Source organism: Taudactylus pleione, unplaced genomic scaffold (genome assembly GCF_031769625.1).
Source record: "Taudactylus pleione unplaced genomic scaffold, aTauple2 ptg000571l, whole genome shotgun sequence".
Taxonomy (NCBI): Eukaryota; Metazoa; Chordata; class Amphibia; order Anura; family Myobatrachidae; genus Taudactylus; species Taudactylus pleione.
Genome location: NW_028284973.1, coordinates 1044216 through 1188394, shown reverse-complemented (window position 1 = coordinate 1188394; position 144179 = coordinate 1044216). Strand labels below are relative to the sequence as shown.

The following is a 144179-nucleotide window of genomic DNA, read 5'->3' as shown; positions in this document are numbered from 1 at the left end:
CACAGATAAGATATCTGCCCACTGGATCGCTTTTCGTGGATATTAATTGAATCTGCAAATGCTGCTTGACAAGAATGAGTACTCCCCTAGCTTTGGAGTTATAGGGTGCTGAGGCCAGAACCTTCCACTTTAATGTGTTTAATTTTTCTATCTCCGAGGGAACCAAATGAGATTCCTGTATAAAGACCAGGTCAACTTTTAATTTATTTAAATATAAAAGTATTTTTTTTCGTTTCTGAGGTGACCTAAAGCCTCCGACGTTCCAAGAATCTATCCTACATTCCGAACCCATAAATCATTAGAAAATGCTATATTACATATTGTCTCCTTCGCTTCAAAATAAACATAAAAAATTAGGGATGGACAGGAGGATAGGAAAAGACACCAACAGGGGAAACAGGATGTAAAATTGCAAAAAATGAAAATAACAGCAAGACTATACATATAAAGCAATGTCACATTTTGGGATATTGAAACCGGTGCAAGAAAGCACCAGCTGCAATATAGACTTCCTAAAATTGAAACAAGATTATAATTGAACATAATATAGACGTTCAAGCTCCTAACCGGACCCGACCATGACATAATAAAGACATTATATGCAGCACCCCCCATCCCACTCCAACAGAAAAATAACAATAACAGATGCCAATCCCAAACAGAATGACGCTCAAACAGTAAGAGGCTATACATCAAGTGCATTCCCTCCCACTCCACTGCATATGGCGTAACATCATAAAATAACAATATAGATCAAATCACGTGTAGAAGACAGATCTATGATCCATACAACCTGACCCCAGGGACCCAAAATCAGATTCCACCGCCAGGCGTTCCTAGAGTCACTTTAGTAAAGAGACCATATTAAGACTGTGGCTAAAGTCACTCTCCGTCATCCTGGGAAGAAGATCTTCTCTCTTTATTTTTTCCTTGTAAGAAGACTTCTGCCTCGGATACAGACGTAAAATCTTTAAACGACATCCCATCAAACAGACGTAGACGTGCAGGATAAAGTAGAACGAATTTCTTGCCATCCTTTGCCAATCAGGAACATAGTGCAGAGAAGTTTTTCCGGGCTCTTGATAATTCAGGAGAATAGTCCTGGAAAATAAATAGCTTATTGGACTCCCAGGTTAGGATTTTCTGCTTTCTATATGCCGACCATATGGATTCTTTATGAAGATAATTAAGACATCTGAATATGACCACACGTGGGCGCATCACTTCATCTGCGCGCTGGGGGCCTATTCTGTGAGCGTGTTCTATGATTAATCCTTGGCACGCGTCTTGAATATTTAGTAATGAGAGAAGGGTGTTAGAAATAAAGTCGTATAGCCCCGGTCCCTTAATTGTTTCCGGGAGTCCTACTATACGGAGATTATTCCTCCGTGACCTATTTTCAAGGTCATCCATTTTGCTCCAAATGTGATGACATGACTTCTCCATCTCTCCCATTGACTTTTTAAGATTAGCTACATCGTGAAAAGTCTCTCCCAACCTCTGTTCAGTGTGAAGCACTCTGTGGGTTAACTGGGATATCTGTTCTTTAATGTCAGCAGTCTGAGCTTGTAGTAATGGTCCCATCGCTTCTCTTACAGCCTGGACCAGGGCACTGTAGGGTACAGAAGCTTCACTAACAGCATGGTGATCAGCGCCATTAGCATTTTGTGAAAGGGAAGCGTGCTCTGGGGAGTGGTCGCGGTTCTCCGTTATTTGCGTGGAGGTATCGCTTGCAGTCTCCGCTTCTCCAGTATCCCCGCTCATGGGAGCACCAGAGTCCGGGAGTGTAGAGGCATTGCCTGTAGCAGCTGGCGCCATGTAAGCGTCCAGCGTGCGGCGGTCTGTGCGCTGTTTCTGTGTTTTTCCCGGCACAGGCGGCATAATAAACCTCCCTCGGTGTGTCCGGATATACACCCGATGTTGGAGGGGATGAGGCTAAAAATAGCCATGAAAAAGAGAAATGTCGGGGGGGATACGGAGCCGCTCTAATCAGCGTCCGCTCATGTCCAAGCCGGAACCGGAAGTCGCGTTCTTACTTTTTAAGAATGTTCCAAACAGTTGATTTGGCCACACCTAATATTTTTGCTATCTCTCTGATGGGTTTGTTTTGATTTTTCAGAATAATGATGGCTTTCTTCACTGATAGTGACAGCTCTTTGGATCTCATATTGAGAGTCGACAGCAACTGATTCCAAATGCAAATGTCACACCTAGAATCAACTCCAGACCTTTTACCTGCTTAATTGATAATGAAATAACGAGGGAATAGCCCACACCTGTCCATGAAATAGCTTTTGAGTTGATAGACCCATTACTTCTGGCCCCTTAAAAAGTGGGAGGCACATATAGAAACAGTTGTAATTCCTACACCGTTCACCTGATTTGGATGTAATTACCCTCAAATTAAATCTGAAAGTCTGCAGTTAAAGCACATCTTGTTTGTTTCATTTCAAAGCCATTGTGGTAGTGAATAGAGGCCAAAATATGAAAATTCTGTCAATGTCCCAATATTTATGCACCTGACTGTATATATATATATATATATATATATATATATATATATATTAGGGGTGAGCGGGTTCGGATTTCTGAAATCCGAACCCCCCCGAGCCCCCCCGATCCGAGTCCGATCCGAGTCAGGCTCGACTTTTCCCGCCTGACTCGGATTCTGAAATCGAGGCAAAACGTCATCTTCCCGCCTTCCGAGTCTCGCGGGTTTTGGATCCTATATAAGGTACCCACGTCGGCGCCATTTTCTCACTCGGCTGTGGACAGTGAAGAGGGAGGGTGGGAGTTAGGGCTGTGTAGTGTAGTGTAGTGTAGTGTAGTGCTGCTGTTGTCCACTACTTCAAAGTCCATAGGGGCTGGCTGTGTTGTGCTGTGCTGCTGTTGTTAATAGGGGCTGTGTCCACTACTTCAAAGTCCATAGGGGCTGGCTGGACTGTGTTGTGCAGTCAGTTCTCCATAGGGGCTGTGTCCACTCCAAAGTCCTGTGCAGTGTCCCAGTCCTAAAGAGGTGCTGTAGTGTTGTCCAGGGGGTGCTCTGTCCATCAGGGGTGCTCCCCCCAAGTGCTAAAAATATAATATATTTTCTGTGTTTGTGAATTGTGTGCGCAGTAGCCGCACGTGCATCAACAAAGTAGTGCCAAGCGTGCGCCTGTGTCATAAGTAAAGGGCCGGCTGGCTTGACCGTTAAAGGGTGCTGTAACCCCCGAAAGTACACTCCAGTCCAAACCAAAAAAAAATTATTTTCTGTGTTTGTGAATTGTGTGCGCAGTAGCCGCACGTGCATCAACAAAGTAGTGCCAAGCGTGCGCCTGTGTCATAAGTAAAGGGCCGGCTGGCTTGACCGTTAAGGGTGCTGTAACCCCCGAAAGTACACTCCAGTCCAAACCAAAAAAAAATTTATTTTCTGTGTTTGTGAATTGTGTGCGCAGTAGCCGCACGTGCATCAACAAAGTAGTGCCAAGCGTGCGCCTGTGTCATAAGTAAAGGGCCGGCTGGCTTGACCGTTAAGGGTGCTGTAACCCCCGAAAGTACACTCCAGTCCAAACCAAAAAAAAAATTATTTTCTGTGTTTGTGAATTGTGTGCGCAGTAGCCGCACGTGCATCAACAAAGTAGTGCCAAGCGTGCGCCTGTGTCATAAGTAAAGGGCCGGCTGGCTTGACCGTTAAGGGTGCTGTAACCCCCGAAAGTACACTCCAGTCCAAACCAAAAAAAAAATTATTTTCTGTGTTTGTGAATTGTGTGCGCAGTAGCCGCACGTGCATCAACAAAGTAGTGCCAAGCGTGCGCCTGTGTCGTAAGTAAAGGGCCGGCTGGCTTGACCGTTAAGGGTGCTGTAACCCCCGAAAGTACACTCCAGTCCAAACCAAAAAAAAAAATATTTTCTGTGTTTGTGAATTGTGTGCGCAGTAGCCGCACGTGCATCAACAAAGTAGTGCCAAGCGTGCGCCTGTGTCATAAGTAAAGGGCCGGCTGGCTTGACCGTTAAGGGTGCTGTAACCCCCGAAAGTACACTCCAGTCCAAACCAAAAAAAAAAATATTTTCTGTGTTTGTGAATTGTGTGCGCAGTAGCCGCACGTGCATCAACAAAGTAGTGCCAAGCGTGCGCCTGTGTCATAAGTAAAGGGCCGGCTGGCTTGACCGTTAAGGGTGCTGTAACCCCCGAAAGTACACTCCAGTCCAAACCAAAAAAAAAATTATTTTCTGTGTTTGTGAATTGTGTGCGCAGTAGCCGCACGTGCATCAACAAAGTAGTGCCAAGCGTGCGCCTGTGTCATAAGTAAAGGGCCGGCTGGCTTGACCGTTAAGGGTGCTGTAACCCCCGAAAGTACACTCCAGTCCAAACCAAAAAAAAAATTATTTTCTGTGTTTGTGAATTGTGTGCGCAGTAGCCGCACGTGCATCAACAAAGTAGTGCCAAGCGTGCGCCTGTGTCATAAGTAAAGGGCCGGCTGGCTTGACCGTTAAAGGGTGCTGTAACCCCCAAAGTACACTCCAGTCCAAACCAAAAAAAAAATTATTTTCTGTGTTTGTGAATTGTGTGCGCAGTAGCCGCATGTGCATCAACAAAGTAGTGCCAAGCGTGCGCCTGTGTCATAAGTAAAGGGCCAGCTGGCTTGACCGTTAAAGGGTGCTGTAACCCCCAAAGTACACTCCAGTCCAAACCAAAAAAAAAATTATTTTCTGTGTTTGTGAATTGTGTGCGCAGTAGCCGCACATGCATCAACAAAGTAGTGCCAAGTGTGCGCCTGTGTCATAAGTAAAGGGCCGGCTGGCTTGACCATTAAAGGGTGCTGTAACCCCCGAAAGTACACTCCAGTCCAAACCAAAAAAAAAATTATTTTCTGTGTTTGTGAATTGTGTGCGCAGTAGCCGCACGTGCATCAACAATGTAGTGCCAAGCGTGCGCCTGTGTCATAAGTAAAGGGCCGGCTGGCTTGACCGTTAAAGGGTTCTGTAACCCCCAAAGTACACTCCAAACCAAAAAAATATATATTTTCTGTGTTTGTGACTTGTGTGCACTGTGGCTGCACGTGCATCAACAAAGGAGCAGCGCCAAGCGTGCGCCTGTGTCCCATAAGTAAAGAGCCGGCTGGCTCATTTCTTAAAGGGTGGTGTAACCCACAAAGTGTACTACTCTCCAGCAAAAATAAAAAAATATTTTCTGTGTTTGTGTGCGCTTTAGCCGCACGTATATATATCAATATAACATAAATGGAGGACCAAACTTTCTCTGATAAAAATAAAATAGGGAAAGATCAAGAACCACTTCCTACTAGTGCTGTTACTGCTGCTAGGAGTTGTTCATCATCCCAGAGAGGAAGTAGGAACATCACTACTTTTACTAAACAATTGACCCTCCAACAGTCCCTAGCGATGAGGATGAAGTACGACAGCAGTCATCCTGAAGCAAAACGTATAACTGAGGCCTTGACTGCTATGTTGGTGTTAGACGTGCGTCCGGTATCCGACATTAGTGCAGTGGGATTTAGACAATTGATGGAGGTAGTGTGTCCTCGGTTCCAAATCCCGTCTAGATTCCACCTGCATCCTCAAAGCAGCAGCGACAAGCGTGCGTCTGTCTGTTAAAGGGTGGTGACACCCTCAAAGTGTGCTACACAAACAATTAAAATATTGTTCTTTTTTTTTCTGTCTTTGTGAAATGTGTGGGCTGTAGCCGCACCTGCATCCTTAAAGCAGCAGCGACAAGCGTGCGTCTGTCTGTTAAAGGGTGGTGACACCCTCAAAGTGTGCTACACAAACAATTAAAATATTGTTCTTTTTTTTCTGTCTTTGTGAATTGTGTGGGCTGTAGCCGCACTTGCATCCTCAAAGCAGCAGCGACAAGCGTGCGTCTGTCTGTTAAAGGGTGTTGTAACTCTCAAAGTGCTCCAAAAAATCAATAAATTTTTTTTAATGTGTTTGTGACTTGTGTGCGATGTAGCCACACTTGCATCCTCAAAGCAGCAGCGACAAGCATGCGTCTGTCTGTTAAAGGGTGGTGACACCCTCAAAGTGTGCTACACAAACAATAAAAATATTCTTCTTCTTTTTTCTGTCTTTGTGAATTGTGTGGGCTGTAGCCGCACCTGCATCCTTAAAGCAGCAGCGATAAGCGTGCGTCTGTCTGTTAAAGGGTGGTGTAACTCACGAAGTGCTCCAAAAAATAAAAAACTATTTTTTTAATGTGTTTGTGACTTGTGTGCGATGTAGCCGCACTTGCATCCTCAAAGCAGCAGCGACAAGCGTGCGTCTGTCTGTTAAAGGGTGGTGACACCCTCAAAGTGTGCTACACAAACAATAAAAATATTCTTCTTTTTTCTGTCTTTGTGAATTGTGTGGGCTGTAGCCGCACCTGCATCCTTAAAGCAGCAGCGACAAGCGTGCGTCTGTCTGTTAAAGGGTGGTGACACCCTCAAAGTGTGCTACACAAACAATTAAAATATTGTTCTTTTTTTTTCGGTCTTTGTGAAATGTGTGGGCTGTAGCCGCACCTGCATCCTTAAAGCAGCAGCGACAAGCGTGCGTCTGTCTGTTAAAGGGTGGTGACACCCTCAAAGTGTGCTACACAAAGAATAAAAATATTCTTCTTCTTTTTTCTGTCTTTGTGAATTGTGTGGGCTGTAGCCGCACTTGCATCCTCAAAGCAGCAGCGACAAGCGTGCGTCTGTCTGTTAGAGGGTGGTGTAACCCTCAAAGTGTGCTCCACAAACAATAAAAATATTCTTTTTTTTTTTCTGTCTTTGTGAATTGTGTGGGCTGTAGCCGCACTTGAATCCTCAAAGCAGCAGCGACAAGCGTGCGTCTGTCTGTTAAAGGATTACATCGGTGACAGCATCCAAGTAGGCATGTCAGACAGTCCGTACCTGTACTGGCAGGAAAAAGAAGCAATTTGGAGGTCCCTGTACAAACTGGCTCTATTTTACCTGAGTTGCCCCCCCTCCAGTGTGTACTCCGAAAGAGTGTTTAGTGCAGCCGGGAACCTTGTTAGCGAAAGGCGTAGGAGGTTGCTTCCACAAAATGTGGAGAAGATGATGTTCATGAAATGAATGATCAACTCTTCCAGGGAGACCAGCCTCCAGAACGTACAGAGGGACCTGTGGTTCCAGCAGGGACGAATTAATACTCTGTGAGGATGAGGATGTACATAACACTGAAGAGGGTGAGGAATCTGTGGATGAGGAGGATGAGGACGACTTCTTGCCTCCGTAGAGCCAGTTTGTGCAGGGACAGATTAATTGCCAGCTTGTTTTGTGGGGGCCCAAACGAACCAATCATTTCAGCCACAGTTGTGTGGCAGACCCTGGCGCTGAAATGATTGGTTTGTTAAAGTGTGCATGTTCTGTTTATACAACATAAGGGTGGGTGGGAGGGCCCAAGGACAATTCCATCTTGCACCTCTTTTTTTTCTTTGCATTATGTACAGTTTGGGGCCTAGTTTTTCAATGCCATCCTGTCTGCCACTGCAGTTTCACGCCTAGATGGGTCACGTGTTTGTGCCGCCCACTCGTGTCGCTTAGCATAGTCATCCAGCTACCTCGGTGCAACCTTTTGGACATAAAAACACTATTGTGATGTGTGAGGTATTCAGAATAGACTGGAAATGAGTGGAAATTAAGGTTATTGAGGTTAATAATAGCATAGGAGCAGAAAAACCTACAAATTCTGTGATTTTAGCTGTTTTTATGCTTTTTTTCAAAAAAATACAGATCCAAAACACAAAACCCAGAACCCAAAACACGGAAGGGTGGTTTTGGCAAAACCAATCCAGATCCAAAACACGAAGAAAGATCCAGATCCAAAACCAAAACACAAAACACGAAAAGTGGCCGGTGCACACCCCTAAATAAAACCCTTAAGTGCTTTTCTAGCAACTGACTCTGCCTGAGTGATTCTGTACCCGCCAGGCTGGCATGCAAGAATACAGAGCAGTTGGCCAATGCGGGAAAAGAGCTTAAGACAACTCGCTGGGTTGCCCAAAAAGGGGTGTGGCCTTGCACCAGGGGGTAATGGTATGAGGGAGAGCACAAAAATGGGTGTGGTCACTCCTCACGGGCGGGGCCTCGCTGCACTCCTCCATCTGTTTGCATGCCAGCCAAGCAGAGCTGCTCGGCCAGGCTTGTAGGCCGGACCAGTCCATCAGACTGTCGCCCCTTCTGGCGATTGCCAGATGGCCAGTCTGGCCCTCTCTATCATTCACATCAGTCCCTGCCCCACTGGAGCTTACAGCTTGAATTCTTTAAAACAGACAGAAACACACACAAGTCAGTAGCCTATTAACCTGCTGACATGTTTTTGCATTGTGGGAAGAAATTGGCACCCAAAGGATACTTACACAAGCCTGGGGAGAACATGCAAACTCCACACTGGGCTCTAATTGTAGCTACCATTTTGATTGTGTCCTTGTGAATTTTTAAGTCCTAAATTCAAACCATTATTGGTTTCATCTATTGATGGACGTCCCTGCTCTCTGACATGCTGGACAATGGGCCAATCAGGGGAAGAGGCGGAGCTAAGCTCTGTTCCCCCTGTGCCGGGCCAGGAAAAAGAAAAACACCTGTTAATTTTCGTCGATTACAGAGAACGTGGTCGATGGCCTCCCTACATTTTTTTGCATGGGAAGTAGCTTTCTGTAAGTGACCCTGACCTTCGTAACATGGCTGCTGGCAAGGTAAGTGCTTCACTGCTCGTACATAAGCACTGGGTGTAACCTCACATTAACCCCATCACTACAGGCCAGGTGGGAGGAGCTTCTCAAGCAATTGAGTATGGCTTGTGTCTCCAGCAACGAATGGGTTAAGTGGATTGGGAGGGGCATGTTGGGACGCAGGGGAAAAAGCAGGGTATGGAAATGGTGTTTTCTTACTGGTACATGCAGATGATGATGACTGACAGCAGTCAAGGGGATTATTAGAGGAACTGCACAAATGCCACAGACAGACCGTTCCAGCACTACAATGATTTCAGTTGGTGAATAATACATGTAGAATCATTGGTTTCACAGATTGCATCCACAGGTATTCAAGTCGACGTAGCCATCCTGGACACACTACAACTACATAGGCAAAATATATATATATATATTTAGCGAAGATAAATATTAACAATACTAAGCAGTGGAAAAAACAGTGGTAAGTCAAAACTGATGCCATGTAGTCCGAGAAGTGGAACAGTAGGGTGGTTGTGGGGTTGGAGCCAACCATGATGGGGTCCGAAGGAGATGAACATGAGTCTAGGAGACCTGATGTTGCTCTGCTAGGACTGTGGCCATGATTGGCAGAGTTGAACCTGGGTTTTTTTTTTTGTTTTTTTTAGTAAAAGCAGATCCCAGGAAGCACCAGATGTGGAAGGCTAGACAGCAGCAGCATGAGCAGGATTCAAGGGGCTGAGAGAGTCTGGGTAGACATTAAGGCCTAGTAGGCAGGAGGGGTGGTGACTAGGCTAAGGCTGTGGCCTAGATTAGCTGCAGTGCACTGGATTGTGTTCACGGAGGTGCTGAAAGGCCTGGGTCTCTGAATGGAAGGTCCAGATATAAGCCTCATAAATCAGAAGGCAGGGATGGGTCTGGAAACATGGAAGGTCAGCATGAGGAGGTAGTTTGATGACTGGGCCAAAACAGGTCTAGAGTAGCAAGACAAAGCTGTAGCCTCCAGCGGATCTGGAGCAGGCTGAATACCACAGTCTGGATTAGGTCCAGTGAATCTGATCACAAGGTTCAGGGGTGGCAGGATTCAGTGGCCAGGAAGGCTTATGAGAGAATGAAGAATTGGGTCTAGGCTGAATCCATGGCCTTGATTTGGAGCTGCAGGCTGGATCTGAATCTGAGCAGTGCGGGTAGAACTCAGGGTCCATACAGACAATTTATCATATTTCTAAACGAAAGTGTTTCCTGAATTCATAAAAAAGTAAGGGGGAGATTTTTCAAAGCTTGGAGAGAGATAAAGTACCAACCAATCAGCTTCTGACTATCGTTTTACAGACAATATAAAAAAATGACAGGAGCTGGTTGGTTGGTATTTTATCTCTCCACTTTCTCTCCAAGCTTTGATAACCCCCTCCCCCATATCTCATTATAGGTTTGTTGATAACTGATTACATGCCCTCATTATCGGGACCCTGTAATTAGTAGAATAAATACCTCTATACATGAGCTATTAACAGATCCCAGCTCATTTGTCCTTACTGATTTCTATACCAATGTATTGTCTGCTATCTGAACCTGCAGCTAATATGTGCCTGTCTTATGCCTTAACTCTATACCAACGAATGTTCAGGACAAAATACAGTAAGCTCCATCCAGGGGCACAGGGAGGGCAATATGGCCCGCCAGATGTCCTGGCTTCTACAACATTCCACCCAAAAACACTGGCCGCTTTTATATTAACTCTGCTCCCTTAGGGCCTGATTCAGAGCCGGACGCTCTGAATGAGCGCCCGCTCTGAATCAGGGCGTTTTTTGTTTTTTTTGTGCGTCCTCCTGGACGCTCGCATAGCTGTGGGTTACCACCCACAGCTTATGCGAGCGTCCATGATGATGGTCGCGATGGTCAAGACCATCGCGACCATCGGGCTTGCGACGAGACCCTTGTGGTAGGGTCTCGTTGCCGCAAGCCCTGGAGTGATTTTGGCTCTATCAGAGCCAAAATCACTCCCACTGACATCACTAGTGATGTCAGTGGGGCCGGACCCAGACGGTAGGCGTTCCCATGGGAACGCCTCCATCTGGGCAGCAGCGCCCCCGGCACGCCCACCAAAGGGGGCATGCTGTCACTCACCATCGACAGCACGCCCCCTTTGGTGCGAGACCCATAACGACGGCTTGGCCATCGCTATGCGGGTCTCCCGCATGCGCACGACGGAGCTCCCTTCGTCATGCGCACTAGGGCACCATCGACCCGCTTACGAGCGGGTCTGAATCAGGCCCTTAGTCTCTAATGCTGGGTTCACACTGGCAGATATATTGGCCGATCAATTGATCAGCTAATATATCGGGTACCCATCGGCCAATGTGTACCAGCAGTATGTTTGTGAATGACGTCGTTCACAGACCTATCACGTTGGCTGTGCTGCACAGCCGATGCCCAATATATCTGCAGGAATATTGGGGCATTGTGCTGTGTGGATGGGCGGTCAGTAGACCGCTGGTACACTTGCAGCGGCAGCCGCGAGGATAATGGTTGTTCAGTGTGTGTGAACAACCACCATCTGCAAATATATCTGCAGATCACTCAATCTGCAGATGTATCTGTTTAGTGTGTACCCATATTTGGAAAGTTGGTAGGTAAGCTACCTGTTTATGAGTGATATGTGTAACCGGAGCAGGTAAAAAGGACAAGGTAAGTGGTAGTGTGTACTGCATGTCGTACCCTGCACATTGCTGAAGCTCAGTCACTTCCACCTCTGGCTCCTGTGTGTCAAGACTATTCATTAGGTGTCCCTGTGAGAGCCAGGTAAAGAACACTAGCTAACATACTGGTTGGGAACTCATCCTCTCCAATCCATGCAGTCTAATATGTCTTCCCTTACCATTCTACTCTATCAGTCACTTTGTAGTACATGACTGGGCTCAAGAGCTAACACTTCTATATTGTGATACTGTCACTATCTCTCTACTGCTTGTGCTGCAATTAACTGTTGTTACTTTTTCCCCTTTAGCTGAGTACACACTATACGATATATATCGTATGATATATCGTTCCAGAGCAAATCAGAACCATATATCATATACATCGTATAGTGTGCACGTCCGACCCGTCGTTAACGATAGTCATTCATCACATCGTCCCATCTCCTGTTCTGCAGAGCAGATGGGACGATGCAATGAACGATGCGGTGCTGTTACATGCAGCTTGTAACGACAAATGGCACCGGCGTACACCGGATCGTGATTGTGTACGGCACGTGTGATATATCGTTACATCGAAATGCACCGTTGCTGGGTCACATGTATAATGTGTACTCAGCTTTAGTTTTTAGGTTACAGATGATTACAGCCTCAAAGTTATTCTCTCAAGAGAATACCCATACTCTCAGTCATCAACCTTCTACTCCACACTGTCCTGATAGATTGCACCTGCTATGACTGCACTCTTTTTTTTTTTAATCTCTTAGGGGTAAATATAGTAATCTTTAGTTTTGGTTTTAAACCAAAACCGAAGGACATCGATGGCGTTTCGCTGTCTAAAATAACACTAATATCATCCGTCGGGTTTCAGCTTCAATTGAAACCTGATGTCGATGTCATTTAGTTTGTGCTGCTCTAATTGCTGTCGGTTTTGATCTATCAAAAAACTGACGGCAAATAGAAGTGACAAAACTACGGCAAGCCGCTCCAAACCTAGGCTTCGTTCGGTTCAAAAGTTAAGAAATAGTTAAACATTTATTAAAGAATAACGGTGTCCTTTACTTTGTACCTGGCCCGCAGTACCTCTCTGCCACCAGAGGTGCTGCTGATGTATTCGGACGTTTTCTCCTCATGCAGAAGTTAGCTCACTCCCCTGTTTAATCACCTGCACATGCCTAACAGACTCTTTATTCCTGCCCCTCACCATGCACCTTGCTGGTCAATGATTGTTTTCCCTGGATTATATTTCCGCCGCCACCCCCACTGTTATATGTCATCAGCAGCCTCTCTCCCCGGGATCGGTATGAATGACAGCCGGACCTATGCCCGGCGGTTCAAATCCCGATGCTGGAACACCAGCAGCACTGACAATCCCAAACGGTAAGTACTAAACTATCCCTAACCATTCTTCCTCCCTAACTCTAACCCTCCCCTGTAAGTGCCTAAACTTAACACCCCCCCTCCCCCCCATTCCTGCAGCCTCAACCTAACCCTCCTGGGGGGGTGCCTAACCCTAAATCCCCCCCAGGAGCCCTGAAACTTAACCTTCCCCGCGGCTGGCCACACCCGCCACCCGGCTTACCTTCGTTCGGTAGGGAGGGCTCCCGGCGTAGGGATGATAGGCGTTGGGATTTCGACGCCTATCATTAGTCCCCTGTCGGGATTACAGAGTCGGGAAGCTGGCGGTCGGCATTTCGAATACGCTTCCTGACAGCATCCCCTCTCCCCAGCCCTGGGGTGAAGAGGGAGGGGGCGATCACACTGATCGATCTGGTGGGACCACTACTGGGGGACACTGCATAGAGGGGGATTGCTACTAGGGGTACTGCTGGGGGGGACTGCTACTGGGGGCACTACATAGGTGGGGTTTACTGCTGGGGCACTGCTGGGGTGGGCTACTACTGGGGGTACTACATAGGGGAGGGATTACTGCTGGGGGGGCTACCACTAGGGGCACTGCTGAGGGGGGACTGCTACAGGGGGCACTGCTGGGGGGACTACTACTACTGGGGGCACTGCATAGGGAGGGATTACTGCGGGGGGGAACTACTACTGGGGGCACTATATAAGGGGCACTGCATAGATGGGGGACTACTACTGGGGGCACTGCATAGGGGGCCACTACTGAGGACACTGTATAAGGGGCACTGCATGGGGGGACCACTACTGGGGGCACTGTATAAGGGCTTGTGTAGCTATCGAGGGTGGGGAGGGGGGGGCGTAAGGCTGAAGAAATGTCTAGGGTGCCAAGAAACTTTGCACCGGCCCTGGGTTGAGGGCAACTCCAGACTCTCTTTCTATGGGGTGCTTGAGAAAGCATTGGTGAAGGATGAGAATATGGAGTTTGGTACCTACACCATGCCTTCACAACAGGTCCAGCCTACAGCCAGATCCAGGGGATCGGAGGTTAACTCTCTAGAACGTTATAAAACACTAAACAAATCTATTGATCTCAGCGCTCATCAAACACACAAATTACTTCTCTATAGTTCTAATATGTGATTAATTGATAGATTACAGCTGCATGTCCTATATCCTTGGATTTGTGAATACCCCTTAAACAAACTAATTAAAAAATAATCTTAAAACTGCGCTAATATATATCTCTAGATTGTGAAAATGGCAGAAAGTAAATATAGCAGTCAAGGCTCCTATTGATTGTAAAACATATTTTAATAACAAATAAGTTCTTAAAACATATATAAATCTCACAGTATACGTAAATACACATTCAATGCAAAATAATAAATAATAAATTAATGAAAAATATTAAAAATAAAATTAATTAAAAGTTTCTTGTGTGTACACACATCACTTAGTTGCAATGCTGGATTGGATATAGATAACTCCAATGTGGTAGTTGATCCAGTTTTAAAGTTCCACAGTTATGTCCAAAGTAACCATTAAAAATTGACAAGCTAAAATGTCACAATGAGATAAGTACAAAGTACCTGCGGATACTGTTGGCAAGCAAAACCTCGAACTATTACAGCGAGTGGTGAATCTGGCTTCCTGTATTTCTTAGGCAGTCGCCGGAGCCGAGCTGATGCTGCACCAGCAATCTCTCAGTCTCCCATGCCTGTCAGCTGAGCGTGCCGTGATGGATGGGCTTGAGACGATACATGATCCCTCAGGTTTATTAGGTGCTTGCATTGATATTAATGCTTGGTACTTCAATTGTATACCTCCAGGGAAGCTTGTCACGCTTTAAAGTACTATCAAACAGGAGGTCACTGACGCATTTCACCCATTTAGAATGGGGGCTTTCTTAAAGATGGGGGCTTTCTTAAAGCATGACAAGCTTCTCTGGAGGAATACAATTGAAGTACCAACCGGTAATATCAACGCAAGCACCTGCTAAACCTGTGGGATCGTGTATAGTATAAATGACCAGGGAAAAGGGGAATAGGAGGATATAGTTTGAGCACAGGATCTAGTATATAGGATATGATTAATCAAAAGAATTATGAAAGTCCACAATTATAAATATCAAACCCTAGTATGGGTATCAAGAAGAAATATTGTAAAGTGTGGAGGTGCTCCCCATGAGAGTATAGATAAACGTAGTATGGTAAAGAAGGAGAAAACTCTCTTTTTTGGGGCACTCAGGTGTAAAGGTTATAGTCAAAATAATATAATAAATAATTTTTATTAGATATATATTAAAATGCCAACAACAAGTCAACTTAATGGCCTTACTGTTGGAATAACAGCTGTAAATTGTCACCAGCAGAACACGAACAGACATAAAACATAAGACGACATATAATACAATACTTGTCACAAATGTGTGAAGCTGAGTGAAATATTACAAATTGGTCTCTAATTCTCTATCTCATACAGTATTGAGACCAAAGTAAGACAATTTCTAGTTCAATGACCATATGGTATCATCATAGCACAATGGCTAATCACAATTGCAGCAGAAACATCCAAGGAAATCTTCTAGAAAAGAGTATGATAATGACAATACGTTATTCAATATAAATTACGTAAGAAATCACAACACAATTCCACTGAATAGTAATATTAAGCAATGCAACGAAAAAGGGGGTCAGATGGGATAATAATTGACCCTTCAAATATCTAAATAAATATAAGTAAATCACAGGTTGTTGTGAGAGGCAGATCACACATAAGCCGCCTGTGATGCCACCCAGGTATTTAGTAGACAGTAAAGTTATAGGTAAAAGTTAAGCTACTCCTTTATATGGAGTTTACAAAATAGCAGCTGCTGCATGCCATTGTATAACCATTGAATGGCATGTGAGCGTACTATTATGGTACTCCCAGGGTAGGGAATAAGTGTAATGAGTATCTGCTGTTGGACTACGTTAAAAAGATGGTCCTAGTGTAAACATTGCAGGAACCTCTAATAGACGGACCCCAATGAGAGTGCTCATAGAAACAATAGTGCTGAAAACCGTAATGGAATGAAATAACACAGCATAAGTTTGCAATCTGTGCTGCTGCCAATCATGTACCAAAAGGTAGTGGTGAGTGGTGGGAAACCCAGATCGTATATGCAGTGATAAGAAGAAAGAGTATGAGTATAGCTGCACTATTAATGCAGGACAAGTGGAGCTCTGTTGCCCTAAAGGTATTGCCGGGCACAAACTTGTCTCTGTTAAATATAGCCGCTAAGTGCGCTAAAGAAACAGTTGTATGAAAAGTACCTGGGCGCTCACCTACAGGGAGCCGGTGTATGGTATAGGAGATCTGCCGCTAGAAGAGCCTGTCAGTATGCTGCCATGACGAATCCCGCCTGTACACAGCCGGATTCAAGGGTCTGAGACGCGCGTTTCACTGTCGCTTCCTCAGTCAGATGTGTGTGGGCTGAAATACACAGGTGATCTTTAACCTGCATCATGACCAATGGGAGAGCAGCTGCTATGTGTCGCAGATGCAATACCCTTGTCAATAGGTCCAAGTGTTGACTCCCTCTATTGGCCCACAGCAACAGGAGGGAGTGAGTCATAGGAGGGGGGAGTGTTAAGGTTAGATGAAGCTCATAACGGTCAGGTTAACAGGCTAAGGTGGAAAACCTGACTAGTAGCTGAAATGTCTGTCTTGCAGCAAAAAATGTTATGCAGAAAACGTTAATATCAAGGATACAGATATATAAAAACAAATACATAGATAATAGGTATTGGTTAATATGTATAAGATGATTAGAGTAGAGAAATAAAAAATAATAAATATATAAAAATAATAAAAGTAAAAGGAAAAATAATAATAAAAAAGGAAAAATAATAATAAAAATAATAAATGTTAATGTGAAGGCAATGATACATTCAAGAAAATTATATATATGAAAGTGTGAATACAGATGTGTGCAAAAACATATATAGATACCATCACAAAAAATAAATAATAATAAATAAATAATAATAATAATAAATAATAATAAATAAATAAATAATAAATAAATAAGGACCATTTAAGTGAAGTAAGTACCATAAAGATTTTTTCGAAATATAATATATAGAATAGCCAATAATAAAGGTTATAAAATTGATGAAACATCAAAGTGATGAAAACATGACTACCATAAAAATAAAAAAGTGTAGGGTTATTAGTATTAATAATAAGATATGTATATATTCGTTGAGAATAAGTGTGTGTGAAAATTGTGAAAGAGATAGATGATCAGAAAATATAGGAAAATATTATGAAATTGTGAATAAAAAATAGAAAAAAAGGGGAAATATTTTATTATAAGTTATGATGTCGAGAAATGGGAAAGAATCCTAACTATAAAATTAATAAGACCTAAAATGAAGTTGAAGTATCAGGTTTGGGAATTTATCACTAAAATGCTAAAGTGATGACTGAGTTGGAGTTAAACCTCCAATAATCGTCTATTGCTGCTTGCATATAAAAATTAGTCAGACATGATGTAAATTTTACTGAAAAAATCTCTCAGAGAAAGATACTGTAGTTGATCATTTCATTAAGTCCATTCGGGCTCACAGTATTGAGTCTAAAGGTCCAGTTACTTTCCCTCTGAAGTAATATTTGTGTCAGGTTGCCACCTCTTACGCCCAGATCTTGTGTTGTTCCATTGTGGTATTTTAAGAAGTGTCTGGCGACGGATGTAAGTTTCTTCATTTTAGTGAGGTCACTTCTTGCATTTTTGATATTCCCCACGTGTTCTAAGATTCTCTGTTTAAAGATGCGACTTGTCATGCCTATGTACCTTAGGTTACAACTGCATTCCAAGCAGTATATAACCCCCATAGCATCACAGTTGATAAATTGTGTTAGCATGATAGTCTGGCCATATCTATCGATAACGTTGTCTTTTTTGGTGATATAGCCACAGTCTTTACACTTACCACATGGGTAAGTACCTTTTAATTTTGTTTGCCTTCTGGGATTCCCTACAAAGTGGCTCTTCACCAGCTTATCCCTGAGATTTGGGGATCTTCGCCAACTAAAGGTGGGTTTACTCTCCAGAGATTTTCTCAAATCGTCGTCCATGAATAAGATGTGCCAATGTTGTGTGACGATCTCCTGCAATTCTCGCCACCCATTGTAATGAAACGTACCTGGTTTTTTGTTTCACTAGGTTTGTTGTTAGAGAAGATCAAGGTTTGTCTATCAGTTTTGAGGGCCTGGTATTGGGCACTCTTAATCATTTTCCTACTATAACCTCTGCATAGGAGACGCTCAGAAAGATCTTGACTTTTGCACAGAAAGGTCTCATTAGTTGTGCAATTTCTTCTGAGTCTGAGAAACTCACCCTTAGGTAAGTTTTTAATCGTAGGTGGAAAATGAGCACTACTGCAATGAAGAAGACTATTCGTAGCTGTTTCTTTTCTGAATAGTTCTGTTTGTAGGTATCCATTCTCATTCGTAAAGAGGTGAAGATCAAGGAAGGTGGCATCATCTCTGCTAAAGGTATATGTTAATTTCAAATTTATTGAGTTTTTGTTCAATTCCTGGATAAAGGTAAGTAGGTCGTTCACATCTCCCTGCCATATCATAAAGATATCATCGATATATCTTAGCCAGGGGGTTATATGGCTAGTAAATCGTTCATTAGACTCTTTGAATACAATTTCCCTCTCCCACCAACCGAGGAACAGGTTGGCATATGTCGGTGCACATGCTGCACCCATCGCCGTTCCTCAGATTTGGAGGAAGAACTTGTCATCAAATGTGAAGACATTTTTGTAGAGGATGAACTCCAATAGATCCAGTAAGAACTCTTTAAACTCATCCATCCCCTCCATTTGTAGGAAATATCGAATTGCTGAGATGCCAGTGTCATGTTGGATACTCGTGTACAAGGATTCCACGTCTAAGGTGACCAATAGTTGGTTTTCTTCAAGTTGTACATCATGTATCTTTCTGAGGACATCCCTAGTATCTTGGACATAAGATGGTAAAGTGTCGACGTGATGTCGTAAGTGTTGGTCTAAAAAGATACTGGCTTGTTCGGATAGTCCCCCAATTCCAGAGACAATTGGTCGTCCTGGAGGGTTGTGAATGTTCTTATGAACTTTGGGTAGCATGTAGAAAGTCGGTGTCTTAGGTTTGTCCACAAGTAAAAAGGCATGTTCTTGTTTGGTAATAACGCCTTTTGTGAAAACTCCATTGACAAGTTTATGATATAGTAAATTGTACAATTCTGTGGGATTGAAAATCATTTGTTTATAGCAAGTTTTATCATATAATTGCCTATATGCTTCCTTTAAATACATATCCTTTGGCCAGAGGACTATGTTACCCCCTTTATCTGAGGGTTTGATCGTGTATAGTCTCAAGCCCGACCATCATGGCACGCTCAGCTGACGGGCACGGGAGACTGAGAGATTGCTGGTGCAGTGTCAGCTAGGCTCTGGCTACTGCCTAAGAAATAGGGGAAGCCAGAATCACCACTCACTGTAGTAGTTCAAGGTTTTGCTTTCCAGCAGTATCCGCAGGTGCCTTGACTGCTATATTTACTTCACAATAGAGCTCTGCCACTGGTCCATATCCTCAACGCGTTTCCCCGCACTAGGCAGCTTTTTCAAGAAGCGGCTAAGTGACTTCCGCTTCTTGAAAAAGCCACCTAGTGCCGGGGAAATGCGTCGAGGATATGGACCAGTGGCAGAGCTCTATTGTGAAACTCAACTGCATTCACCGGCACCCCTATATTACACTACTCCGGATCTGTGGGACTTTCCATCTGGTGGACTCCGGCGTGTCAGTCCTGTGGAGAGAGGTGAAGTGTTGCTGCATTGGGAGGAATATTCACACTTATGGATGTTTTGCTGACATCTTTTGCATGAGCCAAGGATTATCCACAGTATAAACTGGGACACTGTGAGTACTCAGTGAACTGAAGTTCTCGGCAGCCACTGAGAACCACCTGAACCACCACATATTGTTACAAAGTTCTTTCTTTTTATCCGGCTATTGGAGACAATTTACTATACAAACATCTATTTGAATTATACAGTTATATTAACAACAAAAGGATCAGCCTATGTGATTTATATTATTGGAGATCCAAAAGGATAGTGAAACGCAACTCATATTGATACCATCTTGATGCCTGCCATGCATTAGCCATTTTATATGTGCTTTTTATGTGCATTTTTTTTGCTTGATGAATATAGACTCTTATATATTGCTGTATTATTATATCCCACTCCCAGGGGTTTTATAACATTGGACATGTATTAAAGATTTATATTAGATTATTTACTAATAAATTATTTAATTAATCCTCGGTTGTGATTTACGAACGCCACCCACTACACTTTTTTTCTTTGTTTACAGTTTGATGTAAGAGGGCTGGCAATACCTCTTTGTGGGTGTGCAGCCTGAGTTTTAGCAGATTATAGGTAATTTATGCACCCTGACTGGCGCCTGGAATATTTTGTTGTTTATTGAACCTTTGCACGAGCTACTACGAGGAGTTTCTACTGGTGTCCAAACAGGAAACAGGTCAGTGGCATGGGTTCATGCCCAGGAGGATGCTTTTGAACAGATGAAGAAGGCTTTCACCCATGCCCCAGTGTTGGCTTATGCAGATTTGATACACCTTTCTTGGAGTATACGGATGGAAGCCACAAGGATTTGGGGGCCGTGCTCTTCCAAGTTCAGGGAGGTCAGGAGAGAGTGATAGCTTATGGGAGCCAGAGTTTGCGGGTGTCAGAGCGAAATTCTGAAAACTTAAGCTTGTTAAAACTGGAGCTGCTGGGCGTCGTTTGGGCGGTTACAGAAAAGTTTACAGAATACTCAACTGCAGTCGACTTCGAGATTGTCACAGACAACAAGCCTATGGCGCGAGTGAATTCAGTCAAGCTAGGAACAACGCTGGGTCGCCCGACTGGCTAAATATTGTTCATTCAAGATCTGATATCGGCCAGGGAAATTGAATACAAATGCTGATGCACTACATATTTTCCAGTGGAGTCTCCTACTGGTCCCACAGATGAACAGGAAAGTCAAGAAGATATCACTGACCTTACAAAATTGAGTTCTCCCCCGAGAGCTCTGAAGTTGACAAACTCTGGTATCATATTACAGTAGTCTCTGCAAGACTGGGTTGCACAACAATAGCAGGATCAAGATGTATAAACTATCCACAGTTGAAAGTAGAGGAAACACTGGCCTTTGGATCTGATTCAGACCCACTCGCTAGGATGCGTTTGCATGCTGCCAGATTATTGTTTGCATTCTGCGCATGTGTACGCATCACAATGCGCATCCGGGAACAAGGGCGGGCGATCGGGAAGTGTTCACTTGCTACACATAGACTGCCTGGCAGAATGAGTGACAGGAGAAGCCATGTGTGGGTGGTGACAGGGGCTGGCCGCTAGAAACGGGGGAGTGGAGATGTGAACGCAGGCGTGTCTGTGCGTCTTAACACCATTTCAGAAGCATGCATAATTGAGAGCCAGCATCATTGTACACGTCTCTTGGTATTTTTTAACACTGAAGCACCCGCAGTGCTTGCGGCAGGGTATGGTCAACCACAAGTGCTGCGTTCGCATTTGATAGAGCTCGATGTTACCGATGGTTGCATACACTTCCTGGAGATGACGTGCGCAAGTGGGCGTCTTAAGATAGGCTCGTGGGCATCTGCATATGCGATCGCATGCTAAGACATAGTGGCCGTGCTAATGCCTTGCCGTTCGATCACCTGCCTTGCTGAATATGCATACGCATCTAGCGTGCAGGTCTGAGTCAGGTCCTTTGTTCCAAGAAAAGTCACAACTTGGTTTGATAGGCAAGATGATCCTTCATCAAAGGAACCAGATGGCCGTACAAGAAGATATGTTGTGCCAACATGCCTATCTTGAATAGGAACTCCATAATGTCTGGTAAGTCGTTCACCCATAAAAGTTGGCTCGAGCTTTGGTGGTAGTCCACCAAACCACTGATTGTTCTCCTTATTATCCTTATTTCTTGCTGTTTGACAGACCTGGGAGAGAATTGCAAGACCTAGACTGGAGATGATCAGTGGACACAAAGCGGTTGGATTGAGGAGCAAAGGCGGCTTCTGAAGACCGCAGGTGAAGTGGCCAAGAGAAACATCGGGTCTATAGCTCATCCCCGCCAAGGCCGGACGTTAGGGGTACCCATCTCAGAGGGTCAACAGATACTGGTCTGAGAGAAATGGACAGGAAATAAGTTGAGTGAGAGATGGGAGGTGCTGCCTTATGTCATTCAGTAGTGTGTCTCCTGAACCCTTAGTTTATATGGTTCGACCTGAATATGGAAGTGGGCGTTATTGATTCCTACCTATCTATACACTCTAAAATGTCGCTATTTAGCGTAATAAGTCACACAAGAAATAATTACTCTTCAGACTGATTGTGTTTCCAAAGCACAAAAAGATATTATTCACCAAAAAGCAGATAGTTTCATGCTGTGATCTAAATACAATTAGCGTAAACAAATTATACAGTCACAAGGTACAGTCGTTACATACTCATGCGCTCTGGATCCAGATCCCGGCATCAAAGATGAAATCTCCGTCAACAGCAAAGAAAGGATGACTGGCATCTAGTTTCAGAGAGCCTGCATATATACCCTTACAGAGATAGGCAATACAATAGAACAGGTTGGCATGATTCCATGGGTTCTTCTTCCTGGTTCTTCTGTTACAGTACAGTTCATAGGTCAGTTCGTATGGTCACAGTCCAGCCTCCAATAGCTCTTTGTGTCCATTTTCCCGCTGAATAACAAATCTAAACTGGCTGCATTACATAGTACGTTTTAATGCCTAACTCTCTATGATCCATAATTCCCAGACACATTGCGATTTCTTTGCCGATGGAACCGGAAGCCTGCAAATACACAGTAGTTTAGAATGACACCAAACACTGTCTGCTTATCATGTACTAAACCTCAGATATCAAATAACATGTATTCCGCAACATTGCTAATAATGAATAAAACCTTAAATACAAACCTTTATGCTAGGAACTTTTTTATGTAAGTGTGCAGTGTGTAAGTGTGCAGTGTGTGGGATATTGCGTATAGTCGTTAATTAGCGTTGTGCGTCTACGTGTTTGTGACGTACACCGTGGTACATGTTTTGCAGGGTTGGTCATACTATATGTTTTAGTAAATGTATGTAATTGTATAATGAGGACTTTTAACATCTTTCTATTGCGTGGAATCGCACAACGCTAAATTATAGCATCGCTGTATGTACTTATGATGTGTGGGATTCGCTAAAATGGCGCTGAGCAGCCATTCGCAAAATGGTGTCTTGCGGCCATTCGCAAAATGGCGTCGTGCAGATTTTCATTTTTAACAGATTCTATCTCAGCCAATCATCTGGCTTCGACAGTGTGTTCACACCTTACTGTACATCGAGACATGCTATGGCCTTGTTGTTTCGATCATCTACTTCCCCTAGAACCGATTTTGGGGGATTTGCCTGATTCCTTGGAAGTAGAAGACAATGGCTGGTGGGCGCCCCCTGCACTTACCAAAACACTCAACCCCTTGCCACCAGAGGAGTTGTTGGCTGATACGGGCCCAATACCATCTGTTGCTTCTTCATCTGTATTGCCTAGATGTTCTACACGATCTACGTTGGGTGTGCTCTCTCCACGCTTTGCGGATCCGGACTTTGAATGGACGTACAATCCAATCTTTGTAGGGACTACAAAGGAAAAAGGGGGATAAATGTGGGAAGCCACATCGGACCTCTTTCCGTGGGGGACATGGTGGGTGCCTGGTGCTGAGACCACCTGGTCCCTCCCAGCATCAGTGAGAGTCAGGCACCAGGACTGCTTGCTGGCTTCTAGTGACAGTCCAGCATTTGTGCAAGCTTGGCTCCACCCATGAGCCAATCATGGCTCGCGGACTGGCAGCCAATAGGAATCAGCGGCGGCGAGCCAATGAGGACCTGCTGCGTCATAGCTCCACCCACTGGTGGTGTCTTATATTAGACGCTGCCAGGTGGGAGAGCTCAGTCCGTCAGCGGTGAGAGAATAGGAAGGACCTTCCCAGAAGAGCTCCAGAAGTCAGCAGGATCAAGCTAGAAGACGGCGAACATGGCTATTGAGGAGTCGCTGGCTGCCTTGGAGACAGCAGGTGAAGTTGCCGAGAGGAACATTGGGTGTACGGTTCATCCCTACCCAGGCCGGACATTAGGGAGACTCATTTCAGAGGGTCAGCAGATACTGGTCTGGGAGAAACTGCCAGGAAATAAGTTGAGTGAGAGATGTGAAGTGCTGCCTTATGTCGTTCAGCAGCATGTCTCCTGGAACCTTAGTTTATGAGGTTCGAGCTGAATATGGCAGTGGGCGTGTTCACACCTTACATCGAGACATGCTACGGCCTTGTTGTTTTGATTATCTACTTCCCCTATAAACCGATTTTGGAGGAATTGCCTGATTCCCTGGAAGTAGAAGACAATGACTGGTGGGCATCCCCATCACTTACACACGCCCCGATCACTTACACACCGCTCACACACCCCTAGTTACGGCCCTGGTAAACTATTACTAATGGAGAACATTGGCAGACATTTTGTATGATCTCCAAGTGTAATACACCGCTAATAGATTAAATCTGGTGTGGTGCAATGGTGTTCTATCTTACCAGGACTAAACAGATCTCTTGGTCCTTTTGGAAGTATTGGAGAGGTAGGTAGATAATTGCAGGCATAGATCGTCACCAGTATAGTTTCAAACAAGGGTTTGAATTTATTAAACGTTGCCTTCACACAATAAATAAAGCTTTTTTGCAAATGGCATGCATCAACAGGTCAAAATACTCTTTAGCTAGTAAAACACACTTAAAAAAATGAATGTTTTATTACTTTGGATCGCTGGAACGGCTGTATATGCTTTGCTACAGCGATAACAGTAGCCTTGGGAAGCTGTGGATTAATAGGTTAGGTCAGTAAACATAAACAGTTGGAACATTATCATAAGACAGATCACAATAAAAACCTGGTTCACCTGACCAGGCATTAAAGTCAGCAAAATAAATATTACCACAATATATTACAAATAAGCAAAATAATTTGCCCCACTAGGTACTGTATCAACTGAATTCGGTTTCCGTCACTCCCTCCTAATACTCGCTGCATGCATGCAAGTTACTGTCTATAATACCATCCGGGGTTCTCTGTAAAGGTTGTGCACTTGCTGATATCGTATTAATGAGCAGAGTGGTGTCAGCACTGACAGAGAGTGATGCAGTTGTTGTGTAAATGGAGCTAACTATTCCCTCTCCTCTAGCTTAGTTTATATGAATGCAATCCAGCGCCTAGGTTGTGTCTCCCTAAGTTCTGCCTGCTGCAATTTGCACTGGCTGTCTGAGCTGTCTCTGCCTGTGCTGACGAGTGATGGATAAATAGCTCCTGCACGGCTGAAATAGGCTTAAGGTGTGAGCCACTCTCCTGAGTGAATGGCCAGTCTCTAGGCTGCCTACTGTTTTCTGTGGCTGATGGTATTTTATACAGTGGGTCCTCACTGCTATTCAGCACTATTACAGTATCTAGCTATGCATTGGTGCACTGAATAGCTATTCTGCTCCCTGCCCATTACATTCCTGCAGTCTCTGGAAACTGCAGCTGGTAAGTAGACACAGGGCCGTATCAAGGCTTCTGGGGGCCCCCACCAATAAAATTGACAAAGATCCCCCTGCCACAATTATGCCCTGCATAATAATAGTAATAATACACATATGTACATACCAGAGATGGTACTTTGGGGAGCAGCAGGGCCAGTGGTGAGGGTAGTCTATGGGCAGCCAGGTGCCAAGTTGCCGGTGCTTTTATTGCAATGAGCAGGGGGGGGGGGGGCAGAGCCCACGCACACACACACACAGGGGAGGGCCAAGACCCAGGCACCAGTGCGTTACCTGTTCAGGACCCTGGTCCGGTGGTCCCGATCTTCATTCTGCTGTAGCCGCTGTCACCACTCACCGGCTGGTCACAGAGCAGCAGCCTGTGTTGGGAGAGCAGGGAGCAAGGCGAGGGAGCCGAGCATCGATCACTTCCACCCTTGCCGAGCCTCGGAGGTAAGAGAAGAGGGCTTTTGCAGTTAGAGAGACTGCAACACTGCTGGGAGGCAAGAGCTGGGCAGGCCTGGGAGGGTGCATTGTGACCAGGTAGGAGCAATATGTGGGGGCCCCCAATGTGTGGGGGCCCCTGGACGACCGCCCCGTCCATAATCCGGCCCTGAGTAGACATGTAGTGCGGGCTGTGTGGAATGAATGATTATAGACCTGGTCCAGAAGCTCATCCAGCTGTCCTGGAGAGGGGAGTCTCTGGAGGAGTACTTTCTCCCTTCTTATCTCCCTTAGAGAAGCTGCACCTTTCTTCACTGCCGGCCCTTCAGGATAAGGGAGCCACCACCTGCTCAGTCTTTGTGAGGGAGAAGATCCCCCTCCTTTCACCTCTTATGGAGATCTGTCTGTGTTGAGCCACCCTACCAGCCTCTAGGACAGTGGTCGGGGAACAGAGTAAATTACCCCACATGGGGTAAAAATGAAATTCCTGGGGTAATGGACGGACAGCCAGGCATGCATATGAAATGAATCATTCTATAATATAGAATGATTCATATGCATTCCCGGCTGTGCCGCAGGGAGGCTGTAAGCTGGACGCCCGCTGAGATGTTATTACCAGCGGGTCCCCGGCTCCTTCCCTGCAGCGCCGCGTTAGCCGGAGGCTGGAGTTCTCTTCTGAACTCCAGCTTCCACCTCTCTCCATGCGCACTATGGGAGAGACATCACAAAATCTCTTCCATAGTTCTGAGGAGCAGCCGGGCGGACAGGACGGCGGCGGATGCAGGAGCGGGAATTAAGATAAGTGGTATTTTTGTACACGCGGCACTACAGGGGCATTATATGGGGGCACTACTACAGGGGCATTATATAGGGGCACTACTATATGATTTCCTTCCTTTCAAATCAAGGGGGTAACGTCGGTGTATCTAAATATATTTTGGGGTAAAAGGTAAAAAAGTTCCCTGACTCCTGCACTAGGAGGATCAGTTACATCCCTCACTGCCTTTGTTTGTGTCCAGAGGCCGCCGCTCTGTCATCTCCTTCACCAACAACCAGAGAGAGACACCCTCAGGTAACCTTCTCACAGCGCAGGCCTGCAGGCTGTTCCCTCGCTGGGCTCCCCGTAACTGTCCACCTCAGCCACCGGCTGCTGGTTTCAACTGGTTCTATGTCATGTGTCCTGCTGCTGCTCACCACTTAATCACTCCTCCTCTCTTCTCCTGATGGCTCTGGGTTACCCATGTGAGGTCCAGAGCCCCAACATAGTAAATAAACAACAACAATATTAATATTGGCACATATATATATATATATATAGATTTATGTATATATAATCTCACAAAGGACCAAGCATCAGTAGGCACACCTAGGTTCTGGGATACCACACAAGGCTGCACATTGCAAACCCTGCACCTAATTGAATTCCCTCCCCCCAGAATCCCAGAGAAATTAAAGTCACCCTTCCTGGGATTATCAAGTCCCCATTCTGGAGTAATGAGCACCAATCTTATGCACTGGACTTCAGGGAACAAATCCAGGATTGTGTAAAGAATTTTCAGATCATAAATGACTATGAACATGAGTTTTTCCTCAGGAACAGAGGCTATTGGGTTTATTGGCTCTGTAAAATGGGTAACAGATATTAATTGTATTATACAATGTAAAGACTCTATGGTCAGGTGATAACAGGAGGTCTCTTTCCTCCTGCAGTTCGGACGTGTGTCAGAGGAGGTCTTCGTTATGGAGGTCAAATAGCCACTGCAGGCATTTTGAATCTGTCTGTCCAGCTTAGACAGCAAACTGTTCTGTGGTGACCGGTAACTTACTAACCTGTCTGTGAGTGTGAACACACCTATTTGCACAACAGGTGGATTGTTATTGTTACCATAAGAGACTGTTGCAAGACACACATAGGGCCTGACTCAGAAATGTACGTTCATCCAAGGATGAATGCACATCTCCGATGTTGAAGGGTCTGCGCTTGTGCAGAACAGGTCCTGCGATGTCACTCGCAGACCCCATAACTTGCAGCATGATTGACATTCTGCTGTGTTTGGGAAGCGGGGGCGTGTCTGGGCGCCGTTCCCAGAAACGGAGGCTGTAGCAGCTCCCGACTCTCAGGTTCATTCCGGACATATGTTTGAGCACAGTAACCCACTAATTGCATAAACATTAGAGATGTGCAGGCTCGGATCGGTTCGGATCTTCCCGCCAAATTTAGATTTTGCCCGACAAATTTCTGGTCTTAGAAAGAGGCAAAACGTCATCTTTCATGGACAAACATCATCTTTCATGGACTTTTGTCCATGAAAGATAACATTTTGCCTCCAGAATTTGTCGGGAAAATCTGAACCGATCCGAGCCTGCACACTTCTAATAAACATGGGTAGAGAAAATCAATTATACCAGTGGTTCCCAAACTGGGTCCTCAAGGCAGCATAACAGTCCAGGTTTTAAAGCTATCTATGCTAGGCCACAGATGTATAGATCAAATTGACTAAGGTACTAATTAAGCCAGCTATGCTCAAACATGGATAGCCTGAAAACATGGACTGTTGGGGTGCCCTGATGAGTGACTTTGGGAACCACTGAACTACACTATGGCCTCATTCCGAATCTTACATAATGAACATTCATCGCCATGCACACTTTCCAAGCACATTATGGTCAGTATGCAAATGCACTTCTGCGACAATATTCTAAGCCATAGACATCTTTCTGTATGCATCACCCCAACAGCTCTGTCTGCTCTATGCTGGGCGCAGGAGATACAGCATACACACCAGGAATGGCGGATAACTTTGGCAACATGCCCATGACACACCCAGGTGATAGCTCTCTTCTGTGCCTAGTTGCCACCACAGGCGTGCGCAGAAGCATTTCCCCCTCTGTCGGGTCATGGTGCCTAGGGACGGAGCTGTTAGCTCCACCATTGGCTTTAGTAAGTAGAGCATAGCCCAGAGCATCCTAAGGATGCCATTGCTTAACGGGCACAAGCTCTGGAAAATTTTGCTCTCCAGAGCTCAATACATTCGGGCACATCACCATAGTGGACTGTAGTGCCAGCGGTCTGCAGGGTAAATCTCCAATATCCGCCGCGGACCACTTTAATACATATCAGGATTGTGGCAAACTCCAGTTTTCAGAGGTTTGACTGCATTTTGGAGCTTAGTACATCTCGCCCTCCTTCTCTTGACACATGCACTGCTCAAAATGGCTAAAAGTAGACAAATACAGATAGAGGAAAAAGTACTGTAGACTGCGTTTCCCTCCGTATTTTCCTTCGTTCATAATAAGTTCAAACAAACAGCATCTGTGGTAGCAGCGTAAAATCACCAGGAACCATGACTAAAAAGTAGGGGTGTGCACCGGACACTTTTCGTGTTTTGTGTTTTGGTTTTGGATCTGGATCTTTCTTCGTGTTTTGGATCTGGATTGGTTTTGCCAAAACCACCCTTCCGTGTTTTGGGTTCTGGGTTTTGTGTTTTGGATCTGGATTTTTTCTTAAAAAATAAAAAAAAACGCTAAAATCACATAAATGGGCCTTTTTTTGTTACTACGCTATTAATAACCCCAATAACATTAATTTCCACTCATTTCCACTCTATTCTGAACACCTCACACCTCACAATATTGTTTTTAGGCCAAAAGGTTGTACCGAGGAAGCTGGATGACTATGCTAAGCGACACAAGGGGGCGGCACAAACACGTGGCCCATCTAGGAGTGGCACTGCAGTGGCAGACAGGAAGCCAATCAGCGTTATGGTGCCCATTTGCATGTAGCACGAACCCGGGAGATCCGTGCTACATGCATCTGTGTGATTGGCACAGAGCAATGACAGGTCCGTGAGACCCGTCTGTGCTGCTGTGGTAAAAAAAAAAAAACCTGTGTAAAAAAAGAAAAAAATGGCGTGCACCCCCCCAAAAAAGAGCAACCAGCCCCGGGCATTAGTAACCCAGTGCTGGGTGTGCTTAAATACAGGGGACAAACGACGTAGGGGTCCCCTGTACTTAAGCACAACCAGCACCGGGCTAGTCAGAACCAGCGCTGGTTGCCAAAATACGGGGGACAAACGACGTAGGGGTCCCCTGTATTCTGCGCAACCAGCTCTGGACTCTGATCCGGTCCTGGTTCTGGAAATATAGGGGACAAAAAATGAGTAGGGTTCCCCTGTATGTTCCAGAACCAGCACTGGACTTTTTCTAGCGGGGGGCTGATGCCACAGCCAGGGGAGCCCTTTCACCGGGCCCCCCAGCCGCAGCATCAACCCTGACCGCTAGTCAGCCCAGGCCGGGGATCCCTGGAGAGCTGGGGACCCCCCCAATAAAGGGGTCACCCTCTCCAGGGCACCCCAGGCCCAGGCTGATAGCCCGGGGCTATCCCCGCCACCCCTGGTGGCGGTGGGTGGCGGGTTGATTGTGTGGTGTGGTGTAAATAAAGAATATCAAACATTGTCTTTACAAGTAGAACTGCAAGTCCCAGCTAGCCTGCCCCGCATGCTGGTACTTGGAGAACCACAAGTACCAGCATGCAGGGCATTAAGGGCCCACTAGTACCTGTAAAAAAAATGTTTAAAAAAACACAGGACACACACACCGTGACAGTATAAGTTTATTAAACATACATACACACACACACACACACACACATGTACACATACTCACCTATGTAACCTGTAGCATCGGTCCACTTGTCCGGTAAAGTATCCCTAGGGGACCTGTGAAAAAAAACATACTCACCATCTCCTATGCGAGATTCTGTCCTCTTCGTTCCAAAGTAGGCATCCCCGGACTTGGCAAAAAAAAAAACGAAAACGCGATCCACGAACTTAGTACCGTTCTATAGAACGGTACTTCCCGAATGAGAGCTTAGCGGTGGGGTATCACCATGGAAACCCCGCTGCTAAGCGTTCATTGGCTGAGAGAGGTCATCTCCCGTCTCTCAGCCAATGAACGGCTCCCTCCATTGTAGTCAATGGTGGGAACCGCAGGGTAAACTTTAATAACCTTGCGGCTCCCAGCATTGACTACAATGGAGGGAGCCGTTCATTGGCTGAGAGAGACGGGAGATGGCCTCTCTCAGCCAATGAACGCTTAGCAGCGGGGTTTCCATGGTGATACCCCGCCGCTAAGCTCTCATTCGGGAAGTACCGTTCTATAGAACGGTACTAAGTTCGTGGATCGCGTTTTCGTTTTTTTTTTTTGCCAAGTCCGGGGATGCCTACTTTGGAACGAAGAGGACAGAACCTCGCATAGGAGATGGTGAGTATGTTTTTTTTCACAGGTCCCCTATGGATACTTTACCGGACAAGTGGACCGATGCTACAGGGTTACATAGGTGAGTATGTGTACATGTGTGTGTGTGTGTGTGTATGTATGTTTAATAAACTTATACTGTCACGGTGTGTGTGTCCTGTGTTTTTTTTAAACATTTTTTTACAGGTGAACTACAGGTACTAGTGGGCCCTTAATGCCCTGCATGCTGGTACTTGTGGTTCTCCAAGTACCAGCATGCGGGGCAGGCTTGCTGGGACTTGCAGTTCTACTTGTAAAGACAATGTTTGATATTCTTTATTTACACCACACCACACAATCAACCCGCCACCCACCGCCACCAGGGGTGGCGGGGATAGCCCCGGGCTATCAGCATGGGCCTGGGGAGCCCTGGAGAGGGTGACCCCTTTATTGGGGGGGTCCCCAGCTCTCCAGGGATCCCCGGCCTGGGCTGACTAGCGGTCAGGGCTGATGCTGCGGCTGGGGGGCCCGGTGAAAGGGCTCCCCTGGCTGTGGCATCAGCCCCCCGCTAGAAAAAGTCCAGTGCTGGTTCTGGAACATACAGGGGAACCCTACTCATTTTTTTCCCCTGTATTTCCAGAACCAGGACCGGATCAGAGCCCAGAGCTGGTTGCGCAGAATACGGGGGACCCCTACGTCGTTTGTCCCCCGTATTTTGGCAACCAGCTCTGGTTCTGACTAGCCCAGTGCCGGTTGTGTTTAAGTACAGGGGACCCCTATGTCGTTTGTCCCCTGTATTTAAGCACACCCAGCACTGGGTCACTAATGCCCGGGGCTGGTTGCTCTTTTTTGGGGGGGGGGCACGCCATTTTTTTCTCTTTTTACACAGGTTTTTTTTTTTTTTTTTTTACCACAGCAGCACAGACGGGTCTCACGGACCCGTTAGTGCTCTGTGTCAATGACACAGATGCAAGTAGCACGGATCTCCTGGTCCGTGCGTGCATCTGTGTCATTGAAATACACAGCAGCACAGACGGGTCTCACTGACCCATCTGTGCTCTGTGTCACTGTCAATCACACAGATGCATGTAGCACGGATCTCACGAGTCCGTGCTACATGCAAATGAGCACCATAATGCTGATTGGCTGAGAGCCGTGACAGACGGCTCTGTCAGCCAATCAGCACTTTGCCCATTAAAGGCAAAGGCATTTTTTTTAAAATGGCCGCTCGAGGCAAAACCTCGAGATCCGACAGCAGATCTCGAGGTTTTGCCTCGGGAGAGGGATCCGGGGCAGACAGGGAGATCCGAGCTTGGGCTCGGATCGCCCCGGATTCCCGAAGTTCGGGTGGGTTCGGTTCTCAGGGAACCGAACCCGCTCATCCCTAGTTTTATTATTATTTTTGTTTAGAAATACACCCATATACAACAAAATACAATTATAGCCAGTGGGGCTTACCATACCAATAAGTCACTCAACTGGCCTACCCTAACAGAGATACAGTATAGGGGCTGGGAGCAAAGCAAAAAAAAATACCATGTAGCTTTGCACCTTGGTAAAACCATGCTGGGCTGCAGATGGGGTAGATGTAAAATGTGCAAAGATCGAGACCTGGGAGAGGCGTGTCATAGCTCAAATCTAAATTGCTGTGTAAAAATAAAGCTGCCCAGCTTTTGTGGGCTACATGCAAAAGCAGTAAGAATTTACCCTGCATGCAAAGACAACAAAAGTATTTGCACCCCTCGCAGTGCATCATGGTTTCTTCCAGATACTGTACAAAAGTACTAGTTTTTTGTTTTAGCTGTGTACCAAACACAGAATCAGCCCTACATCGAGCAAGCTCCCGAGCTGGATGTTGATCACACAACGGTCCTAATAGGTCCCCAATTAGAGCAAGCTCCCTTTTATTCTCCATATGTTAAACTACGTCCACATCCACTCACATGGTATGCTTTAGACCAGGGGTTCCCAACCACGGTCCTCAAGGCACACTAACAGTCCAGATTTTGAGGATAGCCATACCTGAGCACAGGTGTCTTAATTAGTACCTCAGATACTTTGGTTTAACCATCTGCCCTCAAGCATGGATATCACTGAAACCTGGACTGTTAGTGTGCCTTGAGGACCGAGGTTGGGAAACACTGCTTTAGACCCTTGCCGGGATATGACAGTCGGGAAGCCGGCTGTCGGGATTAGGTCCGCCGGCTTCCCTACTGTCATATCCCGGCAAGGGTCTAAAGACAGGTGTTGATATGCCGACGCCTATCATTAGACATGCGCCGGAAGCCAGACGCCCGGCATCCCGATCCCCCCCAGGTTAGGTTTAGGCTAGGGGAAGGGGGGGTTAGCGTTAGGCACCCCCGGGGGGGACTAGGGTTAGGCACCCCCCCAGGGGGGTTAGGTTTAGGCACCCCTAAGGGAGGGTTAGGGTTAGGGGGTAGAATTGGGTTAGAGAATACTTACCTTGGACGATCGGGATTTCCTCCTCTGCCGGAATGCCGCTGTCGGGATTCTAACCGCCGGGCATAGGTCCGCCAGTAAATCATGCCGATTCCACTCACAGACAGAGCTGCTTTTAAAGTGGGAAGGATATTAACATTATAAACATAGTATAAATAATTTATTTTCTTGTACAAAACACTCAGTTTATTTGAAATAATATATATATTATAGACAACAATTGATCAGGAGATTTTGTTTGATATCTTAAACACAATGAGGCATGGGACTGATTAAACCTACTCATTTTATTTTTTTATTTGGCACTATCCCCCCCCCACCCCCATAAAGCACTGCACAACACAGATACTTACAGTGAGTGCAGTCCTGTTTTCGTGTCGGCGGTGTGCTTTCTCATAAAAACGGGACATTTTGGGGTTTTTTCGAAAATGGGCTCGAATAATAACAAAAAATCACGATAACAGCCCATTTTTTCATAAGAAAAATGATGGGGGCTAATTGGATACCGGCCTTATAATGTTAAATACCATTAATCCAATTCGCATACATAAATGTTGCCATTGTGAGTTGGACGCTGAGGCGTCCATATGTGCACCTTTCGCTGGTATGGCTTTGGCGACACTATGCAAATATCTCTACAAGCCCTTCCCTGGTGTACAAGCGTGCGCCTGAATGTGCGAGGACTGAGACGCCCACTTTGAGCATCTTTAGATGATCCAATACCGCTTGGTGCGTTTTCAGACGTCACCATCAGTCGCATCACCGATACTTGCACCAGCCCCAAGCTAGGTGCGGATTTTCCATCAGAGTATGGCCTCAATGTGAGCGATTATGCGTCTGCAATCACTTCTACGATACGTCCACCACACTCCCATTATACAACCAAAATATGATGGATGGATATGCGTCCGCTTAGCCACCTCCAAATACGCTCAAGATATTTCTGAGACCGACCGTCTAAATTGTTACTGCGACTCTAAGTGCGCAAGATCTCCGGACACATGCGTAATGCGACTTAGACAGATACGCAGTAAAACAAAAAAAAAATAGCTCAATTGCGCGTGATATGGACACTGCATCAGACTCAGAATAAGACCCTAACTGCGGCCCTGGGCTTTCTTTCAGTGCCTCAACTTCAGCCATTTATGTGATTTATTTACAGTTGGACGTATCTAGGAGATTGCATTCACAGGGATATGTCCAATCGGAAATCGTAAGTACTAGGCGAGCTCTGCAGTTAGACAATGGATACTTGGCAGACATTCAGTTGAGGAGTTCCAGGGGCAGGTACAGCATGCAGGAAGGGTTTCAGTTCTGAGATCTGTAGTAACCTGGGAGAAAAAAAAAGGAAGGTTGGCGTGAGTAGAGAGCTCAGAAACTGTGAGGTTGTGATATGACATATAACCAGTGGAACTGGACTGGAAAGCACTAAATACTGGAGAGCATAATTTCATGAGCAGACAAGGCGATATCAATAGGAGAAAGGAAAATAATGTTTGTGACCAAAAAAATTAAATAAAAAAAAGGTTATTTTTGCACCAGATATTAAGTGTCAATACGAGACTAATAAAATTTAATTGCAGCAAGATGGAGGCTGTCGCAGTCTTGCCGACATGTCCAAAAAGTTTATAAGTTGACAAAGAGAAACACACGTGGTTCAATCAATCAAATTGGGCGAGAGCTACATGCCGAATATTTTTTCCAGGAATTAATCTTCCAATTTCTTGGTGCGGTTACGTATTACCTGGCTGACAAATTTAGCTGGTTAATAGTACTAATAAGCAATGTCCGCCAGGACTAATTCATGTGAACCTCGGGGAAAAATTAGTCAGTCAATGTGCAGTTCCCATTGTTCCTCAAAGGAACCCCTCAAAAGCCGATTACATATAGAGCGTCACTTTTTCCACATTTTGTTATGTTACAGCCTTATTCCAAAATGGAATAAATTCATTTTTCTCCTCAAAATTCTACACACAATACCCCATAATGACAAAGTATAAAAAGTTTTTTTGAGATTTTTGCAAATTTAAAAAAAAAAAAAACAACACTACAGGTACATACACACACAACGATTTTTTCAACAATTTAACTATAGTTTTATCGTTATCGTTCAAAAAAATCGTTCAGTTTCAGATGTACAACGATGAATGATAATCGTTCATGTGCGTTCACGTTTCTAGTTTATCGTTCATCGTCCATTCTGACTGTCCAACTGAACGATTTTCATTAAGGTAAGTATCTAAATTCGTTTGTGGTTTGTAAAAATCGTTCATTACATTTGGTAAATGAACCATTTTAGTAAACGATTTTCGTTCATTTTTCTCTTGAAAAAAATTAACGAAAATCGTTTACTAAAATCGTTCATTTACCAAATCGATACATGTGTATGCAGCTTTAGAAATAACATGTACATAAGTATTCACAGCCTTTGCCATGAAGCTCAAAATTGAGCTCAGGTGCATACTGTTTCCACTGATCATCCTTGAGATGTTCCTACAGCTTAACTGGAGTCCACCTCTGGTAAATTCAGTTGATTGGACATGATTTTGAAAGGCATACACCTGTCTATATAAGGTCCCACACTTGACAGTGCATGTCAGAGCACAAACCAAGCATGAAATCCAAGGAATTGTCTGTAGACCTCTGAGACAGGATTGTCTTGAGGCACAAATCTGGGGAAGGGTACAGAAAAATATCTGCTGCTTTGAAGGTCTCAATGAGCACAGTGGCCTCCATCATCCGTAAATGGAAGAAGTTCGGAACCACCGGGACTCTTCTTAGAGTTGGTCGGCCATCTAAACTTAGCGATCGGGGGAGAAGGACCCTAGTCAGGGAGGTGACCAAGAACCCGATGGTCACTCTGTCAGAGCTACAGCATTCCTCTGTGGAGAGAGGATAACCTTCCAGAAGGACAACCATCTCTGCAGAAATCCACCAATCAGGCCTTTATATTAGAGTGGCCAGACGGAAGCCCCTCCTTAGTAAAAAGCACATGGCAGCGCACCTGGAGTTTGCCAAAATGCACCTGAAGGACTCTCTGGTCTGATGAGACAAAGATTGAACTTTTTGGCATGAATGCCAGACATTATGTTTGGAGCAAACCAGGCGCCGCTCATCACCAGCCCAATACCATCCCTGCAGTGGCAACATCATGCTGTGGGGATGTTTTTCAGCGGCAGGAACTGGGAGACTATACAGGATAGAGGGAAAGATGAATGCAGCAATGTACAGAGACATCCTGGATGAAAACCTGCTCCAGAGCGCTCTTGACTGTCACAGACTGAGGAACTTGGAGTTGTGTACCTGAACTGGGGTGTTGGACAGAAACACCAGGATCAGTAGATGGTTTGAAACTGGACGGTTTAATATAATTTCTGCTCATACAGTAGAAATAAGAGAGGATGCAACACAGGATTAAATACTAGAGTCCTCTGGGCAGAGATAACGCAACTAGAAGATGCTGAGTAGAACTGTATGTCTAAGTCTCTGAATAGTCTCTGTACTGAGAAAAGGAACTGTAGTCTTAGAACTAGATGAACTAGTAACTGACTCCGGACTGGAGTAACGTGGATTGAACTGAAGGACTGGTAATTGACACTGGACTGGAGTAACGTGGATTGAACTGAAGGACTGGTAATTGACACCGGACTGGAGTAACGTGGATTCAACTGAAGAATTGGTAATTGACTCCGGACTGGAGTTATATGGATTGAACTGAAGAATCTGTAATTGTCTCTGGACTGGAGTAACATGGATTGAACTGAAGAATCTGTAATAGTCTCCGGACTGGAGTAACATGGATTGAACTGAAGAATCTGTAATTGCTTTGTTATGCTGGGAAGCATAGGTTTCACACAGGGAACTCAGGAACATAGGGCCTGATTCAAACCCGCTCGCGAGCGCTAAGCGCTCGCAAGTGAGTCGATGGTGGCCCAGTGCGCATGACGGAGCCGGCTCCATCGTGTGCATGCCCGAGACCCGGATAGCGACGGGCAAACCGTCGCTCCGGGTCTCGTACCAAAGGGGGCGTGCTGTCGATGTTGAGTGACAGCACGCCCCCTTTGGTGGGCGGGCCGGGAGCGTGGCTGCCCAGATGGAGGCGTTCCCATGGGAACGTCTACCGTCTGGGGCCGGCCCCACTGACATCACTCTGTTAGAACCGAAAGCACTCTTGGGCTTGCGGCAACGAGACCCTCCAACAAGGGTCTCGTCGTAAGCCCGATGGTCGCGACGGTCTTGACCATCGCGACCATCATCATGGCCTCTCAAAAAAACCAGAGGGCCAGCCCTGATTCAGAGCGAGCGCTCTGTCAGAGCGTCCGGCACTGAATCAGGCCCATAGGTCACGCTGCAGCAATGGACATTGTTGCACTGGCAACCAGCATGTGTTACAGGAAGGTCTTTCATACTATCAGGCTGAAGCGGAGTGGCTGAAGCAACTTGAGACTGCTGCTGACTGGATGCCCAAGTATCACCTGACCTGGCCCAAGATGGCTGCGCCCATGTTCCAGAGAACTTGTATGCTGGCCCCGCTGTGCGCGCATGGACCTGCGACAGAGGGACTCAGGCAACAGCGGGGATGCTGCAGACGATCCTTAAGCAGAGGCCCCGCATCAGAAATCACTGGAACAGCAGGGTGACGGCTCAGCGGCAGCGATGGCACAGACGTATGGGAAGATGCAGGGGTCTGAGGCGGAGGTCTCTAGCACGGTTTGTGACATTGACCTCAGACTGGGGCCTAGCACACAGCCAAGATATCAAAGGAGTGGCTTCAGGACAACTCTGAATGTCCTTGAGTGGCCCAGCCAGAGCCCAGACTTGAATACAACTGAACAACTCTGGAGAGATCTGAAAATGGCTGTGCACCGACGCCTCCCATCCAACCTGATGGAGCTTCAGAGGTGCTGCAAAGAGGAATGGGCGAAACTGCCCAAAGATAGGTGTGCCAAGCTTGTGGCACCATATTCAAAAATACTTGAGACTGTAATTGCTGCCAAAGGTGCATCAACAAAAGTATTGAGCAAAGGTTGTGAATACGTATGTACATGTGATCTCTTAGGGTTTTGTTTGTTTTATTAAATTTGCAAAAATCTTAAAAAAACTTTTTACATGTTGTCATTATGGGGTATTGTGTGCAGAATTTTGAGGACAAAAATTAATTTATTCCATTTTGGAATAAGGCTGTAACATAACAAAATGTGGAAAAAGTGAAGCGTTGTGAATACTTTCCGGAAACACTGTAGCACAACACCAGATCGTAACATAATTACAAAGCACAACACCAGACCATAACATAATTACATAGCATAAGTACAATACACAACACCAGACCATAACATAATTACATAGCATAAGAACAATACACAACACCAGACCATAACATAATTACATAGCATAAGTACAATACACAACACCAGAGCGTAACATAAGTACATAGCATAAATACCAAATCAGGGTTGCCGACATTCTGGCTGCCCCTTCCGGGAGGAAGCAGCCAGAGTGGCATAGTAGGGGGCATGGTCGGCATTGGTGGGCGTGGCCGGACAGCTTACCTGACATTTGTGGCAATTATATCACTTTGGCCCTGTCCCCGCTACACAATGTAGAGTTTACCAGATTGATAAGCAGGGGGTGGGGCCAAAATGATGCGATTCATTGTGAATTGCACCCCCCGATGAGGGGGATTATCTTGTAACCGTGGGGGAGGAGGGGGGTAGAGGCCGACGGGAGGCTTGCCAGCTTTTCCGGGGGGCTCCCGGCCGAATCGGGAGGATAGGCAAGTATGTACCAAATGCTAATATAACACAAAATACTGGGTTGGAGAGATAATAGAGAAATAGGAAGGGCAACTCACTGAAGCTGGCAAGAGCATACAGTGGTGAGTCGTGGCGGGAATTGATTCTGCTCTCAGTGATCCTGTACCAATAGGCGGGTGAACAGTCAGAGACGCTGAAGGAAACAGTGAAGCACAGGTTACGCAGTATATGCTACAGGAGCACAATATGTATGAAGGGGTGAACAATTGGAGGGTGAACGGAGATGGAAAAATGGTGGAGAGTTAAAGGAGAAAGTACTGAGGTATGAGAAGGGTTGGTACACTTTAATAAAAAGGTTTGTTTTATGGGCGAGTTTAAAGCCAGGAAATTTGGTAGAGAGTCTCACTAGGCGAGAGGTAGGAGACAGCGAAGGAGCGATTGGTTAGGTAGAAGGTGAACTATGGTAGGACCGAGTCAAGATGGCTGGTGCAGTGGAGAGTGTGGAGCAAAGGATGTCCAAAAGTTACAAAAATGTAGACATTCTGACCATGTCGACCTTTTTTACTGTCTTAGGTATAAACCTGTTGACTTTATGTCCATGTTGAACTTTTTGGTTGTTGACCTTTTGGTGCCGACATTTTAACTGTTGACCTTTTGACTACATCCCAAATGAACTTGGAGGCATAGTCAGGGCCGGCGCTAGGCTGTGCTGCGCCCAGCGCCATCCTGTGTTGCCGCCCCTTCCCTCCTCCGCTCCCTCCCAGCTGAGCTTAAATATATCCCATAGCGCTGGGAGGGAGGTGGGCGTTTCCTGCGCCCTCCGGAAACAGTAGCGCTCCGGCTGACGGACCGGCTTGCCCGTGCCTGGAGCCGCTACTGGGCATAGTCAAAAAGAGAGGTATGGTGGTAGTGAGAGTCAAGGGGAAGTTTCTTAAAGATTTTCCGAGACTAGGGCATGTTTGCCGAAAGAGGGACAAGGATCGGTTGCAGAAATAGGCAAGATTAGAGCAAACAGGAGAGAGAGTGTGGAAACACTGGATATGGGGTTAAGTGGCCAGGTGGAAGGGGGAATGAGGACTATGCAGAATTCATCTCTGGTGTTGGAGAGAAGGCAGAAAGGATGGACAGACAGTTCAAGGGCGATAACGGTGTGCGTGTGTGTGTGTGTAGGAGGGGGAAGGCTAGAGAGAGGAGAAGGTGTTGGGGGTAGCTACAATTTTGGCAAAACAAGGGGCAGTGAGGTTGGAGGATAACGGACGAGAAGGGAGGAAGTTAGAAGGTTGCAAAGAGGTAGCATGAATTGGAAGATTAGGAGGAGGTAAGATATTTGTGGGCATATTTATCAATATTATTTTTACTAAAATATTATGAAAAGGGATGTTTTCACACCCTTTTCACATTACTTTAGTATCACCTAACTGTTCTAAAGGGAAACAATTTTCCTACAAGTCCTAATTATCAGATTTTCTTTTAGTAAGCAGATCGCATTTCCCATAATTGTAATGGGAAATGCGATCTGATAAAATTTACTAAAGTTAAATTGTAAAAAAAAAAAGGCAGAGAAGAGCTGCGAGCTGGCACCTGCGATCAGCCTTGTGTGTCTAAATAGACCACAGGATGATTACAGTAAGCAAAAAAAAATTTAAATGAAAAAAAAAAAAAAAAACACTTACCTGCAGTCAGGGACCGGCGATCTCCTCTGTGACTCCGGTCAGCTGATCGCCGGGCTCCTGCTCTGTGACCCCGGGATCTGACTGGTGCTGTAAATCAGCATGTCAGTTTACAGCACACATCAGATGACAAGAGAAGGAGTCCGGCGATCAGCTGACCGGAGTCACAGAGCGACTCACCGGATTATCGGGTTTAGTAGTAGTAGCCGGCGATGGCACATGCGCGGTCACACTAACACCTTGTGAAGTGCTTAGAGGTCATTGGCAGGGACAGAGGTTTCTCGCCAGCTCTGTCCCTGCATGCGACATTTGATACATCCTTGTGACTCCTGTGCCACCACTTTGTCAGTCACCAGGATGAGGGATGTGAGAGAGAAAGACCCCCAGGTGAGAAAGCGGGGGAGGGTGGGGAGTGGAGTGGTGTCAGATGTGGAGTGCAAAGTTTTAGTAATGGCGAGGAGGTCATGCTGGGTACACACTAGGTCACACACTAGGTCGAAGGGTCAGCCTTTTGGCCAATCTGCCGACCTGATATTTGGTAAGTGCATATACACTTACTAAACGTCCGTCCGATGTGTCAGGCTGATGTCACAACTGGGCGGGCAGTTAAATATGTCTGCCCAGTTGAGCTGTCTCTCACCTCCGGGTCCCTGCAGCATGTGTACGGGAGATCGGCAGGTCACCAGTACACAACAGCAGATGCACCCATATATCTGCAGATATATAGGGAATGCCGGCTAGGGATTTAGGATAGGCGTAGAAATACTGATGCCCATCATAATCCCAACGTCGGAACGTCGAGGAAGCCACCCCGAGTGAAGTCTGGGGCGTCCTTCATTACCTGCAACGGGGCAGCATGCGATATCCCAGATGATGTCGCAAACAGCCACGGGAGCGCACATACTGGCCATACACACTGAGCGATACGGCCGATATGTCGCTCTGATTCGGCCAGAAGCGACATATCGTGCCTACATCGTCTCAGTGTGTACCCAGCTTAAAATTCCAGAGAGCACAGGAGAAAGAGAGTTGGTGAGTCAGAGAAGGGAGAAAGCGGGGAGAGTTAGGGAGGGGCAGAGCTAAGAGGGGAAGGGAGGTATGCCAGGTGAGTGAAGATGTGAGAGAGAGAGAGTGAGTAGGGGGGTTGGCAAAGGGGGTATTAGAAGCTATAGATCGTAATGGTAAAAATTCAGGGTTGGCTGGTTTAAACCGCCTTGTTTTTTTTTTTTCTTATTATGCTGTGACTACAGGCACGGCACCATGGCTTCATAAAAAAAAGCCTATTATAAGGGAATCCCCCTGGTATTATTCCACATTATTGTTGCTTGTGGTCTTCATTTGAGTGAGCTGAACTAATACAGTAAATTCACACCCATAACAGAGATATAGTGAGGGTGAACTAGAACAGAGAAGTTCTAAATCTGCCTAGCATCAGCCAAGACTCCACAAACTCCTCCCCTAGCAATCCTATAGGACAGGAGAAAACATCTTATGGTTTAATCTCCTTCATGTTTATTTCAATTCAAAACCTACATCCTACTGAGATGAGTGGAAAAAAGACTTAGGGCCCCATTTAAACACAATCCTTAATACCAGCGGCATATTTTGTTTAGTATTGCAGTGATACAAATGAATATGCCACTGGTATTCATCATTACTCATCCCTCCGGCAAAATCTTCCTCGTTGGCGGGGTCCTACGCTCACCTGCTGGCAGCCTATTGCTGCCAGCGACGTTCTACTCTGTCATGTGCAACGGTCAGTCTGCACATGTTCCTGATTGATTCACCCGTCGAGGGCCCGGCAGTGCCTGAAATTATTCATTGAAGCGGGCAGTGGGGACCGCATCGCATTTAAAGATGGCGAGAACGATGCAGTGACAAACAGCAGTAATCTTAGATTACCATGTTTGTTAAATACAGAAAGGATGACATAACCCCTTTGGCGAGTGTAAAGGGGTTATGCATTGTTGTTAAATGGGGCCCTTAGTCTGGCTTTCTTTTAATGAGATAAAAAAAAATACTTAGAATTTTGAATTGTTAATGTTAGAAAGCACTACAATATGGTTGATCAATGTTTCTAATACATATCAATGTTTCACAGTATTTAATATAAAGTTAAAAATATATAAGTAGATAATTGAAACTAGTTGAAGGAAGCAGGGCTATGGTGACAAAAGGCTCTGGCAGTCCGGAGTCAGGATGAAAAGTCTGTGAGGTCCAAAAAGAGGAGAGAATGGTAGGAGGGACTCACTACAGCACTAGGGACCAGGTTTAAGTCTGAGACCCAATGAGAGGTGGAGGCTAGCAGTGACGAGACACTGGTAGCATACTCAGGTATGGTTCAAGTATGGCAGAGAAGTATGGTTGTGGGACCCAGAGGATGGAATAGCATGATTTCTGTTAGCTGCCTCCTGAGGTGTCGAGCAGAAATTGGGGAAACGTCCTGGTTTGGCGCTCCTAAACTGCAGTTTGGACACGCTATCCAGTACTAAAGCTGCATACACACACAACGATTGTTTTAATGATTATCGTTAAACTATATCGTTTAATGATAATTGATGGCAAAAATCGTTCACTTTCTGAGTCAAACGATGAACGATTATTGTTCATGCGCGTTCACGTTTGTAGTTTGTCGTTCAGTCAGACTTGTCAACTCAACGATTTTCATTAAGGGAATATGCAAAAATCGTTTGTAGTTCATAAAAATCATTCATGACATTTAGTAAATGAACAACTTTAGTAAACGATTTTAGTAAATTTTTTCAAGGGAAAAAATCGTTTACTCAAATCGTTCATTAAAAAAATCGTTGTGTGTGTATGCAGCTTTAAGGTGCATACACACACGATTTTTTTGAACGATTATCGTTTAAAAAAATCGTTCACTTTCTGAGTCAAACGATGAACGATTATTGTTCATGCGCGTTCACGTTTGTAGTTGTAGTTCAGTCAGGCTTGTCAACTCAACGATTTTCATTAAGTTAATATGCAAAAATCGTTTGTAATTCATAAAAATCGTTCATTACATTTAAATGAACATAGTAAATGAACAACTTTAGTAAACGATTTTAGTTCATTTTTTCAAGGTAGAAAATCGTTTACTAAAATCGTTCATTAACTCAATCGTTGTGTGTGTATGCAGCTTTAAACATCGGTGTGGGCGGCACGGATGGTATAATGATTAGCATCACTATCTCACAGCACTGAGGTCTTGGGTTTCAAACCAAACCACAGCCTTAACTGTTTCAAAAATTAACCCTAGTGTGTACATGTTACCGGTAGGGAATATGTATTGTAACATACACTGGGGCAGGGACTGCCGTGAATGGCCAAATTCTCTCTGTAAAGTGCTGCATAATATGTGTGCACTATATAAATTACTGATAATAAATAAATTGATTGAACTTCGGGGCTTGTTGAAAACAATAATATACACTCATTATTAGGCTGTCCATGTTTTATGTATATATCCACACATACCCAGCTTCCCTCGGACATGCCCTCTCCACTGCAAGTTATTCCCCACCTGTGTGCCCCACATATCCCAGCTTCTCCCGGACATGCCCCCTCCACTGCAAGTTATTCCCCTCCTGTGTGCCACACAGACCCCGGCTTCTCCCGGACATGCCCCCTCCACTGCAAGTTATTCCCCACCTGTGTGCCCCACATATCCCAGCTTCTCCGTGACATGCCCTCTCCACTGCAGGATATTCCCCACCTGTGTGCCCCACATACCCCCAACTTCTCCCTGACATGCCCTCTCCACTGCAGGATATTCCCCACCTGTGTGCCCCACATACCCCCAGCTTCTTCCTGACATGCCCTCTCCACTGCAAGTTATTCCCCATCTGTGTGCCCCACATACCCCCAGCTTCTTCCTGACATGCCCTCTCCACTACAGGATATTCCCCACCTGTGTGCCCCACATACCCCCAGCTTCTTCCTGACATGCCCTCTCCACTACAGGATATTCCCCACCTGTGTGCCCCACATACCCCCAGCTTCTTCCTGACATGCCCTCTCCACTGCAGGATATTCCCCACCTGTGCCCCACATACCCCCAGCTTCTTCCTGACATGCCCTCTCCACTGCAAGATATTCCCCACCTGTGTGCCCCACATACCCCCAGCTTCTTCCTGACATGCCCTCTCCACTACAGGATATTCCCCACCTGTGTGCCCCACATACCCCCAGTTTCTTCCTGACATGCCCTCTCCACTGCAGGATATTCCCCACCTGTGTGCCCCACATACCCCCAGTTTCTTCCAGACATGCCCTCTCCACTGCAGGATATTCCCCACATACCCCCAGTTTCTTCCTGACATGCCCTCTCCACTGCAGGATATTCCCCACCTGTGTGCCCCACATACCTTCCTGACATTCCCCCTCCACTGCAAGTTATTCCCCACCTGTGTGCCCCACATACCCCCAGCTTCTCCCTGACATGCCCTCTCCACTGCAGGATATTCCCTACATGACCACCTTTGTGCCCCAGATTCTTCCTGATATGCCCCCTCCAGAGCAAGTTATTGCCCATATGCCCAGGCTGGGCAGTATGTGTCCCCACAGTACAGCACACCGGCTTCTTACCTCTGTCTCTCCCATAGCAGCCTGCCTTGAACCCACCAGCACTAGAGTATATACATTACATTACAATGTTGCTGCTGGACGTAGCCGGGCACTGGTTGCAAGTGCAACAGGACAGAAGTCACATGACCTGCCGAGTCCTAGTGACGTCAGGCGGTAGATGCACTGTGGCAGCCAGTACGGTCAGGGGGAGAGAGGGGGTGTGGCCAGCTGTCACCCCGCCCCCTCCTGAGGGAGAACCGGGACTCGCTGCGGACTCCATAACCCCGGGACATCGAGCCGCCCGCCCCGCACCGGACCCCGCAGGGACTTCATGCTGAGGAGGAGAAAGCCGAGCCAGGGAGCCGACCCGGCCTTGGACACCCGGGGGAGCCTGAGCGAGCCGAGCCGGGAGCTAGCGGCCGGGTAACAGCATCGCGGAGCCCCGGAAATCTCACGGGAGACCTCGGCCGAGTCCATGGACAACACGTCCATCATCACCCAGCTCACCAACCCGAAGGAGGAGGGGATCCTATCCTGTGCCCAGGAGAAGGGTGAGACACCCGGGGTTGAGGGTGGTACTCTGTGACCAGGAGGAGGGTGAGACACCCGGGGAGTGAGGGTGGTATTTTGTGCAAAGGAGGAGGGTGAATTACCCGGGGATGAGGGTGGTACTCTGTGTCCAGAAGTAGGTTAAGACACCCGGGGGTGAGGGTGTTATTCTCTGTGCCCAGGAGGAGGGAGAGACACCCGGGTGTTGCATTCTGTACCAAGGAGGAGGGTGAGATACCTAGGTGTTGTATTTTGTGGCCAGGCGGAGGTTGAGATACCCTGGGGTTTAGGGTGGTACTCTGTGGCCCGGAATAGGATGAAGGTGGTACTCTGGCCAGGAGGAGGGTGAGATACACGGGGGTTGGGGGTGGTCGGGGGGAATGGGATCCTGTTCCCAGGAGGAGGGTCAGACACCCAGGGTAGTATTCTGTGCCCAGGAGGAGGGTGAGATACCCTGGAGTTTAGGGTGGTACTCTGTGGCCAGGAATAGGATGAAGGTGGTACTCTGGCCAGTGGGGGTGGGGGGTGGTGAGGGTCAGACACCCAGGGTAGTATTCTGTGCCCAGGAGGAGGATGAGACTCACAGTGCATGAGAGTGGCATCCTGTACCTAGGACATCTGGGGGTGGCATTGGTATGCTCTGCCAAAGAGAAGGGTGAGACACCCTGGTGGTTAGGGTGGTACTCTATGCAGAGGAGTTGGGTGAGGGTGACGCTCTGTGGCCAGGAGGAGGGTGAGGCTAAGTGGGTAAGAGAAGCATCCTGTACCCAGGAGGAGGATGAGATGACTAGGTGTGCCCAGGAGGAGGGTGAAACACAGGGGGTGGATGAGATTGTGACACCCAGGGTATTAGTCTGTGCCCAGGAGTTGGGTGAGAGACCTCAAGGTCAGGGTGGCATCCTGTGGCCAGGAGAAGTGTGATAAACCCGGGGATAGTTTTCTGTGCCCTGGAAAAGGGTTATACACCCAGGGCTAGTATTCTGTGCCCAGGAGAAGGATAAGACATACAGGGGTGAGGATAATATTATGTGCCTAAGATGAGGGTTAGACGGGGTCCAGGCAGAATGGTGACACATTAGGTTGACAAGCAATATGTTGACATTCAAAAGTGTTGACATGATGAAAATCTTGACATGCAGTTTTTTGCTTACTGTTAGGGTAAGGCTAAAATCAGCAACAAGCTGTATGTTGACATGTTAAATGTCAACGTTTTAACCATGTTGACATTCTGGACGTTGATTTTGTTATACAACACCTGGTTAGACACTCTGGGGTGGGTGTTGTATACTTTGACCAAGAGGAGGGTTAAACACCCAGGGGTACTATTCTGTGCCCAGGAGCAGAGTTAAACTCCAGGGGGTAGTATTCTATAACTAGTAGAAGGGTGAGACACCATGGGGTGATGGTGGCATCCTGTGCTAGGAGAAGGGTGAGACACGGTGGAGAGAGTAGTATTCTGTGCACAGGTGAAGGTTGAGATGCCTTGGGGCTATATTATGTGACCTGTAGGGTGCTAGGAGAAGGGTGAGACACACTGGCTTAGGGTAGTATCCTGTGCCCAGGGGAAGGGTGAGAAATCATGTGGGTGGGATGGTATCCTGTGCCAATTAGCAGGCTGAGGCACCTGTGGATGGTGTTAGTGCACTTGTACTAAAAGGAATAGTGAGACACCCAGGGGAAGAGTGAGGTACCCAAGAATGGGCTGTTTTGTACCCAGTGGAAGAGAGTGACACCCAGGGGCGGGGTGGTATCTTGTGCCCACGAGAAGGGAGAGACGTCCTGGGTATGGTGGTGGTATCCTGCGCTCAGAATAAGAGTACAGCACCCAGTGTAGGGGGTATTATTTTGTCATCAAGAGAAGTGCACGACACCCAGGATAGGAGGTCGCCATCTTGTGCCAAGGAGCAGAGTAAGACACCCAGAGCTATATTTATTAAAGGTCTATTTTAATCGATTTGAAATCGATCAACATCGATGTTTTGTTTCTGGGGCTAAATCACACATTTACTAATACTTAAACTAATTCAAAAGTTGACTGTTAGTAAATGTGTGATGTAGCCCCAGAAACACAACATCGATTTTAAATCTATTAAAATCGACCTATAGTAAATATATCCCCCAGCCTAAATTCCGCACAAACACTATGGTCCATTTTAGTCAGCTAATTATCTTACCAGTAAATTACCAGTATGCCTTTGGAGTGTGTTAGGAAACACGAGGAGAACATACATATTCCACACAGATAGTCTTTGGTCGGCAATAGAACTCATGACCCGAGTGCTGCGAGGCGGGAATGCTAACTGCTGGCTTGTGAAGGAAATGGCCCTGTCCTGCGTTTCCTGTGGTTTTCCATCTTTTGTAATGAGGTTTCATTTATTTTTTATACTGCAAATGGAAGCTCCCATTGCAGCGTTGATGCTTCATAAACCACTTTCCTTATGTACCAGGTACAGGAGTTTAATTGTGGTGATTCGTCACCATAACTGTCCAGGCTTTTAACGATGCTGCTGGAACTGGAGCTCTGGACGCTTGAGTGTAGCATTTGGGAGGTTAATAACCGGGCTTGTTAAAGGTAAATGGGGAGATGCAGGCTACGTCCTAGTGACACTTCTTAGCATTCGCTTATTTTCGGGCCCTGTACAGCATTCCTAAGCAGAACCAGCAATACTGAATTGGAGTATGAAAATACAACTTTAGTGGGGGGCATTTATGTAATCCAATGCGCAGGTAATGGAACAGTTTCAATGAGGGGACGGGCCACGTCTTCGATGTGCCGTTGGATCGCTGGCCACGGCACCCGAATTCGCTCCCAAATTGTGCACTTTCGTTTGCAGCCCATAAGGGTACGTACTAGAATACACGATTTAAGGTCTCCCTTATGTGCGGCATAGGAGCGCACTAAATTGTGGGCATTGCCCCTAACTGATTTAATGCCATAAAGTCTGTTTAGTTGATGATGTTTTCCAAACAGGTTTGGAAAAGGTGCTTGATATTATCCGCTTAGATAACCAGTGCACCAGTTTTCCAAATGTGCATTGAGGTATTATTCCCTGTTTGTCCATGAGTTGGGTACAGTAATGTGATAACTGCAATGTGTGTCCCTCTACAATATATAGAAAATAAAATTGCACCGTAGCCTGAGATGCCTATAGTTGTTGTAATGAATTTAGTTTTAATGCAAGTTGAAAGGTAAAATATTTAGCAAACATTTGTGTACTTCTCTTTGTCTATGGGTAACTCCATCTTTGCATGCCTACAAATGATGCTTGACCTTTGAACTGATGGAATTTAGATGCTATAAATGAGTCTAGGCGGATTAGTAATTAAAGTGTTTGTGTAAGTGTGAACATTCGTGCCTGAAGTTTAATTTTGACTGTTTCCTAACGTCTCAGGAATGTAGAAAATCGATGCCAAAGAACATTTTGATTTTGGTCCCACAAATAGCACATGCATAATTGGCCGCCAAATTCCCTTACAAGTTTTTAACACATGTGTAAAGGAATCCAACAGTTTGACGTTCAGGTTTGGAGTTTAACCAGCAAATGACATTTTCCCAGCTTTTAGTCTGGTGAAGGCTTATGAATTCCCAGCAGTCGGGGGACCTAAAGCCGGGTACAGTGCCCAGTGACAGGCAGATGCAATGGAACGATATATCGGGCGGTTCGTACACATGCACGATCTGGTGTACAACCATCTAATATACCGTTCCCCAGCCGCATCCACAAGCATGGTGTCGTCCTCAGATCTTCAGATTGGCCAACACTGCATGCGGATCTGAAGAGGCGATGAGCGGCGTGCGGGAGCGCGCAGTAGTGCCTACACATTGGATGTTGTGGACGATTTGTCGTTCCGATTCGTCGGAAATTGGCAAATCGTCCAATATATTGTCCAATGTGTACCCAGCTTAACAGTTTCAGCATGCATAGCTAGTTCTATAGAACTCGTACGTATTTTCTGGCATGATCTCGATTGAATCATTCTGTTTTTGAGAATGACGACTCCAAATTTTTGTTTTCAAAAGCCTGGTAACCTGCTGTGTAATGTTAATTAGGCTAATTCCAGGGCTAGGACGCTTGTCTTGAACTGTTACATATATAGCCAATAGCAAGACTGCTGCCGAATTCCAGGATTTTGGGATTAGTTGAATGGCCATAAATCGTAACTCGAGCTCTCTGATGTGACTGTAGTGATGCTCTGGGTGGTCTGTAGCTGACGAGAAATGGTCGTAGGCATGGCAGTAACCTTGACATCAGTCTGTATACATTAGAGTATGTCTTGTTCATTCTAGCACCCCGCAACTGTCACAAACCATGCAGTTCCTCTTTCCTGCCTGAGGTGTCTCTGCTCTGGTGCTTCTGGCACACTCAGCTGATGTAACAAGCTGCTGAAATACAGACCAGAGTGTGCTAGAAGCATCAGAGCAGAGAGCGACACCCCAGGCAGGATAGAGGAACAGCATGGGTTGTGACAGGTGCAGGGTGCTAGAGTGAACACAAAGTATGTAAACAAGACTCTGCAGACCAAACACCATTTCTTTATATTACGGGTGGGAAAGAGGTTCCCCCCCCCAAGTGTAGACTGTCTCTATCCTACACTATCCATAGATAATCTCACCAGCTGTATCCATTGACCGCTGAAGAAGACTGTACACCCTAACAGTTCTTCTAGGTATTGGCAGGACAGCTGGGGGGCCGCTTATTGTCTAACCCTCCCCCTAACCCCAATACTTACCGCCGGGATGCTGGTGACGGGATTCAGGCATTCTGAGCGCACGGCATCCCGACAACCGGGATGCCAACTTCATCCCAACTAGACTGTGGCAAAGCAATAGCACAATACCACCTTGACGTGTGTGAATATCATGAGTGTGTATCAAAAGCTCTGTGTGATTCTGAGTCGGGCATACAGGGAAGTTCTAACGGATCTCTTGCAGCTAGCATGGGGCGGGTGCAAGTGCAGATATTGATGACGGTTGCAGCGGTTCGCGTCCAATCAATGGGCGGCACAGGTTTCCTCTTGCACGATCCCTCGCATTAGTTGAACGGATACTGACATTAGCCTATAGTAGTAATACAGGCTTCCGCGGCTGCCCACAACTACAGCCACTTTACGTGCGAATCAGAATCGGCCCCAGAGGGTGACCCGTGGGTGGCCGTGATCAGCTACAGCCAATTCATTTTGTGTTACAGACCTAGCGTATGGCTGCATGTGCCTGAATCAGATTGTACAAAGGGGTGATGTTGGGCACAGCTGGGCAAAGCTTTGGGGGCTCCGGTCATCAGCATGTAAATGTGTCCCTAACCACCCTGTGGTCGCCATAGAAGCAACAGATTGAGGTGGGGGGGATTCAGTAGGGGTTATATCAGACCCCCCTATATCTCCCTGCTTTATTGTAGGTTGCCAAGTAACAGCGTAGATACCTTTCATAGCAATTCATGTGATCATTGTGACCTGGCTAATATTACTGGATCTGATAGACCACCCCCTCTCATACACTCATACACACACACACACACACACACACACACACACACACACACACACACACACACACACACACACACACATACACACTGCTGCTAGTGCTGCGTGCTTGAATATTTAGCAATAATTAGGAATGTTCACACAGACCTGCTGTAAAATTGATGCACACTGACTGCTCTTATAAAACCATTTGATCTGCCTGCGAGATGTGGCTAGGTGTTGTTGCATGCAGCCTCCTATCCTGCAGGGTTGTGTTATGGTTGCTTGTGTCTACTGTGCCGTTCTGTTGTCAGGTCTGAATGATTTGTAGGCCGGAGCAGAATGTGAATAATAAAATCATGCTGTTTGAAGCGGGTCACTTGTTAGGGCTTCCCACTGCTGTTCCCATGATTTACAGGTTTATTTCAGGCAGCGTATACAGGAGGGAATCCTCACCTGTCCTCCCACAGAAAAGGATCCGGAAGATCAATATCTGTCTGGTGGTTGAAAGAAACAGCTCTCTGCTCTTTAGTAAGTGAGCATAGGCTGGCGCTGCCTCCTGCAGAGCGCACAGTACGTGGAGGCTTGGGCTCTGCTTATGTCGTTAAACGTAGCTCTGATTGTACATAAACGGTGACTTCTTGTTTTATTCGTATATTGGCAGCAGTGATAACTTGCATTGTGTGTTTTGTTTTTCATTTGTGCACATCGACTGCCATTTCCAGATATCCAGCTAGCTGGCTTTATCTTCACCTTTGTGTAGTAGTATACGGGGTCGGGTATGAAATACTGCCGGCTGACTCGGTGGTGTAGAAGGGGGGGGTGGGTTGTTATGTTTTCATTTAATTTTTTTTGTGCTGATGTTTAAAGGTGCCTACAGACTAGACTCACAAAAGACGTGTTGTCAGCGATTTCCCTTGAACTCCCCCCGGCAACTGCCCTGCACTCCCAGGCAAATTATATCTTGCATAAACTGTGCAATCTGACAAACTATCTGACCAATGACCTGAATCTTGTTAACGAGATCGGCAGATCTTGCCTGCTGTAGGCAAGATCTGAAGATGAGATGTATGACCCGCGGGGACGCGCATCGCGTGATCGTGAGTGGACTCTCAAACTGGCCACAGACATAGCGATGTGCTCGCAATCAGCCGATGTGTACGATCTCCCTGGAAACTCTCCCCGGCAGCTCTGCACGCGATCTCCACACGATCTGCACATGACCTGGTGTCCAATCTTCTTACGATCTCTCCTGCATCCAGACTGTCACAGTGCATCGGGTCCTAGATTGTCAGATCTGCCTATGCAATGTGCGACCAGCGGGGACGCGCATCGCAACGTGATCGTGAGTGGGGGTTCACGATTTACTCGGGATTTGCCCATATTTTACACGAGTTGACGTTCCAATGTGTCTGAATCTGTCAGATCGGGTAAAATATCGCTATGTGTGTGGCCAGCATCACTATATGGACATATTTTACACAATTTGTCGTTCCAATGCGTCGAAATCTGGCAAATCGTGCAAAATATAGTCTAGTGTGTACGCACCTTAAGGATTAAACCATGGATGACAATCTATCCAATATGATGAAATGTAAATATACCTATCGATCTGTAATCCAGTCAGAACGATTTTAGTCTGATAAGGAGCCTTATTTAATATTCTGCGAGATGCAAACACAAAGGCGTTATTCCGACAAGTATGCCCTTATTTTAAAAATGGCAATTGTTTAAAAGGCACCAGGTTGGTATTGCCTATTAAATTATTGCCACTTTGAATACACAGGCCATGGCAGCATCTTGTATACTGGAGCTGACAATAAGTGTGTGAAATGTGACCTTGCTATATGTACTGCAAATGTCTTTTCTGGTCTGTCATTTGTATATTCTAATTCATGTGATCAGTATTGTTTACTGATTCTCCCCCCTCCCCCCCCCCCCCTTAATGCTTAGTAAATGTTCAAAATGCATTGTGTATACATCAATTGAATGGATTTATTGCCAGAATTGCAATTAACGCTAAGGGTTAATTAAGGGAATAGTTCGAAAATGTTGTGTAATACCACTTTTATACCGAAATTCCGCGTGTGACCTGGAGGTTGGAACAGGGTTCCAATCGGGATCAGAGCCGGAATTTCCCCGGCACGACCCAGGATATTCCTGAGTTGGTGCCGTTCACACCAGAGCCGGGTCTGCAGAGATCCGGCTTTTCCTGCGTTGAAGTGGATGCTTGGAGATGACGCCATCTCCAAGCACCACTGAAGCAGGCCAGTCACAATCTAGGTCACCGTGACCCGGATCGCGCCGTTTACACTGCAGGGTTTCACGGGTTATTCCTGTGTTAAACCCTGCAAGTTACCTGGGTCGGATTGTCGGGTCACTCGATCTGGCAATCCAACCCTTTCCTCTTTTACACCAAGGAGCTACCCGGGTTAACCCTGCAATATCCCGGGTTTTAGCTCTGGTGTAAAAGAGGTATAAGTTTGAAAAGTTTGATTGCAGTGTGCTTGTCACAGTTGTCGCTTTGTGATTGGGTAGATGATAATTTTCTTCACCTACTTACAATATAAACTTTATTAGATTTGCCTGGTCCAGTGTTGTGCTAATAGCTGAATGACAGGATTGTTTGTGAAAAGATGACTTTTATAACTAAGGTGCCCAATCTCTGACTGCTGAGAAGCTGGGTCTGTCATTTACAACTATACAGGTAAATGACCTAGGGCCTGATTCAGAGCCGGACGCTATTTGCGCTCGCTCGTTCAGAAAATAGGGGTGGCTATTCAAATGAACCATTCGCTCTTTGCGGTCTGTTCACGCCTCTAGGTCTGAACGAGCGAACAAAACTTGCGGTCGTTTTTTGAAAACATACGCCCCCTGGCCGCTCGCACCATACGTCATGTCCGCTATTTATTAGATTAATCGAGTACATTGACCGGTGTATGAACTGCTCGCTATTCTTGTGGTTGGTTTTTGCTACCACAATTTTGTGAGCAGTTCTGGCTATAAATTAACCCAGTGACGTGGTCAATGACGCTGCTGTATTAATTATGCACACCCTTAAAACGCCCGTTTTGACCTTTAAGCACGCCTGCGTTCGGATCTCCACTCCCCGTTTTCAAGCACCTTCCCCTGTTACCACCCACATACGCCTCATTCTGTCACTCAAAATAGCAGGCATTCGCTATTTAGCGAACAAACGATTTTCGGCCGCACTGACTGGTTCGCGCATGCGTATTAAAATCCGTACGCATGCGCAGTTGGGCAAACATCGCTCGGAGCGAATGAGCGGCCGCTTACGAGCGGCTCTGAATCAGGCCCCTAATCTGAAACAGTTGCGTGTTAAGGTGCGTACACGCGGTCCAATTTTTTTAATGATTTATAAGGAGTGGAACGGCAAATCGTTTAAAAAGTGGCGATGCCGATGCGCGTTCCCACTGGTCGTTGTTCGTGTTCTATGATCTCTTAAACATGCAGAAAGATCACGAACAATCTTTCACAATTTGGCACCCATCGTCCCGTGTATACACACGTTGAACGATTTCATGGATGACAAATGATTTGTTGCCGCTGTTCCTGGCCACTCCCCTTCACCATTTTGTGCCAGCCGAAGGGTAGACAGAAGATGCATCGTGTGGTTGCTTGCTGTCAAACGATATATCGTTAACGACCCATCTATATCGTTTGATCGTTTGTACAATCGCACCATATTTCTGCACAATATCGTTTGTTCAGGAGTTCAAGGGCAATTGTTAACGAGATCTTATCTTGGCTTAAATCTCACCATGTGTACGTAGCTTTAGGTTATATGTTGCCATCGTCTGACCCCGCCCACCTTCTTTACTAAGCGCCAAGCCTGGGGCGGTTCAGGATTATCCCTACCCTTTAGAATGTAAGCTCTCACGAGCAGGGCCCTCTTCCCCATGTGCTTTTCCTTCCCTATTACATTTGGCACACAAGCCCTGACTTCTGCCACCGTACTACTTATTTGAGTGTTATGACCGCTGTTACAGCAATGCTATATACCATGTACTTGTCCTGTACTGGAAGTCACTGTTCTCTTGTTCTGCTCAATTGTTTATGTACTGTGTAAGGTGCAGTCCGTGACTTCACTGTGACTGGAGGTGGCTTCCTATTGGAAGTGCCACCTGCCAGTCACGCTGTAGAGAGGCAGCCAGGGGGAGGTATCTCCTCCCACTGGGACTGCCAGTCCGGGCTGCCATAAGCAGAGAGCGGCTGCTCTGCCTTTTCGGGCAGCCCTACTTGACTTCTCGGGGCAGCCCCAAGAAGCTGGTGTTAGGCATGCGTGGCATCACCGCCGCGCATGTGCAGGTCCCGATGCCTGCTAGATTCATTGAGCAAGCGCCAGGATCCAGGCCAGCAGCGGCAGCCCCCCTAAGGAAAGAGGGCAGGAGCCGCTGCTGCTCCACTCCATAAGTGTTTTATCGCGCCCGATCTCCCGTCTCTAAGATTGTGGTGCGATATTCAATTTCTAAATCCTGTGGTTGGCACATACTTGTAGCCCAAAAATCTGAAAATCTTATTCCTGCGCACTCTACCACCGTGCAATAATCATATATATCGTGTCACCATTTCTCCTGTGCACACTGATTGCTGGCTGTATTCTAATACACTGTATTTTGCCAGTCTGCCACATCATTTTGCCAAATCATTTACGGATAATTGGTCCAGTTTTATTTATTGCCGTTGGCTTGATTTGTATTAGATCACTCCAATTACTTCACAATTCAGCAGTTCAGTGTAAAATATGACCCTGTACATGCAGAGTTGATTTGAATCTGCGGGAAGTACGTATTTAGTGATCCAATCTCGTGGCTGCAGCTAAGATGTACAGGCTGGGGGCTGGTTACGCCGAGGGTTGGACATCTGGGTTCTGTTCAGTTGTCTCTGTACCGTTCTACAGCGATCAGACAGTTCCTAGAAGCTTGTTATAATAATCTGTAAGTGATCACGTTCCTCAGAGGCAATCCTTCCGGTGCTCGTCTGTAAAATACAGATGTTACAGACATTAAAGCGTGTGCTGTGTGGTTCACGGGCCGTGCTTAATTATTAGTTGCTAGCAGAGCAGAGGGGTGGGCTAATGCACATGCTTTAATGAGGCAATATTGCGTGGCCGGCTGTCGCATCTGCTTGCTTTGATATGATATGTCTGTATCGCCTATAATCGAGTTGGACAAGCTGTCATTCTCTGGCTATGGGTGAACTACAGGTTCCAGCATGCGCTGCCATATTCCAATACCTTATTTAGGTCTCTGTGGTGTAACATGGTACATGAAAACTGTCTGTGCTGTAGTGGTGTGGAAATCTCATTTATTGTAGCTCTTTCTATTGTGGATGAATTGTAGACCTTTATTGTAGATGTGTTTTATGAGTTGGCGTTCTTATTCGCTACTTCTATCCTGTTTAAGCAGATCTATATAATATCGTTTGAACCAATTTTCCAATTTAAAGTATGTTACGTAAAGGGATTATTCCAGATATGTGCTGCGAGCTGTTCTCACTGCGAAATTGTACCCCAAATTTCATTTGCCATCCAATTCCAAACTCCTTGCTTTTTCAAAGGAAATTAGCTTTTTTTTGTGTGCAGGTGTAAAGGTAGAAAAAAAAAAATCTTTATTTTAAGGTTAAAATGTCAAGACACCGTGAAGAACCTCTGGTACATCCCTCCAAATTAATAATCATGCACTTGGATGGGTTTAGCTAGCATAATTTGTCCAACAAATAATTTTGCTGGACTGGTATGAGAGGTGTACATGATGGGGACAGTTATAGGGAGGGTGTACATGATGGGGGGATAGGTACGGGGAGGGTGTACATGATGGGGAGGGTGTACATGACGGGGGGGACAGGTACGGGGAGGGTGTACATGACGGGGGGACAGGTACGGGGAGGGTGTACATGACGAGGGGGGGGGGGGGAACAGCTATGGGGAGGGTGTACATGACGGGGGACAGGTACGGGGAGGGTGTACATGATGGGGGCCAGGGACCGGGAGGGTGTACATGATGGGGGGGGGGGGGGAACAGCTATGGGGAGGGTGTACATGACGGGGGGGACAGGTACGGGGAGGGTGTACATGATGGGGGCCAGGGACCGGGAGGGTGTACATGATGGGGGGGGGGGGGGAACAGCTATGGGGAGGGTGTACATGATGGGGGGGACAGGTACGGGGAGGGTGTACATGATGGGGGCCAGGGACCGGGAGGGTGTACATGATGGGGGGGGGGGGGAACAGCTATGGGGAGGGTGTACATGATGGGGGGGGGGGGAACAGCTATGGGGAGGGTGTACATGACGGGGGGGACAGGTATGGGGAGGGTGTACATGATGGGGGCCAGGGACCGGGAGGGTGTACATGATGGGGGGGGAACAGCTATGGGGAGGGTGTACATGACGGGGGGGACAGGTACGGGGAGGGTGTACATGATGGGGGCCAGGGACCGGGAGGGTGTACATGATGGGGGGGGGGGAACAGCTATGGGGAGGGTGTACATGACGGGGGGGACAGGTACGGGGAGGGTGTACATGATGGGGGCCAGGGACCGGGAGGGTGTACATGATGGGGGGGGGGAACAGCTATGGGGAGGGTGTACATGACGGGGGGGACAGGTACGGGGAGGGTGTACATGATGGGGGCCAGGGACCGGGAGGGTGTACATGATGGGGGGGGGGGGAACAGCTATGGGGAGGGTGTACATGACGGGGGGGACAGGTACGGGGAGGGTGTACATGATGGGGGGGACAGGTACGGGGAGGGTGTACATGACGAGGGGGGGGAAACAGCTATGGGGAGGGTGTACATGACGGGGGGACAGGTACGGGGAGGGTGTACATGGGGACATTTACGGGGAGGGTGTTCATGACGAGGGGGAGGGGGAACAACTATGGGGAGGGTGTACATGACGGGGGACAGGTATGGGGAGGGTGTACATGACGGGGGGACAGGTATGGGGAGGGTGTACATGACGGGGGGACAGGTATGGGGAGGTGTTATATTGATAGGAGAGGGGTTTTGAACTTTGATTATAGTTGTGGCTGCCGCTGCACGTGTACGGGCGGTCTGCAGATATATATCTGTCCATCGGCTGTGCAGCACAACCAATGCGATATGTTTTGTGAACGACATCGTTCAGACATATCGCGTGTACACACTGGCCCAGGAGCAGCCGATATATTGGCCGATCAATTGATTGGCCAATATATCTGTCAGTGTGTACCCAGCTTATATGCGGTCTAAGATGCATAATTTAAGAGAGAGTATAATAATTGAGGAAAGTGCTCAGCACGTGAATCGCTGCAGGTATACGGCACACAAACAATAGGTGTATGATGACATCTCTGTAGCTGCGTGTTTTGCCCAGGAGTCGCCGACTGTTTGTCTACAGAATTGTGCTATTATCCGGCACTTCATATAGGTGGTTATTTTACTGTGTGTCCTTCAGTTCTCGCTGTCATTCCTCAGAGCATTGTGCATTACGCCTGTGATATAGGTTATATACACAGGCCGTGCCCAATTACTGCTATACCTAGATTGCAGCTCAATGTTTAACTAGCTTGATGTGTGAGATAAATTAAATATAAACCTTCATTGCCCATTACCTTGCTGGCCCAGTTCATGCATCAGCTTTTAAATGTATTTTTGTAAGTTGTGCAACATACTGACATAGAAGACACGGGCTAGAGTTTGTAATGCAGGTACATGCACGGTGGTTAGTTTTGCTGCCTGTCAGCACTGTGTGTTTGAATCCAGCCCGCGCGACATTTGCTTAGAGTTTGTATGTACTTTCTTGGTGCAATTGAGATTGCTTTCAGGGCTCTGGTTTCCTCAGATGACCCAATAGCACAGTGGTTGTTTAATGATCTTCTAGCTAAATCGGCTTTACTGGACGTATGCAACCTAGTCGTGTCTCCGGCTGACTGGGGGTAACTGGGTGGTATTTGGGTAGTAGGCTTAGGTTTAGTGAGAGGGTATTGCCAGGTTTGCAGGCTATGCAGCAATCTGAATACAGTACGTCTGTTTCCAGACAGATCTTATGCACATAGTATAGGGCTGGTGTACCCATGATAATGATGGCTATAAATCCAAGCATAGGATTATGGACAGTCTGGTCACAGAGGGGGCGTTTCAATTGACCGGGATGTTAAAAGTGCAGGGATGATGGACCCAGCGCTATTCAATTCTAATCTGACTGTAATCGCTTAAGTTGGAGACTGCCGGTATTTTCTGACTAAAGTGCCGGCCGCGAGGCTGTTAGTGCCTCGCGCCTGGCACTTTAGTTGGATTGCTCCTCGCACCCCCAGGGGGTGCAAGAAGAAATCCTTTAGTTGCCCTAAAAGCACGCTGAATTGAATAGCTCTGGGAGCTCCCGCCCAACGCCATCAACAGCGTGCTGAACCGAAACGCCCCCGTTTATGCATACACCCAGTTGTTACATGTGAATGTACGCACTTAGGGGCCTATTTACTAAGCAGTGTTAGGAGACAGAGTGAAAAGTGATAAGGTGCCAGCCAATCAGCTCCTAACTGTCATTTTTCAAACAGACTTGTGAGATGGCAGTTAGGAGCTGGTTGGCTGGCACCTTATCACTTTTCACTCTGTCTCCTAACACTGCTTAGTAACTAGACCCCTTAGTTCCGCGCAGCGCAAGGCGGGAGCAGTAACAATTGACGTGCATTTAGCTCCACCCAGGGTGTTTTGCCTGTGGTAGGGAAATTAGAATGTAAGCTCTGCTGGAGCAGGGAGAGTTGTGAATGAGTGAACCTCTCTGTACAGCGATGTCTAACATGTTTGTGCTACCATTAATATGATGGTTGCAGAATTGAAGTAATGACATCACTCCTCCAATTTTTCCAATGTGCCCGTCGCTGTGACCCTAGCTAATCTAGCATTGTAGCTACAAGCCCTCTGGCTATCTCCCGAGAGGTGGGCTCTCCGTGTCCTGTACAGGAAAGGAAGGAATTGACTTGTCTAGTTCTTGAAACTTTTGGAAATATTTATAATAAGGTTAGACTTTCATTAAAATACTTCCAGGAGACCATATTTAAGATTTCCTTATACCAGAGCACATGGCATATAAATAGCTTTATTACCATATTGTGGCCTAGACCTAAACATTGTATTCTCCAGGCATTGTTTCCTATGGAATGTTTTAGTTGATAGAACTATTGAATGAGACAACTTCCCCCGTAAAGTATGGACGTGCAGCAGAGTGGTCAATAGGGAAACGCTCGGTACTCTGCTTTGTTTTAAACTTGTGGTTGGGGGGGGGGGGGGTTGCTACCTTTTCCTATTCTCTTATGTGAGGTACACACTTGGTCGACAGATCAACCGTTTTGGTGAGGATGTGTCTGTCCATACACACTTTTATAAATCGGCTAAACGATATGTCTGGCCGTAAGAACCAGTTGTGACGTCATTGTCACTGGTTCCTGTGGCCAGCATTTGGGTCGGTCGCCCGTACACACAGGTAGATGTGCACACATATATCTTCCAGAGATATCACATCTGCTGTGCTGCACGGCTGACGCAATATCTGGTGACGCCAATTAATTATTTAATATTGCACCTTTAATATAACAAATAATATTGCTGTCACTAAAATTAAACCACCTTTTCTCCTCTAATATATTAATAATAGTATTTCCCTCATAACAGATTTATTAATTTAACAGTTTCTGATTCTTTTGCAATATATAATAATAGTCCTCACCTTCTGATTGGCCAGATAGCTCGCCTGCCACAAATACGTCATTCATTTATTTGGGCAGGTTTGTTGGTGATCTTTCATCGGTTTTCAAAGTCCATCGCTCATTAAATATACTTCTAATGTTAAATACATGGAAGGTGAGGCACTATTCTTTTCTAAAGGGTGGTTTCCCGTCGGTTTGGGCTTTAGTAAATCTGTGGATTGGAATACCTGCCTGAAATCCCAAATCCCAACGCTTAGTATCCCTTCAGTTGGGCGTACACTAGACGATATGTCGTCCAATCCTGCCGATCGGAGCGACATATCGGGCACATCGTCTAGTCTGTACCCACTATGTCGCTGACTATGCGTGCTCCCGTGCGTCGTTGGTGACGTCCTTTGTGATGGGTGATATCGTTAGTGGGGGCCATGCTGCCGAATGCGGCATGGTCACAGCCGGCATCGGTAAGTGTTTGATGCCGGCATCTCTGCCGGGTCTCGCCGATGTCATACACACTAGACATCATCTAGTGCAGGCCTGGCAACCTGTGGCTCTCCAGCTGTTGTAAAACTACATATCCCAGCATGCTCTGCCACAGTTTTAGCATTCCCTAATAGCAAAACTTTTGCCGGGCATGCTGGGACTTGTAGTTTCACAACAGCTGGAGAGCAACAGTTTGGCCAGGCCTGACCTAGTGTGTACCCGGCATTAGACTTGCAAAAACAAAACGTTCCCTTTAAATATTTGGAGTCTTTCACCGTGAAGCTGAAGAAATAATTGCTAGAGGCTGTGTGGGATCATTGCTTGCCTCTTGCTTAATACTGTAACTTCTGCCGTTCTTATGGGGCATCTGCACTCTGTAGCTGACTGCCGAACCGTTTTCCAGCAGACAGACACGATACCTGTAGAATCACGGACCGATGGTGAGATTGATAAGCGTTATACTGTATATTATAACATCTTCAATAGGAGGCCTACACAGCCTTGTTATTAATTTGAAAGGAGGCCTATACACCACCCACAGCCTCAATATTAGTCCCCACACAGCCTGGTTATATTATTTGCAGATTTAGGTTATCTGTGCTCTTATGATCTAATAAGTAGAACAACTTCATGGCAAATTAAATCTACCAAGTTGTATTGTCTTGAGGCTGCCTTTGTCTATTGCTATAAGAGCTTATCAGACTCAGAATCCCAGAAAGGGAAACTTTGTTTAACAAAGACTGTATCTACAGTCCATTGTTCGAGCTAGTAGCGCACTTAGGCCCGTATTCAATTTGAGGCGAAAAGTCCGGATCCGCGATACTTTTTTGCCGATGACGTCATTTTCGCCTGTTTAGGTTTTACTCCGTATCAATTTGGAAGACTTTTCGCCTAGGCGGAAATTAAATACAATGCAATAGACGGTAAAGTTACGCCTATGAATGGCAGGCGGAAAAAAGTGCAGATTTGGGGTACAACGTTGTGGGAACCCACCTGCAGCCTTCAGACAGTCCCCCAAAGGTAAACTGCGTAAAAAAAATGTTACAAAACACCTAAGTACACCCCAAAAAATGACTTTGTACCCCAACTTTTTTTTTTGTCTCCTTTTTCAAAGTTAAAAACTAGCGAACTTGACTCTGGGGGGGGTCCCCATTTTTATTTTTATTTTTATTGCAGGTGCTTGCGGCAGGTGGATTTTTCATGTTTTTTTCAACTTCACTTTAGCAACTTTTAAATATGCTGACCCCCCATTCTCAAGTACCCCAAAATTTGCTGGGATAAGTTATCTTCTGGAAAAAATACTCCTGAATACTATTCTGCACCACGTATAGAAAAACGCTATTTAGCAGCTATTGAGCCTGTTTAAAAACACCAAATACCTTCAGCAAGCCAAATCGGGGGGTACCATAGGGAACCCCCATGTCAGAGTATCTTTTGGGGGGTGTCAAGCTGACTTCCCCAATTCTGACATGACTTTCCACCTGTTCAAGTTTCGCCGGGTCCCGTTTTCACGTACTTTCAAATTGAATACGGGGTAAAGCGGGCACGCGCGCGATACTTTTCCGCCTGCAAAACAGGCGACGTAGGCGGAAAGTCCGGAAGGCGAAAAGTATCGCGGCTCAGCTCAAATTGAATACTGGTCTTAATGTAGGTAGTATTTTATTCCTGCAATGGAAATAGTGCACTTGTGATGACATTGTATTTGGGGCCTGATTCAGAGTTGGGAATAGAGATAGCACTTTACTGTGTACCTGGACAAACCATATTGCAATGCAAGTGGTGCAAATACATAATTTTTTTTTTTTTTTGCATGTGGGGTAAATACTGGCTGCTTTTACATGTAGCCCACAAATACTGCACAGCTTTATTATTACTCTACAATTTAGATATCAGTTTGGACACTTCCCTCCCAAATCTAAATCTCTCTGCACATTTTAAATCTGCCCCACCTGCAGTGCAGCATGGTGTCACCAAGATGCTCAGCTGAGAGAGATATCTCTCTATTCCCAACTCTGACTCAGGCCCTTGGTCTGCTTATCTGTAGTCATTTCGTAGTTGCAGCTCTGTGGCGGTGGTTAGCTTGCTGCCTCATGGCATTGAGACCCTGGGTTTGATTCCCAAAAAGACTCGGTGTGGAGTTTGTATGTTCTCCCTCTGTTTTATGTGGGTGTCCTCTGGTTGCTCCGATTTCCTCCCACAAATCCATAGACCTAAAATGAACCTTAGAGTGTATGTGTGTTTGGGAATGTAGATTGTAAGATCCACTGGGGAAGGGACTGATGTAGATGATTAAATATTCTCTGTAAAGCGCTGCAGAATATGTGTGTACTATTTAGAGGACTGATAATATTAGTGACTGACACAAATAAAAGGAAAAAATACTTTGTGTTCCAAGTTATAATTTTTGCTGGATGAAACTGTACAAAGCCATCTAATTTCCACAGCCATAAATCAGCCACACATTCTGTAAGCACACTGAGCAATAAACAGCTGTGAAGTATAATTGGACCTGCAGCATTGAATATAAAGCGCGATAAATCATTTTGGCAGGTCACGGGGTTTTTCTTCTCCTCTTCCACGTGGATTCTAATTCGTCGGCTCAGAGTTTCAACTTTACAGGCACGATAGCAGGTACGCAACATTGTACATTTTAATCTTCTGCGGAGAGATCTGCAGCTGTGGATGAGTTTCTGGACTGTTGTTCACACTCCTATTAATTCTGATATTGTCACAGGCTGTGACCCTGGTGGGAAAGTGGAATCCAGAACCTTGGGGAAAAGTGTCCACTTATAACATGGGACTTCACAGCCGTGTGATGAGGTCCTGAAGGGTCCCCATTCCAAGTGGCTACCTCAGCGACCCCTAGAGGATTACATTGGGTAGTACTGGGTCGCTGTTAAAGTGATCTATGAATTGGTGTTGGGTACGGGATGCCGACGCTCGGCGTCCCAGCGGTCAGAATCCCGACAGGGTTAGGATACCGACACCTGTCGGTAAGTTTCCTAACCCTCCCCCCTCTCCCTACCCCTAACTCTCTCTCTCCCCCCCCCCCCCCCAGTGCTTAATCCTACCCCTAACCCCACTACTTATCGTTGGGATGCCGGCAGCAGGATTGTGACTGTTGTCGGGGTTCCGGAGCCGGCAATCTGAGCGCCGGGATTATGATTACATCCCGCTGATTGTCGTGTGATGTCCCATTACTTACACATCTCTGGAAGCCCCTGAGGACCTGGCACAGCAGGGATCCTGACTAGATACGAGTGGAGATATATACACTGGTGGCCAAAATTGCGGACACTTTTTGAAATTGTGATGTTTTTCAACTTTGAATGCTTATAAAAACTGTTACACTTCATGCAGTGCAATGATTCATATATCAAATTAAAGGACATTTAATGCTGAATTCAACACAATAAACATTGGTCAAATATTTGCATTACAAGGGAAGTTATGCAGTGAAATCAACACTTAGGACAATAGTAACATCATAAGTACACAGGGATTTTTACCCTATCAGTATTTCGTTGGGTATCCTTTATTTTTCAAGACAGCAGCACAGCGATGTGTCATTGAGCTAGCCAATGTTTGGAGCTCTTCCTTCTTTTTTATGTGGTGCCATGAGATCGCTATAGCCTCAATTAATTGTCTTTTATTGGATGGAAGCCTCAGATGTACCAGTTTTTTCAAACAGAACCACAAATGTTCTATGGGGTTCAGGTCTGGGCTGTTTCCTGGCCATCCCAGCACCTGTATGTCATTCTCCCTGAACCACTGTTTGCATATCCGTGCAGTGTGGCAGGGAGCTGAATCCTGCTGGGAAAGAAAATGGGGCATTATCTGGAAAAAGATCCCTGATAGAAGGTAGAAGTTTTGGTTGTAGGATGGTGTCAATGTACTTTCTGCTGTTCAGTGTTCTATCTATGACATAAAGGCGGCCTACAGCATCTGCTGTCATATATGCCCAGATCATAACACTTGTAGGATTCTTTGTTGTCGCTTGAATGCAATCTGGATGTACCTCTTCCCCGATGCAACGTCTACGATATTTTCTCCCATCACTGCCTAATATCGATAGCTTAGTTTCGTCACTCCATATCACTTGTTTCCACTGACCTTCTGTCCATGCAATGTGTTCTTTTGCCCACTGTATTCGTTTCTGCTGCTGCTTTTTATTCAGCAATGGCTTTTTTCGGGGAATCCTACCTTTTAGGCCAAGCTCCGTTAGTCTTCTCCGTTCCGTTCTTGCACTGACAAAAACACCAGTTGCTCTCAGTTTACTGCTAATGACCGCAGATGACATCCATCTGTCCCTGACGCAAATTCGTTTTATTCTCCTATCATCAGCAGCTGTTGTGCACTTTTTCCGGCCTTTTCCTTCTTTGTTTTGTATAGATTGTGTTTTCTGATGGCGTAAACAAAACTTTTGTACTCCTGATGTCACATTCCCACCAATTCCTCTCGCAATTGCTGCATACGAAAGACCATTTTCACTTAACACCACATTCCTGGATCACGTCTCTGTGCCGCGGTCTTGAAAAATAAAGGATACCCAACGAAATACTGATAGGACAGTAACATCATAAGTACACAGGGATTTTCACCCTAAGTTTTGTTTTCACGGAATAACTTCCCTTGTAATGCAAATATTTTACCTCTGTTTATTGTGTTGAATTCAGCATTAAATTTCCTTTCATTTGATATATGAATCATTGCACTGCATGAAGTGAAACAGTTTTTATAAGCATTCGAAGTTGATAAACATTCAAATTTCAAAAAGTGTCTGCAATTTTGGCCACCAGTGTAAACACTCCCCTTATTATATGCATTGTACCCGCTCAGTATTACACATTACATTGATAGTCATTCATTGTAAATGATGGGTTTATTTTCTACTGTAAGTTAGGGGTGGGTAATGGGGCAAAGAGTGATATTAATAAAATGTGCGAGTAGGTAGATTTTGGAGAGGGGGGCTCATTCTTGGTCCTTAGTTTAGGATGGACCGCATTAGTAAAATAGATGGCAGGAGATTGCCAGAGTCCGGGATGAGGGCGTTGGTAATGGGCAGTGTTTGTTAATGTTAGAGAGGATTTAAATAGAACTCTCTATACAAACACTGTTTCTCTCCATAATTTAGAACCTGGTTGAAAGGTCCGCCATTGACCAACGTTTAGATCAGGGGTGGGCAATAATTTGCCTTCCAGCTGCTGTAGAACTACACATCCCAGCATGCCCTGCCACAGTTGTCCTATTTTGCCATGCTAAAACTGTTGCAGGGCATGTGTAGTTCAACAGCATCTGGCTAGAAGCTTATTGCCCACCCCTTGGTTTAGATTGATCTTGACACTGTGGAGGCCACCTGCAAGAAGTATGGCTTGTCCTGTGAGATGGTAGTGGGCTTTGTGAGGCAGGACACAGTACTAACGCGTTCTTGGAACAGACCACATGTATATTCATGTATCTAGCTCCGCAGGTGGTATATTACTTCTTACAGAAAGTCTGTACAGTTTACGTTCTGTCAGACACGAGAGAGGAGGCCTCTTACACGGGTAAAGGGCAGGGCTTACACAAGTGTACTGCAGATTTCGGGTACATCTTCTTTAGAACAGAAAGGGCCTGAGTCCAAAGATTTCCTTCAGGTAAGAGCAGGCGGTGGGTGGTCTATAATGAATAGCACATAAGCGTTGTGTGTACAAAGTAAATGAGAGAAGAGAGATCTCTGCGCAAAAGCTTAAAATATACAGAGTAGATGTGCTAAGGGCCTTATTCAGATTGGATCGCAAGGCTGCGTTCGCACGCAGCTTGTCTATTTTTTATTTTTTTTTCATTATTTTTTTGTGCTATGCGTAAGCATCGCAGTGTGCGAAACGGCCGCTGTGATCGCAGTAAGCATGCAGTCCCATCACATAGTGATTGACATGAAGTGACCGTTTAGGGGTGGAGAGGGGGGTGGTTGGTGGAACGCAGGTTTGCCTGTGTGTTTGAACGCCGTTACAGGGGCGTGCATAATTAAGCCCCCGCGGTTGTATATGCTGGCAGAGGTCTAGATGGCGACAGGAAGTTTAGCAGCATCTGCTGTAGGGTCAGGTCATCCACAACTGTGCGACTGGTTCCGATGGTTTCGCTGACCTGCGGATGCATGTCACGGGAAGTGGGCGGCTTTATACAGTGATGGGCGTCTCGGTATAGTGCTGCGGTTGCCGTGGGATTGCATTCATTAGCATATTTTTCTTGTGAGCGGGTGCATGCTAACGCAGCCTTGTGATCCGTGCTGAATCTGGCCCTAAGTCTTGGGGGTAAATTTACTAAAGTGAGAGTTATTAGAAGTGCGTTTTAGAAGGAGATGTTGCCCATAGCAACCAATCAGATTTTACTTAACACTTAACTAGCACCTTCTAGAAGATAACAGCTAGAAACTGGTTGCTATGGGCAAAATCTCTTCTAAAACTCTCTTAGAAAAATTCTCACATTAGTAAATTTACCCCTTGGAGAGTGAGAAAGTACCAACCAATTAGCTCATGTTGTTTTCAAACTGTGGTCCATTTACTAAGCCTCGGATGGAGACAAAGTCCCAGCCAATCGGCTCCTAACTGTCATTTTTCCAACACTATAACATGACAATGAGGAGCTGATTGGTACTTTTATCTGTCGCCAAGGCTTAGAACATGTCCCCCACAGTATCACAACCTTTTAACCTGTAAATGGTCACAAATGAGAAATAGAGTGGAATGAGGTTTCCAGTGTAGAAGAAAGAGGTCTCTCTGACTTCTATTGATAATGGGAAGTAATTGGTACTAAACTGTGCTTTGTGTAATTCCCTATAATCTGTCAGAATTGCTGTGTTGCAGCAGGCATTGTCGCCTGAGCCTCGGACAGTAACCTGTCTGATGGGGAGCAGTAACCGAGGCTGCCGGCAATGAGAACGTTTAATGAGACAGTTTAATATTCCACTGAAGTATTTCCAGACTCCAAGGTCTAAGGGCTGAGAGATGACATCCCGGCAGCTGTGTTGTTGTTCCCACCGCCGTAAAGGGCCGTTACATAGACGCACTGCACAAAGCGATCTGTGGGTGGAAGCTCTGTACAGCGCCTTCCAATGACAGATTGTATTATACAGTAATGCACGTATTCACGGTGTATACATATAATCACTGGCTTCTGATTGACCATTGAATTACAGGTATGAGATCTGTTATCTGAAAACCTGTAATACAGATCGTTTAAGAGAACCAAAGTAGCTAATCCTGCAGTCTCTATTCCGATACAGAGAGACCATCCTGTAACCCAGTGATTCCCAACCTCGGTCCTCAAGGCACACTATAGTCCTGGGTTTGGTGATATCCATGCTAAAGCACAAATGGTTTAGTCAAAATAACTGCGGTACTAATGAAGTTGCCTGTGCTCAAGTATGGCTATCCTTAATACCTGGACTGTTAGTGTGCCTTGAGGACCGTGTTTGGGAACCACTGCTGTAACCATTATAAGTGTACGTGTGTGTAATATATACAATTTTTTTGTGTATGTATATTATACACACTACATTGGCATAAGGACTGGGTTCGTGCTGCCGTATATCTGCCAGGGATCTGGCTGCATTTCACAAACCTCTCCTACATGTACGGCAGTAATAGTGACACTGACCTGGCCGAAGAACGAACAATGGAATGACTGGTATTCGGCTAATGCACTACTTCAGGCCTGGCCGACCTGTGTCCTTACAGCGTTGTGAAACTACACATCCCAGCATACCCTCCCACAGTTGTAGCATTCCCTAATAGCAAGACTGTGGCAGGACATGCTGGGACTTGTAGTTTCACAACAGCTGGAGGGCCACAGGTTGGGCAGACCTGCACTGCTAGATAATGAGGAATGGGGGAGGCGCAGTACTGCAGACAGTGCCTACAAGTGGATAAGAATTGCCTTGGACCTATCGCGTCTATATTAGATCAGTGGAGAGTATTAAAATGGACCGATCAGAAGGTTTAATGCCATTTATATATGGTTTAATAACCATATACTCTATTGGTGGGGTACTGTTGGTGACCAGAACTGTTTAAAGTAAGTCAGAGGTTCGGTATATTGTGTCTTTGGTTATGGGTGTCGACATGTCCTGTTGACACTTATGTAATGTTAAAGTGTGTTTTTTACTTTGATACAAATCCAACGCTTACATTTTGACAATGGCGATATCATAAATGTCAGCATTCAGGTGTTGACATTAGCACTGTCGACAAGGGGGGCAGCACCCCAAGTCGGCGACTAGTCTGTAGTAGGGCAGTGTATGACACAGTGACGCTGGGCGCTCTCGGGTTACAGTCTCTATCCGGCTTCTGATTGGATACGGCAGGAACAAGCTAAAGGGTGTGACAGAACATGGACCCTGGTTCCCGAGCGTGCAGTGCAACTTCCCAACAAAGGCACATTAGGTGACCTAGAGGAGGACAGCCGCTGCCCGGCTATTCATTTACACTTTGGATCGCTGACGCTTTAATTACACTGCACTGATCATTCACCTACCCACTTTTCACCTTTGTTACTGCAGAGTCTCTGGGCCTGATTCAGAAACGGGTGCTAATGCCGTCGCCGTGTGCAGATATACAAATGTCGCAGCCACCGCGATATGTACTGACGCGCCCACCTGCAACTATGCAAATCCAAGTAAGTGCGTACTAGGACGCAGCATCGGTCGCAGATTCCGAGTAGCTCATAATAGCCGCGTGTACTGATACGCTGGAGCCATGTGATCTGCGTACTGGAATGTATCCTGCCTTCCGCCTCAAACTGTGGCAACGCGCCTGCTTTTTTACGCCACTTTACCTGTTACCTCCCCCAAACGGTGCTCCACTATCCATCGCCCTGCGTGAAAATAGTCGACGCAAGCAACTACGGTAATGGACTTTGCAGATTATCACTCAAATGCGTAAACATCGGAATAGCGTACATCGGGGAATCAGGCCATCTATTTGAAATTAGATTTTGGGGGGGGGGCCAATTACCTGCAAAGTGTTTAAAATTTCAAGCATTGCAACATGCCGTGTCAAATAAGTTCAAGCGCAGGTTTAATACACTCACACAATTTGTCCTTATGCTGGGTACACACTGGCCGAAATATCGGCCATTTAATTGAACGGCCGATGTATTGTGTGTGCGTCGGCTAGTGTGTACAGACGATATGTCTGTGAATGACTTATCAGACATATCGCATTGGCTGTGCTGCACAGCCGATGGCCAATATCCTCCGATATATATCTGCTCATCGTGCTGTGTTTATGGGCAGTTAGCCGACCACCCGTACCCTTGCTGCAGACACCGCTTGTGACTGACATCACAACCAGGTGGGCACATCGGGCCGAGGATTGGTCAGTTTGTGTGCTCTTACCAATTGGCAGACAGGACATCGTCCCTATGTGTACCCACCTTTTAGTCTTCACCAGTGAGGAATGAGTGGATCACCTGTTAATTCCTTTTGTAAATCTATTGATCTTGTTGTACTGCATGATAGAAGCTTTTGAAATAATAAATAGATTGGAATGAAGTAGATTTCCATACAAGTTACATATATCAGAGGCACAATCTGGAAGGGGAGGACCTCAGAAAAGGATAAGTATTGAGGTGGTAAAAGTATAAAGCTTCAGCCTTACTGCCCTGATCCCAGCCATACACGGCACCGATCACTGAAGCGACTGCGAGGCCAACGAGACCTTGTATGCACTACAGGCGTTGGTGACTGCAATAGGCGACATGGGTCAACAATCGCCTACAAAAGAGATCCTCTAAAGGAGGGGTTATAATGAAGAAACCATGGCTGACAAATGTATACGTGTGTGTGTGTGTGTGTGATTCTCTGTGAGACGCACGGGACATTTACATATCTTCAAGTACATGAACTGTCTCTATACCACTATTTTAATTTTTTTTCTCCTGTCTTAAAGTCTTTGGTGGTAGAAAATATCTCCCTACAATGAACCGTTCCTTCTGGAATTTTTAAATACTCTGCGTGATGTACGGGATTTTGTTCATTGTGTGATGCCCACTTGCAGCTGCGCGAATGCGTCTGTGCATTTTCTAGACCCACCATCTGATGCACCATTGCCACCTGAACATGGCATACTGTGTGAGCGCCTGCCTAGCCACCCCAGTTACCTTCAAGGAATGCGCGCTAAAATCCACGCACCCTGCACCAAAATCAGTTCTGCGTCTCCATGCCGTAACCATCGGGAGCCAACTGCGTGCCTATCGGCATTGCGTGCGGTTAGCCTCTAACCCAGAATCTGGCCCATTATCCTGTCATGACTAAAGTGTTTGATCCATAACAGAAGTTTTCAGGCCGCTGTACTCTATTGTATACTATTCTGTAAATAGCATCTATGACGTGTTTATGGCTTTAAACAGTGTCTGGAATGGCGGCCGACCTTTCACCTGGACCTATTCCTGCAGCTGCAGTAGGGTATCTCCTCACCTGCCCATACGTAGGTACATGTACATACATACAGTGCATCTCACTATTCATTATTAAGCATTCAGAAATGTTAATTCAGTGTCGTTCATAGAGCTGGGTGTACAGCGCTGACTGGGCAGAGCTCCCATACTTTATAACAATCTATGCCAAAAGCCTACCCTTGGAACTACCTATTTGAAGGAGGCTTCCACCTGCCAATCACTGATTCAGATGAATGATGGCATCTTACAGGACAGGGCGGGCACCTCTTTCACTTCAGGTGACTAAATTTGACTAAAAACTCTAGTAAAATGTATTGCTTCTGTATTTCTCTCAGGCATAGTCCTGTCGTACATAGTCATTGAGTCTCTTTTTTTTTTTTTTTTTTTTTTTTGAGGTAAAATCCCTGAAAACACTATTTTTTTGGGGGGGGTTACCTCAAATACTAAGTATCCCCCGTATGTATGAAGGAGGGACGTATCTCCGATACCTGCTGTGATCCCTCCAATGCCGCTGGCAGCCGCCCTCCTCTATAGGTTTCTATGGGGGAAGCGATGCTGCCAAATTTACCAATATCCAGAATGTGATGCATTCCCGATATTGGCACCCTCAGCTAACGCCATCTGAAGATGACGTTAGCCGCTGTAGCCTATGGGCTACACCGCGCATTATTAGCCGGCGGAGGGATTCGCTCGGAACCCTCCTCGGCTATGGCCCTTGTCCCTGATGTATGGTGGCCTTTACCTGCAATAAGTGACCTGTGTGGGGTCCTGAGGACCGAGTTTGAGAAACACTGGTCTACTCCTAAAGGCCCCCATACATCAGAGATGGATTGCAGCAATCGTGCAATTTGCAATAGATTGTGTATAAAAATGTGCAATGTATGGGCTTCACAGATCGCAGATTGCAACCAAAAAGTGATTGGAATTGTTTAATCAGATTGTCCAACATGTTGGATTTCACAGATCGACTGGGGCTGTAGATTGCTAGTGTATGGCCATGATCAGCAGATTTGCAGACCGTTACCAGTAAAATGATGGGCCTTTCAAGATTGTCCGATCTGTGTTTGTTGCAATCGATCTGCAAATCACTGAAAAAGATCTGTAGTGTATGGGTGCAGATTGCTCAATTGGGAAATCCTAAAATCAGGCAATAAATCTTCAAATTGTTTACTTGTGGTTTTCAGATTGCTGATATATGGGGGGCCTTAACATGTGTGCTGGTATTATCACTTGGCTCTTGCTGGGCTCTGTAACAAATATACCCCTTTTACACCGGAGCTAAAACCCGGGTTTTTGAAGGGTTAACCCGGGCAGCTCCCTGGTGTAAAAGGGGAGAGAGTGACCCGGGAAGCCAACCCAGGTAACTAGCAGGGTTTAACACGGGCGTAGCCCGTGAAACCCTGCTGTGAGAACAGCGTACTCCGGGTCACGATGACCTGGAGTGCGCTGCTAGCCGGCAGATTGGTCCGGCTTCAGTGGCACTTGGAGATGACGTCATCTCCAAGCGACCACTTTCACTCCGCAAAAGCCGGGTCTATGCAGACCTGACTGCGGTGTGAGCGGCGCTGACTCGGGAATATCCCGAGTCTCGGCGCCGGCAAAATTCCGGGTCTGATCCGGATAGGAACTTTGTTCCAACTCCGGGTCAGACCCGGAATTTAGGTGGAAAAGGGGTATAAGTGTGTGCGACTTTTATAATGTTTGTAACCAGAGTTATAAGTTATTTATTTGCATGCTTTATTGCTCTGTGACACAAGATTATTTATTAATGAGCTATTGGCCAGATCATTGCATTCCCAGGCTGTGGAGCAAACTCTAAAATCGGCAGGAATGTTGGGAACAGGAAGATAGCATGTTTCCCAACAATTATATAATTGCAGATTCTTATATTGCCCAAGTGCAGCATTTCACCAGTCCTCCAGGGGGCAGCACAAAGCTTAGGACCTGGTATGCTATGGACTGTACTCTGTGGCCTTCCTGCTTGTATTGTTGTATTAGAAGCTAATTAGTGTATTCATTGTTTTCTGTGTGTAGTCATTGTTTTGTGCGGTTGCAGACAGCCTGTTTGGCATTAAACAGTTCCTGGTGAATTGATGAGTCCTCCTGAATATTGGCCCACAGATTCGCTGTCACCAATGTGTGGGTGACTGGCACACTGCATAACTCTGAATAAAGAATCCCTGTTGCGATGAGGCTTTGTAAGGGCTCTGATGCCAGGCTCTGTATCTGCTGTAACAGATGTGCTGATGCCATCACACTGTCCATGCCACTGTCATTTACAAAGCAACAGCACGGAAATATCTCCAGTGTTTATCTGTAGGGTCCAGCCTTTAATGCTGGCGTCATGATGGGCAGGGACAGCTGCCCAGTGTTGGCCTCCGTCGCCTGCTGCATTCCTGTCGTGTCAGATCAGAGAGAGAATTTCTACACAAGAGCCTTCCCCGCTGACCAGTCCCAGCCATGGTCTAAACTCCTGCCATGCCTTGTGTTGTCCCTCCAGTCTTTCAGCTCTTAATGGAATCTGTTTAACCTACCTAGTGCCCAGTCTTGTTATAACTCGGGGGTGATTTGTGTGTGTTTTATTAATTATGTATTTTTTAAACTACTGCAATTTAACACTTGTCTTCTATCCCGTCCCTCTTTGTGTGAAGGGGTTTGTGCTAATTTGTATTCTGCAATTGTCCTGGTCGGTCTCGTGTATTTCTACAGGATCTCAGCAGGGGAGAACTGTCAGCTGTAGCCTGGGGCAGAGGACATCATTATCCCATGATAATACGTTATTATTGTAGTCGGACGTGGAAAGGTTTGCACAGATATTACCGCCTATGACTGTATTGGTTCTTCTAGCTCCCTGTGTGGAGGACTGCTTGTATAGGCAGTAAGGCAGAGTACACGGCCCTACGGTTGCAGACCTGCTGTATGCAAGGACTTTGCTCGGCTCTGACTATCATAGTGTAAAAACGAAATGCCACCCTACCTACGTACTCCCATGGAATAAATGTTTTTTTGGTCAATCGGGTAATAACCTTGTCTTTATTTATTAGCAGTATCTGTAGATCGTATATAACATGGTTTTAAAGTCTGTGTAGTGAACTACAGAGCTCCTGTCACTGTGCAGGATAATTGCTGGGCTCCTGGAGCAGTTACTGTATAGTGCTGTGACACCCCATAGTGTAGAGATGTACGTGTTCTGTACATATTATATGGATGTTCTTCTCATATTTGGAAGGTTGTGCGTTAGTCTTGTTGGCAGAAGATGGGGATCGCCCATATAATGGGTTTTTTTTTTTTTTTTTAAATTTCTAGAGCTTTATTGCAGGGAAATATGACTTCTACACAGATCTGTTATCTGTTTAATGCAGCGCTCTGATAGGTTCATGATGGGTGAAGGTTTAAATATCCCAGTACTTGCGTTTTTAGGCTGATCATTCATCTATCTCGTGCTGCGTCAGCCTCCTTAGGTCTGGTTATCGAATGCCCAAATCGGGTGAAGCCTTCCATGTGTACCTACACAGATGCGGGAGAGTTTCCAGAACCAGTGCTCATGAGGCTATTGCAGTCATTCACTCACTGGGAACTAGTGACCTAATTAAGCTGTAGGACATTTCCTGACTCGTGGCTCAGTGATTGAAAATAGGTCCTAATGAATTTATAACATCATGCAGAGGTTCCCTAACTCTGCCATTACAGTTCAGGTTTTAGAGAGATCCCTAGTTGAGCACAAGTGGGTAAATCAAATTGAGGCACTAATTAAGTCACCTGTGGTCAAGCATGGATATCCTTAAAACCTGGTCGGTTAGGGTGCCTTGAGGACAGCGTTTGGGAACCTCTGTGATAGACCCACTTTGGATTTGAACAAACGTTAGTATTACTATAAACTCCTATTGAACATTGAATCACCCACAAAATCATAGAATAGTTGCATCTTTTGTTTTATATTTCAAGGTTTTGTAGAGCGTTGTCAGCATACCTAATTGAGAATTTGCTGTCTGGATAGGTTTTCCTTTCTCATCCCTTTTTTGTTCTCCACCGATGTCCATTGTTAGTGGATAGGCATCCTTCTTGTGTTGCAACATTGATGTCACTAGTGAGTGGATAGGCAACATTCTTGTGTTAGTGATGTCACTAGTGAATGGATAAATTGCATTCCCTCCCTGTCTTGATGTCCGGATATATTGATGGGCTGCATTATCATGTTGGTGGGATGTTGCGAGGTCCTAGCGATTGGGATGCATTCTTGTGTCACCGTTATGTTGCTAGTGAATGAATGGCTTGCATTGGTGTTACTAGTCAATGGATAGGATGCCTTTCTGTGTTGCACTGTTTTCACTAGGGAATGGTTAGGCTGCCTTTCTACGTTACACTGATGCACTGTTGTCACTAGGGAATGGATAGGCTGCCTTTCTACATTACACTGATGCACTGTTGTCACTAGAGAATGGATAGGCTGCCTTTCTGTGTTGCACTGATGCATTGATGTCACTAGGGAATGGATAGGCTGCCTTTCTGTGTTGCACTGGTATCACTAGGGAATGGATAGGCTGCCTTTCTGTGTTGCACTGATGCATTGATGTCACTAGAGAATGGATAGGCTGCCTTTCTGTGTTGCACTGATGCATTGATGTCACCAGGGAATGGATAGGCTGCCTTTCTGTTTTGACTGATGCACTGTTGTCACTAGGGAATGGATAGGCTGCCTTTCTCTTTCATTCACTAGGGAACTCCGGGCGGTAGCTGCCTTCCTTCCCAAGGTAGTGTCGGCTTTTCATATTAATCAGCCTATTGTTGTACCGTCTTTGGTGGAGGACTCTGGTGGTTCTTCTACCTTGGATGTGGTTAGAGCTCTCCGCATCTATGTTGACAGGACTGCTTCCCTCCGTAAGTCTGAGTCACTTTTTGTCCTCTATGATGCGGTTCGGAGGGGTTGGCCAGCGTCTAAGCAGACTTTGGCACGTTGGATCTGACTGACTATTCATCAGGCTTATGTTGGTGCTGAACGCCGGCCTCCTTCCTCCATTTCGGCTCATTCCACACGTTCTGTGGGTGCGTCATGGGCGGCCGGTAGGGGAGCCTCCACGTCACAATGGTGCCGTGCGGCCACTTGGTCTTCTGTGCACACGTTTGTCAAGTTTTACAAATTTGACACGTTCACGGTTTCGGCATCCCGTTTTGGCCGTCTTGTTCTGCAGGCCCCGCAGAGCGCTCCCGCCCGTGGGGAAAACTTTGGGACGTCCCCAGCGTAAGCACCTCCAGTGTCCCCTAGTGGATGAAAGAGAAAATGGGATTTTGGTACCTACCGGTAAATCCTTTTCTCTGATTCCACTGGGGACACTGGCGCCCACCTCTGCGCTCTTAGCCTGCCTGTTCGGTTTGTTCCATAGGTTGTATGTTTTGATTATTGTGTGTTCTCTCCCTTTTTACTCCGCTTGTTCTCCATCTCCTATCAGTCTTCATTTTCTAAACTGAGGGCTGATGGGGCATAGAGGGGGAGGAGCTTCACACTTCTAAATTATTTAAAGTGCCGACTCTAGTTATCCACGCCTCTATACCCCTGCGTAAGCACCTCCAGTGTCCCCTGTGGAATCAGAGAAAAGGATTTACCGGTAGGTACCAAAATCCCATTTTCTGTGTTGCACTGATGCATTGGTGTTACTAGGGAATGGATAGGCTGCCTTTCTGTATTGCATTGATGCATTGGTGTCACTAGGGAATGGATAGGCTGCCTTTCTGTATTGCATTGATGCATTGGTGTCACTAGGGAATGGATAGGCTGCCTTTCTGTGTTGCACTGATGCATTGGTGTCACTAGGGAATGGATAGGCTGCCTTTCTGTGTTGCACTGATGCATTGGTGTCACTAGGGAATGGATAGGCTGCCTTTCTGTGTTGCACTGATGCATTGGTGTCACTAGGGAATGGATAGGCTGCCTTTCTGTATTGCATTGATGCATTGGTGTCACTAGGGAATGGATAGGCTGCCTTTCTGTATTGCATTGATGCATTGGTGTCACTAGGGAATGGATAGGCTGCCTTTCTGTGTTGCACTGATGCATTGGTGTCACTAGGGAATGGATAGGCTGCCTTTCTGTGTTGCACTGATGCATTGGTGTCACTAGGGAATGGATAGGCTGCCTTTCTGTGTTGCACTGATGCATTGGTGTCACTAGGGAGTGGATAAATTGCTGTGGGTGGAATTGCTGGGCTGCATAATCCTGTTGTGGGGTTTCTGCAAGGTCTAGTGATGTGTTGCATTCTTATACCACAGTAACGTTGGTAGTGAAAAGTTTAGTGTCTTAATGTATTAACTTATAGTTTCACCCCAAACCCGTCACCCCCCATGAGCTCCCTCAATTAACCTCTAGTAAAAGTTGTGTTCACCCACTTGATCAGACTCATTTAGGAGGAACCTGTAATGCAAGGAAAAGCATTTAATTACTCGCATTGATTGTCAAATGTGCTTATTCCGCCCTTCTCCCCGGTTTGTGGAAAAATCTATATAGGGAAACTATTATCTTTTTCCTAATGTGTGCTTTTCTTTGTTGTTCATTGTGATAAACTTTTACGTTAAGTGTTGGCATCCTACTTTAATAAAAGCTCAGGGTAAAAATGGATAACATGGCATTGTTTAGCCAACATACTTTGCTTTAATGCAAAAAGGATGCCAATTAATACATTCTCTGTGCCATCATAATCTCAATCACCCTGAGCCTTAACAATCAATAAGAGTCTATCTTAATGAATCACATAGGAAATCCGCATTATGATATAATCTTGCCAGGTATTTCTGTCTGCCAAGCTTGGCAAAGCTGCACTGATCGTTGCCGTAATAAAAAGCTCGGCTGAAAAACACATCCTCGCTGCTTTGTGTGTAGTCTGTAGTATTGTGTAACCAATAAAACTAAAAGGAGCAATCCCAGAAGGGGATGGCACAGAACCCTGGTAATGCCACTCTGCCTGCCTGGCTTAGTGACAGAACTCTCAAAAGTTTTTCTGCATCCTTTCCGTTACAGCTACTATCTAGGTGTTAAGCAGCGTAAACACTTGGCGATTAGGAAAGACAGTAAGATTACAACATCGTAATCGTACAGTCGTTCCTGATCCCCTGCAGTGCCTTCACTGAATGATATGTCGTTCAGTGCAGGCACCCTCCATCATTCCTGAACATGGGCAATCTGTCGTTATCGGCAGATTGGGCTGCATGTTCAGGTGATGATAGATGTAGGAAATGACCGGCGGGAGCGTTCATCGCTGGTCGTTTCTGACATTTATAGTGCACGATTTGTGCGCAATTAATGAGCTATTGAAAGATTACGATGTCTTAATCATTCAATCACTCATTAATATTGCCAAGTGTGTACGCTGCTTAAGTAAATGCGCTTCACAAAATTGTCTGTATGAAGCCACTGCTGTACATAGAATAAGGTTATCCTGTATTTTTTGTTTTGTGTGCAGCGGTCCCGTAGTTTTGGGTATGCAGCCAATATTCAGCACCCATTTAAATGCGATGAGGTTCTTGTATAGTACTGGATGTAGCGCTAATCATGCAATAGGTGCAAAATGCTTTTCTGATGAGAAATGTAGCAGTTTTGGGGATAATTGATTTTAAGGTATTTTATAAATATTGTTATTTGTGCTTTATATAATGGGTTAAAAGCTCTTATCCAGAAAAATGTAAGCCCTGAGCATGCTGGATAATATTGCTCATTATTAGTATTATTTATGCTTTATTTATATGGTGCCACAGGGGTCTGTAGCATAAATGGAAGCAGTGCATACAGAACAAATGTTATATAACCACTAACTACAATTGAGGTCCTAATAGGAAAAAAAGCGCCATTGTTTGCAATAGGGAGGAGATGATGGTATAAACGAGGGAAGGAAAAGCACAGACGGAAGAGGGCCCTGCTTGTGAGCGCTTTCAGTATACCTGCTTTTTTTCATTCTCCTCTCTGGGAGTAGTCCGGCGAGGATATGCAAATGACCACTTTGGGGACGGGAACAGGCTCTTTACGTGGGGAGGGAGTGGGTCCAAAATTAAATTCGAAAGCCGCGGTTCCTGGTTTTGTCTCCCCACCTGGCCATTTCGCTAGAAAGTGGGCAGGTTGTAGGAGATCCGCCCACTCTTCCAGGGGTGTCGGGGACTACCCCAAAAAATCTGGCGTCTCCCACAACTTCCAGGTAGGGGCAGAAAGACCAGCGTCCTCTCAGCGGAAACCGGTTATAGGGAGAATGATTTTACTTTTATACATTTAATAATTTCACAGTTTGCTGCAGCATTAGTGCAGCCTCAATTTAAGGCGCTACATTAAAATAAGTTACACAGTGATTTCCCTGCAAACCGTGGGGCCTGTTTATGCCAGTGGTAACGTGCGCTATTGTAAGTTCAGCTGCTGCCCCGCTATGCCAGGTTATTGGAATTTAGAGGACTCCTGTTGTTTCTGAATAAGCGTTTGCTGAGCCCTGAACACAACACAGCGTCTTATCTGTAGAGTATGATATGTGATGTGATGAGTACTGTGGGCTGATAGTCTGGTTACATCAAAGCGCTTTTGAGGGGTTAAATGATGTCCGCGATACATGTTTGGTAATAGCGCTGTGCTAGCTGGATGTACGACACTGATGGATGTACGACACTAAATCTCTGCAATGCTGGAACTTATTTCTGCAAACACTTCCAGCTGCATTAATGCTGGAAATACCTCTAAATGGTTAATGAACTAACACTTTAACAAATTAGTATTAAAGCCTTCCAGCTCTCATCCTAACTTGCTGCTACATCTTCCTTCCTCCCCACCTGCCCAATCTGTGTCACTCCTGTTTGTCTGCCCCTCCCTTTTAGAATGTAAGCTCTTTCGAGCAGGGCCCTCTACCCTCTTGTGCTTCTCCCTACTGTAATTTAATTTATCTCTTACTCCCCACTAGGGCAACTAATACTTGGCTGCTTATGTGGGTCTAAATGGCGCTAATATAGTGATGTTTATTATACATGCCCGTGTCCTGCTTTGTATTGTTTTGTAAGTCATTGGTTACTTATATGTACTTTGTAAGGCGCTGCGGAACACTTGTGGTGCTATATATATAAATGATGATGATAATTAATGCCTGTAAAAGGACGCCAAGTGTGGTCAGTATAAAGGCCATTTAGAAGATCTTTATACAATGTGCCGAATAAATTTTTTGTTAGGGGAACTGGTTGGTCTCTGAAGAATCTAGCACGGATAATCTTGCCAAGAGATTGAATATTTTATTCTTTGTTCTATTTTATGGGTTATGTCCATTCATCCTGCCCGTTGTCTTCTACCTGAATAATTAACTGTTAATTGTGCCTAACAGAGAAATGTATACACTAGAGCTAGCAGACCTTTTTGAATGCTGCCATTCCCAGTGGCAATCTGTCCTGGCCCCAATGATGCTGTACATCCCTTGGCATGTGGCCCTGCTTACAAGATATTGTATTTTGAGATTATCATACAACAATAAAATTGGCAGAAGGGTTTTGGCAGGTTACTAAAGAATAATGGGGAAGAGAAGACTGTGGCACCTGTACTTGCGGGCAATCCAAGCTGCTTTATTTTTCTATTAGGCTGATTGTAAAGAAAAAAAATTGAAATGTTAATAATTCCTAACCGACCAGCCACTCAGCTCTGCCAGGAAACATAGACCCCAGGCATTGTGAAATAAACCAGATTCTCAGAGTACTAAGGACAGTGTCCGTTTTATTTAAAATAAAATACAAACACCCCGATCACTTTACACACCTGAGGGAAAAATGTTGTTTATATCTCAGGGAATGAAGTGACTGGTGCTGATGCTGCAAAGCGAAGGGAGAAATATTAGTACATGGGCATCCTTTTGGCGCAAATAGTGTGTACAGCCTGAGAAGTAATCCGATGTGGTGTTAATGCAGGCTGGTGGCCAGGAAATAATGTCCCCCATATGTGTGCCCTATTTTTGGTTCCCGTGTGACCTCTTGTTGAATTGACAAACTGCTAAATTGGTGTCATTTTTTCCCCTCCGCATCACCCAGTAAGGATGCTGAAGTACTGTAGCATCTACAAGGATCTATGTTTTTAATTGAAATTGTGAATTTTACCTAGCCTTGTCCGCCAATGATGCTAAAAATGACAGCTGGGTACACTGAGCGATTTATTTATTTTTCTTAACTGTTTGCACGATTTGATCCGTCAGAATTGGGCAGTGTGTGCTAATATGTCGGGCGGTGTGCCCTACATACAGCCCAACCTGACGATGTGGCTGACTACCCCATGCAGTGATATGCACCAGGGGCCGACCTATTGTGCGGTCGGGCACCGGATCGTGTGTACTGGCCGTCCAATATGTTGGCCCATCGGCAGGGGTGGGTCACCCGTTGGATAGCTGGGTACATACGTCATTTAGTGTGTACCCAGCTTAAGATGCTCACTTGTGATTCTTCTTTGTTCATCTAACACCCAGTATGATCCAGGGTACAGATTGCAGCACAGTGTATCAGATAACCTACACTGATCTGTCACCTGTGCTTCTCCCCAGCGTTCACGTTGCATGCGTATGTGTGCTAACAGGTGTTTTTTTGGGTTTTTTTAGTTGTTTTTTTTTTTTTTTTTTTTACAGCTAGGCAGCTTGTTGCCTCAATTTTGTAATGTGACAACACGCCGCAGAGCACCCGCTGCACAACCAGCCCCTGTGCCAATCTAATGTAATGCAGGAAATAAGTGTGGCTTTGCAAACCGAATACAATGGTGCAGGGCTTGACAAGTTTTTGTAAAATCTAGGAGCCATCTTAAAAGTTTAGGAGCCAGACCATTGTCCATTACCAAAATATATGAAAGCTTGTATAGACCACCACACATGCCCTTTCAGTGCCCCTGTAATAGTGCCCCCAGTAGTAAGCCCCTTGTAATAGTGCCTTTAGTAGTAAGCCCCCTGTAATTGTGCCCCCAGTAGTAAGCCCCTTGTAATGGTGCCCCCTGTAATAGTGCCTCTAGTAGTAAGCCCCCTGTAATAGTGCCCCCAGTAGTAAGCCCCTTGTAATAGTGCCCCCTGTAATAGTGCCCCCAGTAGTAAGCCCCCTGTAATAGTGCCCCCAGTAGTAAGCTCCCTGTAATAGTGCCCCCAGTAGTAAGCCCCCTGTAATAGTGCCCCCAGTAGGGGGGAGCCTGACGTGGCGCTCAGGAGTGAGCTCCGGCTGTCGCTGCAGGGAGTCGGGCGCCCGCTGGTAAAATTTCAGCGGGCGCCCGGCAAATGGAGCTTCCCTGCGGCGGCAGGGAGGGAGCTTGGAAAACTCGGTCACCAGGACTACAATCTTAGTCGCCCTGGCGACCAGGATTTGTCGAGCCTTGCCATGGTGACTGCGTTTGTAGTTCCATAGTGTGTATTCTTTTGAACCCTTTTTTGCAAGCACTTGATAAATAATGGGCACCCAACGGAGCAATTCCATTGTTTTGGGCATTCATTAATTATCGCGCTTGTGCCCAAAAGCGCGTGTTTAGAAGTGTACAGCTGCTAAAACCATCTAAAGTCCTGGTTAGGCGCCCAAACACTGACTTTTCACACGTATCCGCTCACCACCTATATACATGTCTGTTCCCTCGGCACTCGTACCCAACTGGAGCAACAATTGAATTTCTCCGATGAGTGCCCATTAATGAGCGTTGCACTAAAAACAATTGAACCCCCTTTACTGAATGTACTAGGACATTTTGGGCTTTATTTATGATTACAACCAGATACTTCTGTTCGTGTTAATTGCTCGATAGCTGTGTCTTGCTAGTAAAAGCACTGCCCTTTTAAATATCGGGCATAAACGCAAACAGAAGTGTTGGGTTTTACAACCCGAAACCTCATAAATAAACCCCCTTGTGGCAACATCCACCGGAAGCAGGAAGACTGATTTAATGTATTCTGAAGTTAAATAGGGTCCAATGGAACACGTCTAAAATAGCTGTAGCCGTGTTTGGTACATACGAAACGTTCATCCGCAAATTTCGCAATTGCTGCAAAATTTTGCACGTGCCCACCAGTCCCGTCAGTGGTGTCTGCTGTTACCATAAGCGCCCTGCAGATCAGAGGAGAGATGAATAGAGGACACTTACGTCCAGGTTTTAAGAAACGCAGCCCGTGAAATGCGACCGAGTTTCATATGTATTGCGTAACCAGATGCTTAAAACACAAGTCCTAAGGATCGCTCCCTGTGCCATCCACTGGGGTAATGGGCAATGCTGAGAGTAAGCTTGTAAAGACCTTATAATAGAAATGTCCGCGTCCTATCCTCATTACATTGTATAGAGAACTCCTGGAGGAAAACACTCGGAGACCAGGTCTGTGTGAATGACGGTCACGGACAGCTGCAACGTATCACTTCTTTTTCCCTTTCCGGTTTGGTTACTGGGTTCCAGATAAGGGCACGCCTATCTGACTCCTGTGTTACTGGTGTAAGCTGGGGTATAGAGGAAGTGTATGTAGGTATTGTATACACAGGACGTGCAGTGCATTCTGTGACAATGGGCACCGAACGTCTGCTGTATTGTATTGGGGTTACTGTATTCTGCTGTTTTTACCATTTCAGTGCAGCATGTGAAGTCACAGGCCCTATATGTAGCTTTTTCTATCGTGACTGTTCTGGCTCTGACATTGCTGGACCCTATAAGGGAGGGGAGACAGGGGGCGGATTAGAGGAGTTTCTGCTATAGTCTCTCGGTCTCTGGAAAGTACCTAATTTCCCTTCACTGTTGGCGACTATCGTTTCCTTCTACATTGCTCCAATTCTGTACACTTCATTGTAAATCACTTCATATATGTTTACTGTCTTTTCGGTATCGAACCCTCTATTCCAAGACTGACGCTAAGCTTAGAATTAAAACCTTTAATGTTGGTCAGGATCAGTGCATCAAAAGCTGAAATGGTGTTTTGGAGGAATTGGGTTTCTGGGTGACTGAGTTTTTGTGTTTGGGGTGTGTTTGTGGGGCAAAAGCGCCCGTCTGTGAGTTTATGCAAGTGCCGCTTCCCTTGTGTAAATCTGTTCGGCCGAATGCGCAAAGACTGAGATGGCCACTTTTTTAGCGCCAGTGTACGCTGTTATACCGATAGGCGCTTCCTTATGCGCTGACATCAGTCGCACCTTCCAAAATTGAGGTGCTGTTCCCCCATCTGAACACGGCCTCCTAGGGCTGTGCGCCTGGGAAAGCAGCCGCATGCCTTGAAACGCTCTTGATGCTCCCATAATAATCACACTGGAAGGACCATTTTTGTGTTCTCTACTAGTTATCACTCAGGCGCGCCCATCACTACTTCGCCAACTTTCTTATACCGTCTGAATCTATTGCAAAAACACCTCCGTGCACTCTGTAACTCGTGCTTCAGGGGGGTTTTTAGAACTTTTTGCTCATGTGCAGTTGCAAAAAAATTGCTCAACTATGTGATCACACAATTCTACAAATGAACCAGCTGTCATGCATGGTCTCGGGGCCCCTCTCCTCCTCCAGACTTTTTAGCAGGGCTCCTCGCAGTGACTAAATGTCAATGCATATGACACGGTTTATTTCCCGTTCTATGAGACTATTGATTCATTTTGTACGGCGCCATTTATTGCATAATTGTGGATACCTTTTATTTCTATATCCTTCTAACAGCAATTTTTTTTTTCATGGTATTCGGAAAGGAGAGCTGGCCCTTAGTGTTAGCTCGGGACAAGCAGCTGGTACACGTGTTTTCAGTAGTCAATAACCAACCATGTGCATAGGTGCTTTACATCCAATGTTTTCTGTGACCTCACTATGTAGCCTCCATATAAGTAGAGGATCATGTGCATATATCGTCCTCAGTTACCTTCTGAAAACATCTGTGTTCTGCAGCTATTTCGCTGTGAAGATCTCTACTCGGATCAGTTTACTCTGTGTGGGAAGCTGCATAAGCAATTGGCTGGCTTTCAAGGAACTGTCTGCACTGGATTCAATAGCAAATATAATGTTCCTTCCCGGGGCAATACGTGCTTAAACAAAAATGCATCTAAGGTTAAGGTAAGATGGATGTATGAAGCTCATTACATATATAGAGATTCATTTGACCTCACAATCTTCCAGCACCTACTTGGCGTGACCCACATGCATAGTTCCCTACTTTTCCTGAATTGTGAGGGGAGCTCTTAGACTCCTGAAACAACAGGAAATTCTCCCTGTCTGAAGTTGGGTGGGATGTATGTTCCTGCCACTTTTTTATGAGATGGGTGGGGCTTGTCCTCATGACATATGAAGCCCTGCCCACCTTGTGTCTCACCCCGCCTGCCAAGCTCCCAGAAAGGTGGTAGGAAGGAAGATGTACACTCACATTTGTTACACAGGTAAAGGATACAGACACCTTTGTATTCTGCTACAGTTCCGCTGGACAGTCAGCCTACAAATGCATGACTTCAAGTTAAGCACCATAAGAAGACGTGTGGCCGAGGTCTGAGTTACACAGGTACAATGACAAGTAGCAGAATAACACGTGCAGGGGCGTAACTAGATATCTGTAGGCGCCATACTAAAAGTTTGTATGGGCCCCTATATACTACCCATAACATATATTCATTTGACAGGGAAGGTGGGCCCCAAAGCAGCTGCACCCCCTGCATCTAAGGTAGTTACTCCCTTGAATGGGATGTAATCATTAGGTCGGCATTAACAATGTTGACATGCAACGTGTCTCAGAATGTTGGCATAAGGGTTAGGCATTAGGGGTAGGGTACACTGTTAAGGATAAGGGAAGGTATACTCGCCGGTACTCTGGGCCTGATTACCACCCACAGCTTAAGCGAGCGTCCGTGATGATGGTTGACCATCGGGCTTGCGACGAGACCCTGCGGTAGGGTCTCTGTGACCGCAAGCCCTGGAGTGATTTTGGTTCTATCAGAGCCAAAATCACTCCCATTGACATCACTAGTGATGTCAGTGGGGCCGGACCCAGACGGTAGGCGTTCCCATGGGAACGCCTCCGTCTGGCAGCCACGCCCCCGGCACGCCCACCAAAGGGGGCGTGCTGTCACTCACCATCGACAGCACGCCCCCTTTGGTGCGAGACCCCGAGCGACGGCTTCCTCGTCGCTATCCGGGTCTCGCGCATGCGCACGATGGAGCTCCCTCCGTCTTGCGCATTTGGGTACCATCGACCCGATTGCGAGCGTCCTGCTTTCGTGAGCGGGTCTGAATGAGACCCTCTGCTCCATCAGATGACTCTACCGGAAGTGACAGACATATGACCGTCGGGAGATATGTAATTGCTGTGAAGTAGGGATGGCCATCTGTTTTGTTTCCATCGATGGCAAAATAGCAAGTGACCATTAATGTTAATCGACTATTCAATGGATGACCATCGATGGTTTCACCAATTGATGGTCATCCCTATTCTTTGACTGACTGGCCCGTAAGCGAATCAGACCCGGGGGGACGGGGCTTCGCAGGTGTCTGGGGCGGAGCAATGCTCTGTTGTCCAGCACATTGTAAAAAAAAAAATGGTTGGGCTGTTCCATGGATGGAGGGAAATCATCTGGTTCTCCCCCATCAATGGTGAAAACATTCGACATCGGCCATGAACCATCAATAATTATGAATCGTCGATGGCCATCCCTACTGTAAAGGCATGCTACAAGAGGGTAGGAGCCACTGCTGATATAGACTAATATAAAGCCTGTGTACATATTTCAATCAGTTTACACAGTTTTGACAGGCTTTGGACTTGCAGTCGCTGCTCACTGCAAAGCAGGGGCAGAGTTTCAAGATCCTGCAGGGCCTTATGGGAAAATTACCCCCTGCAGTTTTCAGCATTATTAAGGATCTTCATATAACGCCGTTCTGAGACGGTTATATATATATATATGTGTGTGTGTGTGTGTGTATATAATATATATATATATGTGTATGTATGTGTGTGTGTATATATATATATATATATATATATATATATATATATATAGTAAAGAGTTTTCGAGTCATTTTAACGCTTTTTGCTTTCCTGAATATCAAAAAGCCATAAATCACTGTACAGAACAATGGCTTGCTCCCTAAAGTGTGATATTCTGCGATAAGGGAATTAATGGAGAAGGTATTTGCATTATCTTCTCCATTTATCCATTGCTGAATAGTGGAAATATATATTATTTTTTTTTTAAATGCGGAAACAGTTTCCATATTTTTTTTAAGGAAAAAAATCATTGCTGAATAGACTTTTTTTTGATTTAAAGGAAACTGGTTTCAGTTCATCACCCAGTGTCAGATTAAGGGTCACATAGGCCTGGAGCTGAAATTCATGAATGGCCTATTGTGTGCCACTGTAGGGGTTGTGACCAGCCCTGAGTGAGTGTGACTAGTGATGTGGTGTCACAACCGGTGCTGCAGAGGTGTGGTCTGCACAAGGGGTGTGGGTAACGCCATGAGGGGCATAGTTAGCACCTGTACTATTTTTTAGCAGGAACTCAGTTCCTGAACCTCTCATTAACTATGACGTAATGTCCTGGGCTAAATGCGTGTATATATATATATATATATATATATACATATATGTGTGTGTATATGTATATATATATATATTGTTTAGCATAAGTCCTGATAAAAAAGCCCTGTGTGGCTTTGAAACATTGACACCTTGTGTGATATGCCATTCTAATATATATCGTCTATTCTGAAGGAGTGCCGCCTCTTTATTCCTGGAGCTATCTGTGGCTTCATGAGGGGTAAATAATTGCTATTACCTGTTTGGAAAGGCACCCTTAAGATTACTTATCCTTGTCCAGAGTGCCTAGTGCCCAACTGCATATATACACACACACTAGCTGGAGTACCCGGCGTTGCCTGGGATTTTAAGAATGTTTACACATCATCCTCCAACAAACCTCTCCTTAGGTAGGCCTCCCGAAAAGAGTGACAAACTTCCCCATCCACAGTCCTAAGGTCTTTGAAGGAAGTAGGACCTTTAACGGTGTAAAGCAAACTTCAGAGATAGAAGCATTCAAAATTTGTCGGATGTACAGTGTAAACACGGCCAAGAGCTTCTGTTGCTCTGATACCAGGATGACTGTGTACTTCCTGGTTGCTGGATTGCACTATGAAATGCACAGCAACCACTTCCAGTTCCTTATGCAGCTGTTTCCGGCATTCAGGGTCTCCACGGTGTATACAATTCATTCAATCGGTTTTACCCTTCAGGGGCTGACAAAGGAATGAACCGGAAGTAGCCTCTGTGCGTTCCATAGTGCGGTCCGCTAACTAAGGAGGTAGACAAAACAGTTTGGTCGCCACTGTTGACACCATCTAGTTGTGTAAGCTGATACATGAGCAAGTATAAATAAAAATTGTGTTGCAGAGCTGTGTTTTTGCATCCCAGTATAGTTGCCATCTTTATGGGCCTGACTGTAAATCAGATGGATCTCTCCTCATGGATGCAGATATCAATTTTGACCATATTCAGACTCATAATAAGCCTGACTTAATAGCAATAGTGGTTCCTCAATGCAAGTTTGCTGACTGTGTCGGCAGTGCAGGGGTATTCTCAATGCAGGGTGCCGGTGATGTCGGCAGTGTGGGGGTGCCAGCGGTGTCCTCAGTGCAGGTTTGCTGTGTTGGCAGTGCAAGGGTGTTCTCAATGCAGGGTGCCGGCGGTGTTGGCAGAGCGGGGGTGCCAGCGGTGTCCTCAATGCATGTGTGCTGACAGTGTTGGCAGTGCAGGGGTGCTCTTGGGGTCCTCAGTGTGGGAGTGCCGGCAGTGTGGAGGTCGCTAAGGGTGTCCTGAGTATGTGGGACAGCATTGCAGGCATGCCGGCAGTGTCAGCAGCGGTGGTGTCGTCAGTGGGGGATGCTGCCAGTGGAGGTGATGAGGGTTTTCGGCAGAGGGGGATGCTGGCGGTGTCAAGCAGCGAGGGATGACGGGTGCCATCTTCTTTTGCTTCCTGTGTGCATATTAAATGGGCTTAACACTGATTGGCTGAGAGCCGTGACAGATGGCTCTCTCAGCCAATTAGTGTTAAGCCCGCTCAATAAAAAACCTTGCGACCCAACAGCGGCATTGCAAGGTTTTGCATCGGGTAAGGGAAAGGGAAATTTGGGTGGGTTCGGTTCTTTGACAACCGAACCCGCTCATCCCTAATAAATTCATACAGCATTTAAAAGGTCCTGTAAACTCCATGTGAGAGCCATAGTAAATGATGCTCAGGGACTTAGATTATATACTACAGAATAAAATTCCATAATTCCTTAGTATGTAGCAAAATGCATGTTATAAAATCAAATTATGAAATGAAACAAAAATAAAATCTTTATATTACAACCAGGAAGTACACAGTCATCCTGGTATCAGAGCAACAGAAGCTCTTGGCCGTGTTTACACTGTACATCCGACAAATTCTGAATGCTTCTATCTCCAAAGTTTGATTTACACCGTTACAGGTCCTACTTCCTTCAAAGACCTTAGGACTGTGGATGGGGAAGCTTGTCACACTTTTCGGGAGGCCTGCCTAAGGAGAGGTTTGTTGGAGGATGATGTCTAAACAAACATTCTTAAAATCCCGGGCAACGCCGGGTACTCCAGCTAGTGTGTGTGTGTGTGTGTGTGTGTGTGTGTGTGTGTGTTGGAATGGGTACGGCATGCCGGCGGTCAGAATCCTGACAATGGCATCCTGCCAGGGTTAGGATACCGACACCTGTTGGTAGGTATCCTAACCCTCCCCCTTTAGTGCCTAACTGTAACCCTCAACACTAATCCTTGCCCTACCCTCGCTACTTACCTTCGGGATTCCGGTGGTTGAGATTCCGGCAGGATATTGACTGCATTATATATATATATGTCTGTGTGTGTGTATGTCTGTGTATGTATGTGTGTGTATATATATATATAATCTGTGTATGTGTATATATATATATATATAATATGTGTGTATGTGTATATATATATATATATATGTATGTGTGTATGTATGTCTGTGTATGTATGTGTGTGTATATATATATATATATCTGTGTATGTATGTGTGTGTATATATATATATATATGCCTCAGGTGAGCTTTATGACAGTCATCTGTGACTTTGCTCTTCCTTGGGCAGATCACGGCACACAATTAAATGTCTCTCCTTCCTGTCCCTCCATCCCAGTCTCTTACAAAACCAGCCCAAGCTGCACCTCAGCCTCCCTACTGACAGAACAGCTGCCTGTCACTGTCTGACCAGTACAAATCTGTGACAGACAGGCAGCTTCATGTGCAGACAGTGCAGCGCAAACTGCCTGACAACGGTCACCCCCATTGAGAGTTGAGGTTTAGGCAGTGCCAAATGAAGGTCTGCATGGCCCTGGAGCTACAATTCATGAATGGCCGTTTATTTTATTACCAGTTATTTATATAGTGCACACATATTCCCCAGCGCTTTACATTCCCATCTGTCCCTGCCCCAGTGGAGCTTACACTCTATGTACCCTACCACAGGCACACACATACACACTAGGGTTATTTTTTGTTGGGAGCCAATTAACCTACCAGGGAAACCAGGGCACCTGGAGGAAGCCCACGCAAGCATAGGGAGAATATACATACGTCACACAGGTAGGGCCTACGACCTCAGTGCTGTGAGGCAGTAATGCTAACCATTACGCCTTCTGTGCTGCCCGTACCATTGCATATATATAAAAACTAGGGATGTGCAGGCTCGGATAGGTTCGAGTTTGCACGTTGAGTTCGGATTTTTCCCTCCAAAAGTCCAGGAATGATGATGTTCGTCCATGTAAGATGACGTTTAGCCTCTTTCTGAGTTCCGTTTTTTTGGAGGGAGAAATCCGAACTCAACGTGCAAACTCGAACCTATCCGAGCCTGCACATCCCTAATAAAAACCCAGGACCAGTGCTTATTAGCTAATACTTAAGTCTCAACTTGTTTTAAATCTTTCAGCCATGTGATCAATAGAACTAATGTCTAAGGCTGGAGCAAGAGCCAAATGGGACTGTCCTAAGATGGGGGATGGATAACTGGTACATTCCTCTCATGTCCACTTTTACTTCTCTGTCTACCACTCTCTCTTTCTATCCTCTTTCCAACTGGTTCCTTTTCCACCCCATGCTCTTCTCTATGGCTCTGCCCATGTTTGTCTCTATCTCCTTTCCTTTTGCCCATACCGCTGTTTTTGATCTCTTCCTCATCTTTGCACCTTTTCCCTCTAAACACTCTCTGTCTTTCTCTCTCTTTTATCAACTATCTTTCTACTTCTTTATACCTCTCTCTCTCTCTCTCTCTTCCTCGCTGCACTGCTCCTCTGGTAACTTATCAGAAGCAGCAGACGGTGATAGCCAGGAGGAAGCTCCGCGATGGCAGTGGTGAGAACAGTCACAGCCAGAGGCATATTATTATACCCCTTTTACCCTCTGACTCGTTGTGTCACATGGCTCACGTATCCTTCTTCTTACGACAGAAGCATGTATGTTCTCCAGCTCCCGGTTGTTCTTTCTACCTCCGCTGGTGGATAAGGGCTGGCAGGGGTGGAGCCCACGGTGTGCCTGCAGCATTCACAGTGGCCTCAATAATTGCAGAAGTAGTTCATCTGGACAATGGGGGAGTGGCCACTCAAAGGGGGTGTGTACTTAAGACACCCCCCATTTCAATCAGTGTAGTGTACCACACCGTAGTACCCCTTATACACATTAGTACACACTATAGTAGTGTACCTTATAACACATTAAGTCATGCAGTGGCTTTTATATATTATTCCGCACAGTAATGCCACTTAAGGCTTACACATGATAGTAGGAGAGGGAGATGAGAGGAGGAGGAGGGGAGAGGAGTGGGCGGTAAGGAGGGAGAGGGAAGGGAGGGGATGGGTTTGGGGTTGCAGACACAAGGAAGTAAAATTCTCACCTTGTTGCTTTTCCCTCCTGAACTGTGCGGAGCACGTGGTGACAGTAGCATGTACCGCCTGTGAGGAGAGCAGATAAGTGGCTGGCAGGGACCCATAGTGTGCGCTGTCTCACAAAGGCAATGGCAGCATGCCCACAATGATCTAGTCTAAAAGGGGAGACCTGGGTCACTGCTTCCTGGGTTTTTTTAGATAAATATTTACTAGTCCCACTTCCTATTTGCAAACAGATATTGGTGTCCAATAAGGCGATCTCTGGTCCCTCTGCAGGACATTGTTACAGTGAAAAAAAAAAATCACAAAACATTGCATAGTAAAACCCTGTCCATATATTAGACCTGTAAAGCAAAATAATACACCAACCAATTTTATAGAAGAAAACTCAAAACATTTTATTGTAAATGCAAAGAATATTCTAAATTCAAGTCACTGTGTGTCAGTGCACAGTCTGGAGCTGATGATGAAGCTTCCTGTGTCAGTGCATAGTCTGGAGCTGATGGTAGAGCTTGCTGTGTCAGAGCACAGTCTGGAGCTGATGATGAAGCTTCCTGTGTCAGTGCACAGTCTGGAGCTGATGATAAAGCATGCTGTGTCAGAGCACAGGGCCTAATTCAGACCCGCTTGCGAGCGCTGAGCGCTCGCAAGCGGGTCGATGGTGCCCACATGCGCACGACGGAGGGAGCTCCGTCGTGCGCATGTGCGAGACCCACATAGCGACAGCCAAGCTGTCGCTATGGGTCTCGCACCAAAGGGGGCGTGCTGTCGATGGTGATTGACAGCACGCCCCCTTTGGTGGGCGTGCCGGGGTCGTTGCTGCCCAGACGGAGGCGTTCCCATGGAGCTGATGATGAAGCTTTCTGTGTCAGTGCACAGTCTGGAGCTGATGGTAGAGCTTGCTGTGTCAGTGCACAGCCTGGAGCTGATGATGAAGCTTGCTGTGTCAGTGCACAGCCTGGAGCTGATGATGAAGCTTGCTGTGTCAGTGCACAGTCTGGAGCTGATGATGAAGCATGCTGTGTCAGAGCACAGTCTGGAGCTGATGGTGGAGCTTGCTGTGTCAGAGCACAGTCTGGAACTGATGGTAGAGCTTGCTGTGTCAGAGCACAGTCTGGAGCTGATGGTAGAGCTTGCTGTGTCAGAGCACAGTCTGGAGCTGATGGTAGAGCTTGCTGTGTCAGTGCACAGCCTGGAGCTGATGGTGAACTTGCTGTGTCAGAGCACAGTCTGGAACTGATGGTAGAGCTTGCTGTGTCAGAGCACAGTCTGGAGCTGATGGTAGAGCTTGCTGTGTCAGTGCACAGTCTGGAGCTGATGGTAGAGCTTGCTGTGTCAGAGCACAGTCTGGAGCTGATGGTAGAGCTTGCTGTGTCAGTGCACAGCCTGGAGCTGATGGTGAACTTGCTGTGTCAGAGCACAGTCTGGAACTGATGGTAGAGCTTGCTGTGTCAGAGCACAGTCTGGAGCTGATGGTAGAGCTTGCTGTGTCAGTGCACAGTCTGGAGCTGATGGTAGAGCTTGCTGTGTCAGTGCACAGCCTGGAGCTGATGGTGAACTTGCTGTATTAGTTCACAGCATGGATTGGATGGTGGAGATTGCTGTGTATAGTATTTAGCCTGGAGTAATGTTGATTACTTGTCCAGTACTATACTATGCTGCTCTCCTGTTCACCCTCAGCTTTGAGATCAACAAAGATCTGGATGAAATAATGGTGGTCGGCATGGAAGCGCAGCATCTTTGAGCTCATGAAATTAATGATGTAGAGGCAACGGCTCCAAAAGTCTTCCTTTGAACTTTCCACTAGGAATGGCTTCATTGGATAGGAGATCTCACTACCCACGTATGCGTAGGATATATACAGACATGTGGATAGAAATGCCAGTAGGTCTTGCTCACTGTCCAACTCTGATAGATTGAACTCTCGGCAGAGCATGTAGAGGAACACTACATTGGCCGGGTTGATGAAGCCTTCTTCCTGCCAGCATCGAGTGAGAGAGTCGTCTATACTTGTCATCCATAAAATGATATCTGTAGGTGACAGATTGTTCAGCTGGTGACAACTTCCACAGATGAACTCGGCAAAGCAGCTCAGGAGCTCGCTGGTGGATGCCTGCATCTTTGTGCATTTTGGATTCAAGCACACTTGCTGGTCTTCAACAACATTAGAAGCAAACTTCTTAGCAAAAGTGTTGTCTGAGGCCTGCGTGAAAATTGTTAAATCAACACAGGATAGAGAATCCTTCATGCTCTCTCTGATGAGATGAGTGACATCGGTTTCACCATGTCTGTGTTGTCTCCTCTTAGCCATAAATCGCCTAAAACGCCAGATGAGTGACCGTCTTTCGACAGATCTTCCAGTCTTGCTGTTCTCGACAGCAGTGTGATGGGTCACAGTTGATAATTCTTCCTTGGGCTGACCCGTCTTTTGGAAGCACCGAAATGGGAAACAATTCCACATTCTTATTCTTTATCCACGGTACCTGCAAGCAGAAATGCGTGCAGGAATCAAATTCAGATTCGGATCTGTGGTGGTTCTGACTGCAGCAGACAATCAGATAGGCACAATCCGTATCCAGCACTTTGTGAAAGAAGCTGCCCGTTTGTAGACTAGGCAGCGACTGAGTCCAGGAGGTTGTTGTCAGAGGTACTCTGCTTACATTGGGCATTGTGACACGGAATGATGATTGTGATGCGTTATTTATGCTAATGAGCTACTGATAACATTCTAGACAATTCAAAAAGTGACATAACCTTATGTGAGTACACTGAATGTGCTGGCCAGGCAACAGCAGAAAACTATAGTAAACCAATTTAGCACTGATTATCTATGTCCAGTGTGTAAATATTAAGAGTAAAATCATTAACTGAATACGCAAGTCTGTGGCACCCAGGTAGCACAAGCCATCAAAATGAAATTATAGTTTTTGAAATTCATTATAGCAATTACCTAAAATAAATCATTAACTCTGAGGTTCTGTGTGAGATTTTTGTGTAATCCTAATAAATTAAAACCCCTTATAACAAACCCGTGTTAAAGCAAAGTCCAAAGAAGAGGGAGTCAATTTACATTTCACTGACATAGAAAATCTCATTTATGTTGGCAGAGATTTGTCTTAACAGTGTTTTCTGTATCTGGTTTAGCTTATACACCCGGACCCTTTACCTTAGATATCAGTCACAGGTGAAGGTAAGGAGCTCTGCTCGCCGACTAAAACTGCATCTTTACAGTGAGTTTTAGGTCCAGATCATGCCGTGGCTTTGTCACCATAGTGAGAAACGTGTCCTGATGTATTAGATATGTACTATATATTATAAGGACACTTTTATGTATTCATTTTTATCACAACTGAGGCGCCAAATTCAAAAGTGCTCTCTCTGGGGGAGATGTATTATAGCCGCATGCATCATGCCCCTAAAATTGTTCCTGCTTAACCTCTTTAACGAGGCAAAGCAGGAAGCAGTACTGACGAGTTGTAATAACAAGTGATAACGCCCCCTCCGGCGATCCCTGCCAGACCCCACAGTGCATTAGCCTAGCGCTGTGTCTTACCTTAGGCCGGCTCCACTGGGCATACACGAGATCTCACGTGCAGCCCGGAGTCGGCAGCCGCGGCAACCAGGGACGGTGCTGTCCCTGCTGTGGTGATAGGGGAACATCAGCTGCAGTCATACATTGGGTGGTACATCAGCGCGGTATCTTCTAGATAGCGGCGCCAATAATGACAGTGGTACATATCATTTTCCACCCAACCCCATATTAATACATGGGGAAGAAGCAGTATCAGCGCACATAACGTGCACTGATACCACTAATTTCCCTAACGCCTGTTCATACATCTCGTCCTCTGTGCAGCTGCGTACGGCTATCGGCGATGTATCAGACGATCTCTGCAGTGTGGATGATGCTGTAACTAAGCAGACATAAAGGCAGCGCTACACATTGTTACTGTGTGTGTCTGCGCTGTAAGATGCCGGTGTCTGCTCTCACATACACACTAGTAGGTGACATGCTGTGTGTATTATAATAGTATGCAGGACCGGATTATAGGCAGGGCGGACGGGGCGGTCATCCAGGGGCCCCCACACCAGTGCCAGATTAAGTTCCAAAAGGGCCTGGAGCTGACATTTATTTAGGGGCTTTTGTGTGCTGCTAGAGAGGGTGTGACCAGCGCTGTGCAGTGTGACTATTGATGTGGGTGCATAACTAGCGGTGTGGTTTGCACAGGGGGTGTGGCCTGTGCCGTGAGGATCCACGGAGGGTACAGCTAGCGCCCTCCACGGAGGGCACAGCTAGCACCTACCTTCAACCACTTTATAGTGGAGCTATATCAAAAATAATTATTTTGTTTTGTAAAAGGGTGTGATCTGTGGGCCTGATTCAGAGACGGTGACAATGCCGATGTTTTCACAAATGGCTGATTTTCTTCTACTGCGCATGTGTGTATATCACACTGCCCATGTGCTGCAATGGGCCTGCAACAGCTGTCGCAGTGAGGATTTTTCTGCAAAGTAATTGACAGGCTTAGGTATTAAACACAATGTAATATGGAGGTATGTTACAATAAGCAGCATTTTGTGTAACTTAAATGACTGAGGGGTCTATTTATTAAGCAGTGTTAGGAGACAGAGTGAAAAGTGATAAGGTGCCAGCCAATCAGCTCCCAGCTGTCATTTTTCAAACACAGCCTGTGAGATGGCAGTTAGGAGCTGATTGGCTGGCACCTTATCACTTTTCACTCTGTCTCCTAACACTGCTTAGTAAATAGACCCCTGATTGTTTTATGTATCTATGAGTTTATAATGTCTTGTGCCTTTTGCTAAAGATTCTACGTTGGCATTATAATATTATTTATGCTGTATAAACATTTAAGGCAGACTTTAACTTTAAAAGGAAAAATGTGTTTAGGGGCCTATTCATGATCCCGAACATACCTGATGCACATGCAGAAACGCTAGTCCACATGTTTTCACTTTTCTGTAACAGCCGTCTAGGATTCAGCAAACTTTAGTTTGCTTGTGGTACCCAACAACAACTTAAGATGGTGAAGTTTCCTGGAGCCTCGCTCCTTCCAATGGGAAGAAGGACTGAGGTTGCGAAAAGGGATCCAAGCAGATCCCTTCACCACCTCTGCACTGTGAGCCCTCAGGTCACACATGTGCAGTCAGCTGGGTCGTCTGGGGTAGTGTAAAGGTTGGTACACACTAGAAGATATGTCGCCCTGATCCCGCGGATCAGGCCATCCAGGGCCTAAACCTAACCCTCCCCCCTTAGTGCCAAACCCTAACCATCCCCCCTAGGGGTGCTAAACCCTAACCTCCCCCCCCCAAAACCTACCACTAACCCCACTAAGCTTACTAAACCTAATCCTCCCCACTTAGTGCCTCAACCTAACCTCCGCAGTGGTGCCTAACCCTAACCGTTCCCCCTAAGGGTGCCAAACCCCAACCTCCCCCCAAAAATTAACCCAGCTAAGCTCTCTAAACCTAACCCTCACCCTGCAGCTAACTCTAAGGGCTCCCCGGACTTACCTCATTCGGGCATGCGTCCTTCGGCATTCCGACGTCGGGATTAAGCTAGGCATCGGTATTTCGACACCTATCTTAAGTCCCTCGTCCGGGATACTGTTGTCGGTTATAAGACCGGCGCTGCATTGCGGCATCGTATGGGACATACTCCAAGAAGACGACAACAGCACTGTCCTGCATAGTACATGTATAGGAGAAGAACACAGTCTATGATGTCACACTATAGGGATAGGCAGCCCCGTAACAGAGTGCTAGTACGCCATAACCCTGCGCCCCATGCCACTTCACCATGTAAATAAGGTGCTGCTTGGGGCATCTGAAGGTCGCTCCGAGCAGCAGTACAGAGCCCACGGGACTGTGGGAGAGGTCATGCGATGCGCCTATCCCAACACAGTGCAGGAGATGGGAATAAGGAGTAGAGCACGGGATGCAGCCGCTGGTTCTGCTGTCAGGGCACCCCGCTCTGTGCGACTGGGAGTAGGGACTGCAAAACTGCTGAATGGGGATTAAAGTCTGAGCCTGTGCTTACATACATGAAACCATAATTAATGTCCACTCACTTCTCAAAATCCACCCACTGGAAGAGTTCTTTATGCTTCTGATTATCCCTTTCTGTTTTTGCTTTCTGCTTCTTCTTCTGGAGAAAACACTCTTTATATGGTTTATCTTCAATATCTACATCCCCAGGTAAAATGAATGTGCCATGCACAGGATGACATGACGGCAAGTAAACTGTAAATGTGTACCTGTGACGTGAATAAGGGGGCGGAGCTTCAGATAGCCACGGTGGGGGGACGGTCCTTCGGTCGGCTGTGGGCGGGGCTTCGCGCACCTGGCGGCGGGGTGGGTAGCTGGTGAAACTGAATAGGTTGGGCCTCGCCCTCGGGGTATGAATTTGCTGAGCGTCAGACGGCCACTTGTGGTGGCAGGAACGTTTTTTTTACCTGTCAACACTGCACTGTCTGCAATGAAGCCTGTGGGCCTATTCTTATGGGAGGCCTGGAGCTGGAGCTCCACCCGCCCCATTGTTAATCTGGCCCTGTTATCACCTATTCAGTATCCTGTATATACTGGAGAGCGCTGTAGTGGATCTTTGGTTTCTGGGGCCAGGCAATGGTGCCTGCTTCTCTCCCGTGTGTGTGTGTTTTGTTTGCTATCCGCTTCGGATTTGGCTCCATGTCAGGGGTGTGTAAATACGCTAAAGCCATCATCCTGTTGCATGTAATTGCGCGGTGCAACAGTTTTTAACCCTCGCTGTACTGCGTTGTCCCCCCGATTTCAGAGCCAGAGAGCATGCTTGGGCCCAGCCCGTGCAGTGAGGTTTCTATCATTTTCCTGCTTCTCAGTAGAAGAAAGGCGGATTTGTTGGATGACCTCTCGGGATGGGGAAGGAATTCAGCGCATGCACACGCCGAACACCATTTCCTCTCTCTGATATTCCACAGCAAAGGGCTTGGCAGCTGCCCAAATGGAGCAACGGGGCCTTTGTTGGAAGATTGTGACAAACTGATAGAATACAGTAATAAATGTGACTTTCAGCCCGGCCTGTGGAACGTCTTACAGGCTTTTTGTGTTTTTGTTCCCCCCCCCCCCCCTCCCCTTGCAAAACACACTAAAAGAATACCGTAATCACGCACTGTAGTTACCCCTGCTGTGTTAGTATTAGCAGGGTTAGGGACCCATCTGCGGGGGCTCACCTTCATGTTATGGATGTAGTGTTCACTCTAGGGGCCGGACGGCGCCCGAAAATGAGGTGTGGCCTTGAAACGCGCTCCCGTTTCATCACTCTAGGGGCCATGCCCAGCACTCACGGAGATGCTGGACTGCCCCCAAGCTCTCCAAGCAGTGTGAATAGATGGCATGCGCATGGCATCTATTTACTCGCCAGTGATGGTTTCACTGGAATTTTTACTAATTTGTAAAGTGAGCATTTGGTGTCTAATGCACCTTTCACACCGAAATCGCGGATCTGATCCGGGTTATACCACTTTTACACTGGCTAAATAACCCGGGTTGCTGTGTGAAACCTGGTCGTGGCTAGTGAAAAGGGGTCCGGGTTAGGGGGCAGTGTAAACCAGTGACCCATGTCCTGTTTACAGCATAGGAACAGTTGGCTCACTGGCGCTTGCAGATGATGTCATCTCCAAGCGCCCGCAGAAAACTTCCGTGTGCAGTGTAAACAACCCAACCTGGGAATAACTCTGGTCGGAGACAAAATGTGAACGGGGTCTGTCCCGGGTTGGAACAGTGTTCCAAATCTCGAGTCAGACTCGGGATTTTGGTGTAAAATGGGTATTATTAAACATTGTTTCAACCAGTGTTACAGAAAGAAGGAAGGTGGGAATATCTCATTGTTTGAAAACACAGCAGGAGGTCCTCTCTCTCCCCTTTTATCCTGACTGAGAGATGGGAGAGTTATCTGCACTCAGGAAGTCGGTGCAAAATCAGATTGTGTTTGAATTCAAATAGACCATTTGATTTTGTGTCCTGAGGACTAACAGTTACCTAAATATTCCAAAAAATAATGCTATTAACAGAGTGCCTGATTCAGAGCCGGATGCTCTTCCAGAGTGCTCGCTCTGAATCAGGGCCCTCCTTCTCTTTTTTTAGAGCGGCCTCCTGGCCGCTCGCACAGTTGTGGGTGACCACCCACAGCTATAGCGAGCGGCCAAAAAGATGGTTGCGATGGTCAAGACCATCGCGACCATCGGGCTTGCGACGAGACCCTTGCGGTAGGGTCTCGTTTGCCGCAAGCCCTGGAGTGCTCTTGGCTCTATCAGAGCCGAAAGCACTCCCACTGACATCACTAGTGATGTCAGTGGGGCCGGCCCCAGACGGCATGCGTTCCCATGGGGACGCCTCCGTCTGGGAAGCCACGCCCCCGGCACGTCCACCAAAGGGGGCGTGCTGTCACTCACCATCGACAACACGCTCCCTTTGTAGCGAGACCCATAGCGACTGCTTGCCCGTCACTATCCGGGTCTCGCGCATGCACACGACGGAGCCGGGTCCGTCGTGCGCATGCGCACTGGCCTAACATCAACCCGCTTGCGAGCGCTCAGCGCTCGCGATCGGGTCTGAATCAGGCCCAAAGTGCGGTCAATTGATACAATTCTGGAAGACCTAGTTTCCTTGTCCTACATTTTTACTTGTGAATATGGATAGAAATCATCCAGGAAGATTTTTGAGCTATTCTTAATTGGTTTAACGAGGCCTAATTGATGTAAAAAAGCTGGGGACTGATGTGAACCATATTGAACATTGTGGTGTATGTATCATTTGAACTGCTAAGAGTGTCTTTATGCTGTGATATTAGCAGCACTCTCGGCTAGGAGCCGTCTGACCATTTATTGGAGCAAATTAACATCTTTCCTGCTTCCAAAACTCCTTCATCTGCTTGTTTCCTGGAACCACTAGAATAGTGCAAAACACGGTTTCGGTTTCTTGCTGTCTTGTGGTTGAGCCTTGTATCTCCTATTATTATTATTATTATTATTATTATTATGCTTTATTTATATGGCGCCACAAGGGTTTTGCAGCGCCTTACAATGTACATAAACAAATGAGCACACAAGAAAACGATTATTAACAGTACAAACAATGCAGGACAGATACATGATTAATACATTGCTGCATAAGGAAAGGTTAGTATAAACTTAAGAGGAAAAGACAATGAGTTGAGCAAAATTGCATCAAGCCTCATAATTTGGGGGCCGCAACAAAGGTCCATTAGAGGGGTCATCTTGCTGCGTCATTCGGTATGGCATAGTTGGAGCGTATAAGGAGACTCCCTGCTTCCCACTAAGTGGTCGGGAAGGGGCAGGGTGAGTTCTCCAAGGCATGTGTGTCAGGGGCACATATGCCTGCCTCCTAGCTCGAGCCCTCTGCCAGCTGCCAAGCGCAGTACTGGTCCATAGTAAGTGGGTAGTTGGGAACTAGCCGACACCAGGAGGTATTGCAGCAGTGTGACTATACATAACCAGAAGTAAGCAGTTCCAGGTGCCTGGCGGAGAAAGCTCTTCCAGGTGCCAGTATAGCGGGCTGGTGGTAGTAGCAAGTTACCCACTCATGATGCAGTGGGAGACGATGGTAACATGCCGTTACTCACAGTAAGAGACTGCCCCTATACCCCAAGGGGTACATTTACTAAAGTGAGAGTTTTTAGAAGTGGAGATGTTGCCCATAGCAACCAATTAGATTATGGCAATTATCTACTAGAAGGCGCTAGTTAAATGTTAAGTAGAATCTGGTTGCTATGGGCAACATCTCCACCTAAAAACTCTCACTTTAGTAAATACACCCCCAAGAGTGAAGTGTGCACACCCAGTTTGTTCACGGAGTAGAGTGACCACAATTTGTACTGACCGGCAGAGTAAGGTCATCCGGTCACAAGATAATAATGATGTAGGGTTATACCCCGTTTACATTGGCCAAATAACCCGGGTTATTGCTGTGACAACCTGGGTCGCGGCTTGGTGTATATGGGACCCCTAAAGATAACCTGGATCCAGTGACACCCCCCCCCCCCCCCCGCATCCAAACCGGGTTATGGGGCAGTGTAAACGGGTGACCCGGGGCAATCTCCAAGCTCCTGCAGAATAGTGAACACTGTACTCATATGCAATGTAAATGGGCTGACCTGGGATTAACTCGGGTCGGAGCTGCAATGTGAGCAGGGTCTGTACCGGTTGGTACCATGTTCCAAGTCCCTGGGTCGGACCCTGTGGATTTTGGTGTAAAAGGGATATTGGAGAGCTGGGTGGGATTTCACACCAAGGTAGCAAATATTGTCATTGCTGCCATCTACCCACAGGATTGCACTAATAACGTAGTATTCAGGAGTCAGTATGTTCTAAGGAAGCCAGGGATTGTGTGCACTGTGTACCCACTGTCAGCGATAGAAAAGACACAGATTAGGTGCCAGCAGTAACTTGTGCACATTGTCTACCTGGCATCCTAAACCCATGTAACTTTGGACTGCTTGGTCACCTTGCAGCGATCAGATGGTACAATGAAGAGTCTTTTCCCTTTACTAAAACACTTAAGGCCCCCATACACTGCGATATGCAACTTGAGATCCGACGGCCGACATATCGGGCGGTCCCCACACACGGGGCGATCGGGTGGCTGACCCCCCCGATATGCTGGCACCCCCATCCGCATAGCGCTGCATGTGATCATACATCGCATTCCCAGATCAAGTGAACATGCAGTAAGATCTGGAGGTGCGATGTACGATCACACGGGAGCGTGCACTGGCCGATATCGTACCCACACACGATATAGCAGCGATATCGTACCAATCTGTCGGATGGGCTGCTATATCGCACAGTGTATGGGGGGGGGTCTTTAGGTTTCTCCCTGCTCCTGTGTGTGTATACTATGAGGATACACAGCCAGGTGAGGCTCTGATAATCGGAGGCTGGTGAGATGAGTGAAGTGGACAGTCGGTAACCGGCAATCTCTAAAGATGCAATTAGTGGTAACAATATACAGAGAATAGAATGCACAATAATCCATCACACACGGTCTCAGGCACAGGTCTCCTAGCTGTATTTCATCACCTGGCAGCAGCCTGTATAATGTGATTCCCCACATTCTCCCCCCACTGCTGGAATTCCACAGCTCTTACTGCTGCTGTGTGGTGATCTATAGATAACCTCACACTGCAGGCACACAGAACCTCTCCAAAGGCTCCCCACCAGGCATCACCTAATCACTTGCCTTCCTTCCTGCTTCCGCATTAGTGCTTTGTTTGTTTGAATCCAGCTGGAAATAAAAATAAAGCAAAGCATCAGTGCCAAAGACCTTTGGTGGAACATGGTAATTATGAGTAATTAAGGTTTCATATATATTTATGTATGTACTGTGCCAACACCCTCTTAATTTCACAGCACAGGAGTTGGTCTTTAGGGAAGCGGTGCCACCTAGTGGCAGAGTAACATTAGTGTCATCTGAGTCATCAGTGCCTGAAATTAATTCAGGAAGTATTTTTAAAGGTTTCTTATCTCATTATGTAGACCAGGGCCAGGCAACTTGCTGCTTTTCAGCCATGGCAGAACTACAAGTCCCAGCGTGTGCAAGTTGTTATTTGCTTTGCCTGCCAAAAATACTTTTTAATATTGTAAAATGCCAGTGTTCCGTACATTTACCGTTGTTGTTTCACGTAGCCCTAGATTGCGATGACCTATTGCGCCGTATTGGTGCAGAATTTCCAGGCACCTGTATTTTTCTAGTATGTTTCCTATCCTGTTCATAATTGTTAAATAATATTTGATCCGTCATAAGGATGTAGGGATCTGTTGTGTGGAGTTCACACCAGCATTCGCTAAAATGAAAACAAAAACCTGCGTTAGTAGTATGGCGCGGAGCCTCAGTGGATGCTCATCTGTGATATACAGTAGGTATTCAACATGCAGCCCAACAGCTGTTGTGGAACTACACATTCCAGCATGACCTGCCACAGTTTTGTTGTTAGGGCATGCTGGGATGGATAGTTCCACAACAGCTGTAGATCAGCATGTTGAATACCCCTGTTGCATAGTCATTCTTGTCTTCCCATCATGCGGAACATGTTTCAGGGAAGGATCCTATAACCTTTTAGCGTGCCGGATACAGCCTGTAATGTGCACGTCATTGTAAGGTCGCTGTGAGAACATTATTGGAGGAAGACTAAAGCCAGATACTCACTGGTGTGATATCGCCCCGATTTGGAAAAATTGTAACTATAGTGCAGTGTGTATGCCCAATTTGTGCCCTCCTGCAGTCGCATGCGATATAACCTGCGGCACCATACATATTAACGAAGCACGGAAGGAGTAATCGTTTCGGTGTTCATTACATCGTTGTGTGTCTGGAAATCATGCAATGTCCAGGTTGAATACAAATCGCCCTGGACATCGGACCGCCGCTTCAGTGTGTACCTGGCTTACGCAGCCTCTGTGCCTTTTAATGTTCTGTACTTTGCTAGGAATGTGAGATTCTGCCTTTTGGATTAAGATCATTTTGGTAAATGCTCACCCAGCGGTGGATCTCCTGATCCGGGGGCCTCCGGTGCAAGAATATTTAAAAAAAAAAAAATTGTTACCACTCGCCACCAGCCCGCAAATATTTACACAGTAATGTGAATAAAGTGGATTTATTGACAGTAAGTCGCAGGTAACGTTTATAAATATTTCAAAAGTTTGAGTATATAAAATAAATCCAGTGTATTCAAGCTACTGTATCTAAAGCTTCAAAGGGATCATTCTACAGATGTAGTAAATATGATTAATTGATATTTCATGCACAGTAAACCCGTATTAATATACACATTGTCGCTCTCTCCATTCGGGAACGTGAGCCCTGCCCACTCCTAACGCAGAGACATCACAGGCAGAAAGTTGAAATGCAGTTCTGCTTCAGGACCCTGAATGAGAGGAACAGGGAGATTGCTAGGCTCCCCTGCTTTACCTGGTTATATTATGTCCTGGTGCGGGGGCAGGCAGTGCTGCCTAGGGGTAGATTTATCAAGCAATGAAGACTGCAGAAGTTGCCCACAGCAACCAATCAGCATCTGCCTATCATTTTATAGGATGTATTTGATAAATGCTTCCTCAAAGCTGATTGGTTGCTATGGGCAACTTCGCCAGGGGCTCCACTTCTCCATGCTTTTCACTGCTTGATACATAAACCCCTACGCACAATTGATCTGTTGTACGCCGTAGAAGCCTCATTAGTTTTATCCCAGATACTATCTTCCATAGCGATATTGCAGAATGTGAGATACATGTACAGTGGGGATACGTTTAACACGCCGACGGACAGGATCCCAGGAATCCCGACGCCCGGCATAATGCCGACTCCGGTATACCGAAGACATCAGGGTACCGACTCCCGCCATCCCCAAGGTAAGTATATGGGTAAGTATTACACTTAGCCCGGGTAATGGGAGGGGTTAGGTTTAGGGACCCCCAGGGGGAGATTAGGGTTAGGCTGTGTGTGTGGGGGTTAGGGTTAGGCACAGCCAGGGGGAAGTTAGGTTTAGGGTGCGGAAAGGGGGGGGTTAGGCACCACCGAGGGAGGGGGGGGGGGAGGGTTAGGGTACTTACCACCCCGTTGGGATTCTGAACCTTTGGGCTTCCTGCATCGGGATGTGATCCGCTGGCTATTCATACCCAACCTGTACAGTGAGTCCAGTGCACGTAATGTCTGCATCTGTGCGTTAGTTTGTATCTTACCCAGCCAGTAACAGTGATGTAGCCGCTTTCCATACAATTAATGACTGCATTTCCCTATTTTAATAGTGTTCAGCTGGGGCTGTAAGTCTTAACCCCCTCCTTATCCTTGGCTGGTGCAGATCTAAAATGTAACTGTTGAAGACACATCTCTGCCCCAAACGTAGCTCACGTCATGCAAGGAGAAATGTGTGTGTTACATGAGTGACGTAGCCTTTAGTCATGCGGAAGAGTCCTCCTTGTGCACCACCTGTTTCTGGTTCTCTTCTACACCATATTTTATGCTTCCACATTTTACTTGTTCCCCCACATTCGCTTCCTATATCTCTTGTCTGCTCCCCCATGTAGGTTCTCCCATGCACGCTTCCACATTTATTTGTCCCCGCAGCCGGCTCCCCGGACCAATGTGAATGGTTAGAAGATCATTTTCTGATTGCTTACCTCTTTATTAGACTGTGTGTCCTCAGAATATCAGGCCTGTTATTAATCAAGTAGTAGTATTAGATCATGTACTGTATATTGAGGCTCGTTCTTATCAGTGAATTAATTCAAGGTCCCTGATGAGATGAAGGTTCGATTTTATTGTTTTTCTTCTGAATAACTCTTGTATTTGATAATCATCAATGATGTCTGATGCAGGATTTTCTGTTCGAAATTTGACTTTTTAGATTTATTTAAACTATTCAGTATTTGAAGCCCAAGAGCCGTTCTATATTTTACTGCAGTACGTTTACAGTCTGATCCTCTATTGGTTGCCCAAGCTACATCTAAAGGGGGGCATCCACTAGACGATTTTATCCCTGTCCAACCTCTAAACGATTTTCCCTTGAAATTTGTTCTTCCACTCTGAACGATTTGCAAACGATCTAACGATAAACGATGTTGTTTCAATCTGTGAATGACAGCTTTCAGCTGTAGTGGGCTTGGGAGTGTCAGGGAGTGGTTCATCGTTTGATCGTTCAGCATGAACGATGTGTAAGCGATCTCCAAGCGATATGAAAGCGATCAAGTGAAATTGACCTGTATGTTCAGTCGATGGAGGAGACTATCAAACGAGCAGCGGGAGCGCGCATCGTTCATCGTTAGAAACAATTACTGCATGATTTGCAAACTATTTTTAAACGATTGAACGTTATCGTTCAATCGCCTGCTAAAGTCGTCTAGTAGATGCCCCCCATTAGGCTCATTATGTGCAGGAGTATGTGTGTGTGTGTGTGTGTATGTATGTATGTATGTATATGTATGTATATATATGTGTATATATATATATATATATATATATATATATATATTCCAATAAGCCCGGCACTCCAAGGGTTAATTGTTATTGACCTGCTGCGGTGCACATCCAGGGAAATTAAACCCTTGTATAAATGGTGATCGGAAGGAGGCACTCTGCAGACTTTCATCAGAATAAAACTAAGTCCTTTATTCCATTCCTACGGCGTTTCAGGGTTACCCCCCATCTTCAGGGACAAGCAATACAGACTGACAGACAACAAAGACAAATATATACACAACACATATGCAATTAAAACATGGTTATCATACTCACCTGTGTCACGCTGCCGCCTGAGGACCCGCTTCCTGCTCCGGCTCATGTGTCCGTCGCGTACCCGGTGAGTATGATAACCATGTTTTAATTGCATATGTGTTGTGTATATATTTGTCTTTGTTGTGTGTCAGTCTGTATTGCTTGTCCCTGAAGACGGGGGGTAACCCCGAAACGCCGTAGGAATGGAATAAAGGACTTAGTTTTATTCTGATGAAAGTCTGCAGAGTGCCTCCTTCCGATCACCATATATATATATATATATATATATATATATATATATATATATATATATATAATATTCTCTCTTTTTTTTTTTTTCCCTTCTTCTAGCTCCTCATATGTTCTTATGTGTAGCTACTGAATAGTCTTCCTGAGATCTCTCAGAAGAGTTAATCATTCTGAAATAGCGACTGTTGCTGTTACCAGCTTTACGCAGTCATTTCATGGTCCAGCTCCTGCACATATTTGTTACCAGGTACCCGGCTACGGGTCAGGGCACGGGCAGTAACAGCATTATAAGGATAAATGAAGACTGGAACCGTTCCAAAGCTTTGGTTGAAGTGTCTGCGTTTCCATACATTATTTAATATACAAGTACCAATATACCTTACACAGTAATAAACTTATTTATGATGTGCCAAAGTTGATTTATATACAGTTATATAACTTTACTTTTTTTTCCCTTCATTATACTTCATGGTATTTTTTATAAATATCCTTAGTGTGTGTTCTGCAGTGATATTCTAGACCTGTACCCCTACACTCATTGGCTTGTCTGTCACTGTACCTGCATAATAAGCCGTGGTGTCTGTGCCAGGATAGTCAGCCGGTCAGGGGAAAGCTCAGAGACCTAACTGCTGTGCAAGACTCTTAGTGGATCTCTAATGGGGGAACTTGATCTGATTCTTGTATCATTGGCTGCAGGATCTCCTTCGTAGCATAAACCGAATTTCAGAACCGTGTCTCTTTAATAAGTAGTGGCTTACTCACACCTAAAACCTGGTTTGGTCAATGACCGGAATAAGCCACCAAGGCAAAACAGTCACTACTCTATAGGTGACTCCAAGGGGATTATTTAAAATGACAATACTTTTTAATAGCAGAACACTGCATGATTTGATATAAAAAGCAATTGCCCTTTTAAATTTGTGGCTTAGAAATGATGGGAAGTGGTCGCTTTAACAAGTCACCACTTAGTAACTATACCCCATGTGATATGGGTGTGGTATAAAGGCTCGACTGTCAGTAGTTCGACACCAGTTGGTTGAAATGCATTAAGTCGACAGACAAAAAAAAAGTCAACTGACAAGTTTGACAGGTTTGCATGGTCAACACACATATGGTCAACATGTGTTTTTTTTTGTTTTTGTTTTTTTTTTTATTAATCCTAACCCTTCCCATACCCTCCACCTAGAGCTTAAAACCTAACCGTAGCCTTACCCTCCCTCATCTAGTGCCTAACCTTAACCGTCCCCTCCAGAAGCCTAACCCTAACCCTTCCCCAAATGCCTGATCCTTACCCTAGCCCCCAGGTTCTCAAACTCTGTCCTCAGGACCCCAAACACATGTTGTGGACCAGCACCACCTAGAGATTGTTGTTTGTGATTACACTTCTGAGATGAGAATGTCCTTTGCTGCCTAGGTCAGAGAGGTTCTCTTGCTTTGTAGTTGGAGGGTAGAAAGGCCTGATCAGCCTCTTAAAGGGACCCTGACCACAGAAATGTAAATGCATCGTTCAGTGTCACCCTGCCATTCCTCTGCAGTCCTGGCAAAAAATAGATAAATGACAAAAAGCTTGTAATCCTGTCGTAAATTGGAACTTTCTCTGTCCTGTATTGGTCTTCGTGTTGCGTCCTTAACATTGCTTTTATTCTTGTCTTTCTTTTTTTTTTTTTTTTTCCAGTTTCCCAATGCAACATCAGCCTGAAAAAGCAGCGGAACAGAAGCATCTTTAGCTCGTTGTTCTGCTGTTTTCGGAGATACAATGCGGAGCCTCCATCATCCAATAACAACACCAACACCCTGCCTCCGCTGGTGGAAGAGAATGGCGGCGTACAAAAGGTAATGTCCTCAGGATTACATCTTGAATGGAGGATACTCAGCAGAGTTATTTTCTGTCCTGTATGTCTCCTGCCAGGAACACGCGGTAGGCGAGCCTCCATGTATGGGCTTGGCGTGTAGGTGGCGGTCTCCGCTTCGTCGATGGAGATGGCGGTTTGTGGCCATTGTGAGTTAGGGCGCACAAATGCGCTTCGTCTTCACCAAGTGGATGGCGTCATTTCGGTTTTTAAATCTATATAATGCCGCCATTTATAATTTGCTGTTGTATTGGTGCTTTGGGAGACAGCTTATGAATGGATATACCTGTATACTCCTGATTTATTTATTTTGGTATAGATATGCTATTGTCCATAGCAACCAATTATATTGTAATGTTCTAGTACAATTTAGAAAATGAAAGTGGACAGCGAGTTGGTTGCTATTAGCAAAGTGATCGACTGGTGGTATATACATAAACCCCCCCAATGTGTCTCCACCTTCCTTTTATGTCTAGTTTTTCCCCATTTCTGTAGATCTCTCACTTAGTAACTTTTATTTCTTTGCTTTTTTTCTCATAGGGTGATCAGACGCAAGTCATTACCATTCCCAGTGTATGTATTTTATTTTACCCTTATTTCTTTTTTGGTTTGTTGTTTGCATTCTCATTTGTTTTGCCGTTCCCAAGCAGTTCACTTTTATACCGTCTACCATCAATGTCCTCCCATGGAATGCAGCCAGTGTATATTTGGGTATAGAAGTGATTACTTGTCATGTCATTTAGCCTATCTTGTGTTAGCATTTGGACAGTAGATACTTTAATATTACCAGAAGTGCAGGTGCTGAGAGAATGGTTTCGGTAAGAGAAATGAATTACAGTGAATGGGAATTGAGGAGCGACGGATCAACCTGGAAAAACATAGGAAGAATGAACAGTGTATAAATGCTTTCTCTTATATGAAACTAATCAGGCTCCTGTGTAATCTAATCTAAGAAAATGCTAGGACGTTCCCCAGCATCTTGTCAGTCTTTTCCACATACAAAGTATGTAGTAACATCCAACTGAAATAATAATGAGTGATAATCCAAACACCCGACCCTGCGTCACGATGAAGCAATGTGGGTAGGCGATCACCCGTAGGTAAAATGAATATTCTGCTATAAAATAAATAAATCAACATTTACTGGAGCTATAGTTAAAGCATAGATAAAATATATATGTTACAGTTCTCAGATAAACTTGATACTTCATGGCTGTCCCATCCATTCAACAAAAATGTGATTCTTTACGTCTAGGCCGCTTCATTGGTGTAACTCAGCGGTTCCCAATCTCTGTTCTTAAGGCATCCTAACAGTCCAGGTTTTCAGGATATCCATACTTAAGCACAGGTAACTTAATTAGTACCTCAATTAGTTTTATTATACCTTCTATGCACAAGAATGGATATCCTTAAAACCTGGATTGTCAGAGTGCCTTGAGGATAGGATTTGGGAACCCCTGGTGTAATTAAACTGCAGGATTACAGAAAAGTAATAATGCCTGTTTTTACACACTTATATTTGTACCATGAGGACACAATGCAGATAATCCGTCCATTCACATTCACATGCTCTCTGTAATAATCATTGTTGGAATTTTAGTTACTTGTACAGTAGTGGCTGGCAACAATATAATGTATCACTGGGATTATAAAGTTGGATTACATCTTCTGATCTGTGCATCAATCATCACTATGGGATTATATCTTCTGATCTGTGCATCAATAATCATCACTATGGGATTATATCTTCTGATCTGTGCATCAATAATCATCACTATGGGATTATATCTTCTGATCTGTGCATCAATAATCATCACTATGGGATTATATCTTCTGATCTGTGCATCAATAATAATGCATCACTGTGGGATTATATCTTCTGATCTGTGCATCAATAATAATGCATCACTGTGGGATTATATCTTCTGATCTGTGCATCAATAATAATGCATCACTTTGGGATTACATCTTCTGATCTGTGCATCAATAATAATGCATCACTATGGGATTATATCTTCTGATCAATAATAATGCATCACTATGGGATTATATCTTCTCTGCGCATCAATAATAATGCATCACTATGGGATTATATCTTCTCTGCGCATCAATAATAATGCGTCACTATGGGATTATATCTTCTGATCTGTGCATCAATAATAATGCATCACCATGGGATTATATCTTCTGATCTGTGCATCAATAATAATGCATCACCGTGGGATTATATCTTCTGATCTGTGCATCAATAATAATGCATCACTATGGGATTACATTTTCTGATCTGTGCATCAATAATAATGCATCACTATGGGATTATATCTTCTCTGCGCATCAATAATAATGCGTCACTATGGGATTATATCTTCTGATCTGTGCATCAATAATAATGCATCACCATGGGATTATATCTTCTGATCTGTGCATCAATAATAATGCATCACCGTGGGATTATATCTTCTGATCTGTGCATCAATAATAATGCATCACTATGGGATTACATTTTCTGATCTGTGCATCAATAATAATGCATCACCGTGGGATTATTTATTCTGATTTGCGCATCAATAATAATAATGCATCACCATGGAATTACATCCTCTGATCTGTGCATCAATAATGCATCACTGTGGGATTATATCTTCTGATCTGCGCATCGATAATAATGCATCACTGTGGGATTACATCTTCTGATCAATAATAATGCATCACTATGGGATTATATTTTCTGATTTGAGCATCAATAATAATAATGCATCACTATGGGATTACAATTTCTGATCAATAATAGTGCATCACTGTGGGATTATATTTTCTGATCTGTGCATCAATAATAATGCCTCACTATGAGATTATATCTTCTGATCTGTGCATCAATAATAATTAGCGTTCCCGCTAGGCTGTTTTAGTGGGGCGCGGCGCCCTGCCCTCTTTCTGGAAGGCAAAAAGCGCCCTGCCCTCCAGAAGGAGGGCAAAAAGCGCCCTGCCCTAACAGCCTGCGGGAACCGTCTTCACCCGCGGGTCGCAGTGTCCCGCGGGTGAAGAAATGTGCGGTGACCCGGTCACCGCCGGAGAATAGACACCGGGCGCATGCGCCCGGCATCTATTCTCACTGTCTGCAGGGCTTGGGGGCTGCCCGGCGTGTCCGTAATTGCCGGGCACGCCCCCAAGAGTGACGAAAGGGGACGCGTCTTATAGACACGCCCCCTTTTCGATGACCATGCCCTCTCTAGCTCCGGCGCCCTGCCTCCCGCCGGAGCTAGAGGGAACACTAAATAATGCATCACTATTGGATTTTATCTTCTGGTCTGTGCATCAATAATAATGCATCACTATGGGATTGTAATGAATCTCCCCTGTATTTGTATAAATCCCCTTGAATCACTCTAGGGAGTGCTTGTGCCTATAACAAACTCCCGTTGTTCCCATAGAGAGTACAATGCACTCACCGGCACTTAAGATGCCGCCAAGTCCTAACCTTCGAACAGTAGGGGGTTTATACAAACAGCGGGAGTTTGCAAGGTAAAACTGGAGCAGTACTACAAAGGAAATATTAACCACAGAGCAGCCTGCAGCCGTGGGCACCAGTAAGATGGAATGCACACTATTAAACAGGTAGCATGAATATCAGTAATACTAAGTAATATCGCAGGGTAATTACCACAGAGCAGCGTGCACTGCGGACAATAACAGAATACGATTGCATATAAACACAACTGCATAAAATATAGCAATCACAAACAACCAATATATTGCAAGATGTATAGCAATAAACTCAGATGCACATGCAGCTGGCAGTATGGAATTTCAGCATAACATATAATGCAGAATGGAATAGCAACATATAACCAGCATGTGTTTTGTAGAGTATAAAGGCAGCAAGAGATATTACAGGTTGTCTCCCATATCCAAATATTCCGAAATACGGATTTTTTTTGGCTTGACTGAGAAAATGAAACCTTTGATTTTTGATGGTTCAATGTACACAAACTTTGTCTAAGGCACAAATTATTGAAAATATTGTATAAAATTACCTACAGGCTGTGTGTATAAGGTGTATAGAACACATAAATGCATTCTGTGTGTATATTTGGGTCCCATTCCCAAGATATTTCATTATGATATCCAATTATTCCAAAATACAGAATATTCCATTATCCAAAATACCCCTGGCCCCAAGCATTTTGGATAACGGAGACTCAACGTGTACATATATTGCAGGATGGAATAACAACAGTACATAACACAAATGGCTTGCAGAGTGAATTTGCACCACAATGAATCTTCCAGATATACTTGAAACAGGTACAGGTAACACAAGGCAGAACCAGGACAGGAATACCAAACAGCAGATACAGGAAAAGGTACCATATATCACGTCTTCCACAAGAAACTATTTCCAGCAAGGCAGGAATGGGCGGGCTGCCCTATAACAGAAGTCAGAGCCAATCCTGTGTGAGCGTACGAGACCATCCTCTGGTAATTACCGCTATGAGCAGCTGAGTGCTGCATGTTCACAGAGGCTTCCCAGCTGGGAGCAATCCGCCTGGACCAAACCTCACTGTATCCGTCTTTGCCTGTTAACTCGCTCAGCTCTGGCCGAATCCTGCAGCAGAGATATTAGTTCTCCTGATGTGCGCATCAATAATAATGCATCACTATAGTATTACATATTCTGCTCTGCCCATCAATAATAATGCATCACTATGGGATTATATCTACTGATCTGCCCATCAATAATAATGCATCACTATGGGATTATATCTACTGATTTGCCCATCAATAATAATAATGCATCACTATGGGATTATATCTACTGATCTGCCCATGACCGTTTTAGGTGACGTCAGGGTTCCCAAAATACGCGCTATAGGGCGTTTTTACGCGCTACAGGCTGTCTGGGACCCGATTTTAAAAACTGCCTGGGTCCTGTGGTATGCACAGCTTGTGTGCAGCACTGCAGCCGCCAATCACCGCCCCCGGCGTCTTCTCATCCAATAGGCAGCGGCGTCTCCTTGCTCTAGTCACTGCCCCTCCAGTCCTCAATCAATCACCAGACACCGGCCGGCCGACCACCCCGGCTTGTGACCAACAGGCTCTGCCCACAGCCCAGGAGCAGCAGCAGTGCCTCCAGTCACTGCATTTGACTCTTCAGCCAATCGCAGCCTGCAGGATCTTCCTTCCGCTCTCTCTCTGCCGCCAACTGCCCAGGAGCAGCAGCACCACACATCGATCTGCTGAGTGCTCTTCTTCCAGCCCAGGTCAGTCTCCAGCGGTGCCTCTGCATCGTCTTCAGAGCGCACTGACCCCGGGCACAGCCACCCTCCTCTACTGCAAAGGTGAGCAATGCGGCTCTGTGTACGGGCAGCAAGCCAGTGTGATGCCTGCCTATACTCTCCTGGCCGGCATCTGTGCCCGGGGAGACAGTTATGCGTATGTAGGCTGTGACCCCGTATGGTAGGGATATGTAGGAATGTCTCCCCTGCAGTAATGTGTGTTCCCTGTGCCTGCAGGCCTCAATGAAGTTAACTGGGCTTGGTATATACTGGGAGGCTCAGTCAGCAGTATTAATATAGCACTGCCAATAGTACTGTCTGTGCTTAAGCCCCTTTTTGCCCCAGCAACTATCTACTCTTTCCTCCTCCTTACCCCCAGTACTGCATGTCCCTAAGCACCTGCTTGCCCCAGCTACTATCTACCCTTACCCCCTTCCTACCCCCAGCACTCCCTGCCCCTAACTCCATACTTGCCCCCCAGTACTGCCCTAGCCGCTATCTACCTACCCCCCCAGCACTGCCTGCCCCTAACCCTCTCCTTGCTCCAATGCTACCCCAGCTGAATTCTAACCTTACCCCTAGCACTGTCTGCCCCTATTTTCATCCTTGCCCCCCAGCACTGGGATTACTGTGCAGGCAGCAGTGTGTGGATTTACATAAAGGGGTGGAGCCAGAGATATCACTGTAACTTGGATGACTGTTCCCCACTTGTTAACCTGTATGAGGGCCCATTGGGATGATGTCCAAAAGGGGTGGGGGGGGGGGGGACGGGGGGGTGGGGGGGGGGGGTTGACTCAACAGGTCCGTAATTTGGTGGATATGTAGTCATTTAACTATTAAAGTAACACTGATTTGTGTTACTTCCACGGATGACGTCATGCTTTGGATTTCCTGCACCCCATTTGCTTCCTCTTTTATGAAGTCAGATGCTTAGATAACTGCAGCTGCAAATGGTCTTTTTAATTCACACTAACTGCAGACATTATATAGGTGTAAAGTATAAACCATCTTTCGTAGGGTGTTTAATCTGCATCTAGTAGGTTACTCAACCCAATTAGTCCTGACTGTGCTTGCTAGCCTGTACCCTAACAGGTCTGCTGTGCCAAAGAACTCCAGAGGCCTCCACAGAACTGGCCTCGTTCCCTCCCAATACCCTTTTACTCGCTTTCACTAGCATTAAAATTAACACCAATAAAACAGTATTTTAACGGCAGTATGCCAAATCTGATCATCATGATGACTAGGACATACACCAAGGCAAGCGGAGACCCAGTGTTATAAAGGGTCCGAGTCCAGACCAAGCGATTGCTTGCCATTGCGCATGGGTGTAAGCCGCACGGACAGCGATTGAAGCCCACGCAGAGGATCAATTCGCAGAGTGAGTGACAGGTAGTCGGCATTTGGGGAAAATAACTGGGTGGCTAGGCAAAGGCAGGTGTGGAGTCAACCCAGCGGGGCGCTACAATCCAGTCAGGGCATATTTTATCATTAATAAATCGAGCAGGACATAGCGTCCTGCAACAGACGCCAACACTACTTGAACACTACGTTATACTGTGTGCGCCACAAGTGCGTTTTTCCCCCTCTCTTTCTTCCTTGCTGGTTTTCTTTTGGTATTTTTTGTTTTTTGTTTCTCTTTTTCGATTTATGGGATAACATCATTGCTGGCTCTTAGGTTTTGCAACTAGCTCCTAACTCTGGCAGATATGTTTCTAACTTAGGGGTAAATTTACTAAGATGGGAGTTCTATTAAGAAGTGATGTTGCCCAACCAATCAGATTCCAGATTCTAGAAGGTGCTAGATAAATGAGAAGTAGAATCTGATTGGTTGCTATGGGCAACATCACTTCTTAAATAGAACTCCCATCTTTGTAAATTTACCCCTTTAAAATCAACTTTTGTTTAAGACAACCATCAAGACTTTATACTTATAACCAGAAGTTGGGATCCTGACAAAGTACCAAAAAGTGTTCTGTTTAAAATCCTTCATAAACAAGCTAGCGGTCAGACCGCTCCCTGTGCTAACGTGCGCAATTACGTGGTATTTTTATTTTTTCCTTTTATTTTGTGCTATAAAGACTCCAACATCCATTCTTGTGTCTACCAATGCAAACCAGTGCATTCCGTGATTTCACTGCCCCTATTACCCATCTGAAGATGGCATTCTAAACTGGATGTAGTCAGCATCCCGGTGTGTGGGTTGCCGACTGTCGAAATACCGGCGCCGGAATCCCGTCAGCGTCGGGATCCGGGTGCCAGAATCCTGACCCCTGGCATTCCGAGGGTAAGTATCGGGGGTTAGGGGGAGGGTTAGGTTTAGGCACCAGGGAAGGGGAGGGGAGGGTTACGCCCCAGGGGAGGGAGAGGAAGGTTAGTGTTGGCTTACTAAGGGTGTCTGAGATCTGACTGACGACTGTCGGGCTGCCGATGCTGTATTCTGATGGGCAGCATCCCGACCGCCAGCATCTCGTACCCAACCCATTTTAAACAGTGTTACACAAGCAACTTAAGCCGTAGAACAGGGTTTTACATGTGATCTGCAGTGTTTAAGGAAAAGTTATGGCTGTCACGCGCAGCGCTTTAAGCGCTCGGTAAAAGCAGTTCACTGTAAAAACCATTACAATGAGCGTCTCCATGTACGAGCTAGTTCTGATCGTACAGCACCCATGTGACTTAGCACTACTCATCAGTCTCTTCCTCCTGGCACATAACATCCTGCTGCCTGTAGATGCTGCAGACTGGCATTGTGTACCATCACTGCAGGGGGACAAGCGTTTTGCAGTATTGCAGAAGGTAATGGTCCCATTGGAATAACACATGGTGGAAGACCAGCTCATACGCAGGCCATCATGATGCCAGATGTGAACCTGCTACTCGGGCCTTAACAGCATAGCTTTGGTTTCATTGATTTGCTAGGTGATTAATTCCAGCTCGTTTAACAGTAACCCAACCATACCATAGTAACATGGCTTTTATACATCTCCCCAGTCCTCATACGCAACATTTGTGATCGACTGTCGTTTCTTTTTATCCCTGGTCTGACCAACCGTGTAACGTTGATGGTTACCGATAGTCAAAAGATGTACGTAGAATTCATGGTGCCTGCGGCCAATTGTGGGCTGCCCGAATAAGTAGCCTATTCACAGGGCACTTGTGGTATTACAGAGGCATGAGGCACTAAAGGACGTAGTAAATTTAGGTATATTGTTATAGGTTTGGTTCATATGGGAAGAGTTAAAGGGCAAATAAGGCCACTCCTATGTTTATTAATGTCATAGTCCATCTCTGAGTTGAACAATATAACTGTGATTATGATATTCATTGATGATGACCAGTGTGATGCTGCCTCCTGACTATTGGGGAGAAAACTCCTTTGCTCTGTTTTTTTCGGTGACGAATCGTCTTTTTCTACTATTAGTGATCTTTATTGTCCTTTTATTTCCTAATAGCCACCTACAAAATACCTCCTTCCAGAGCTGAAAGTGTCCGACTATGAGAAGAAATGCGTGGTCATTGACCTGGATGAGACCTTAGTGCACAGTTCATTTAAGGTACCATTTCTGCCTCCCGTGTATCGCGTCGCTATCCCTGCGCCGCACAGTGTGAAGCCTTTTTGTCTTTTTTTTGTTTCCTCTTTTTAATTGTTTTATACTAGAGTGGTTGTTATATGCAGTTTATTAGCTCCTTCATTGAAATAAGCCCAGATATAATTATCTTTTCTCCCCATGGGTTGACACCATTGCTCATTATGGAGAAGCAGTGTACTGGTAGCCTGAAGGTGCGTAGTTCATGCAACTACTACATTCACCGATGAACCTGTTTGTGTTTCGCATAAAGACCTTTTTAGACTTTGTTAGTATTTGCCAAACAACTTTAGTTAGATCCTCCAGGCAATTGGGGGGGGGGGGGAGTTGTATCAAACAGTGAAAAGTGGAGAAGTTACCTATAGCAACCAATCAGATTCTACCTATCATTTTATAGAATGTCCTTGATAATTGCTACCTCAAAGCTGATTGGTTGCTATGTCAATCACTCCTTATCAGAGCCTCTATTACTGCTTAGACACTCCTATCGTCTGCGTGCTTACCGAGCCCCTCCCACTGTAAGCTTACCAACAAATTGAAATATCAGACTTTGGCTAAAAAAAAAAGTTTTCTGTTCACATTCTATTGCTCTGATTGGCTACAGGTTGTCCTGGCACCGCCCTCTTCTCCTGCTCTGCCCCTGTGTAGCCACTTTTGACGAATGATTGCCTTAGGTCCACTGATCCTTACCAAATGCACCATCCGTCTTTGAAAGAATGGGTTTGGGGTTAGTTTGAGCTAATCTCTCTCAATCTACCCAAACGTTTCCGTCTGGAATGATATCTGAACAACCAAATCCATTCCATTAAATTCCAGTTGTCCAGGTGCTGCGCCGAAGCTGCATGTTCCATCCATATACACCATTTTCTGCAAATGAAATTGACCAGTCACTTTAGCTCTTGGACTTGTCCCTACTTCATCAAAATGCGGAATGGTCAAACTAACAGACCATAGTCATCGCTGTACGTGGAGAGGCGTGGAGCACATGGTATTCCCGGGCTCTGTAATCTTTGTATATGTGGGATGCCTCAGATCTGGATGTCTTAGCCTTTCAGTACGTTAGTCCTTTGTATACTGTTGTGCCTATACATAGTATGGTAACGACCAGTGGCTGTACACTACAAGTTGCACCATGTTAATGTTTCATATTTTGACTTGAATATTTTATTTTGTCCTTCTAGCCAATTAACAATGCTGACTTTATTGTCCCGGTTGAAATAGATGGAACAATACACCAGGTACGTGATTAAAATCGCCTTTTGTTTAGGGTAGCATGTATGGAAGGAGTTTTTACATAGTTTGTGTTTTTACATAGTTTTGTGTTTTCTATTCACCAGTCACTAATAAGATTTAGAAATGATTGTTTCCTGTAACCTTCAGGATGAAATACAGCCGTTATGGAGGCTTGTGTCACTTTTGTTTTTACTGTGAAAGCTGAATAGCTCCGAATGAATGATATCTGCCTTCCAAAGCGTGGGCATGCCGCGGGTACACCCGCATTTGGTCTGTAGGCTTCTCCTATTAGTAGTTTATTCTCAAATTCGCCAACCAAAAACATTGGGTTTAACTGGTTTTCATTATGTGGCCGGTTTGTCCAGGCTCGGGGTAACCGGAACTACAGAACGGCAAATGAGCAAAACTGTAGCATCTAAAGACTATGAAATGTACTCACTATGAGCGATGCGGGGGCATTTAAAAGACGAGGGAGCCCATATACAACCTTTGTGTGGGCCCACTCCTCTTCCTTGGCGCGAGAATCTACTGTGCATGCATGGGTGTCCGGGAAAATGGCGCTTACGCCCTATTCCCAGGGACATCTCTACTGCGCAGTCACTGGGAAAATGGCCGCCTCCATAAAAATAAATCTGTAATGTGGGCGCAGGGTTTGCGGTGTGTGGGCCCGTGTGCATCGCTCAGCCTGCACCCATTATAGACCCGTCATTGGCATGCTGTAATGTGACTTGAAGGCCTATGAGGGACCATATACATAATTGTTCCCTAGGTCGCTGTGCGCAGTGTCTCTGATCATCACTATATTTGCCGGTATTTGGATGCCGCCAGCTGGAATCTAGTTTGATCACATTGAATGAAGTGTCTATGTAAGGTGCAGAATGAGGGGACATGGTGCATTTTCAGTCTAACCCCTCGTGGCATGTGCAGCAGTGATCCTGTGGACGTGTCCGTTCCCTCCGCTTATGTAATTGAAGGATACCCTGAGAAAATGACTGAAAAGATGTGTTCTGTGTTAATATAATGGAGACGGATGGATTTGCTGTGTGGAAACACAGCGAATGTTTGAATGTAGCAGTTCCATCATGTATATTCAGGCTTATCGTATGAAACCACCGTTACGCATCGTGTAACTAATGATTATGCAGATCATGCAAATGTCAATTGTTCGTGTGTGTTTTTTTTGTTTTGTTCCTTTGGAAAGCGGAAGTGAAGATGGACCCGTGGTCTATCTGTGGAATGGGCTAGAGCCCAGTTCAAGTAATCCAGGATAGGCTGTTCCCACTCTACCTGGCCTATCCCCGATTACTTGCATTGGGAAGCAGCCACGTATTGCGCACCACTCCAGGCTGTAACAGGAACACTGTGCCCCAATCTATGCGTCTCCATGATGCTTCTGTCTCTTGTGAAGGGTTGATCCTCTATGATACTGTTTATATCATGTGCACTGTTCTGTTTCCTGCCCTCACCAGGGTACATGAGCAGAAACCAGCCCACAAACTCATCGTCACGTGTCCTCTCTCTGGCCCTGCTCCTTCTCATGGCTGCCGGAAACCTCTCACCCAATCCCCCTGCCTCTGCTGCCACTAAACTTATTTCCTCCTGTGGTATTCACCCCCCCACCCTCTGTAATGGACCCTGCCTTGACCTTCTCCCACGTCTAATCAATCTCTAATGGTCCCAACTTGGCCTTCATGCTCTACCACCTTAACCCCCTTTCCCTCATCTTACCTCCTGCTTCATAAGATATAACGATGTTGAGTATCACTTATACCGTTTAAGAATGAGTAAAGCACCTATTCCTACAGTATATAATCCCCTCGCAATAATAGTTTTAGCGATTTATAGTGTCGTTTTACCATTTAATGTATTTCTACCATTGCCTGATGATTTTTAGAAGGAAACCAAAGTTTGGGGATTTTCGCTGTTCAGAACGGTGTAGTAGTGTGTTTGTTTTGTTGTTCATACACCTAATTGTCCATATAAGTGTATGGAACAAAACAACATTGCTTTTTCTTACATTTGAATTCTGTACCTGCCCTGGTTTTGCTACCTCGGGGTGGTCACTACTGTGGAGCCACACCAATGACCGGGTGATCACCTTCCATGGGAACAGAATTCACATTTAGCGCTAGAAGGCTGGACTGGGGATATTTGGAACTACCCTGAATGAGAAACAGGATTGGTTGCCTTTCATTCTCCTCCATAGTAGCTTTAAATCTCATCCCCCGTCCTGCCCCCTACTGGTGAATTTGGGGTTTTCCCCAGGCTCGTGACTGTACTGAGTGCCCAGGGACTGGGTTAGTCTTTGTGGAGTGAGCAATAGGGTCTATCTCTGCCAGAAGATTTAACCCACAGTGTGCACTAGGGGGAGCTGTTTGCTCATTACCCCACCAGTTTTTAATCTCTGACCTTACGACTTGTCGGTATCGCGCAGCTCCGATTCAGTAAATCTGGAAGCTATAACTTGTGAGCACTTACATCCTGTTATTGGCAGCTATTCCATTCAAGTTACAGTTCCTTCTTCTGTTTCTATGTATTATTGCAGAGACGTTAGAACTACGAATTGCTGTACTTCTCTTTTAGGTGTACGTGTTAAAGAGACCACACGTAGACGAGTTCCTTCAGAAGATGGGAGAACTGTTCGAATGCGTCCTGTTCACAGCCAGCCTAGCGAAGGTGAGTTCCGGTTTGATGTACGTGTAATATATTTTCCCATTTATTTATTTTTTCCTTTTTCTTGTTTTGTGAGGGTGTGAATTGTTTTTCAGTAATTGTCTTACGGTTTCTCCCTTTTCTTCCTTGCTTCTTTGTCCTACCTGTGTGTCTTTGTGCTTTCTGCTAGTGTGTGGGTAAGTGCTCCATGGTGACAGCAACTCGACATATGGGCTCTGCTCATATTGTAGCCTCCATGCACAGCTCATGAAGCCTGTATGTAGACACCACAAGTTACCATGGCGAATAGCGGCCGTTAGTGTGTTTTCACACGGACCTCGCTGCCCGCCTCTTCCTGCCAAGCACGTAGGTCACTAGTTTCTGTGCCAGTGTTGCGGCGAGAAGAGGGGTGAAGTGCGTTGGGTATTGTCAGTGTATGGTCGCATGCTAACCAGATGTCCATATGAATTTTTGAAGAACTTCTATTAGTAGTTAATTAGTTGCTTGTATTAGTTGGACGTTGCAATAGGGTCTTATTTTATTGTACTCATGCGGCTGTACAAAGGCACCTGGGATATAGGTCTCTCGCTCTATGGCTAATGAAAAATTAGTGGGAGCAGCCGTTTTTGAGAACTGTTCAAATGTTCATGACGGACGGCCTCTGCATTCACTAGGCATTGGTGACCTCACTGAGGCATGAGGTGCAAAGTGCCTCAGTGGTGTCACTAGTTCCTAATGAACTGATGGGATGCATTCCTTTGTATATTGGTCCAGTCCAAAGTATGGGGTGGATCAAACTTTCCACCATCTAGTCGTCAGCACACCCTCTACAAAACAGTCTGTCCTAGATTTAATACAATATATTTTCCATATCCAACGTTCTTGGTATTTATAAAAAACAAAATTCAACGCGCTGTCCCGGTGTGTCCTGTGTACTATATGATTTGTATTCACTATGCAATGAATTGGGGCAGCAGAGTTACGAAGCTCACCCCAGCCTCTATGCATCAGGCTAAGCATTTATTGCTGTCACATTACATCCTGCAGCCACTGGAAAAAGCCTACGAGTTTCCTCCCTCACCAGCTCTGAATACTTAACTGCTCAAAGCAATCCTGAGCTTTTGTCGGACCAGCAGTGTTATAGTTGTGTTTTTTTCTCCAGCCAGAGTTGTGTTTTCTTTAAACCTCTTATCAAAATTCTGTTTTAAGTATGCCGACCCAGTGGCCGACTTGCTGGATCGTTGGGGTGTATTCCAGACGCGGCTCTTCCGAGAATCTTGTGTGTTCCATAGAGGAAATTATGTGAAGGATCTGAGTCGTCTAGGAAGAGAGCTGAGTAAAATCATTATCGTGGACAACTCACCGGCATCATATATCTTCCACCCAGAAAATGCGGTGAGTGTGTCGACTGGGCTTGCCTACAGAATGTTGGCCCCGGGCGTGCCTGTGGTGGGGGTGTGTTGGCTGGTCGTGGGAGGAGTGTGTCGGCTGATAGTGTCTGTAGGGGGAGGGAGAGCGACAGAGATAGAGAGTGTCATCCTGGACGTGCCTGCGGGGGGGGGAATGTGTCGGCTTGGGCATGCCTGCAGGAGGGGAGGGGTGAGTGTTGGCTGGTCGTGGGAGGAGTGTCAGCTGGTAGTGTCTGCAGGGGGGGAGGGTGTCGGCCTGTGCGTGCCTGCGGGGATGGGGCGTGTCGGCCCCCTGGGTGTGCCTGCGGGCGGAGAGTGTGTCGGCCTGGGCATGCCTGCGGGGGGAGTGTCGGCCTGAAATGTTCCTCCTATACTGTATTGTGGGATTTGCCAGTGTGTATTTTACAGGCAAAGTTTGGATTAGAGAGATGTATAGAGCTCAACCACACAAGTTTCTGCTGTAGTTACAAAGCAACTTGGGATCCATGGGAATTTGGGTGATGCGGAGTTTGCTTGATCTTTATAGTTATAATTGTTCTGTACACAGCCAGCAGTGATAAACTTGGGCATCAGCTTCTTCATCAGCCCTCTTCATATCACTGCTGTGTTTGTGGATAACATGCTGCTATTTTCCCCAATGGTTTTCTCAATTAACCTTTCAAACAAAACACAACTCAAGAAAATGATTTGCAAGGACAAAGCCTGCAGTATCTGAGAGACCATCACACTCCACCGAATATTAATGTCACAGGACAAAGCCGTTCTGAGTTATTCCCGCTTTCCAATTGGGTACTATGCAGCGAGGTTGTACTGGATGCACATGAAAGCAGGAAATCGCTTCTCTATATAGATCTGATCGCCCGTTACATTAGGGTGGGTGGGAGTAAATAATAATAGTGATGTATTTAATATATCATCCACTGTGTAGAATCTCGCAACTTAATAATTGTAACGTATTGTGCTTTCCTTGCAATTTGACTTATACTTTCATTTTTAACTGATAGCAGGTTAAGTTATAATTTGAGGGTAATTACATCCAAATCATAGAAACCGTTGTAATTCCTACACCGTTCACCTATGTGCCTCCCACTTTTTAAGGGGCCAAAAGTAATGAGACTATAAACTCAAAAGCTATTTCATGGACAGGCGTGGGCTATTCCCTCGTTATTTCATTATCAATTAAGCAGGTAAAAGGTCTGGAGTTGATTCTAGGTGTGACATTTGCATTTGGAATCAGTGACAGCTCTTTGGATCTCCTATTGAGAGTCGACAGCAACTATCAGTGAAGCAAGCCATCATTAGGCTGAAAAATCAAAACAAACCCATCAGAGAGATGGCAAAAACATTAGGTGTGGCCAAATCAACTGTTTGGAACATTCTTAAAAAGAAAGAACGCATCGGAGAGCTTAGCAACACCAAAAGACCCGGAAGACCACGGAAAACAACTGTGGTGGATGACAGAATAATTATTTCCCTGGTGAAGAAAAACCCCTTCACAACAGTTGGCCAAATCAAGAACACTCTCCAGGAGGTAGGTGTATATGTGTCAAAGTCAACAATCAAGAGAAGACTTCACAAGAGCGAATTTAGAGGGTTCACCACAAGATGTAAACCATTGGTGAGCCACAAAAACAGGAAGACCAGATTGGAGTTTGCCAAACAACATCTAAAAAAGCCATTACAGTTCTGGAGCAACATCTTATGGACAGATGAGACAAAGATCAACTTGTACCAGAGTGATGGGAAGAGAAGAGTATGGAGAAGGAAAGGAACTGCTCATGATCCAAAACATACCACCTCATCAGTGAAGCATGGTGGTGGTAGTGACATTGAATGGGCATGTATGGCTGCCAATGGAACTGGTTCCCTTGTATTTATTGATGATGTGACTGCTGACAAAAGCAGCTGAATGAATTCTGAAGTGTTTCGGGCAATATTATATGCTCATATTCAGTCAAATGCTTCAGAACTCATTGGACGGCGCTTCACAGTGCAGATGGACAATGACCCGAAGCATACTGCAAAAGCAACCAAAGCGTTTTTAAGGCTAAAAAGTGGAATGTTATGCAATGGCCAAGTCAATCCCCTGACCTGAATCCGATTGAGCATGCTTTTCACTTGATGAAGACAAAACTGAAGGGAAAATGCCCCAAGAACAAGCAGGAACTGAAGACATTTGCAGTAGAGGCCTGGCAGAGCATCACCAGGGATGAAACCCAGCGTCTGGTGATGTCTATGCGTTCCAGACTTCAGGCTGTAATTGCCTGTAAAGGATTTGCAATACAGTATTAAAAAGTGAAAGTTAGATTTAGGATTGTTTAGTTTGTCCCATTACTTTTGGCCCCTTAAAAAGTGGGAGGCACATATAGAAACCGTTGTAATTCCTATACCGTTCACCTGATTTGGATGTAATTACCCTCAAATTAAATCTGAAAGTCTGCAGTTAAAGCTCATCTTGTTGGTTCATTTCAAAGCCATTGTGGTGGTGAATAGAGGCCAAAATATGAAATTCTGTCAATGTCCCAATATTTATGCACCTGACTGTATTTTCTGCCTGATTAGAGTTCTGCTTTTCCTGATTTGATGTCTCTTCGCAGGTCCCAGTGCAATCTTGGTTCGACGACATGTCCGATACGGAATTGCTCGACTTGATTCCCTTCTTCGAAGGACTGAGCAAAGAGGAGAACGTTTACAATATGCTTCAGAAGCTCTGTAACAGGTAGCCCCAATGGTGCGCCCTCCGGTGGAATAGCTGCGGTCTGCAGCATTACTGACGCGTTTCGCTTTTTCACATTTGATACGAAACGGAGGAAAAAAGTTCAGCAGAAGACTTTTTTTTTTAATGTGCTCCAGGCGGTAATGCTGCTGTTTGCCACAGGCGTCCGAGTCCTTATCTCCACGTATAGAGATCAAGCGGAAAATGTGTGGTCGATCCTTCAGCATCTGATGGGTTAACAAACAATGGACAAGGATATAAAGAAGAAAATAAGTATTTTTAAAGAGAGCTTTTCACTAATTTTCATAAGAACTTTTCAGTCTTTTATAAAACACACCAAATGAAACCTATGTACTAAGGATGTAAAGACACGCTTGATATTGCTGGCAACGTGTATTGTTTCCCCCTCTATCCCCCCTCCCCCCCCACACTATGCAGACATTCGTCCCCTTTGCCTCGAGCAGTTGACCTGTCTGAGGCGGTTTCCCCTACAGAATGAAGTGCCTTTCAAGTCTTTGATTTTAAAAGGAAAAAAAATAACATTTTCTACTCCAGAAAAAAACAAATTTACATACCTGTTCTCTTTTTACCGTTTAACAGAAGCAAACAAAACTTTCTAAAATACAATTGTTACACTTGCTACTAAACACAGATTTGTGCATGCTGCAACGGCACCTAATCCGCATATTCTGGTTTTCATATCCGCAGTTCCAGGCCGCTAAACGCCATCCGCTCTTTTCGTTTCATTTACGCTACAGTTTGGACATGTCAATTGTAAATTTTTTTTATCAGTTTTGTGTATATTTCCTTTTTCCGGTGTCTATATTCTAATATACATTGTTGGTGTGGTTTGTTTTTGTTTTTTTCATTTTTTTTTTTTTCGTATTCACGCCATCCCAGTTTTCAGTTTAAATTTCCTATTTGGAGAGGGAAGGACCAGTGGAACCTTCAATGCCATTCTGTCAAGAAGTGGTCTCTGGGGACGTTAGGGGAATCTATTTATTGATCACTAGAGATTTTTTTATTTTTTTTTTCTCCTTTCAGTTTGGAAATAAGCTGGATGCTTTTGTGTTGTAAAGGTTTTATTTAACTGCTGCTACTGTACAGTCTCCAAAAGATGTTGACCACCGGCTGTCGAAACTGTTCTTAGCCACTGTGCCTATGCTCCGAGTGCTTGCTGCAAACTCGAGCAGTACACAGAAAATCTCGCTATCCGCGCCCCAACGATCATTCTCTGTACTGCAGACTTTTGTACTGCGACTTCAACGCTGTGTGTATTTTTTTTCTCAGGAATACACATCTCCCCGTCCGCGAAGTTGTCACTGCCAAACTGGCAGACAGGACTCATCAGTGTTTAACGCAGGATTTGGGATTGTTAAAAATCACATGGGTCTCATTTAGTCATGAACATAAGATTAAGCCAAAGTTAGGCGACTTGTAGTTCTCCAGTGGTTGTGTCCTGAAGAGTCAGTATGGAGAGCCCCAGGCTAGCTTATCACTGGATTAATCTCATAGGGCATAAATTCCATCACGTAATGGTTTTGGGGGAAGTTACTTGATTTTGTTGTTTTTTGTTATCCCACTAGATTATTTTCCCAAGTTAAGTTTTGTGAAGTTTATCGTTTTGTTATTCAAGCTATTTTTCGCCACAGTACTGTTCTCGGTTTGCAGCGTTTTATCAGTAAAAGTCGTGTAATCAGTATCATGATGTTTGTAATAAAACCTGATGGTGCGTACATAATTTTAAACAAGAAAAAAAAATGTTTCTCGTTTTTATAACACTTTGGGGAGACTTGGTGGGCTGTTATGTAATGGGTTCCAAGAATACGGTACCGGCTGGTATGTAATGGGTTCTAATATTACTGTACCGGCCTGATTTTAACGCTGATTTTAAAATGGCAATTGGTTACAAGGATGGTTTTCCCTCTTATAACCGGTTGCCGTTTCAGATTTGGCTGCAAACACTCCAACATCATGCCGGCTTCAGGAATTTCTGTACCTATTAACCATCTTGGTCTTTGTGTGCTAATGATACAGCTTTCACTGAAGAGGTTGACCATAGATTTCTTCACTTTATATCAGATATAATCTTATTGTTTCTTTTTTTAAAGACTGTTAACCACTTTTTCCTTTTTTGTTTTCTTTGTTTTTTTTACAGTAACATTTTTTTATTTGCATCTATAAATTAGCATTACATAAGCATTCAAATATCAGAAAATAAATACAAAAATATGGATGAAAGTTACATTGTCAACAGAATATGGAAAATCCCTTTAAGGGAACCTTTCGAGGACATCAATAATAATTGATAAATGACAAAAATTAATTTACAGCTTGAGGATGCTCTCCGTATTGCATCAATATGCATTGTAAGTTTGGTGAATTCTTTCATCTATCACAGCTATTTTAGAATACAATTAAATATAAAAATATGAATGAGAAGAAAAAGGAAGGAAGGGGGGGGGGGGAATTTGAAAGAGGGAAAAAAAAGAGAAAAAATCAGATAACAAAAACAACAGAGCTCAAACTATTTATGTAGTCCTACAGAAAGTGAGGCCTATGAGGTAAAGAAATGATTAAACGAGAAGATCCATAATATTTCTAGTGGTAGCATTACTGGGGGAAGGTTGATTTAAAGTAAACCAGGGTTCCAAATTTGGGCAAATTTTAAATGATTTGTTATGAAGATAAGACGTTATCTTTTCCATAGCGGTTATATCCCATATGTTGCTAACGGCTTGTAGGGAAGGAGGATCAGGATGCTTCCAATAATAAGCTATAAGGCATCTGGCTGCATTAAGAATCTGGGATACTAGTATATCTGATAATTTATCTAATGATGCAATAGGGGGAGCTCCAGAAGAAAGGACCATGGATCTCTGGTAATTATTTGGCTGATCACTTTACTCGCTAGGGCCACCACCGCATCCCAGTAAACTACAATGTTTGGGCAGGACCACCAGATATGAACGAAGGTTCCTGTCTCTCTGCAACCTCTCCAACAAAGTGGAGATGTAGAATGGAACATCTTATTCAGTCTGGCGGGGACCATATACCAACGGTAATAAACCTTATAAGCATTTTCTTTAATTAGAGTAGAGATAGACGACTTAGAGACCCTTTCTCGAGTTATGGACCAAGAATCCTCCTCCGGAGGGACCTCCAAATCAATCTCCCATTGTAATTCAAATTTTGGAATTGGGGGTTCAGTAGAATGCAGTAGCAGGGTGTATGTAGATGAAATCATGCCTGCCTTGAGAGGATTATTTAAACATTGTTCCAGTGAAGTCCTAGCATGAGAATGTACCAAACAGTGTAAAGATGTAACAAAGTGTTTCAGTTGGAGGTAAGTAAAAACATTTACATCTGGGAATAAAAACTTCTTCTGTCTGTAAGTGGCTTTTACTTTATGCATATGATTAATTGGGCCTCATTCACACAGTCATTAAAGTCAAAGCGCGTTTAAAGAGTGTCCGCCGAGTTTGGTAAAACACTGATCTGAAGCCTGGTGTGTTTTGCAGCAAATAACTAGTATAAGCGGCTGTGCTCAATGTATTTCCCAAGAGCCAGAGCTTTGAATGTTTACGTTTGTTTTGGTGGAAAATGCAGCTATCTTCATCATGGGGTGTGAAACCGTTTGTCCTGCAGCACTTCTACATCATGTAAGCGCTAAGCAACAAAAAAGAGAACGCAAGTTCCCACGTCTACTCTCAAAAGCTGCGTTAAATGGAGCTCAAGGGTATGACCACCCCCACACACCTCGCCGCTAATGTGGTCGGGGTTTGGTGGCTGAGGGCAGCGCTGGGGAATGAGGTTTGCAAAATAAATTAAATAGAATGGTCCTTGAAGGATACAGTAGGTTAGTTATATTCTCTTTAGAGTGTTTAACGGTAAATGATTCATCTACAAGCCTAAACATTTAATGGGCTTCAAAATCTAGTAGTTCAGTTGTTCCAGTCTGAAAGGCGCCTTGTGGCCACCACCAAACACCTTGCGGGTACGTCAGTCTCCTTTCTGCTCTACCTACCTATCTATGTCAATGGATTATTGCAATTTGTAAAGGTGGATTTCCCTTCTACTCATTATGGCGTTTTATGTTGTCTCTCAATATTCCTCCTAAGATCCCAACCTTAGGTGTCTCTTCTGTGGATGATGGATGATTTGGATACATTGGGACAGTGGCGCTACAGCTCCCACCACACTGATGTCATTCATTTCATGAATGTACAACTGCGGCTTACCAAAGAGGATGTTAATCAAATTTATATTTGTCACTATTTAACCCCCCCCAAAAAGGACTTAATGCTAAAAATAAAAAACTTTCACACTTTAAGAGACAATTTTTCGAAATCCTTGTACGTGTCGGGATCTTTATAGTTACATAACTGGGCTTCTCTGTTCATGCATCAACTCAAAGGGATAAAACCTTTCTGTGAATAGTACAGGAGGATAGCAAAAAATTCTGCGAGAGTATTGTATCATAACTTTGAACACAGCGCCTCCTACTGTCCTTTCTGCAACACTCAGCCTGCAAATGTTGATCTATTTCAATTACTATTCCCAACAGCTGAAGTTGAGTTTGCAGCCTAAAGGTGCCTACACACTTTGCGATATTTTATCCGGTCTGGACGATTGTGATGCATCGGAATGACAGATTGTGTAAAAAATGCCCAAATCGTGACTCCCCACTCACGTCCCCGCTGGTCATACATCGCATCTTTAGATCTGCCGTGCTGTAGGGCAGATCTGCCAATCTGGCACACAAATGCACAGGAAAAAGGCTGGATGCACGATAGATCGTTTGTAAATTGGACACTGATCGTGCGCAGAGCTGCTGGGGAGGAGTTTCAAGGGAAATCGTACACATTGTGGGATCATGTGCAGATCGCTAAGTGTGTAGGCACCTTAAGGCCTTTCTCGATGCTGGCCGATCAGTGAGTCTCCAGGTTTGATTAGAATAGATGTGACTACCCAGGATGTGGGTTTATGTATACTGCACTTGCTTTATATACAGGGTAGAAGTAATCTATACTCCTTACTTCGGCCTCTGTTCTTGACTTTGAGCTCTCATCCATGGTGCCCAAACTTATGTATTGATCCTCTGTTTAGTGGGTATGCAGCCGGGAAGCCGACGGACCTAATCCCAACAGCTGGCTTCCCGACTGTCATATCCCGGCAAGGGTCTAAAGACAGGTGTCGATGTGCTGACATACGCCGGGAGCCCGACGCCCGGCATCCCGATTGAAGGGCCGCCAAGCGTGGATAACCGCAGGGGGGGTGCCTAGGTTTAGGGTTCCCTGGGGGGGACTTAGGGATAGGCACCTCCCCGGGAGGTTAGGTTCAGGCTAGGGGGAGGGGGGTTAGGGTTAGGCACCCCTAAGGGAGGTTTAGGGGGTAGAAATAGGTCAGAGAATACTTGGGGACTCTCGGGATTTCCTCCTCTGCCGGGATGCTGCTGTCGGGATTCCAACCGCCGGGCATGGGTCCGGCGGTAAATCATACAGATTCCATTTAGTGTTGGGTTTCTTTGTACTGAATTCTTGTGATGCAGTCATATCATTCCTTAGGTCTTCAACAAAGTCAGACTGTTGTTGGAAGTCACATGGACTGTTCTTGGGTTCTGCACTCTTTGGAATTCTCACCGATACAAGAAGAATCTGTATCTCGCTTTTGTAGCTTGTTTTTCAGCAATATAAACATGCTTTACACCCAAAAACCCGGATGTGTTTCACACTAAGGGGTAAATGTACTAAGGTGAGAGTTTTTCAAATTGGAAATGTTGCCCATAGTAACCAATCAGATATTTACTTAACATTTAACTATCCCCTTCTAGAATATAATAGCTATAATCTGGTTGGTTGCTATTGGCAACATCTCCACTTCTAATCACTCTCGCTTTAGTAAATTTACCCCAGGTTTCCACCCGTGCCAAAGTTCATGTGGAGTAACTGGCATTGCCACGTTGCCCTGCATGCATCTCATCATTTCACTCAGGGTTCTGTTCTTCCTTTCAGCTTACCCATTTTCCTGTAATGTAAAGTGTATGGAAATTTCTGTAGATGCGTTCAGCTGTGTTCTTAAGAAGTTCTCTATTTTATGTCCTGTAAATACACCTCCATTGTAAATAAAAAAAAAAAATGTGACTCCAAAGAAAAGGCGTATAATGACCTACAAAAATGCTCAATCATACATGAGAAACACAAAAAGTTATACAAGTCCATGAAAACATGAAAATGAACATTTTTTTTAAATTTTTTATTTATTTTATTTTTTTTTAAATGGATGCAAACCTGATATACCAGGACAAAAAGGCTGTTCAAACTCGTAGTGCTGCCTTTTTGTCCTGGCGTGTTTTTATGATATCAAGTATATACTGGAAGATAGAAGAAGGACGAACTCTCCAGACTTCCATCACGGACACTATTTTCGTCTAAGGAACGTAATATGTCCTATTTTTTATTTTTCTTGCACTATCGCCTTTTCTTCTGAGTCACATACTTACTTTTTTGTTTATGTAAATATCATAGTCCATCTCTCCCCTAATTATGGCCATTTCCTATGTAACAAGCTCCGAAAGCTATGATCGAACGCCATTTTCAGCTGGAGTCAGCCTGCCCATCCCCGTGTATTCCTATATGAAGAGGGTAGATGTGGTAGGGAATATAGGAGTCTATGGGCCTGATTCAGCAAGGATCGCAATTGCAAAGATGCACGCAGGCTATAGCTATAGGATGGATGCACGCAGGCTATAGCTATAGGATGGATGCACGCAGGCTATAGTTATAGGATGGATGCACGCAGGCTATAGATATGATGGATGCACGCAGGCTATAGCTATAGGATGTATGCACGCAGGCTATAGATATAGGATGGATGCACACAGGCTATAGCTATAGGATGGATGCATGCAGGCTATAGCTATAGGATGGATGCACGCAGGCTATAGCTATAGGATGGATGCACGCAGGCTATAGCTATAGGATGGATGCACGCAGGCTATAGCTATAGGATGGATGCACGCAGGCTATAGCTATAGGATGTATGCACGCAGGCTATAGATATAGGATGGATGCACGCAGGCAGCTTTGCAATTGCGACTCTTGCAGATATGGTGATGCAGCAGCAGGTATCACGCTTTCTGTGCATTACTTATTTGAGCTGCTTTGTCCAACTCAGCATCTGATAATCTGCCATGGAGTACCGCAGCCTGCTGCCGCCTCCGTTTCGGGAAACTGAGGGTATCGCCTCCCCCAAACGGCAGCAGACTGTCAATCACTGACGGTCTGCTGCCAGTTTACGTGTGGCCTCACAGACCTGTTCTGCACATGCGCAGAACGGGTCTGATGCCTGCGCAGATGCCCGAACATCGGGAATCTGCATTCAGCGATGCACTGCTGCATTAGGCCCTATGTACTAAGCCTTAAAGAGTGATGAAGTACCAGCCAATCAGCTCCTGTCATTTTTTCAAACACAGCCAGGTAGAAGCTGATTGAATTGGTACTTTATCTTCGTCCACTTTCTCTCTGCAAGGCTTAGTACATACTGTAGACTCCTTGTATTCCCTACCACATGTACACACACTCTCACTACATTTTGTCAGAATCTGATTAGCCTACCAGTATGTTTATGAATTGTGGGATGAAAATGGAGCACCCGGAAGAAACTCACTCAAGCACAGGAAGAACATACAAACTCCACACAGGGCGCTGGTGGGAGTTGAACCCAAAAACCTCAGTGCTGTTAGGCAGTAATCATTACACCAACTGTGCTGCTTAGGGAAACGCTGCTAATAAACGTGTCAATACAGATAGAAAATAAATCGGGTGTTGCGCAAATTGATATATAGACCCCTGTGTAACTGTTGCCGCCTGGTGGGTGTAATTTCATGGGACCACATGCATCTCTATATGCGATGTCGAGTGGCCTCAATGCTCTGCTGTCAGTTTAGGAATTGTTGCTCCTGTGGCTTTGAGCTCTGCAGTAATCTCACCTCAAATTTGCCGATGGTATGAGATCTTTACTTAGGCCCCGTTCTAGCAATTTAGCAGTTATCATGTCTGTATGCACTTAGGGAGCGAAAAGGGTTAGGTTTAGGGCTCCTGGGGGGGATTTAGGATTAGGCACCCCCCCTGGGAGGTTAGGGCCAGGCTAGGGAAAGGGGGGTTAGGCACCACCTCTGGGAGACTTGGGTATAGGTGGCGGGGAAGGGGGGGTTAGGTTTAGGAACTTGAGGAAGTTAGGGTTAGGAACCCCTAAGGGTTGGTTCGGGGGATGAATAGGTTAGTTTACACTTACCTTCCGATGTTCGGGATTTCCACCTGTGTCGGGCTGCCGCTGCTGTGATTTGAACCGCAGCCGGCGGTAAATCATACCGAATTCCTAAACATTGTCTAACTTTTTATTGTAGACCTAGTGATCCACACCCGATCAACTAGAAGCCTGGCAAGGGAAGTTAAACTGGAACGCTTAATGCCAGTAAATGTAGGTGCTGCCACTCTGTGGTCATTATATGTAAAGGCACATTGTGTACAATCTGGAATTAATCTAGCATTATTAAACTGTATATCCGAGGTAGGTTTTCAACAGCTGCTTCTTGAGTGTTTGTGTGTGTCTGGCTTTAAAAAAAAAAAAAAAAAAAAACGGTGCATGCCAGTTCTGTCCAAATGTACAGTCAGGTGCATAAATATTGGGACCTTGACAGAGTTTTCATATTTTGGCCTCTATTCACCACCACAATGGCTTTGAAATGAAACAAACAAGATGTGCTTTACCTGCAGACTTTCAGATTTAATTTGAGGGTAATTACATCCAAATCAGGTGAACGGTGTAAGAATAACAACGGTTTCTATATGTGCCTCCCACTTTTTAAGGGGCCAAAAGTAATGGGACTATCAACTCAAAAGCTATTTCATGGACAGGTGTGGGCTATTCCCTCGTTATTTCATTATCAATTAAGCAGGTAAAAGGTCTGGAGTTGATTCTAGGTGTGACATTTGCATTTAGAATCAGTTGCTGTCAACTCTCAGTGACATCTCTTTGGATCTCATATTATCAGTGAAGCAAGCCATCATTAGGCTGAAAAATCAAAGCAAACCCATCAGAGAGATAGCAATAACATTAGGTGTGGCCAAATCAACTGTTTGGAACATTCTTAAAAAGAAAGAATGCACCGGAGAGCTCAGCAACACCAAAAGACCTGGAAGACCATGGAAACAACTGTGGTGGATGACAGAAGAATTATTTCCCTGGTGAAGAAAAACCCCTTCACAACAGTTGGCCAAATCAAGAACACTCTCCAGGAGGTAGATGTATATGTGTCAAAGTCAACAATCAAGAGAAGACTTCACAAGAGTGAATATAGAGTGTTTACCACACGATGTAAACCATTGGTGAGCCACAAAAACAGGAAGACCAGATTAGAGTTTGCCCAACAACATCTAAAAAAGCCATTACAGTTCTGGAACAACATCCTATGGACAGATGAGACAAAGATCAACTTGTACCAGAGTGATGGGAAGAGAAGAGTTTGGAGAAGGAAAGGAACTGCTCATGATCCAAAACATACCACCTAATCAGTGAAGCATGGTGATGGTAGTGTCATGGAATGGGCATGTATGGCTGCCAGTGGAACTGGTTCCCTTGTCTTTATTGATGATGTGACTGCTGACAAAAGCAGCAGAATGAATTCTGAAGTGTTTCAGGCAATATTATATGCTCATATTCAGTCAAATGCTTCAGAACTCATTGGACGGCGCTTCACGGTGCAGATGGACAATGACCCGAAGCATACTGCAAAAGCAACCAAAGAGTTTTTTAAGGCTAAAAAGTGGAATGTTATGCAATGGCCAAGTCAATCCCCTGACCTGAATCCGATTGAGCATGCATTTCACTTGATGAAGACAAAACTGAAGGGAAAATGCCCCAAGAACAAGCAGGAACTGAAGACATTTGCAGTAGAGGCCTGGCAGAGCATCACCAGGGATGAAACCCAGCGTCTGGTGATGTCTATGCGTTCCAGACTTCAGGCTGTAATTGCCTGCAAAGGATTTGCAACAAAGTACTAAAAAGTGAAAGTTAGATTTAGGATTGTTTAGTTTGTCCCATTACTTTTGGCCTCTGAAAAAGTTGGAGGCACATATAGAAACCTTTGTAATTCCTACATCGTTCACCTGATTTGGATGTAATTACCCTCAAATTAAATCTGAAAGTCTGCAGTTAAAGCACATCTTGTTTGTTTCATTTCAAAGCCATTGTGGTGGTGAATAGAGGCCAAAATATGAAAATTCTGTCACTGTCCCAATATTTATGCACATGACTGTACTTCACTGGTAGATCCTAACCACTTGAACAATGGCATTTAGCTATATGAAACCCATTAATGACTGTATGCTACAAAAGTGGAGGAATTTTAACAATTTATTTAGTCTCTGATTAAATAACCAGTCGGCTTCTACCTATTATTTTATAAAATATATAGAATGTACATAAGTGCTTAATCAAAGCTGATTGGTTGCTATGGGCAACTTCGATTGTCCACTTCTCCACTCTTTAATACATATCCCTCTGTGTTAAATGACTGCATAATGACTTCAAGCTTTTTTTTTTTATAACATTCCAGCTTTTACTTCATATATCAAAAAACCAGTCGGTGACTGAAATTCGCATATCGCTATTCTACTGCATTTTCGGGCAAGGGGACTTTTAAAAATATATAAAAATAGCAAAATAGTTTCTGGCGACTGGTTTTTTTTTTCAAACTTTTATGAATTTGCCTAATTGTGTAATAAATACAGTCAGCCAATCTGAAGTACTCTTTCATTGGCGTTCATTCTGATTGGCTGTCCGAGTAAGGTTGACGTCCTTCCCATTCCTAACTCATTTGCATTGCGGGTGCTGCAGCAATCAGTCTGGATGCTTCTAGGGTTTTATTTTGTTCTTTATTCCCTTGAGCTACATTAGATGAAGAAAGTATAATCACTACTACACTACAGGAAATTACAGTGTACGGTGTTGTAGTGGTTGTTATCCATAAACTATTAATGAGTCCTATGGGAGAAAAGTGCTATATAAATAAAATTGTTATTAATAGTAAAAATTATGGGGGCAAATATATATAAAAAGTAATGGAACGGGGAAACAGAAATGAAAATAAGAAATGCAGCTATTTTCTTTTCTACCAGATCATCTGTAGGGGTGTTGGGGGGTCTAAAACCGTATTTGGTCTCCCCTAGAATGGCAGCAGTTTTACTAAACTGTCAGCGAGTTGTGCTATGTCTTTGGCAATTTAGTGGTGTGATACTTTTTTGCATCAATGGCTGTTTGCATTGTAATGGAGCGTACACACGGTCAGATTTGTCAGACTTGTCAGATTTGTCAGATGAACGATTGAACGATCTGAACGATTTGAACAAAGTTTTGAACGATTTGAACGATTTTTGACTGCATTAAAATGAATGGAATCGTCCAAGTCTGACTGCAAACCCATCAGATGTCAGATATCGTTATCTGACCATCGGGAACGCGCATCGTTGATCGTCCATCGTTCAGGCATGTCAGATATGAACGATTTTCCTTCAGATATGAACGACTGAACGATTTTTAAATCGTTATCGTTCATATCTGAAGGAAAAATCTGATCGTGTGTATGCACCATAACTCTCCCAAACCACTGACAGTAAGGTTTAACTTGCTGCTAAATCACACTCCATTAAATTACGCCCCACCGACTCCAGTCCGGGTAAAACAGATGTGTCTGTAGGTGGGATTCTGTTTCTGCTTTAGCCCATTTCAGTGGTTAAAACACTGACTCAAATAGTTGGTATGTAGGGAAACGTTTTCTCAGAAGTCGCTTCTCTTGATTAGAGATGCTTTTATAAATACTGTATTGTAACAATGGAGTGAGTTAAAAATCAAACACAACTACTTAGTATGGTTGGTTTTATATTTGAGTGAGGTAGCATTGCCATCTAGTGGTCATAAAACATAATGGCAAATTATTGAATTATATCTAAACCGTGAGAGAATGGATGTCTGGAGACAAAGTTCAATCATTTTTATTTTATTGGGTTGACTTTTTTTTTCTTTTTGGGGGGGGCGTGGGATCGGTGTGTAGTTCTCAGGCACATGAGCAAGCTGGCATGATTTCAAAACCTTACACTTGTGTCCTTTGGGTTTGTCAGTCATGGTCAAGATCTTCTGCTGTATCAAGTCACTGTTGCAGAATAAAAGAAGAGAGGAAATTATGATTTGATTGATTTAGTGAAATGCCATGGAGATCATAAAACAGTATTTTATTTTCATCTATGCTAATAATATAAAAACATCTGTCTCGAGTTGGAACAGAAACTACTGAACTGATTTCCATGAAAACTGCATCTTTGTGTAGTGGGAACTCCTAGAAATAAACTGCACTTTTTCATTTCGATCCATCGGGGTATATTTATTAAAGTGCAGGTTTTTAGAAGTGGAGATGTTGCCCATAGCAACCAATCAGATTTTGGCTATTATCTTCTAGAAGGTGCTAGTTAGATGTTAAGTAGAATCTGATTGGTTCCTATGGGCAACATCTCTGTTTCTAAAAACCCGCACTTTAGTAAATAGACCCCAGTCAAGTTAAAGCTGAGCAATAACAAAAACATTTGTTTACATCAATGCAAGAGGTAGGTGTGGCACCATGAGAACAGCCGGTAAGGGGTGGGGGGAGAGGTGCTTTGGGCCCACATTCACTTGAATAGAATAGGCTACATAGCATTCTGTGCCCAGGGCACACAGTGACATTGGTGTGAGAGGTGGGTGAATAGAATAGGTTACAAAGCAGTCTGTGCACAGGGCACACAGTGACATTGGTGTGAGTGGTGGGTGAATATGAGAGGTTACATAGCAGTCTGTGCACAGGGCACACGGTGACATTGGTGTGAGAGGTGGTTGAATAGGTTACATAGCAGTCTGTGCACAGGGCACACAGTGACATTGGTGTAAGAGGTGGGTGGATAGGTTACATAGTCTGTGCACAGGGCACATGGTGACATTGGTGTAAGAGGTGGGTGAATAGGTTACATAGCAGTCTGTGCACAGGGCACACAGTGACATTGGTGTAAGAGGTGGGTGGATAGGTTACATAGTCTGTGCACAGGGCACACAGTGACATTGGTGTAAGAGGTGGGTGGATAGGTTACATAGTCTGTGCACAGGGCACACAGTGACATTGGTGTAAGAGGTGGGTGGATAGGTTACATAGTCTGTGCACAGGGCACACAGTGACATTGGTGAGAGTGGTGGGTGAATAGGAGAGATTTGGTTGTGGTGCACTGCCTTTGATAACAACAGGACAGACGTTCAGGATGAGCAGCCAAACACGTCCACCACAGATGACAATTTGTGCAGCATTGAAGGTCTAATTTAAACAGACTCATTTGAGTTATTGATATTGCTGTTTTATTATTATTACATTTTATTTTTAGGACACCACAAGTGGTCCGCAGTGCCGTACATACAGTACAGGATGCACAGAAACTTACTTTACAATACAGTAACCAAAATATAAACAGAGCACAAGTAAAGCTACATACACACACAATGATTTTGTAAATTAACGATTTTAGTAAACGATTTTTGTTAATTTTTTTTCAAGGGAAAAATGAACGAAAATCGTTCATTTACGAAACGTAATGAACGATTTTTTTGAACTACGAATGATTTTTGCATATTAAATTAATGAAAATCGTTGAGTTGGCCAGTCTCACTGAACTACAAACGTGAACGCGCATGAATGATAATCGTTCATTGTTTTCACTCAGACAGTGAACGATTTTTTGAACGATAAACGACATAGTTAACGATAATCGTGTGTGTGTGTATGCACCTTAACAAATAGCAACACAATTCTCCATACACAATACAGCTGGGAAGGTGAAGGTGCTTGAGAAGAGGGCTGTGAGACAGTAGGGAGGAGGACCCTGCTCCAAGGTGCTTACAATCCAGGGGAGAGGGGAAACAGACAATAGGCATGAGTGTGTAGAAGGTGACCTGAGTGTAGGAAGTAGGCAAGTTAGAGATGGCTGAGGCAGGAGCGAGAGTGACTGAACTGAACATCTCAGTGGGTGCAACATCGTTCATTAGCAACTGGGACAGGAAAAAGTGTTCATGCTGAGTACGGTGGTGAAGGTCAGCATGCCATTGTGTTCTGGCTTCAGGCGCTTGACGCTGATTTCTTCTATGCCGGGATAGATACCTTGGTGTACCGTTGGAACAAATGCTTAGGCAAGAATTGGGAATGTGGAAAAAATAATCTGTACCAAGTCCATACTATTGAATATCACATATATATATATATATATATATATATACATACATACATACAGTCCGGTGCATAAATATTGGGACATTGACAGAACTTTCATATTTTGGCCTCTATTCACCACCACAATGGCTTTGAAATGAAACAAACAAGATGTGATTTAACTGCAGACTTTCAGATTTAATTTGAGGGTAATTACATTCAAATCGGGTGAACGGTGTAGGAATTACAACGGTTTCTATATGTGCCTCCCACTTTTTAAGGGGCCAAAAGTAATGGGACTATAAACTCAAAAGCTATTTCATGGACAGGTGTGGGCTATTCCCTCGTTATTTCATTATCAATTAAGCAGGTAAAAGGTCTGGAGTTGATTCTAGGTGTGACATTTGCATTTGGAATCAGTTTCTGTCGACTCTCAATATGAGATCCAAAGAGCTGTCACTATCAGTGAAGCAAGCCATCATTAGGCTGAGAAATCAACACAAACCCATCAGAGAGATAGCAAAAACATTAGGTGTGACCAAATCAACTGTTTGGAACATTCTTAAAAAGAAAGAACGCACTGGAGAGCTCAGCAACACCAAAAGACCAGGAAGACCACGGAAAACAACTGTGGTGGATGACAGAAGAATTATTTCCCTGGTGAAGAAAAACCCCTTCACAACAGTTGGCCAAATCTAGAACACTCTCCAGGAGGTATTTGTATATGTGTCAAAGTCAACAATCAAGAGAAGACTTCACAAGAGTGAATATAGAGGGTTCACCACAAGATGTAAACCATTGGTGAACCACAAAAACAGAAAGATCAGATTAGAGTTTGCCAACAACATCTAAAAAAGCCATTACAGTTCTGGAACAACATTCTATGGACAGATGAGACAAAGATCAACTTGTACCAGAGTGATGGGAAGAGAAGAGTATGGAGAAGGAAAGGAACTGCGCATGATCCAAAACATACCACCTCATCAGTGAAGCATGGTGGTGGTGGTGGTGTCATGGCGTGGGCATGTATGGCTGCCAATGGAACTGGTTCCCTTGTATTTATTGATGATGTGACTGCTGACAAAAGCAGCAGAATGAATTCTGAAGTGTTTCGGGCAATATTATATGCTCATATTCAGTCAAATGATTCAGAAATCATTGGACGGTGCTTCACAGTGTAGATGGACAATGACCCGAAGCATACTGCAAAAGCAACCAAAGAATTTTTTAAGGTTAAAAAGTGGAATGTTATGCAATGGCCAAGTCAATCCCCTGACCTGAATCCGATTGAGCATGCTTTTCACTTGATGAAGACAAAACTGAAGGGAAAATGCCCCAAGAACAAGCAGGACCTGAAGACATTTGCAGCAGAGGCCTGGCAGAGCATCACCAGGGATGAAACCCAGCGTCTGGTGATGTCTATGCGTTCCAGACTTCAGGCTGTAATTGCCTGCAAAGGATTTGTTACAAAGTATTAAAAAGTGAAAGTTAGATTTAGGATTGTTTAGTTTGTCCCATTACTTTTGGCCCCTTAAAAAGTGGGAGGCATATATAGAAACCATTGTAATTCCTACACCATTCACCTGATTTGGATGTAATTACCCTCAAATTAAATCTGAAAGTCTGCAGTTAAATCACATCTTGTTTGTTTCATTTCAAAGCCATTGTGGTGGTGAATAGAGGCCAAAATATGAAAATTCTGTCAATGTCCCAATATTTATGCACCTGACTGTATGTATATATATATAATATATATATATATATATATATATATATATAAATAAATAATAGGTTGACTATATTTACGCAATGTGAGATCGTTACCTTGTTTATTGAACCAACCTCTAATCTGGATCTGTAGCCCTCACCACTATATCTATAAACAAGACAAAGCCATACAGTCTATTGGTACACATAAGCAACCATGCATTATTATATTAAATTGTATGGATCTATGTGTACCAACATATATATTTTCTTTAGTACTGCCCCCATATTTCCATATTGTCTATATAATGAGAGTTATGGTAAGAACTTACCTTTGTTAACTCTTTCTTCGAAGTCCACAGGGAGACCTTGGGGTGTAGGAGATGGATCTGAAATCCGGGCACCACGCAGTTAAAAGCTTTCAGCTCCCAGGATGCACTTGGTCCACTCTCCCTATACCTCGCCCCCGAGCCAGAGGCACCTCAGTTCATAATAAGCCAAAGGCCGGAGGAGGATAAGAGAGAAGGAAGACTGGTACACTCAAGAATCACATTCTCACACAGGAGACGGAAAACCGGTGACCAGAAACACAGCCAATGTGAAGCCAGGTGCATCAGGACGGGTGCCCTGTGGACCCTATGGACTTCGAAGAAAGAGAGTTAACAAAGGTTTCTTACTATAAAACTCACTTTCTTCTTCAGGGTCAATAGGCTCCACAGGGAGACCTTGGGGATGTCCCAAAGCAGTCCTTTTAAGGGTGGGGACGCTCCTGCACTGAGAGGAGAATCCAGCCCCCAAAGGAAGCATCCTGAGAGGTGAAGGTATCACAGGCATAGAACCTCAGAAAGGTCTGGACAGAAGACCACGTGGCCGCCTTATACAGCTGAACAGCCAAGGCGCCACGTCAAGCTGCTCATGAGGGACCCACAGACCGA

General features: G+C 45.2%; 2 protein-coding genes and 1 long non-coding RNA gene across 4 annotated transcripts; 1 reads left to right on the top strand and 2 right to left on the bottom strand.

The window, feature by feature from the left end:
- Positions 1-33702: 33702 nt before the first annotated feature.
- LOC148481626 (uncharacterized) lies at positions 33703-45676 on the bottom strand. The gene is made up of 3 exons (XR_015871890.1): positions 45542-45676; positions 39383-39477; positions 33703-34859 (listed from the first exon to the last, which is right to left on the bottom strand). It is a non-coding gene; the product is annotated as an uncharacterized LOC148481626 (long non-coding RNA).
- A 46-nt stretch (positions 45677-45722) lies between these two features.
- Positions 45723-129014, top strand: LOC148481624 (CTD small phosphatase-like protein). 2 transcript variants are annotated; one of them, XM_088453094.1, is made up of 8 exons: positions 45724-46071; positions 110215-110372; positions 110930-110962; positions 119115-119216; positions 120431-120487; positions 123066-123158; positions 124344-124529; positions 127141-129014. In XM_088453094.1, the coding sequence occupies exons 1-8, from the start codon at positions 45996-45998 to the stop codon at positions 127264-127266; spliced, it is 831 nt and encodes a 276-aa protein (XP_088309220.1). In that variant the 5' UTR covers positions 45724-45995; the 3' UTR covers positions 127267-129014. The 2 variants fall into 2 exon arrangements, with proteins under 2 accessions (XP_088309221.1, XP_088309220.1); XM_088453095.1 differs by lacking the exon at positions 110930-110962 and having other exon boundaries at positions 45723-46071.
- LOC148481625 (cyclin-dependent kinase 5 activator 1-like) lies at positions 94660-95472 on the bottom strand. The gene has a single exon (XM_088453126.1). The coding sequence runs from the start codon at positions 95470-95472 to the stop codon at positions 94660-94662; it is 813 nt and encodes a 270-aa protein (XP_088309252.1).
- Positions 129015-144179: the final 15165 nt, after the last annotated feature.

Excerpts from the sequence above, each read along its gene's own strand:
- LOC148481624 (XM_088453094.1), top strand. The coding sequence starts at position 45,996 with ATGGACAACACGTCCATCATCACCCAGCTCACCAACCCGAAGGAGGAG. Across the intron at positions 119,217-120,430 it reads TAGTGCACAGTTCATTTAAG|CCAATTAACAATGCTGACTT; the intron begins GTACCATTTCTG and ends TTGTCCTTCTAG. Across the intron at positions 124,530-127,140 it reads TCTTCCACCCAGAAAATGCG|GTCCCAGTGCAATCTTGGTT; the intron begins GTGAGTGTGTCG and ends GTCTCTTCGCAG.
- LOC148481625 (XM_088453126.1), bottom strand. The coding sequence starts at position 95,472 with ATGTGGAATTGTTTCCCATTTCGGTGCTTCCAAAAGACGGGTCAGCCC.